At 41.8% G+C, this 108,268-nt stretch overlaps 3 protein-coding genes across 4 annotated transcripts; all 3 read left to right on the top strand.

Annotated features, from left to right (window-relative positions):
- Nucleotides 1-14,565: 14,565 nt before the first annotated feature.
- On the top strand, nucleotides 14,566-69,961 carry ARIH2 (ariadne RBR E3 ubiquitin protein ligase 2). Of its 2 annotated transcripts, none has more exons than XM_063291474.1 (15): nucleotides 14,566-14,641; nucleotides 25,687-26,033; nucleotides 41,371-41,438; nucleotides 42,588-42,651; nucleotides 45,135-45,282; nucleotides 45,766-45,887; nucleotides 48,084-48,193; nucleotides 49,384-49,501; nucleotides 55,389-55,439; nucleotides 55,551-55,572; nucleotides 55,791-55,942; nucleotides 58,370-58,513; nucleotides 59,041-59,109; nucleotides 59,830-59,913; nucleotides 66,099-69,961. In XM_063291474.1, the coding sequence occupies exons 2-15, from the start codon at nucleotides 25,788-25,790 to the stop codon at nucleotides 66,168-66,170; spliced, it is 1,470 nt and encodes a 489-aa protein (XP_063147544.1). In that variant the 5' UTR covers nucleotides 14,566-14,641; nucleotides 25,687-25,787; the 3' UTR covers nucleotides 66,171-69,961. The 2 variants fall into 2 exon arrangements, with proteins under 2 accessions (XP_063147544.1, XP_063147543.1); XM_063291473.1 differs by having other exon boundaries at nucleotides 14,566-14,770.
- A 2,094-nt stretch (nucleotides 69,962-72,055) lies between these two features.
- P4HTM (prolyl 4-hydroxylase, transmembrane) lies at nucleotides 72,056-90,272 on the top strand. Its single transcript, XM_063291471.1, is given in 10 exon segments — nucleotides 72,056-72,298; nucleotides 72,335-72,361; nucleotides 75,999-76,080; nucleotides 79,814-80,004; nucleotides 81,502-81,598; nucleotides 82,007-82,169; nucleotides 84,171-84,383; nucleotides 84,385-84,547; nucleotides 88,443-88,566; nucleotides 88,731-90,272. Coding segments are annotated over 10 exon segments (1,503 nt in total). The 5' UTR covers nucleotides 72,056-72,073; the 3' UTR covers nucleotides 88,949-90,272.
- Nucleotides 90,273-101,274: 11,002 nt separating this feature from the next.
- Nucleotides 101,275-107,717, top strand: WDR6 (WD repeat domain 6). The gene is made up of 6 exons (XM_063291477.1): nucleotides 101,275-101,410; nucleotides 101,987-104,432; nucleotides 105,721-105,816; nucleotides 106,600-106,716; nucleotides 106,845-106,963; nucleotides 107,228-107,717. The coding sequence occupies exons 1-6, from the start codon at nucleotides 101,275-101,277 to the stop codon at nucleotides 107,713-107,715; spliced, it is 3,402 nt and encodes a 1,133-aa protein (XP_063147547.1). The 3' UTR covers nucleotides 107,716-107,717.
- Nucleotides 107,718-108,268: the final 551 nt, after the last annotated feature.

The raw sequence follows: 108,268 nt of genomic DNA, 5'->3' as shown, positions 1-108,268 counted from the left end.
CTTGTATGCAGAACACATCATGCGACATGCTGGGCTTGAGCAATCCAAGGCTGGAGTTAAAATCGCTGGAAGAAACATTAACAATCTCAGATATGCAGATGATACCACTTTGATGGCTGAAAGCGAAGAGGAACTGAGGAGCCTTATGATGAAGGTGAAAGAAGAAAGTGCAAAAGCTGGCTTGCAGCTAAACCTGAAAAAAACCAAGTTTATGGCAACCAACTTGATTGATAACTGGCAAATAGAGGGAGAAATTTAGAAGCAGTGAAAGACTTCGTATTCCTAGGTGCAAAGATTACTGCAGATGCTGACTGCAGTCAGGAAATCAGAAGACACTTAATCCTTGGGAGAAGAGCAATGACCAATCTCAATAGAATAGTTAAGAGCAGAGACATCTCACTGACAACAAACGTCCGCATAGTTAAAGCAATGGTGTTCCCCGTAGTAACGTGTGGCTGCGAGAGCTGGACCATAAGGAAGGCTGAGAGAAGGAAGATCGATGCTTTTGAACTGTGGTGTTGGAGGAAAATTCTGAGAGTGCCTTGGACTGCAAGAAGATCAAACCAGTCCATTCTCCAGGAAATAAAGCCAGACTGCTCACTTGAGGGAATGATGTTAAAGGCAAAACTGAAATACTTTGGCCACATAATGAGAAGACAGGACACCCTGGAGAAGATGCTGATGCTAGGGAGAGTGGAGAGCAAAAGGAAGAGGGGCCGACCAAGGGCAAGGTGGATGGATGATATTCTAGAGGTGATGGACTCGTCCCTGGGGGAGCTGGGGGTGTTGACGACCGGCAGGAAGCTCTGGCGTGGGCTGGTCCATGAAGTCACGAAGAGTCGGAAGCGACTAAACGAATAAACAACAACAATGTTAGCAGGTCTCTTTGCTGCCAACTAGTAGTCTTCCTGATATTTTCTGCCTGAATATGGTAACTCTACTGGAATCTGTGTACTCTAATGATAGAAACCTGTGGTGTTAATAGCAAAGGAATAGCACTTTGTGTATGCTCAAAGTCAGTTTGTTCTATTTTCCTTTGTTGAGAAATGCTGGAAGATGAAAGCCACTTCCGGCCTTGCTTCCAAAATCAAATCTACCATACAAGTTATAATCACACAGTACAATTTATTTATCCCCATTGTAATGATGCCTGTGACAAAGAAATCTGAGTGTGGGCAAGACCCATCTGCTACCTCTACTTTGGGTAGATTCCAGCAACTGTTGCTTCAAGCAGCAGATATTGTTTCATTACACAATCTGGAGGGATGTCCCTACAGACGGAAAAGAGTTTCTTTCTGAGCACTGAACTGAGATACTTAAAACTGGTGATTCATTCTGTAAATTGTATAGGACTTCCTTTGTCTAAATTGATTTGGGGTCTTAGGTTAGCTGGATAGCCTCCACCAAGATGATGAAAGGAAGAGCTTTGGTCTTAGAGGGGGAAATACACAGTGGATCTTCCCTGCCCCTCATGAGCCTCTAAACCAGGGTTTCTCAACCTTGGCAAGTTTAAGATGTGTGAACTTCAACTCCCAGAATTCCCCAGCTAGCCATGGAATTCTGGGAGTTGAAGTCCACACATCTTAAACTTGCCAAGGTTGAGAGACACTACTCTAAATCCTGCATCTCTGTCCCATCCACATAGTTAAGTGACCCTCCTGTCCAGAGTGCTCTTGGGTGGTTAAGGCAACGGGCTAGGAACCAGGAGACTGTGAGTTCTAGTCCCGCCTTAGGCATGAAAGCCGGCTGGCTGACCTTTGGCCAGTCACTCTCTCTCAGCCCAAGAGCCAATCAGACGTGGTATGAGAGTTCTAGTCCCCCGCTTAGGCATGAAAGCTGGCTGGGTGACCTCGGGCCAGTCCCTCCCTCTCAGCCCAAGAGCCAATCAGGCATGGTATGAGAGTTCTAGTCCTGCCTTAGGCATGAAAGCCGGCTGAGTGACCTTGGGCCAGTCACTCCCTCTCAGCCCAAGAGCCAATCAGGAGTGGTATGAGAGTTCTAGTCCCGCCTCAGGCATAAAAGCTGGCTGGGTGACCTCGGGCCAGTCACTCCCTCTCAGCCCAACCCACCTCACAGGGTTGTTGTTGGGGGGGAAATAGGAGGAGGAAGGAGCATTAGGTATGTTCACTGCCTTGAGTGATTTATAAAGATAATAAAGGCGGGATAATAAATAAATAAACAAACAAACAAATAAATAATAAGAGTTGGGAAATATTCCTTCCATGGACTTGAATAAAGCTGCATTCACACATTGAGTTAATCATCATTTATTTAATAAATTGTTTAACCACAGTTTTGTTTAAATAAAAATTAATTAATTAATTAATTAAAATAAATACATAAAGAGTGAATGGGTTGAGAGAAAGGGGAAACCAAGAAGAAGTGAGAAGTTTTAAGAACCAAAGGCCATATATGAAGTGATGTATGGACAAGGTGAGGCAAAGGTGATTTGTAAGGATAGAAAAATGTAGAGATGTATAGTGAATTGTGCTGATGTAAACTAGTTTCAGTAATATTTCTTTTCTTATCTCATACTTTTAATTTGTTTGGCTTACTATTTCTTGTTTTTTTCCTCCACTCTACAAATTATTGCCTAGGGAATAAACTGATGGTTAACTATGCAGGCAAATGGTATCTGTGAAAAAGCTCCCCTGGAAATTTTTGGCTTTTCCATTTATCCATTATCCCCTTTAGTAAATTTCATACTCATGCCTCTTTTGTCACAAGGAAAGAAGGAAGAAAAAAAGCAGGGTTGTAAGGCACATAGACAGACATATACATATTCTTATATTGCTCAATTTAATAACATGTTTTTCAAGCTATACACACAATCAATTTGCGCAAAATAAGCAAATCTGTATGTTACTGATTTTATTATTTTCGGAGCAGAATTTGAATGGTTTCTGCAAGGAATTTGGTAATTTTTAACCAATACGAACGCTATACTCTCTTCAGTCAGTCAGTCAGTCATTTTATTTCAGTCATTGACCAGCAAAACAAAACAAAAGGATCACAATTGATTAAAGTACAACAAGCTATAAAATTATATAACAGTACAAGTAAAATTATAAGTTGAAGCTTAAGAATTTGGGGCATAAAAATTAATATAGTAAAGTATGATACAGTTTATCTAAGGCAACTAAATAATTGTTTAAAATAACAGAATAGTAAAATTACCAATTTGAAATATAGAGAACCATCGCATTACCAAAAGCTATGGAAAAGTTGTAATTAATATTATTATTGTATCTAGAAAAAATGTAGTGATGTAATGTGTAAGGAAGAATAATACATAAGGAGTGATTATGATTTCAAAACTAAAAGTTAGAGCCCAATTACAGTGACTATTTATCTATATTCTTTCAATTCAAATCAAATCTTTATTCCAGTCATAGACCAACATAACAAGAAAGCAGATGTTCAACATCACAACAACATAACAGTGTGCCAATTTAGTGGGAAGTAGTATTACAAGGAGAGTAATATTGCTCACCCTGCCATTGCAGTTCTTCCTTGGTAAAAAATGCATAAACCCCCAGAGGCTCACCCTTTATTTTTAAATTTTTGGGCAGGGATATACCAGCATTGAAAACCCAGGAGTTGTGCTGGTTCATCCTCTCCAGCTAACCAGGTTTCTAGTAAGGCTATTATCTCATATTCAGAGAGGAATCTCACCAAATCACTGTCAACAGATTCTCTCCAGCCAGCTACAATCCAAGTTACAATTTGTATAGGTCACTCTAACACAGGATGTTCTGAGTGGGATGGTTGGGTAGAAGATGAAGATTCAGACCGTCAATTTGTTTCTGGGGCTGGAACAATATTGTCAATACTTCCCATATATACACAGTTATTATAAAATTTAACTTTCCTTTCCCTAAGTTATGATTGTTGCTCTTCATTATCATAGCAGTCAATATTTGACAAACTCTGATCTGGTACTGATGACTCTGCACACTTACCTGGCAGGGGAGATACCATGATCACTGTATTCTCTTAGATGGCATTCTAAGTATTTCACTATCTGTGCCAGGAAGATAGAAATACAATATATGAAGTAGTTGTGCTGACATGAATTGGCTCTGCTTTTCAAATAAAGCAACAGCTGCTGATTGTGTCCAATCTGCTTTAAGGATTAAATCTAGAATAGCACATAGCATTTGTTCCCACTGGAAAGAAGGATAAAATGAGAACTCTTTTGCCACCTAATGGCAAGATTTATTAGGAGGTTAGCCTTTTAACAGGCAAACAGAAGACACAGGGATTTGCATTTTCTGTGGTAAAAATGTCAGATTTTGCAGCTGCAAATCATTTGCCCAATGCAGGACATATGTCATATTCAGTAACAGATGGACTGAAGAGCAGTCAGATCAAATTCTGAGCAGGTTAAGGCAGCATTTCTCAACTTTGGCAGCTTGAAGATGTGTGGACTTCAACTCCCAGAACTCCCAGCAAGGCTGGCTGGGGAATTCTGGGAGTTGAAGTCCACACATCTTCAAGCTGCCAAGGTTGAGAAACACTTGGCTAAGGATTACAGCTGAGAGCTAACATAGTAGAGATATATACAGACAGGGAGATGTCAGGACCCAAATCAAAGAATAATAATGAGGCTGAGATAGCCAAGAGCCAGTTCAATACCATAAATACATTTACTCATTTGATAACCCACTTGCCCATCAATTCCATGCTAGATAACAGCAAACTGAACATCCAAAGTTTGTGGTTAACAAGTATTTCAACTGGTATCTCAGTTGTTTTTGAATAGCTGACCAGTTGACACCTTCTCTTTGGGTTTTTTTTTTTACTGTTTCTTAAAATAAGAACTGCAAAGGCCCAACTGGAGTTGGAGACCCCATCAATAGGGTGGAGAAAAACAGCCTCCTTTCACTATCTTGCTTCCTCCTTCACTTCTGTGTGCTCTGGTTGGGGGTTGAGTTGAAAAAAGAAAAAAACAAAGATTGTGACTAGAGCAGCCAGTTGGCACCCCTCTAGTCTCATGTTGTTGTTGTTTATTCGTTTAGTCGCTTCTGACTCTTCGTGACTTCATGGACCAGCCCACGCCAGAGCTTCCTGTCGGTCGTCAACACCCCCAGCTCCCCCAGGGACGAGTCCGTCACCTCTAGAATATCATCCATCCACCTTGCCCTTGGTCGGCCCCTCTTCCTTTTGCCCTCCATTCTCCCTAGCATCAGCATCTTCTCCAGGGTGTCCGGTCTTCTCATTATGTGGCCAAAGTACTTCAGTTCTGCCTTTAATATCATTCCCTCAAGTGAGCAGTCTGGCTTTATTTCCTGGAGGATGGACTGGTTTGATCTTCTGGCAGTCCAAGGCACTCTCAGGATTTTCCTCCAACACCACAGTTCAAAAGCATCGATCTTCCTTCTCTCAGCCTTCCTTATGGTCCAGCTCTCGCAGCCATATGTTACTACGGGGAACACCATTGCTTTAACTATGCGGGCCTTGTTGTCAGGGTGATGTCTCTGCTCTTAACTATTTTATCGAGATTTGTCATTGCTCTTCTCCCAAGGATTAAACATCTTCTGATTTCCTGACTGCAGTCAGCATCTGCAGTAATCTTCGCACCTAGAAATACAAAGTCTTCCTCACTAGTCTCATGCCCCTGGCTATATTCACATAGCATGTTAAGGCATGGTTTGTTTAACTATGGATTATTGAATGAAGTCTTCAGCAAAGGATCGTTACCTTGTCGTGGTGCTGGAGCTTGAGCACCTCAATGATGCCATGAGCTAAACCGTGAAGGGCCACCCAAGACAGGAAGGTCATGACAGAGAGGTCAGACTAAATGCGATCCCTGGGGAAGGTAATGGCAACCCACCCCAGTATTCTTGCCTTGAAAACTAAATGGATCAGTACAACCAGAGATATGTCGGTATACCATCGGAAGATGAGACGCCCAGGTCGGAAGATGGTCAAAATGCTCCTGGGAGGAACAGAGGATGAGTTCAACTAGCCCCAGACGTGATGACGCAGCTAGCTCAAAGCCGAAAGGACGGCTAGCGGCCGACGGTGCTGGTGGTGAACGGCGAATCCGATGTTCTAAGGATCAACACACCATTGGAACCTGGAATGGAAGATCTATGAGCCAGGGCAAATTGGATGTGGTCATTGGTGAGATGTCAAGATTAAAGATAGACATTTTGGGCATCAGTGAACTGAAATGGACTGGAATGGGCCACTTCACATCAAATGACCACCAGATCTACTACTGTGGACAAGAGGACCACAGAAGAAATGGAGTAGCCTTCCTAATTAATAGTAAAGTGGCTAAAGCAGTGCTTGGATACAATCCAAAAAACGACAGAATGATCTCAATTCGAATTCAGGGCAAGCCATCTAACATCACAGTGATCCAAATATACGCCCCAACCACAGATGCTGAAGAAGCTGAAGTAGAGCAGTTCTATGAAGATCTGCAGCACCTACTGGACAAGACACCTAAAAGAGATGCTATTTTCATCACAGGAGACTGGAATGCTAAGGTGGGCAGTCAAATGACACCTGGAATTACAGGTAAGCATGGCCTGGGAGAACAAAACGAAGCAGGACATAGGCTGATAGAATTTTGCCAAGACAATTCACTCTGCATAACAAACACTCTCTTCCAACAACCTAAGAGACGGCTTTATACATGGACTTCACCAGATGGACAACACCGAAATCAGATTGACTACATCCTTTGCAGCCAAAGGTGGCGGACATCTGTACAGTCGGTAAAAAGACCTGGAGCTGACTGTAGTTCCAATCACGAACTTCTTCTTGCACAATTGAGGATCAGACTAAAGAGATTAGGGAAGACCCACAGATCAGCTAGATATGAGCTCACTAATATTCCTAAGGAATATGCAGTGGAGGTGAAGAATAGATTTAAGGGACTGGCCTTAGTAGATAGGGTCCCGGAAGAACTCTGGACAGAAGTTCGCAGCATTGTTCAGGAGGCGGCAGCAAAAAACATCCCAAAGAAAGAGAAAACCAAGAAGGCAAAATGGCTGTCTGCTGAGACACTAGAAGTAGCCCAAGAAAGAAGGAAAGCAAAAGGCAACAGTGATAGGGGGAGATATGCCCAATTAAATGCAAAATTCCAGAAGTTAGCCAGAAGAGATAAGGAATTATTTTTAAACAAGCAATGCGTGGAAGTGGAAGAAGACAATAGAATAGGAAGGACAAGAGACCTCTTCCAGAACATTAGAAACATTGGAGGTAAATTCCAGGCCAAAATGGGTATGATCAAAAACAAAGATGGCAAGGACCTAACAGAAGAAGAAGAGATCAAGAAAAGGTGGCAAGAATATACAGAAGACCTGTATAAGAAGGATAACAATATCGGGGATAGCTTTGATGGTGTGGTCAGTGAGCTAGAGCCAGACATCCTGAAGAGTGAGGTTGAATGGGCCTTAAGAAGCATTGCTAATAACAAGGCAGCAGGAGACGACGGCATCCCAGCTGAACTGTTCAAAATCTTGCAAGATGATGCTGTCAAGGTAATGCATGCTATATGCCAGCAAATTTGGAAAACACAGGAATGGCCATCAGATTGGAAAAAATCAACTTATATCGCCATACCAAAAAAAGGGAACAATAAAGAATGTTCAAACTATCGAACAGTGGCACTCATTTCACATGCCAGTAAGGTAATGCTCAAGATCCTGCAAGGTAGACTTCAGCAGTTCATGGAGCGAGAATTGCCAGAGGTACAAGCTGGGTTTAGAAAAGGCAGAGGAACTAGGGACCAAATTGCCAATATCCGCTGGATAATGGAAAAAGCCAGGGAGTTTCAGAAAAACATCTATTTCTGTTTTACTGACTATTCTAAAGCCTTTGACTGTGTGGACCATAACAAATTGTGGCAAGTTCTTAGTGGTATGGGGCTACCAAGTCATCTTGTCTGCCTCCTGAAGAATCTGTATAATGACCAAGTAGCAACGGTAAGAACAGACCATGGAACAACAGACTGGTTTAAGATTGGGAAAGGAGTACGGCAGGGCTGTATCCTCTCACCCTACCTATTCAACTTGTATGCAGAACACATCATGCAACGTGCCGGGGTTGAGGAATCCAAGGCTGGAGTTAAAATCGCTGGAAGAAACATTAACAATCTCAGATATGCAGATGATACCACTTTGATGGCTGAAAGCGAAGAGGAACTGAGGAGCCTTATGAGGAAGGTGAAAGAAGAAAGTGCAAAAGCTCGCTTGCAGCTAAACCTCAAAAAAACCAAGATTATGGCAACCAGCTTGATTGATAACTGGCAAATAGAGGGAGAAAATGTAGAAGCAGTGAAAGACTTTGTATTCCTAGGTGCAAAGATTACTGCAGATGCTGACTGCAGTCAGGAAATCAGAAGACGCTTAATCCTTGGGAGAAGAACAATGACAAATCTTGATAAAATAGTTAAGAGCAGAGACATCACACTGACAACAAAGTCCACATAGTTAAAGCAATGGTGTTCCCTGTAGTAACATATGGCTGCGAGAGCTGGACCATAAGGAAGGCTGAGCGAAGGAAGATCGATGCTTTTGAACTGTGGTGTTGGAGGAAAATTCTGAGGGTTCCTTGGACTGCAAGAAGATCAAACCAGTCTATCCTCCAGGAAATAAAGCCAGACTGCTCACTTGAGGGAATATTAAAGGCCAAACTGAAATACTTTGGCCACATAATGAGAAGACAGGACACCCTGGAGAAGATGCTGATGCTAGGGAGAGTGGAAGGCAAAAGGAAGAGGGGCCGACCAAGGGCAAGATGGATGGATGATATTCTAGAGGTGACGGACTTGTCCCTGGGGGAGCTGGGGGTGTTGACGACCGACAGGAAGCTCCGGCGTGGGCTGGTCCATGAAGTCACGAAGAGTTGGAAGTGACTAAACGAATAAACAACAACATTGAATGAAGTACAATTGGCTGGATTCACACAACCCAGTAATGCAGGACCAAACAAACCACAATATGCTTAGCATGATGCATGAACCCAGGCAATAGCTGCTGGGAAACAGGAAGGGAGAAACCGCTGTTTCATATCCATTCTGTTTGTGAACTTCTGGCTGGCTCCTGTGAGAAGAGAAAAGATGGACCAGGTAGAGTTTTAACTTGATCCAGCACATCTCTTTTTACGGAAGTCAAATTGAATTATCCATTCAGTTGTGTCCGACACTTGGTGATTCCATAAGCCAGCTCTCTCCATGATTTCCGATCTTGTACAGCTTCTTTCAGTTGCTTTATATTTTGGCTTGTGTCTGCTTTGATTACATCCAACCAGAGTGTTCTCTGGCGGCGGCGGCATCTTTTGCCACTGACCGTTCCAAGCGTAACGTCTTTCTCCAACGATGTTGATCTCATGACATGACCGAAAGTAACTAAGTCTAAGTTTTGTTATTTTTCCTTCTAGTGACATGACCAGTTTTATGCACTTCAACACTTCTTTGTTATCTTTGCAGTCCAAGGGATGTGCAAGAGCCTCCTCCAACACCGTAGTTCAAACGAATCAATTTTCCTTCTATCCAACTTTTTCATCCAAGTTTCACAGCCATATGTAGTTATGGGGAACACGATAGTGCGGACTAGTCTACACTTAGTTCTCAAGCTGACATCCTTGTTTTTCCAAATTTGATTCATACTCAACATTGCTGTTGTGACCCAGCATGATTCGGCATTTAATTTCTTGGCTTATGGAAGTTCCATTAAATTAAATGGGGCTTCCTTTTGAGCAACTACTGTATTAAGGCCGTGCAAAGCATTCAGGGGACACCTGCAAAGGCGCTGGTGTGATCTTTGAAACTGGGGCAGCCGCTTGTTCTCAAAGGCTTGACAATAGTGCTTCATGGGCCTTCCCTGGCCATTTCTGTATATGTGTGCGCACATGTGTACTGACAAGACTCCCTTCAGGGAAGTGAAGGAGAAATGGCTATGTAAATGTATGCATGCAGCTTTGTCCTAGAAGGCTCTCAAAATAGCCATGCCTGGCCTTATGAAGGAGAGAGATGCCCCGTTGAGGAGGGGTTGAGCAGGGGTCATCCTGCTCATGTACTTCACAAGGCTCTCATTCAAACGCCTTGCACAGCTCTATTATGTGTGCAATTGAGCAGGATAAGGATTTACACAGCCTTCTAAATAAAAATGAAGAAGTTACATTTATTCCTCCCCCTCTGCCCTGGAACCATTTCAAAGAATGTCCTTCATGTAAGTGATGCTCGGAGTTCTGCTGATCCTAGCTAGGGAGGCAGCTCTGTTCTCTCTGCTTGGAGTGCCAGCAACTGGAACTGAAGTTGTTGTTTATTCGTTTAGTCGCTTCCGACTCTTCGTGACTTCATGGACCAGCCCACGCCAGAGCTTCCTGTCGGTCGTCAACACCCCCAGCTCCCTCAGGGACGAGTCCGTCACCTCTAGAATATCATCCATCCACCTTGCCCTTGGTCGGCCCCTCTTCCTTTTGCCCTCCACTCTCCCGAGCATCAGCATCTTCTCCAAGGTGTCCTGTCTTCTCATTATGTGGCCAAAGTATTTCAGTTTGGCCTTTAATATCATTCCCTCAAGTGAGCAGTCTGGCTTTATTTCCTGGAGGATGGACTGGTTTGATCTTCGTGCAGTCCAAGGCACTCTCAGAATTTTCCTCCAACACCACAGTTCAAAAGCATCGATCTTCCTTCGCTCAGCCTTTCTTATGGTCCAGCTCTCGCAGCCATATGTTACTACGGGGAACACCATTGCTTTAACTATGCGGGCCTTTGTTGTCAGTGTGATGTCTCTGCTCTTAACTATTTTATCGAGATTTGTCATTGCTCTTCTTCCAAGGATTAAGCGTCTTCTGATTTCCTGACTGCAGTCAGCATCTGCAGTAATCTTCGCACCTAGGAATACAAAGTCTTTCACTGCTTCTACATTTTCTCCCTCTATTTGCCAGTTATCAATCAAGCTGGTTGCCATAATCTTGGTTTTTTTGAGGTTTAGCTGCAAACCAGCTTTTGCACTTTCTTCTTTCACCTTCATCATAAGGCTCCTCAGTTCCTCTTCGCTTTCAGCCATCAAAGTGGTATCATCTGCATATCTGAGATTGTTAATGTTTCTTCCAGAGATTTTAACTCCAGCCTTGGATTCCTCAAGGCCAGCTTGTCGCATGATGTGTTCTGCATACAAGTTGAATAGGTAGGGTGAGAGGATACAGCCCTGCCGTACTCCTTTCCCAATCGTAAACCAGTCTGTTGTTCCGTGATCTGTTCTTACTGTTGCTACTTGGTCGTTATACAGATTCTTCAGGAGGCAGACAAGATGACTTGGTATCCCCATGCCACTAAGAACTTGCCACAATTTGTTATGGTCCACACAGTCAAAGGCTTTAGAATAGTCAATAAAACAGAAATAGATGTTTTTCTGAAACTCCCTGGCTTTTTCCATTATCCAGCGGATATTGGCAATTTGGTCTCTAGTTCCTCTGCCTTTTCTAAACCCAGCTTGTACATCTGGCAATTCTCGCTCCATGAACTGCTGAAGTCTACCTTGCAGGATCTTGAGCATTACCTTACTGGCATGTGAAATGAGTGCCACTGTTCGATAGTTTGAACATTCTTTAGTGTTTCCCTTTTTTGGTATGGGGATATAAGTTGATTTTTTCCAGTCTGATGGCCATTCTTGTGTTTTCCAAATTTGCTGGCATATAGCATGCATTACCTTGACAGCATCATCTTGCAAGATTTTGAACAGTTCAGCTGGGATGCCGTCGTCTCCTGCTGCCTTGTTATTAGCAATGCTTCTTAAGGCCCACTCAACCTCACTCTTCAGGATGTCTGGCTCTAGCTCACTGACCACACCGTCAAAGCTATCCCCGATATTGTTATCCTTCCTATACAGGTCTTCTGTATATTCTTGCCACCTTTTCTTGATCTCTTCTTCTTCTGTTAGGTCCTTGCCATCTTTGTTTTTGATCATACCCATTTTTGCTTGGAATTTACCTCCAATGTTTCTAATTTTCTGGAAGAGGTCTCTTGTCCTTCCTATTCTATTGTCTTCTTCCACTTCCGCGCATTGCTTGTTTAAAAATAATTCCTTATCTCTTCTGGCTAACCTCTGGAATTTTGCATTTAATTGGGCATATCTCCCCCTATCACTGTTGCCTTTTGCTTTCCTTCTTTCTTGGGCTACTTCTAGTGTCTCAGCAGACAGCCATTTTGCCTTCTTGGTTTTCTCTTTCTTTGGGATGTATTTTGTTGCTGCCTCCTGAACAATGCTGCCAACTTCTGTCCAGAGTTCTTCCGGGACCCTATCTACTAAGTCCAGTCCCTTAAATCTATTCTTCACCTCCACTGCATATTCCTTAGGAATATTAGTGAGCTCATATCTAGCTGATCTGTGGGTCTTCCCTAATCTCTTTAGTCTGATCCTAAATTGTGCAAGAAGAAGTTCGTGATCTGAACTACAGTCAGCTCCAGGCCTTGTTTTTACCGACTGTACAGATGTCCGCCACCTTTGGCTGCAAAGGATGTAATCAATCTGATTTCGGTGTTGTCCATCTGGTGAAGTCCATGTATAAAGCCGTCTCTTAGGTTGTTGGAAGAGAGTGTTTGTTATGCAGAGTGAATTGTCTTGGCAAAATTCTATCAGCCTATGTCCTGCTTCATTTTGTTCTCCCAGGCCATACTTACCTGTAATTCGAGGTGTCATTTGACTGCCCACCTTAGCATTCCAGTCTCCTGTGATGAAAATAACATCTCTTTTAGGCGTGTTGTCCAGTAGGTGCTGCAGATCCTCATAGAACTGCTCTACTTCAGCTTCTTCAGCATTTGTGGTTGGGGCGTATATTTGGATCACTGTGATGTTAGATGGCTTGCCCTGAATTCGAATTGAGATCATTCTGTCGTTTTTTGGGTTGTATCCAAGCACTGCTTTAGCCACTTTACTATTAATTATGAAGGCTACTCCATTTCTTCTGTGGTCCTCTTGTCCACAGTAGTAGATCTGGTGGTCATTTGATGTGAAGTGGCCCATTCCAGTCCATTTCAGTTCACTGACGCCCAGAATGTCTATCTTTAATCTTGACATCTCACCAATAACCACATCCAATTTGCCCTGGCTCATAGATCTTACATTCCAGGTTCCAATGGTGTGTTGATCCTTAGAACATCGGATTCGCCGTTCACCACCAGCACCGTCGGCCGCTAGCCGTCCTTTCGGCTTTGAGCTAGCTGCGTCATCACGTCTGGGGCTAGTTGAGCTCATCCTCTGTTCCTCCCCAGTAGCATTTTGACCATCTTCCGACCTGGGGGTCTCACCTTCCGATGGTATACCGACATATCTCTGGTTGTACTGATCCATTTAGTTTTCACGGCAAGAATACTGGGGTGGGTTGCCATTACCTTCCCCAGGGATCGCATTTAGTCTGACCTCTCTGTCATGACCTTCCCGTCTTGGGTGGCCCTTCACGGTTTAGCTCATGGCATCATTGAGGTGCTCAAGCTCCAGCACCACGACAAGGTAACGATCCTTTGCTGAAGGGAACTGAAGACTTCAGATTTAAACATTGGAATGGCCCCAAAATTATCGAATAAACACCCCTGAGTTTATGTAATATTCAGACTAAACCACACCTGACAAATCACATTGGCTGAATTCACAGAACACAACTGGTGAGTTCATATGGTGTACTTAAAAGTTCATCTAACCATCATTTACTCAATCTCATTTTCTGATTTGCATGACCCGATTATCAGTCATAATAATGATCATCAATCATAAATTGATCATCAATCATAAATTACATTGGCTGAAATTGTATAATATGCTAGGCTAAAATGTGCTTAGCTGGTTTATGGCTCATTGTATCAAGTGAATACTGCAGAGCAGTGTAGTAAAAGCCACCTTTATTTAGTTGATTTAGTGCTGAAAACTGTTCCCAAGAATTGTCACTCTGAACGAAAACCTGTATGAGCTACCCTTTGGATATGATGGTCGGGACTTTGGGAAGTGTACCTGTAGTCCAACAACACATATGGAGGGTGTACTCTCAGGAAAAGCCAAGGTCTCTGTTCACACGACATGCTTACTAGCTAAGTTAGTGACCCTTGGTTAGGCTTCCTGTGGCTTACCATGTTTTGCAAACCTAGATCATTTGGTTCAGTGTGTTGTGCAAACAATTCAGTAGCTAGATTAAGCACGTACCAACACGTAAAAAAACCGCTGACAACCCTAAGTTTAAAGCAAAGCTAACCTCTATTGCATGCGAACACGTGACTTTACTGGCCGCTTGAGACTTTACCATTCCTGAGATGTTTGGGGGACTCGACACCACCAAACACTTTAGGAAACCCGCTTGAGGGCCGGACCCAGTCCCATTTCATTTTATTAATTCATGGAACTATCTATTTCTTATAAGGCCGATCACTTTGAAGCTGGTGAAAAAGTAGCGTTTATCACTTACACCGCCACGTCCAGTGGTTCAGCCCAACACCCCTCTCCATTCCGGCCAGTGTTGCATTCCAACCCCTCTAAACTACCCCAGACGGACAGGTCCTTCGATGCTTAGGGCTTCGCGCTCCTCCCCCTGCCATTTCTAGCGGCGGAAGCGACGCTCCGCGAGGGACTGGAGCTTCCGGTGCTCAAGCTATAGTGGGCCGGCTAGAGATGGAGAAGCCTGGGGGAAGGTGATTTTTCTCTCCCGTTCCCTCGCTTCGGGTCACACCCGCGTTGTCTGTGGTGCAGCGGCCGAGGCTCTTGCTCTGGGGCGCGACTGAGGGGGCGTCGACTCCCGCCCGGCTTTCTCCCCACTTTGGGTGAGCGCGGAGAAGAGGAGCCGGGCCTTGTTTACATTGAGGGAGGGGGATGGAGGAGGCTCTGCCTTTCCTGGGCTGCGGTGGCTGTCGCTAGTGGGCTATTTTGGGATTGGGGGGGCTCTCGTTCTTTCTGCCTCGACTCCCGGTCCTTGAGGCCGAAAGAGGAGTGGAGAGAACCGGGTAGGAATTCGGGGGCTGGGACGAATCCCTGCCTCTTAACGGGTCCGGATTTTACAGGAGATTTTGCAGGGGGGCTTTTGCACTTTTTAAAGAAGAAAACAAATATTGGGGGGAAAAAAGAATTGTGGGATATTGCTGGGTTTTTAAATCATGCAGTCATTCTTTGTGTAGGAAAGGTTCACGTTGCTTCTGCTGGGGTCTGAGTGATGTTTAATAATAACTAAATAGTAAAAATTATCGTATAATTCTTAACTGCTTTGTCTACTGCTACAGAGTTGTGAGTTACTGTGATATCAGTGTAACCTGCTATAAAATGAAATGCAAATGTAACTGCTGCTTAAAGTGTAGACTAGACAATAAATGTACTGGTGAAGGGTGAATTAATTTTAACAAGTACGGTAATGGTGTTCTTAACTTTTATCCATCATTTTTCTGCACTAGCAGAATTTGCAGTGTGGTGGGGGAAGGTGACAGCTTCTAACAAGAAATTTTCTTCTGCCAGATGAGCATTGACTCTGCAAAAGCTTAAGTTCAAAGTACTCCAAATTTCCTGGCAGGATTGCTTTTTTTGCAACCTGGTTAACTGCCATTCTTTGTTAAATAAAGGGATTTAATTATTCACAGCATTTCCTGTTGCTCTTCAGCCAAAAAGTCTCCTAGAGCATCTTACAGGATTTCACTTTGTAAATATTTGTGCACACAAAATTACACTTGTTCTTTTTGCTATAGTGAAACATTACAAATTGGGTTTCTTGCTCTGTAAGAAAGTGATTTTAAGGTAAAAGGGAATGCTGACTGAATGCACTGTGGTGTAGCAGAAAGTACTTCCTTCCTCACAAGAAAATTGCAAAGTTACTGTAACACCCAGCAAAAGCAAGAATCTTGTAATGTTTGAAATGAACAAATTTAGTATTTCATAAGCTTTCACCCAATGAAAGTACTGAGCTGGCTGCAGTACCTACTGGGTTCATCATGGCTTAGATGTGGGGCACTTTGCAACATGCTGCCTTCTTACTTTTTAGACTAAAAATATATTATGAATGTAAAGTTAGGTAAAAGAAAGCCTGGCAGGCACTAGTAGAAATTCAAAAACTGCCAGGATAGTAGTGGATTTAATTAAGAAATCTTTCAACTATATAGTTAAACAAGATATTTTGAATACCAGTGGGTATTACAGAATTTTAGTAGTTAATAATGGAGATTGTTGGATGCCTTGAACGGTCCAACTAAAGATGAACAGGATATTTCTGTTTTGCAGATCTTTTGAGTTACAAATGATCCAGAAAATTGTACCTGGAGATTTTAATTTAATTTTGGATCCTCTGTTGGATTGGAATAAAATTTTAAGGGGAAAAAAGCTAACTGCCAGCATTGAAATGTTCTTACAAACAACTGGGAATTTCATTCATTTATTTAAATTTATATCACTGCCCATCTTCCCCCAACAGGGGACTCTTGGACATTTGGTGAATATATAGATACAATTAAATCCCTATGAGTAGGAGTATACATTTTATCAGCCCTATATGGCATGTGTTTAAGATGGGACCATTTTTAAATATTCAATTAATGGTTAGATGGTATTTTAATATATCATTGCTAAATTACCTTCAGTTTGTCAGTCAACATATTTATAAATGTTTTTTCCCAAATACTAGATTGGCTAAGTGAGGATTGTTTGGGATTCATGCTTCTTGTTAAAAAATGAATTGTAAAAAAGTCACATTAAAAACTTTTAAAGTTTTCCCCTACTGTATGTGCTAGAAATCACACTCTGGGAGCTTTTCACATTTTAGATTGTTGAATTGGAGTTCCTGAATATTCATTAAAGTTGATCAAGCAGATGCAGTGGAAACAGGAAAATAAACATGGTAAACTATTGCCGCCTTGTTTGAAATTTGAAAAAAAGTAAGATTCTTTAAGAATAATTCATAGTGATTTCAATGAAATTCTCAGTTTATCGCATTTTGATATTCTGTAGATGTAAAGATAGCCATGGAGCAGATTATTTTTAAAATGCAATAAAACTTCCAGGATGCCCATTCAGTGGATTTAGATATAACCTTAGTATTACATTTTGGATATTATTGAAACAAATGACATCTGGAAAGGCCTCTAGGTTAGATGAGATAGCCATAGGTATAAAATTTTTTTAGAAGAACTTGACTTCTGTTTTGTTATGCATACATAAGGAATCTTTATTTAAAAAGCGCCTCTGCCAGCATCAAACTATGAGGCATACATAATAGTTATTTTGGAAAGTCTTCAAACAAGTGAAACAATCCCTATATACATGGATATCGCCAGATGGAGTCCACAGAATTTGTATTGACTATATTATTGGTAGAAAGAGGTGGAAGAGGAGAGTTGTAACAGCAAAGATGTAGTCAGAAGCTGACTGTGTATCATACCACACATTGTGCAAATTCCAAGTCAGAAAACACCATTTTCAAAGAGAACATCAGGAATCACTTTGAAGTCCTGAATCTCATTGATAGGGAATTATGGAATGAACTAAAAGTTGTTAAGGATGACAGGAAAAAAAGACTGCCGAAAACCAAGAAACAGAAGAAAGCAAACTGAATATCAGAACAAGTGGTGGAAATTGCTGAGGAGAGAAGTCGAAGCCAAGAAAGACCAAGATTTCAGAAAGGAATTTAAAGAATTTCAGAGAGCTTAATATCTGTATATTCAGAGAGAATATCTGCGAAGTCATTGATAATGGAAATAGACATGGAAAAACAAGGAAAGTCTTCCAACTGAACTTATAAGGTGAGTTACATATCCTCAAGTTGGTATGTTAAAGGATGCCAATGGACAGATAGTAACGGATTCCAAGAAAATCAACAAAGGTGGAAGGAGTATACTGAAATTTGGTATGGCAAACAACATATATAAGGAGAGAGTATACAGCCTTGTCTTAGTCCTTTGTTAACCAGGAGTTAGTGGATTTTTCCATGTTCTGTCTGGACTGACTTTTCTGTCCTCTTTGCATGAAGGCAGCGAAATGTTCTGGGATTCCCATTTTTCTAAGCACATCCCACAGCTTGACATGGTCATCACAAAAAGGCTTTTTTTAAATCATCAATGAAGCACATGTTGACTTGTTTTTTTTACTATTCTTTGGTTTTCTCAGTTATTTGCATCAGCAATAATGTCTCTTGTTTCTCATCTTTTTCTGAAACCTGCCTGAACTTTATTTTCAACCTCTATAATGGTTTAACTGATTACAGTGTTTCAAGCTTTTTACTTAAAAAAGCATTATGCGTGTGTGTGCATATGTGTGTGTATATATATACACACACACACACATATCATATATACACAGACACACATGCATTAGTTCTCACCCAGTTTGTTTGGAAATTAATTGCACAGGGACTGGTACTTAAAAAGGGTATTAGTCTGATAATATAGAGTAGAAATAAAAATTCGGTAGCGTACTCTGGTAGCTAGATGCTTTCACTTCGCCATCTTGGGTCCCTCCCCCCACATACATTAGTGCATATGCCCTGGTTGTGTCCACAAATAGGGTTGCTCCCCCTTGCTGTCATCCGATGTGTCGAGCCTGATCAAAGACCAGGAAGGACAGAAAAATGGCTGGGCTGAACACTTTTCCAACCTACTCAATTAGCCATCCACAGTTGATCCTGACGTCTTACAGCAGATTCCTCCGCAGCCAGTCTTGGATGACCTAGACCTGCCTCCCTCCACTGATGAGATCAAGAAAGCGGTCTCGCAGATGAACTTAAAGTAACAGGGCAGGATGGCGCTTCTGCTGAGATCTACAAAGCGCTAGACCCAAACACCTTATAGGTGTTTCAAGATACCTTGGAAGACATTGGGTCCACAGAGGAGATGCCTGACGACTTCTATGATGCTCCCATTGTGGCTCTCTGTAAAAAGGGAAGCAAATCAGACTACAGAAATTACAGGAGTATTTCACTGCTATCCATCGCAGGCAAGATTTTTGCCCACATTCTCCTTAACAGACTTGTCACTGTCTCGGAAAGGAACCTCCCGGAGATGCAGTATAGCTTTTGGCCAGAAGGGAGTACAATAGAGATGGTACTTGCCATGAGGTAAGTCCAGGAGAAGTGCATTGAGCTGAACAAGTCTCTCTACTCTGTCTTCGTTGACCTGACAAAGGCATTTGTCGCTATAAATAGGGAGGCTCTCTGGATCATCCTGAGATGTTATGAATGCCCAAGGAAATTCGTGAAGTTGATTCAGCTGCTCCAGGACAGAATGACAGGGCAGGTCCTTTACAACAGTGATACATCAGCTGCATTTGCCATTTTCAGCAGGGTTTTGTACTAGCCCCAGTCCTGTTCAATCTGTTCTTTACTTGTATGTTGTCACATGCTGTCCAGGGTCTGAAGGAGGGAGTGTACATCAGGTACCGACTGGACTGCTCTCTTTGACCTTCACTGCTTGAATGCACAGACGAAGTGCCTCCATACAGTCATTCAAAAAACCCTCATTGCTGATGACTGCGCTCATGGTAAAAAAAGCAGTGATCTACAATTGATGCTGAACAATTATCACTGTTGACAACACTCAGCTGACAAACATAAACAGCTTCAAACACTTGGGAAGCATCATCTCAAGCAACGGGTCTTTAGACAAAGATATTGACTCCAGGATTAGTAAGGCCAGCCAGGCTCTGAGGTGGCTGCATACCAGAGTTTTCAATCAACACAATGTCTGTATCTTTACAAAGCTGAAAGTCTACACAGCTGTGGTTATCCCTTCTTTCCTATATGGATGTGAGTCTTGGACTCTGTACCAACAGCACATTAAACAACTGGAGAAATTTCACGCGTGCACTCTCCACTCCATCTTGGCTTCATTGACAAGATCGTCTCTCCAATCTGGAGGTCTTTGATGGTGCTGAATCTACCAGCATTGAGTTCCTGATTATAGGAACCCAGATGTGATGGGTGAGACATATCATCAGAATGGATGAACTGGAGACTGGAAAGCGACTTTGAAGTCATCCACACAAGGGCTAAAAAGTTCCTGTGAAGGAAACCCTACACTACTGTGACATCTAGCCAAGGGAACTAGAAGCTGCAGCTGCTGATAGAACCCACTGGCGAGCCCAGTGCTCTGAAGCCTACACCAGCTTTAGAGAAGGCACCGCCAAACACTGATGGAAAATTGTGAGTGGCATCAGTGAATAACACCCACAGTTATTGTAACAATGGAATTGCAGTGCCCCCATTGTTCTAGACCCTGCACTTCCAGACTGGGACTGTAGAGCCATCTCCATGTTCACAGATGAACTGCAAAACAGCGTGTCGTCTTTGAACCCAAAGGACTACACACACATGCAAATGTGTGCCCTAGTTGTGCTCACAGATAGGGTGGTTTTTTAGGCTAGGTATTACTAGCCAAGTACTTAGGAGGAAGTTAAAGTTTAAAGATGTTAATGTATTAAGTTATATCCCCAGATTGGAAGAGCTTTGGATATTGTGCTTGGGCTGTAGTAAAAAAAGGTGATTATACAGGGTGTACCATCCTGTACATGGTATGTTCAAAGGTCATGCGTCAAATGAGTAAGGAAATATTTTGAAAAAATGGCAACCAATTCGAACAATTAATGTAATTTATATTAAATTGTCTGGGGCCTGATTTCTGGTACACACTGCGTATTCTTGGGTGGAACATACCAGATCTAAAAATTGGCTTAATGAAATTTGTCAACTCTCAGCCTTTGAACTGGCTTTTCCTCGGCAGAGATGCAAAATTGAAGCATGGGATTTTTTTTAATAAGAATTTTATTAAGTTTCAAGCAAACATAAAAGCTACAGAAAAACAAAAAACTACAAAGGAAAAAACTAAGAAAAGGTATAGAAACTCCAGAGAAAATTGTTCAAAATTACAAAAAGAGGTGACTTCCAACTTTTAACAGCTATACAACAAGGATATACAACAATTTCCCATAATCCCTTACTCTATATTAAACCAAAATCACATTATTTCTATAAACCATTCCATTAGCATATTATAAAAATCACTAAATACAGTTGCTCCTTTCCCTTATATTAAAAGAAACACACACACACTGTATATATAAACCACCTAATCAGCTTCCCATTTATTTAATCAACTCCCATTTATTTCCTTCCTACTACTATTCTATATATTCCTGTCTACTATAATAAAGATCAAACTAAAAAACATATAAATTGTCTGCCATTGTACTTGATAATACAATTTGATAAAACTTGTTTATTAAGTTTTAATAAACTTAATCATATAAATCCAAAACCAGGCATTTATTATTTTTTTATTATACCTTAATCATCTTAATCCAAATCGTTAAAGATCGATGAAATCAGCCAAGCCCTAAAAGTAATCCAGATAAATATTCTTAAACCCTTATCCCACTTCAAAATACATATCCCCACAATGCGCACAGAGCTTTTTCTTAAAATCGAACAGCCCAACTGCCCCCCTCAAAAACTCCAACTTCTCTTCAGGAGAACCCCCATACATAATGACCCCTTTTCCATGGTGTTCCATCAGATGTTCAGTTTCACTTATGGCTTGCAACTCGATCTCTCCCTTTAATTTCTTCAACTCAACTATCTGATCTTCATCCAGCATTTCAACAGAAGTCCCGATCTCAGTCTTAGAAGAGACATTTCTGTTGCTGTTAAATTCCTCAATTTCATCCAGGACATCCCCAACCAGATGACACATTTTAGACCACACGTTTTCCACAATATCCTGAATGCCTTGTATAAAAACTTAGTAGGAATCAGAAAGAATCTGTTTAAAATCTTGTTGGAAGTCAGAGAAAGTCTGTTTAAAATCCTCCATGTCTCAAGCAATAGATTATGGCGCCCCCTAGGAGCTTAACCAGCGAAAGTCAAAGATATGAAAGAATTCTGAAATGTGTTTACATAAGTGAAAGTGAAATAGGCAGACAGTTCCCCAGGGAAAGTAGAAGCAGAAAACTGAAAGTTCAAAACAGCCAATTCAACGTGTAGGAAAATGGTAATGTCTTCAAATTTAGTACAAAAATAAGAACGGAGACAATTATTTACTCTTAATCCTCCTTAATATCTGGATGGAAAACAAAGTCTGAAACTTAAAAAGATTTTTTTTTAAAAAATTGATTCCAAAAACAATGATAAGCACCAAGAGAACCCGCTTCTCCTTGCTGTAGAAAGCCTCTCTTAGGGTACGCGTACTTAAAGGAAATATAAATTGGGTGATTTAGAAATGGGGTGGCCAGTCTTAGTGTCCCTTCAAGGCTACAGTGCGGCTTGGAAATAGGGACATCCCTGCCTCCCAGCTAACCTCTTACCAGTTGAACGCGAACACTGTTTGCAATCTTTTGGCTGCAAGCAGCCATCTGGAGGGCAGATGGGGTGATTCCAGGTGATTTCCTTTTTCTGGAAAAACATTCCTGGGCTTCAGGAAAAACCTGCCTGAGCCTGAAAAAAACTCTTGCATTGTCAGTTCTGCCCGCTGAGCCCGTGGGCACAGCTGTTCAGTCCGCCATGTCCCCACCGGAAGTCCTCCAGCATGGGATTTCATATGTTAAGTGACGTTACTATTTTAACCATTATCAAAAACTAGAGAAATTTTATCCTATTATTTCAAGTCTATTTTTGTTTTGTAGGTTGTGTTTATACTCTTAGGTATGTAGCTTTTGTTGAATAGTATGGAATGAAATTAATAATTTTTTTTCAACTTGTATTTATGTATAACTCAGTAAAAATATAGTTTAGAAAAAGCACATGGAAGATACCTGTGAGCGCCTATATCCCCAGACATTGTGTTGAAGACTCTGGTCCCATTATACATAATCAGTGATAATTAGCAACATTAAAATTTAGTAATTAGCCACTTGCTTGTAGTTCCACTCACTGCCTTGGGAAAAAGTAATGTTCACAGTTAATGTAATGTTCTTCTCTATTATTCCCATGTAAGTGTCACTTTAATTGTCACCTAGGCTTAAATTAGTTTTTTTGCAACAGAGCTCTGTGCTGTGGAAGTTATAGGTGAATTTTGCCCTGTTCTCCCTTCTACTTGGGGTTATTGCTTAATCTTCACTGCCAGGCTCAGACAGAGATGTGAGAGAAACCCATTAGACTAGAGTATGTATAACTTACTGTGGCTTCAGTATAATGTGAAGAGAAGAGACCAGCCTGCATGAGTGAAAATGTAGAGTAAGACAGGCCTTAAGCTCTTGAATACTTTCAATGTGGTTGGTACAAAGTATTTTGTTGTGACAGACTTGAGTTACTTAGTAGAGAAATATATTGATTTGCTGAGATTTTCTTGCACTACATTTCTCATCACACCTGACTATATTATCATTATACATGGAAATGTAAAATTAGCATCTCTGAGGGATCAACTTATCTTTGGATACATAGAATATTAGAGTTTTCCCTCAGAATATCCATAGTATGGGTGAGCCTGTTTCTTGGTTCTGGTTATGTTAATACAGGATGTCATGAGTGTTTTTAGCTGCCATACTATTTTTGTTTGTTTGTTTATGTTGTTTTAATTTTGGTTGCTGTTGTTTTTTTTTTACTCTTATTTTGTTTTTTAACTGTTAGCCACCCAGAATCACGTATAGGTAGTCCTCGACTTATGACCACAATTGGGACTGGAATTTCCATTGTAAGTCATTGCGGTCATAAGTTGAGTCACCATGTGACCAGACCTGATTTTACGACCATTTTTACTGTGGTCATTAAGCGAATCCAACTTCCCTAATGGGCTTTTTTTCCATAAAATGGCAAAAAATGTTGCAAAACGCAGTCATGTGGCCATGGAGGGGATGAGATGTTTTGCGACACCCATTCTAAGGCGATTGTAACTGTGGACTGTTGTTAAACGAATGGTCCTAAGTCGAGGACTACCTGTATATTAAATGGGTGGCCATATAAGTGTATTAATTTTTTAAAATGTGCTATGTTCTAATCCTCTTGTAAGACTGACTTGGGTAAAAAGGCAAACTACACAGTGAATAGATAACATAGGTTTTAGTTAACTATTCACTGCATAGTTTTCCTTTTTTTCCCCCAAGAGTCTGAAATTGCAACTACATGCCACAATGGTGGGTGATCCCTTTTCCAGCTCAGGGTGTTCAGCACAGCCTTCCAAGAACATCAGCTACCTTTCGCCTATTTACTGGTATTGTATCAGTGAAAAAGCCAGAATATCTGAATCTCTTTGTCTTCCACATTCAGTGGTAACTAGGATACTTGCGCTGATGAGGTTACCTAGTTGGGTAATGAAATGTCTACACGCAAACAACCAAGCTCAGAGAGTACCAAGAACTCCACAGTTCAACCCTGAACCCTGTTCTTTTCTCTTGGATACTGAGATAAATAATTGAAAAACTGTGAAATAAGTGTTTACCAGGAAACCCTACTTACTTCAGGATTAACTTATAAGTAAGATTTTATGAAGGTTATCTTGAGAAATATTGATACTGCTAATCAGGATAATGGTATATTCAGAATTAATTAACTGTACATATTGCTGGTCTTGGTTGGTAGACCATGCTGCTTAGAATTAATAAGCAATCTGTCTAGGATAAAGTTAGCTCTTGATAAAACACAATTTCATTTGGACATGCTGTTCCTCTACATTTAGGGAGAGAAGCTTGCAGCCTGGGAGTGCTTCTAAATTATTACTTAGTAATCTTGTGGCAGAAGTATCTTAAGAGCCCCTTTTTCAAAGGTGCTAATATACCAACTTCTGTCTCTTATAGGAAGATACAGGTTTGTCACCTCTATTTTACATTGCTGTCGGGACTCTTTGTGGGCTTCCCTTTAAGGATTTTTGGAAAGTTCAGTTGTCTGGAATATAGCAATCAAGCTCTTTCAAGAGATTTAGCAAAGATGCATATTACACAGATCCTTGCATAAAGAAACTTTTGAAACACTTTTTGAAGTGACAACCTTAATCTTTTAGGCTTTACACAGTCAGAAGGAATGCTTTCTTTCATTTTTTTTAACTTTCTTTAAAAGTAAATTGTCCAAGAAAACTCTAAGGGCACTGCTGCTATCAGATACTGTCATGTTGTTATATAACAGCCAAGACTCATGACTTCCCAGGAGAGGCATTCTGCCTTCTGGCCAGCCCATAACACTTAAAAAAAAAAGTTACGGAAACTCTCATCCTTAGAAAGCTTTTTCTTGTTACACACATAACTGGAACCAATTTGTATAGGTGAGCACATTATAAACATATACTGGGTGTTGATAGTTTCAGTTGATCAATTTTTATGGTATGCTGGATGGCTTTTTGGCATGATTTTTATGGTTTTGCTAAGAAGCAAGATACACACTAAACTAATAATTAGAAGGCAGCCTGAATTATTCAGAGAATGGGGAACTGAGGCACTGCATCACACTATGCATTTTTGTAGCAGTGGTGTAAGTACTGTTCCCCTAACATTTTCAGTAATAGCCTATGACAGACTTGATGAGGAAGGACAAAAAATTAGAGACTTTATCACCATTTAAAAGGGTAATTGATAAGTAAATGAACTGGAGTTTGAGGATCCTTGTTCAACTTGAATACAGAAATAATATCGCTGTAACTAGCTTTTTTATAAAAGAATGGTGTATGTTAGGAGTACTGATTCTTTTAAATGGAATTCCCCATAAGAATTGAATTGCTGTTAGATTCTTTGTTTAATAATCAAACTTGTATATATTTTTTCCCACCCCCTTCTCCCCATATGTCCAATTTAGGTGGCAGAAAAGTCAGATGAAGTCAAAAGAACGATAGTACTGTATTGTAGAACCAGAAACTGTCATTGCTCACTTGCCTGGTGGTTTGGCAGAGCATTAAGATGTCTGTGGACATGAACAGCCAGGGTTCTGACAGCAATGAAGAGGACTATGATCCAAACTGTGATGAGGAAGAAGATGAAGATCCTGGGGACATTGAGGGTTACTATGAAGGGGTTGCAAATGATGTGGAGCAGCAAGGAGCAGACTCCTTTGATCCAGAGGAATATCAGTTTACCTGCCTGACTTACAAGGAGTCAGAGAGTACCCTGAATGAGCACATGGTCCGCTTGGCCTCTGCATTAAAGGTAAGATGCTCTGCAGTATCACTTAGTTGGCCATCAGAATTGTGACAATTAACCAAAATTGCTGTAGATCTACCTTGACTCCTTTTACCAGCAGGGGTGTGCAAACAATTCATCTCAAACCATTTCTTGTGTGAAATTTCATGATATGTCCTGTCTCGAGTACAGAACTGATATTCTGAGCTTGGGGCACTTCCAGAAAGGGCTGAAGCAGCAGTTTCTTACTTGAGCAGTAGGATGTTTTGCTTCACTTTCTGCTTAAAGTGGTTCAAAATGAAACTTTTGCACACTACTAATTTCAAGTATTGCTGCTCAGTATGTGCTCTGTCTTTCCATAGTGGTGGACTTTCCTATAAGAATTAAAATCTTGAGATTTATTGTTGTTCATCTTTTTACTTAACTTCCTGCATAGAGTTTGATTATTAAAAATAGGATTGATGTTCTCTGTTGTTCCGGATAAAAGTGCATGGGCTATATCCAGTTGCTCTTTTGTTGATGGTAATGCTTCGTTATAGAGAAAAGAGTTTGTGATTCAACGAACTGCTGTACAGTTTGAGGGACCATTTTAGACAGATTTTAAGGCTGCGGGAAAGAAAATTTAACTTTGCAAGTAGAAAGGCTGCTTTTGAAGTAGCAACATCAGATCTTGCCCCGGTCATTTTACAGTGCTGTTCACTGACAACCTATGTTCAAATGAGAGTCTAATTTTCTCTTCCTTGTCTTACTCTGATCCATTTTGTTCTCCTAAAAAAATCCCCTCAACAAATAATACCCCCTCTTTTTCTGTTGCTTCCTACCATGGATTTGCTTATTAAAATATTACAACTCCCCTTTGTAGCTAGTGAAAGGCTGGTAAACCTTAATTGGATCTGTAAAAATGTAATAAAAGAGGAAGCTACTTCAAGGAATAAAAGGAAGTATTCCTTTTTCTGTGTTGCTTCTTATGAAATTCTTTTGAGTCAGGCTGTCATGTTTATCATGCTCTGTGGAAAAGTGACTGTGGCTGGAGCCAAAGAAGATTGTAGTTCATTAACAGGGACATTAGGGAAATTGGTGGTGGGCAGGTAGTTTTTAGGTTTGAAGCTACTGTTTATGTAGATGGTACTCATGCTGAGTCCAGAAATTAATAAGAAAGAAATATTTGGTTGTACCAACTTATATAAATAGGAATTAACCTTTTTGATCTGTGCTTTGCATTACAGAAGAGGTCTCTGTGTAACTAGGAACTATGTGTAAGTCTTAGTTACTATACTTAATAGCAGTTTTCTGTACCTTAATCTCTAGAAATTATTATAGAAAAGGAAACCGAAAATGTAAATGCATACAATAGATTCAGAGTCATGGGGGAATAAAACACATAAATGTTAGAAGCTCCAATCTGGCAATAATATATTTTGTCATCTATTTTGAGAAGTAATAATCACATATTTCAAACAAAGCAAACTGAGTTATACAACTGTATGATTACTATGACAGATGGATTGTTTAGAGGTAGCACTGTTGTTTCCTCCTGATGACTAATTGTTCTCTAGGAAAACAGACAATTTCTTGGCAAACTAAACTGAAAATAGGAATAGTTTGAAGGTATTTGTGAATATTGATATGTCTCATTGCAGTAATCACTCAAAAGAATTACATTTATAAATCGCTGCCACTATTTGGCACTTACACTGACCAATCTGGCATAATCTTAGCACATTGTAATGGCTTGCCATGAACTTTTAAAGAAACCAGCAGCTGAATTTCTTATTACTAAGTTTTGTATTGTATGGAATAGTTTAGTTTCATCTCTAATTATTTTATCAGAACTTAAAACGTCATTAAATTTAACATAACATGATGGGCCAGATGTGATTCTGCTTCACCAAATGCTGGGAAATTGATCAAGAAATAATTAAGACGTGTGGTTCCATGTGTGTACCTTGTGCCATTTGTTTTCTGGAAAGTGTATGTTCCTGAATGTTCTCTGAAGTTGGCTTAAGTGCTGTGGTAATTTTCCTCTCAAGATTCATGTTGTTACTCTGTTAGTTTATTTGCCTATCAGCAGTTGTGTCTGTGTTTACGAGTTCTCCCTGCTGTTTTGGGACAGTTGATATTCTCTGCAAGACAGTTTCAAATTTGCTCTTGTCCATCATTGAGTTATTAATATGTTCATCTCAGCAGGAAAGAGAATGATAAATGTCTTGTGAAAACTAAATTAAATTCAGTAAGAGGAAGTTTAAGCAATTAGAGATTTATTTCAGTATACTTTATCTTTTTTTTGTTATCCAGAAAGGATGTTTGCAAAGTTGTGACTAAAAAGGAAAGGTTAATCTAATAACATCTTCTGTTAAATTGTACTTGAGATAGTGTCATATACAGGTAGTCCTCACTTAACAACCATTCATTTAGTGACAGTTTGGACTTATGATGGTGCTGAAAAAACTGACTTATGACTGGTTCTCACATGACCATCGCAGCATCCCCACAGTCATCTGATCATGATTTGGGTGCTTGGCAACCGGTTCGCATTTATGACCGTCGCAGTGTCATGTGGTCGTGTGATCGCCATTTTCAACCTTCCCAGCCGTCTTCTGGCAAGCAAAATCAATGGGGAACCACATGATTCGCGTAACAACCACATGGTTCACTTAATGCCCATGGCAATTCACTTAATGCCCACTGCAAAAAAGGCCGTAGAATCAGGTCAGATTCACTTAATGACTGCTTTGCTTAGCAACCAAAATTCCAGGCCCAATTGTGGTCATTAAGTGAGGACTACCTCTAAGCAGCCTACAGTGTACCCTGGAATTCACAGATTCGGAGCTGGATTCCCTGCAGACTAGATAGACTTGTTTCAGGGCAAGATCTAGCTGTCTTGCCTAAACTAGATGGTTATTCTGCTGGATTTCAAAAGCAATTTTTTAAAGTCTTCAGCTTATTAAATGATATGCTATGTCACCTTGCATGCAATAAAGTTGGATGGTAAAGCACTGGAATGTCTAGGCTGGTTTGTTGACAGGTCTGGGTATAATACTGCCGGAAGGATCTGAGCTGTTTCATTGGTGTGCTACATACTTTGCAGCCTTATATGATTAGATTTGAAGAAAAATTCATTTGAAATGTGATGCAATTTCTTCGCTGGAATGAGGAAGTCAACCATACACAGAAGATTATTTTAATTCTACTTTGTTGTTGCTCTGATTCATGGATCCCTTCAAGGTTCCTGCTTTCAGGCTTTGCTGGAAACCCATTTTGCAGCTATTGATGTTAGTAGTGCATAGAGAGGAGAATTGTCTGAAAAACTTGTCAGTATTCCTACACGGAGATTGTGGTAGTCTGTCAGCTATTCTTAATAGTATCTTGGAAAATGGTTAAAGTCTGCAGCATTTAAGATGAGCAAACTGTCAAATTAAAAGAGTAAAGAGCCATTATGTGGACTTTAGTGTATTAAAACAATACCTTTATTCTACTTCTGCTAGTTTTTCATTTTCAGTCTCAGAGGCTTAATGCCAAAAATCACATCAGAATGATATATTCTGGTGTTGCATTACAGTACATGTGTTTATTGTGGTTTCCTTGTATTTATATACTTCAAATTTGCATATCTTCAGGGCAGTGGTTTAGAAGTTGGTGGGCATATGTTCATAGGAGTAAACTTTGTGAATATAAATGTAGCCTCCAAATGGAAATCAGGATAACTGAAAAAGAAAATGACAAAAAGGTTTAAATAAAAACTAGGAAGGAAAGAACTGTTCTGGATCAAATCAAGCCCTAGTTATTTTATATTCAATGATCAGCCAAATGTTCATCGCCTGTAAGTAGAATATGAATGCAGTAATACTCCCTTGTTCACATTCCCAGCAACTGTAGGAATCAAGATCTGTAGCCTTATTCTCCATGAAATTACAGTGTATTCTTAAAAATCCCTCCAAACTGATTGTCACTCTAACATACTGTGATAGTAATTCAGACATTGCTGGTGCTGTGTTTTTAGCCTTTGTGAATTTTCTCCAATCAGCTTAATTTTTTCTTTGCAACATATATCACAAAAGTCCTCTATAATTCCCCCCCCCCCCCCCGATAGTTCTTCTAAGCTAAAAAGCCTGTGGCAGATCCAGCAGTTAAGTCATTTGGTTTTTTCCTGCAACTTTTCTAGTTTTGCAGAATGCTGTTTCAGGTCTGATTATCAGAATTGTAGGTGCTATTTCAAGTTACTGAGGCATTAAAACATTAAATAATTTAATTTAATTTTACAGTTTAGAGGCCACCCAGCTCATCAAAACTCTGGGAGGCTTATAACTTTAAAAGCAAGGAACAGCAATAAAAATAAAAACATAGATGTCCATTAGCAGTTCAGTTTTTTTCCTCATGATCCCAACTATGGACTTTGCTTCTTTCGTACTGGCCATATATTGGGATTGATACTTTCATTGAACTTTGGAGCACAACCCCAGATCTGTTTCCTGGCCTGTGATTGCTAACAATCCCCATGAACATAGGTAAAGTTTTCCCTTGACATTAAGTCCAGTCGTGTCCAACTCTAGGGGGCGGTGCTCATCTCTGTTTCAAAGCCGAAGAGCCGGCATTCGTCCGTAGACACTTCCGTGGTCATGTGGCCGGCATGACTACACGGAACGCCGTTACCTGCCTGCTGAAGCGGTACCTATTAATCTACTCACATTGGCATGTTTTCGAACTGCTAGGTTGGCAGGAGCTGGGACTAGCAATGGGAGCTCACCCCATCACGTGGATTCGAACCGCCGACCTTTCGATCGGCAAGCTCAGCGGTTTAACCGGCAGCACTACCGCATCCCTATATCCCATGAACATATATTAGGATAAATTATAAGTACAGCATTTATATAAATTAATATTGAAATGCATTTGTCACTTTAATACACTTTCCTCAAGTTTAGAGAGTTTATTTTAAAGTTGTTTACTGTTACTTTGAAAGTAATATGATTTTGTCTGCAAGCATACTGTATATATATACCTCCTAAATATAGAGATGTGAGCAGCAGGGTCTCTATATTAAGTTTCTCGCTTGTACAAAATATCATGAACAAGATTGGGGTAAAGCTGCTTGTGCTTGTGGCAAACTGGGCACAGCGTGCTCAAATTGACTGGCACTGTCCTTACTGTTAACAGGGAATGCTGCTGTGATACAGGCATGACTAAGATGGGTAACCTAGTCTACACTTGTGTGACCTTACTAAAAAGTTTATCCAAAAGCCCTGATTAAAAGCCGTGATGGATGGCAGAGATCCATATCTATGGGCTCATCTAGTGAGGACCACAGCATATGGAAGACTGTGACTTGGAATGTAAGAAGAGGAGAGGATAAAGAATTAACAAATGACATTTTAAAAATACATAATGTATATGTGAAACTAAGAAAAAGGATGTGCTATATATGAATTAAAGTGATGTGATTTTGTGGAACGTGTACATCAGAAGTAAAAAAATAGGTTTAATTACGAAAGAAATGGTTTAAATATAGGTTCAAGTATGAACTGTCATCCAAGTTGTTATAGGTATGTATAAAAAAGAATCTGTAGTTGATGATAGTGGCATGTTTTGTTGTTGTTTATTCATTCAGTTGCTTCCGACTCTTCGTGACTTCATGGACCAGCCCACGCCAGAGCTTCCTGTCGGTCGTCAATACCCCCAGCTCCCCCAGGGACAAGTCCGTCACCTCTAGAATATCATCCATCCACCTTGCCCTTGGTCAGCCCCTCTTCCTTTTGCCCTCCATTCTTCCTAGCATCAGCATCTTCTCCATGGTGTCCTGTCTTCTCATTGTGTGGCCAAAGTATTTCAGTTTGGCCTTTAATATCATTCCCTCAAGTGAGCAGTCTGGCTTAATTTCCTGGAGGATGGACTGGTTTGATCTTCTGGCAGTCCAAGGCACTCTCAGAATTTTCCTCCAACACCACAGTTCAAAAGCATTGATCTTCCTTCTCTCAGCCTTCCTTATGGTCCAGCTCTTGCAGCCATATGTTACTACGGGGAACACCATTGCTTTAACTATGCGGGCCTTTGTTGTCAGTGTGATGTCTCTGCTCTTAACTATTTTATCGAGATTGGTCATTGCTCTTCTCCCAAGGATTAAGCGTCTTCTGATTTCCTGACTGCAGTCAGCATCTGCAGTGATCTATGCACCTAGGAATACAAAGTCTTTCACTGCTTCTACATTTTCTCCCTCTATTTGCCAGTTATCGATCAAGCTGGTTGCCATAATCTTGGTTTTTTTGAGGTTTAGTTGCAAGCCAGCTTTTGCACTTTCTTCTTTCACCTTCATCATAAGGCTCCTCAGTTCCTCTTCGCTTTCAGCCATCAAAGTAGTATCATCTGCATATCTGAGATTGTTAAAGTTTCTTCCAGCGATTTTAACTCCAGCCTTGGATTCCTCAAGCCCAGCATGTCGCATGATGTGTTCTGCGTACAAGTTGAATAGGTAGGGTGAGAGGATACAGCCCTGCCGTGCTCCTTTCCCAATCTTAAACCAGTCCGTTGTTCCGTGGTCTGTTCTTACTGTTGCTACTTGGTCGTTATACAGATTCTTCAGGAGGCAGACAAGATGACTTGGTATCCCCATACCACTAAGAACTTGCCACAATTTGTTATGGTCCACACAGTCAAAGGCTTTAGAATAGTCAATAAACAGAAATAGATGCTTTTCTGAAACTCCCTGGCCTTTTCCATTATCCATCGGATATTGGCAACTTGGTCCCTAGTTCCTCTGCCTTTTCTAAACCCAGCTTGTACATCTGGCAATTCTCGCTCCATGAATTGCTGAAGTCTACCTTGCAGGATCTTGAGCATTACCTTACTGGCATGTGAAATGAGTGCCACTGTTCGATAGTTTGAACATTCTTTAGTGTTCCCCTTTTTTGGTAGGGGATGTAAGTTGATTTTTTCCAATCTGATGGCCATTCTTGTGTTTTCCAAATTTGCTGGCATATAGCATGCATTACCTTGACAGCATCATCTTGCAAGATTTTGAACAGTTCAGCTGGGATGCCGTCGTCTCCTGCTGCCTTGTTATTAGCAATGCTTCTTAAGGCCCATTCAACCTCACTCTTCAGGATGTCTGGCTCTAGCTCACTGACCACACCGTCAAAGCTATCCCTGATATTGTTATCCTTCCTATACAGGTCTTCTGTATATTCTTGCCACCTTTTCTTTATCTCTTCTTCTTCTGTTAGGTCCTTGCCATCTTTGTTTTTGATCATACCCATTTTGGCCTGGAATTTACCTCCAATGTTTCTAATGTTCTGGAAGAGGTCTCTTGTCCTTCCTATTCTATTGTCTTCTTCCACTTCCACGCATTGCTTGTTTAAAAATAATTCCTTATCTCTTCTGGCTAACCTCTGGAATTTTGCATTTAATTGGGCATATCTCCCCCTATCACTGTTGCCTTTTGCTTTCCTTCTTTCTTGGGCTACTTCTAGTGTCTCAGCAGACAGCCACTTTGCCTTCTTGGTTTTCTTTCTTTGGGATGTATTTTGTTGCTGCCTCCTGAACAATGTTGCGAACTTCTGTCCAGAGTTCTTCCGGGACCCTATCTACTAAGTCCAGTCCCTTAAATCAATTCTTTACCTCCACTGCATATTCCTGAGGGATATTAGTGAGCTCATATCTAGCTGATCTCTGGGTCTTCCCTAATCTCTTTAGTCTGATCCTCAATTGTGCAAGAAGAAGTTCGTGATCAGAACTACAGTCAGCTCCAGGTCTTCTTTTTACCGACTGTATAGATGGCTGCAAAGGATGTAGTCAATCTGATTTCGGTGTTGTCCATCTGGTGAAGTCCATGTATAAAGCCGTCTCTTAGCTTGTTGGAAGAGAGTGTTTGTTATGCAGAGTGAGTTGTCTTGGCAAAATTCTATCAGCCTATGTCCTGCTTCATTTTGTTCTCCCAGGCCATACTTACCTGTAATTCCAGGTGTCATTTGACTGCCCACCTTAGCATTCCAGTCTCCCATGATGAAAATAACATCTCTTTTAGGCGTGTTGTCCAGTAGGTGCTGCAGATCCTCATAGAACTGCTCTACTTCAGCTTCTTCAGCATCTGTGGTTGGGGCGTATATTTGGATCACTGTGATGTTAGATGGCTTGCCCTGAGTTCGAATTGAGATCATTCTATCGTTTTTTGGATTGTATCCAAGCACTGCTTTAGCCACTTTACTATTAATTAGGAAGGCTACTCCATTTCTTCTGTGGTCCTCTTGTCCACAGTAGTAGATCTGGTGGTCATTTGATGTGAAGTGGCCCATTCCAGTCCATTTCAGTTCACTGATGCCCAAAATGTCTATCTTTAATCTTGACATCTCACCAATAACCACATCCAATTTGCCCTGGCTCATAGATCTTACATTCCAGGTTCCAATGGCGTGTTGATCCTTAGAACATCGGATTCGCCGTTCACCACCAGCACCGTCGGCCGCTAGCCATCCTTTCGGCTTTGAGCTAGCTGCGTCATCACGTCTGGGGCTAGCTGAACTCATCCTCTGTTCCTCCCCAGTAGCATTTTGACCATCTTCCGACCTGGGGGTCTCATCTTCCGATGGTATACCGACATATCTCTGGTTGTACTGATCCATTTAGTTTTCATGGCAAGAATACTGGGGTGGGTTGCCATTACCTTCCCCAGGGATCGCATTTAGTCTGACCTCTCTGTCATGACCTTCCCGTCTTGGGTGGCCCTTCACAGTTTAGCTCATGGCATCATTGAGGTGCTCAAGCTCCAGCACCACGACAAGGTAACGATCCTTTGCTGAAGAGTGGCATGTTACACTCCAGTAAATGGTGATAATGTAAGAACTAAAGATACATTGTGGAAAAAAGTACGCAAAATTTATATATATGTATTTGTGTGTGTGTGTGTGTGTGTATGATTTTTAAAAAGGAAGATAAAAACTTAAACTAATATAAAGTGAGAAAAAGAAAAGTTGTATAAATACCATAATGTTATGTGAAATTCTAAAAGTAAATCCTACTCTGATACAGAAAGCTCATTGGAAGCTATTGAGAACCGAGGACCCACGCTGTGGTATATGCTTCCATTTGTTTTCAAAAAGGTTCTCCCCTTGAAGTGGCAATGTGGGTTTTGTTATATTGTGCTAAGAAATGTGTATATCCCTTTCAGTAATTATGTTGATTCTGGTCATCTGCTATAATTGCAGGTATATAATTGTGCTAGATTCCAGAGTTTTACTCTACCCAGTTTTGGCTCTTTGGCAGTGGGTTTTCATAGTGTATCCTCTGTAGTTTCTCCGATGGGCTTTTTATTCAGAACAGATGGCCTATTGTGTTACCGCTACTGTGTGGGGTGCTGCAGGGGTCGGTGCTGTCTCCACTCCTATTTAACATTTACATGAGGCCACTGGGTGAGCAAGTCTGTTGCCACAGAGTAAGGTATCATCAGTATCCTGATGATAACCAATTATACCTGTCTGCCCTGGTGAACTAAGCGATGCTGTGGGTGTCTTATCCCAGTGCCTGGAGGTTGTGACGGTCTGGATGGAGAACAGCAGGCTTCAACTTGAATCCTGGCAGGACTGAGTAGCTTTAGGTTTTGGGGCTTGCCAGGTCTAGGACTATACCATCTTTGGTGCTAGATGGGTTTGCACTGTTCCAAACAGACCCTGTGAGCAGTCTGGGGGTTCTCCTAGATTCACGACTCCTGCTCAAGGAGCAGGTGGCAGTCATGGCTAGGAGGGCCTTTGTTCAACTTCGTATTGTGCATCAGTTGTGCCTGTTCCTAGATTGGGGGGCTCTATTCACAGTCACTCATGCCCTAGTCACCTCTCGGTTGGACTACAGTAATACACTCTACATGGGGTTGCCCTTGAAAAGTATCCGAAAGTTTCAGCTGGTGCAGAATGCTGCAGCGCAGGCAGTTATGTGTGTTTCTAGCAGAACACATGTTATACCTCTGTTCCATGAGCTGCATTGGTTACCAGTCTGTTTCCAGGTCCAATTCAAGATGCTGGTTTTCAACCTGTAAAGCCTTATACAGTCTGGCATGGGACTGGGTTATTTGAGGGACTGCCTCCACCAATTACCCATCCCACAAGATCCAGCAGAGAGGGCATGCTGTGGGCCCCATCAGTTAGGGAGTCTCATTTGGTGGGTCCTAGGCAGCAGCTGTGGCCCCCACTTTATGGAACATCCTTCCTCCCGAAGTGAGGCTGGTTTCATCCCTTTTAATTTTCTGGAGGTCCCTCAAGACCTGGTTGTATTGGCAGGCCTGGGGACCCTAGGGGACTGATGAAATATTGAGATGGCTCCTGTGTAATTAACATCTGCTCTTCGCCCATTCTTTTTTTAATTCTGTTTTAGTTTTGTGCTTTTTATAATTTTAGAGGTTTTAATATTAATAATAACTTGCATTTATTGTTTTTAACTTTGTTGTATGCCGCTCACAGTCACTTGATTGTGAGATGGGTGGCTATATTAATATGATAAATAAATCAAAGAGAAAGCTAAAGTGCAAGAAAGGGAAAAATGTGAAAGAAAAATAGAAAAGAAAGATAGATACAAAGAAGTAGCTTCCAATCTTTTTTGCAGCAGTTATAAATATAATTATAAATTTACCTCATCAATACCATAAATCATAACTTCAGTTTTTTTTGTTTTATGCAAAAAGTCCATAAGGGATGTCGATGGGGGACTCTGGGCGGTTTACAATAAAAGCAATAATAAAAAACATCTAAGCTTAATCACACTTTAAAAACATAAATAATAAATATAAATATAAAATCCAAGAGGAGATGGAATCCCAATCAGTAAGGGGTGCTATTGCACCAACCACCCCAGGTGGAACTGTTACTCCCCACCCCCACCCCATCCCACACAAGGCAGCAGAAACAGGTCTTCACTTTCTTCTGGAAGGCCAGGAGTGAGGAAAGCCATCTCAACTCCGGGGGCATGATATTCCAAAGGGTGGGTGCCGCTGCAGAGAAGGCCCGCCTCCTGGACCCCGCCAGATGTAATTCCTTTGTTGATGCGGTCTGTAGCATGCCCTCCCTGCCTGACTCGGTGGGGTGGGTCGATGTCATGGGGATGAGACGGTCCCTCAGGTAGCCTGGTCCCATGCCATGCAGGGCTTAAAGGTGGTAACCAACACCTTGAATTGGACCTGGAAGCAAACTGGTACCCAATGCAGCTTGTATAACAGTGGTGTCACATGTGCCAATTTCACAACACCAATAACTGTGCCACCGCATTCTGGACCAGCTGAAGCTTCTGGATATTCTTCAAGGGTAGCCCCATGTAGAGCGCATTGTAATAGTCTAGTTTTTCTCTTGATTTTATTTTACATTCCACTTGACAAAATTCTTGTATCTCACAATAAGTTAGCCATTTGTGTTTGCCTATTATTTCTCATTCATAAAATGCTTCTTAGTATGAATGAGATGTTTTCAGGCACAACCTGGGTTTGTATCTATTCCATATTCTCACTATGGCAGATCTAACATAATGTTGTTTTTTTAAAATCCACATTAACCTTTAAAACTAAAGAACTAAAAGAAGCACAAGCCCTTACAGAAAACGTGATCTGTTCTCTACACAAGTCCTAAAGCTAGATAAAGAGAACCAAGTTAAATGAGTCAAAAACAGTATACTTGTTTGTTGATTTATGGAGGAAAATGATCCAAATCTACATATTTATGTGTGGCAAAAGTATGCAAACCTCTAGGATCATCAGTTTATCTGAAGGGGAAATAAGATTTAGGTGTTTCAATCAATGGGATGATAATCAAGTGTGACTGTGGGAAATCCTGCCTTATTTAAAGAACAGAATTTTGGGTATTCACAATCAAAAGTCTGATCTTCATGATACGGGTATGTGGCAGTGTGTCATAGCTCAAACAAAGGAGATTTCTGAGGTCCTCCAAAAAACAGTTGTTGATGTTCACCAGGCTGAAAAAAGTTCCAAAGAGTTTGGACTCCACCAGTCCACTGTCAGGCAGGTCATGTATAAATGGAGGCAATTCAACACCATTGTAACCCTTCCCAGGAATGGTCGGCCAGCTGAGATCACATCAAGAGCAAGGCTGGAACTATGAATTCTGAATTGTAACAGCAAATTCTAGAGGAAAATGTCAGGGTATCTGTTTGTGAACTGAAGCTCAAGAGAGAGTGGGTTATGCAGCAAGACACTGACCCAAAACACACAAGTTGTACAACCAAAGAATGGTTGAAGCAGTAGAAAGTTAATGTTTTGAAATGGCCAAGTCAACATCCTGATCATAATCCTATAGAAATGTTGGGGAAGGACCTGAAGTGGGCAGTTCATGCAAGGAAGCCCGCCAACATTCCTGACTTGAAGCTGTTCTGTAAGGAGGAATGGGCTAAAATATCTCCAAACTGATGTGCAGACTGATAACGGTTATCGGAAATGTTTAGTTGCAGTTATGCTGTCCAAGGGGGGCACATCAGTTAATGAAAGCAAAGGTTCACCTACTTTTGCAGCAGACAAATATGTAGGTTTGGATCATTCACCTCAATAAATCAATGAACAAGTCTAATGTTTTTGACTCATTTGTTTAACTAGGTTCTCTTTATCTAGTTTTAGGGCTTGTGTGGAGAATATATCACATTTTAGGTCATATTTATATAGAAATATTGAAAATTCAAAAGGGTTCACAAACTTTTTAATACCACTATATTTGTTTTCAATTGGTCTGTAAAATCTAGAACTTGATTTCTTCTCAGCAATATTTCCCTACCTCCAGAAGATCCTTTTCCTGAGAAAATTAGCTGGGCACGAGCATCTTCTTTACATCTGTTGTAGGAAAAACAGACACAAACAATTCATTTTTTTCTGCAGTGTTTTTATTCTGTTTTTGGGCTCCTTTAACTTCTTTGTCATCTAATGAACTAACTGTATCCTTAGTTAGTTTTTTGTTTTTGATGTTTTTAAAATAACATTAATGATTGTTTAATTACATATTCATCAAATTCTTTTTAGCATTTTGCAATTTTTATCCCCAAATACTTAAAATAACATTAATGATTGTTTAATTACATATTCATCAAATTCTTTTTAGCATTTTGCAATTTTTATCCCCAAATACTTCTTTAAGAGCAAGCCATTTATCTAATGGCTTCCTTTTTACTTATGACTTCCTAGGCTCAGTGGCACCTTTCCTGATCTATGGTATTCATTACAACAGAGTTTCTATTATTGTGATCTTTTAGTTATTTGGGAATGATTTCACCCTTTTAACTTTCTCTTTCAAAACCACTTGTATATCTTTCCCCTCATTGTTTAGTTTTTTTCCCCTCAGATATTAGGTGTTAAAAACTTTAGACTTGTTTCATCAGCAGATTTTCAGGTATGTTTAAATTGTGTCTTTCATGATGCATTTGTTGCTGTAATATTTAAAAACAACTTTGGAATTAAGCACGAAAAAGCTAAATAAATAAAGGTTAAGTGGCTAGTAAAAGAGCAGCGTAGGTCCTCTATTTTGTGATTTAACTGAGTGGACACTTAACTACATTTCTTATGGTCATCAGGCCTGTGGAAAAAATGGATATATCAGGTGTTGGGATGAAGGTAATTAAGGCATCTGGCAGTGAACCAAGGTGATGCCAGTTCTTAGTGTTTTTTTTATTAATCAGTTTTGCAGGCATCTGCCTAGTGATAGGTGATCTGGACAACTCATGCCATCTGTAGTTACTCTGTGGTACAAATCCCTTTGAATGGATCCATTGATATCTTCAGATGCTAAATCACTTATTGTGTAACAAATGCATACTTGCCTGTCTGGTCATTTGTATTAGTAAGCAGTGCTATCTATTAGTGTACCTGCTTAACACAGAGAACCTTAATTTCTGGTCATAGTATGAAATACGTAAATTGCTTCAGTTGGTATTCTTTTGTGGGTATAATTCTTCTGAAACTTTTCTGGAAGCTTTTTTAAAATTCAGAATAGTGGGGAGGATAAAGGACAAAATTTAGTAGTAGTCATTGAAGAGGCACAGGACTGCTTGGCACTCATTAGAATTTCCACTGCAGTTCAGAGGACAAGACACTTATTTGAAAACAGGCTGAGATTCTTGGGGTGACAAATGCTGTGCTTTCATGGTGTATGTATTCCAGTTCTTGAATATACTATTTTCAATTTTTCCATATAAGCAGGATTTGATAGTGTAACCAGGGAGTATTTTATTAATTTGGTATTAATCTGTATTTACTTCATAAAACATAATTTCTGATATTTTTTCCGTTTATCCAGCTACTCCAAGTACAATCTTCATAGCTTCTGAGAAACACAAATTGTTAACAGTTTCCTAAGAGGTGACCAAGTTACTGTACAGCTTATAGTTTCTTCTTGTGATCACGTGGAGTAATTCTGGGCTCAGTTCATTACCTGGTTCTTCTAATTCCAGTTTATTGTATTCTAAGTCCCGGCAATGAGTCATGTCTTTTGTGCAAATGTTGCATCTTGTATTTAGCACAGATTGTTGCATTAACTCTATTCCATAGTAATAAGTACTCAGAAAAAGAGTAAAGTCATAGGGATGACATAGTTACAAATAATGAAAAAAATTACACCGTTGGCCATTTGTGAAGGAGCTATGATGGTTTATGTGGATATCCCAGTGAGAGTTTTGCTAGATATGTTTGCTCTGATTGGGAACAGATTGGATTTGTTTAACCATGCAAAACCCATGACTTCCAGTTTCACATATGCTGAGCCATAAACCATGATTTACAAAGCACAGTGACGGGATTCCATACTGTGTTAAGCCAAACGAAACCCTATTGCTTAGTGTGAATGCTGTCAATGAATACCTGGTCTGTGCTGCAGTTTGGTTGATGTAGCAAAGCCTGGTGAATCTTCTCTCCCAGTTATTAATAGATATGGGGTTCAAAGCATATGACACTTCACATATTATTTAGTGAACCTTCCATCCTCTTTTATTATTCCAGCTGGGCAGGTCTGAAAAGAACTGAAGTCAAAATATGTGTGGGGAGCCACCTGCTGCTTATCTCTACGGTAAATCCTAATTAAGAAGAAAAGAGCAATGTTCATACGCTCTATAACTTTTCAGAATACAGACTTTGGGCTTCCATTTAGTGTTGAAATTGGGCAACTGGAATGAACTATATATATACTCTTGGACATCAATTGTTTTATTATTAAACTTGATACCAAATTGAAAAGCATGGTGCATAATGGGAAAATAATAAACAGGAAGAAATCTTCAGCATTCCTCAAAAACATTGCTCCGATTGTGAAAGCATAACTTTAGTTCAGTGGAGATGGATTAATTGCAGTGCTTGGATGCTTTGGAATTGTTTTATTCATCAGTCCATTTTTTCTTCCCCCCCCCCCCTTAGGTATCTCATGCAGTAGCTAAACTTGTATTAGTTAGCTTCCATTGGCAAATCTCAGAAATTTTGGAAAGGTAAGCATATGATCAAGTTGTAGATATGTGCAAATAGCCTTTCATTCTTTACTATAAAAGCAGACACAAAATATTGTTTCTCATATTAAAATCTTGTAAAAATTTGTAAAAAAACCCTGTATGTTTGGATTAGAGCATGGAGAAATACATCTCTCTGTTTGTCCTAATTTTACAGACTTGCTTGTAAGGTTGCCATAGGGAAACCTATAATGTGGGTTATTCCCAGAAATGAAATGAATGAGAAAAGTGATACAGACTTTGTTTATTGCCTATGTGCAGGATTTTGGAAAATTAATTCAATTTATATACAGGTGGTCCTCACCGACCACAATTGGGACTGGCAACTCCACCGCTAAGTGACGTCCTAAAATGAAATGTCACATGACCACATTGACTTACTGCATCAGTTCCAACTGAAGCAAATCACCGTGGGTCATTCAGGGCGACATTACATGACTGCAACTCTCAACGTGCAACTTCCTGCTGGCTTCCTCGGCTTCCTCATTGACTTTGCTTGTTGGAAGCCAGCTGTGAAGGATGCAAATGGTGATCACATGACCACAGGACGCTGCAACCATTGTAAATGCATGCTGGTTGCTGAGTGCCTAAATCGTGATCATGTGACCGCAGGTACACTGATGGTAGCAGCTTCGAGGACTGGTTGTAAATCACCTTTTTCAGCGCTGTTGTAACTTCGAATGGTCACTGAACGAACGATCAGTAAGCAAGAACTATCTGTACTGCCTTTATAGCTAAAAGGCATTAAAGTCTTGATAGCAGCTCCAGCACTTTGGAGTTCCTGCCCCCATAGTTCAAGCTGCTTCTTTGACTAAATTTAAAAATAACCTAGAAATGTATTTGTTTAGCTGAAACTTTCCTCCATATTAGTTTTATACTGTTTATCAAGTGGATTTTATGCCAATGTCTGTATTTTTATGTGGGTTTTTTATTTACTAGGATAATTGCTTTATGATATTGGTTATTTTGCATTAGATTTTATTATTAGTAATATTTTTGTTAACCTCCATGGGCTGGCTTTGTCAGAAGTTGATTATTGATTGATTTAAGATTGTGACCTGTTGAATTCATTAATTTCACAGGCATGGCCTTATGTCTGTCCTAAAGTTTAAATCTTTTTCTGGCTTTCAGGCACACATCTAATTCAGTTCAATTGCTAGTGGAAGCAAGGGTTCAGCCTGCCTCATTCAAACATGTGAGTAACTAGGTGTTCTGAAGTGCTTGGTATTAAAACCTTAGTATTTTGAATACATGTTATTTTTTTCCCTGCTACTTTGATCTCTGCCGCTAATACAGGGGAATAAATATAGCAAGGAACTCTGCATTAGTGATTATGCTTTGGGGGATCCAGAAATAAAATTTGGACATGAAGCCAAGAACCAGAGTTTGTAGTCTAGTCTCAATCTTCTATTCTGATCTTCAGAATTGGAATGAATATTTGTTCAGTTGACTTGCTTTGGTAGAAAGGTTTAGACCTTGCTCTTCGGTCAGAGAGATTCCCAGAGCAGCTTGAAAGCCAACCCCCCTCACCAGGCTTGCAGTCACACATAGAAGGAGAGAGGGGGAGGCAAAATAAAGGCAAGGTGACTCAGGCACTAGCTAGGAATTGATTTACCACTACCATAAGGGGTAGATATGATAGAAGTGGGCTGTTTAATGGCAGACTGGTAGTTCATCTATCCAAGTACAATTGATACTGATGGTCCCTACAAGGAGGGTCTCAAGGCAACTTCAGATTTAAATCATGGCTTAATTCTATGGTATTAGTGACACATCTCTACCTGTTTTCAAAATTATTTTCCTTTTTCATATTGAAGGATTACTTCTGGTGTCCTATTGTTATGAGAATGATTTTTAAATAAAGTTACCATGGGCTGTGAATTGTTATAAGGTACCTAAGTGAACTATCACCCCTGGAAAGAGGCAACCTTTTTACTTTCAAACAGGCAGGGCAAGGGCATCTCTCTGGACTGTACAGTTGAATTGGCATGATTTTGGCTAAACAGTTACTCTTCATTCCAAGTAAGATTGATTACAGAACTAAGATACTTCCTGCTCAAAGTATTCTTCTATCCCCAGTGCGCTCTAAATAGAGTTGTGCAATTTAAAAGATCGTTATCAAAGTTTTTGAAATAGGAAAACGTATTTGCCATAGTAATAATAGACCAATGTTACAAAGTAATAGTGACTCATCTCATTAAATGGAGATCTCTGCTTGTTATGGCTGGAGCTATTGCTTTAGATAGAGACATGAATTTGTGCAGGTGTCACTGTTGATTGTGAATCAACTCCTTACTGCATACAGGTAGTCCTTGTTTAATGACCACTTGTTCAGCAACCATTCAAACTTACAACAGTGTTGAACAAGTGGTAGTTATGACCAGTCCTTGGAGTTCTGGCTGTTGCAACGTTCCTGGCTTGCAGTTACAACATCGCAGCAAGCTGCAGTCACGTAAACAAAGTCAATGGGGAAGCTGGAAGTTGCAGTCACTGAGGTCCTCACTTAACAACCTGCACGGTCCTTGCTTGACCACAGCAACTGGGACTGCCAGAACTGTTGTCGCTAAGTGGCATGGTCACGTGATATTGTGTGTTACAACCGCGTCACTTGGTGACGGCAATTCCAGTTGCCATTGTTAACCAAGGACTACCTGTATTATGAACAAAGTAACATGTAACATAGATAGCAGCACCTCTGATCATATATTATAATTGGCTAGAGTTTGGTTAACATAGTTCCTAGAACAAGGATAGGCAACCTTCAGGTTGGGTGTGCTCTCCCAGTCAGCACCCTGAGTTGCACTGTCAGAATTGGTGGCAAAATGGCCAACTTTTGATAGTGGTGTTATTTTTGTTTGGTACTCAAAATTAAGGTTGGGATGCAAAGGAGAATGTGAAGCCTCTGAAAGAGAAACTGCCCTTATTTCTATTCTTAACCCCCCCCCCCCGAAATAAATAAATAAATAAATAAATGCAATTTTGGGGTGTTTTTCAGGATTTGAGGATGTTTTAAGGGTATAAATTGGAGCCGTTTATAGGCCATCTGCTCCCATCCCCATAATTTCAACTCTGAAAAAGAAGTGAAGGAGAAAAAAATTGCCTTCCCCTGCATGTGATATTACCAAACTGGAGGGCCTCCTGCTGTTCTTTGGAAGGTTGGAAGCCCCCAACCCCTCAAACATTGTTTCCCCTGTCTTGTAGAAATAGTTTAGCATGGGACAGCTTATGCAGCACATAGCATGCCTTGTATACGAGCTATATGTTTGCAGGTAATATTTGTAAAGTTAATGGAAGTGTCATGATCATTAATAGCTCTGGCAAACGTGTGGAGCTGCTTTGCTGGTCTTGGAAGTATTACATGTTGCAGGATTCTTCCTCAGTGGGAGTTGCTCAGTTTGAAAGTAAACTGATGGGGGGGTAGTCACTTCAATGTCCTTTGTGTGGTTATTGTGCTATGCAGGTAGCATAAGGAAGGGACTGTTTATTCTTGGCCGAGAACGGAACTGAATTTGAAATATCACAGTAGGTCATGACTTTTCTCACCAAACTCTTGACATTTAAGGGCATTTGTTTTATTTAAATAGGCCACTGGAATTCTATTTTCTTGTCAGTAATTTCTCTCCCTCCCTCCCTCCCTCCCTCCCTCTCTCTCTCTCTCTCTCTCTCTTTCTCTCTCAGGCCATGGTACATTCCTCCCAGCACTGTGCAGTATGCATGCAGTTGGTTCGAAAGGAAAACCTGTTATCTCTAGCTTGTCAGCATCAGTTTTGCCGCAGCTGTTGGGAACAGCATTGTACCGTACTTGTCAAGGATGGAGTGGGGGTCGGTAAGTTCAAAGCAATGGGTCATTTGGCTCTTTCGGGGAACACTGGTATCTCTGCCTTCCCACTTTCTCTTGCTGGTAAATCTTCTCATAACCTTAGATATGGAGCAGTTTAAGGGGAATGTCTTGCATTCTTTTTATGTCTTCTTCTGATAGTAGCAGATCTTATCTTGGGTTGTGGGACTTCAGTCAATCCCAACAGCTGTCTCTTGGGCCTTTTGATTGTCTCCCAGAAATGTACATCCTGTCTTCTTTTGAATGGACTGCTCCAACTGAATTCTTTTCTCAAACGCTTGTGATTGTGATGCATGTTTTCCATTGCTGAGCACTTTTGATAATAGTCTTTTCAGAACCAGCTTTCCAGAAATTCTGTGAAGTTGAATAGTGGGTATTTGAACTTTTTTTAAAAAATGAACAATGTCCTCTGATGTCATTGGGGTCTCTGTTTTTAGCAATAGCTGTTTTGGCGTTTCGTTTTTTTACTAGGTGTCTCCTGCATGGCTCAAGATTGTTTGCTTCGGACTCCAGAAGATTTTGTGTTTCCATTGCTACCTAGTGAGGAGCTGAAAGATAAATACAGACGCTACCTCTTCAGGGACTACATTGAGGTATCATTTGTCATTTTATTTTCAACATTTTATGTTTTCTGTGCCAGGAAACAACCCCGAATCAATTTCTATGAATTTGTCTGTAAGCTGTGTAGCTGTAAGCTTTAAGACTGCATCATGTACTTAAAAAGTTTCATTTAGTTTTAGAAAGCTCAGTTCTGTTTGGAGGTCTTTAATTCTGGGATTGGGAATTGGAAACCTGCTTTGCCATGGCTTTGCTTTTCCCTCAAGTGTGGTTTGAGTCAGGGGGAGGGATAGAGGTCATTTTGGTGGGCCCTGTCATGTGAGGCACTGCAGGGGTTGGTCCTTTCTCCCACTCTTTCAGTATCTACATGAAGTTTCTGGGAGAGGTTATCTGATAGTTTGCAGAACAGTGTCAGCAGCATGTTGATGATACCAAGCTTAACATTGCTACCCAAATTGTGCGAGAGATGTCCTTGATACCTTAACTCAGTGCCCAAAAGCTGTAAGGGTCTGGATGGGACATAAAAGTCTGAAGCTGAACCCAAACAGAACAGAACAGTGTTAACTCTGGACAGATCAGCACTACCCTTGAAGAAGTAGATTTGTGAAGTAGGGTCCTTTTGGACTCCGGGCTCCTGCTAAAACAGGTGGAAGCTGTGGCTAGAGGACCTTTTCCAACTTTGGCTGGTGCACAGGACCTGGCTACCATAACACATGCCCTCATTACCATCTGGTCAGGTTACCATGTAGCATATGGCTTTTAGTGGTCTGGAATGGCTGCTGTTGTGTTGGTGTGACCCAGCAAACGGAGAGAGAAAAGGGAAGAAGAGGCTCAGTTTTAGGCTTGAAGTGCAATTGCGCTGTCAGGCAGGCTAACAAACTGCCTTGGCTGCTAGCCAGAGCTGTTGTGAGGAGATTAATCCAGCCTGGTATGTAGGTGTTGGTGACTAGAGCCCTGGGGGGACACCCATCTCCTGAGTTGCTGGGGGACACACTGCCAGTCTGACCCAAAATGGGAGGAGAGGAGAGGAGGAGACTAAAACAGAGTGGCTGGAGAGAAAGTTTGGAGAGTGAAGTTACATGAGTGCGCGGAGCAGTTGCTGGTTCCCGGTCAGAGAGGGAGAAGAAAAGTCCATGGATGGCTTCCCTGGAGGAAGGAAAGTTCCAGAGAGACAAACTCTTCCTGCAAGACCCAAGGTGGGAAGGAGGGACACGACTGTCTTTGGCAAAGCCCTGGACTCTGACAGCCCTGAGACAGGTTCTTCCCCCAGTGAAGAGGATGCAGATGGTTCGGTGAGCAGATCCAAGAAAGAAGACAAGCCACGCTGAGCACACTAGCCGCATACCCAGCCCATTCCTTGCTTTTCACCCTCTCTTGATAAGACCAGAAATGGGGGAGGGAGACAGAGTGAAGGGGGAAGAAGTGAAACAGGTAGGAGAGCTAAGGGGGAGTATGCTCTGGGAGACAGACTTAGGAGGAAGCTTGACCCTGGGATTGTGCTATATATACTGTTGCATATATCAGTTGTAAATAGTTTCACTGTAAATAGTAAAAAAGCATAAAAGCCTCCGCTGTCTTGTTTCTCTGTGTCAGTTGCCATCCTTGCAAACCAAAATACACCTCCAGTTCTAAACAAAAAAACAAAAACAGTCACACTGTGACACACTGTAATGCGTTCTACGTGGGGTGGCCTTTAAAGACTGCTCAAAGTTACAGTTAGTCCAGAGTGCATCAGCCTATATGCTGACTGCCACCTGATCCTGGGAGCATGTTACACCTATTCCTCAGGCCTTGTCCTGGCTAATAATTGGCTTCTGGGGGCAAGTGCCAGTTTCAGCTGTAAAGCCCTTTTATGGCTTGGTACTTGGGTAGCTGCAAGACTGCTTGCTCTAACCAGAATTGGCTTGACCTATTAGGTCATCCCAGAGAAAACTATTCTTGGTTCCCAACTTTGGGGAAGATGAGGCCAGGAGGCACTTCTTTGCGTTAGCAGCACCAGTTCTCTGGAACAGTCTCCCAATGGAGATCAGACTAGTCTAATCCTATGTTTTTCATACATTTATTTACAGAAGATTCTTTTCTTGGGAAGACTTTCCTAAGAACTTTCCCAGCAGAAAATACAATTTGTCCTCTCAAAATAAAATTAAAAACCATATCCAGTTTTGTTGTGATGGAGTAACTGAAGTTGTATAAAATATATATTTTAATGGATTTACAATGTTGCCCCACAGAGCCATTTCCAGCTGCAGCTCTGTCCTGGCGCTGACTGTCCTATGGTCATACAGGTACAGGAGCCCAAAGCCCGCCGAGTGCAGTGCAATCGCTGTAATGAGGTTTTCTGGTAAGAAAGTGAAATTGTATATTTGATGTACATTAGTTAGGGAGATAGGATGATATGAAAATACCTTCTTGAAATGTGGAACAGCCTAAACAAATGCAACTTAGTGACAGAATGACTGTTGAACTCTCCATCCAGCTTCCTGGATATAGGCTTGAAAGTCTCGCGTAGCTGAAGAAGCAGGCAAATGATTAACTGTTTCTAAGGTTAAACTGAAAAGGTGAATTGCTGTATTACAAAGTTGTGAGAACAAGTGGGCAACAAGAACTAATAAATCTCTGAGTAGTTTCCATGGAATGGGCAGCGGTTATACAAATCAACTCCGTTCTGCGAATACCGTCTTCTGGAATCAGAGAGATTGAATGAGGTGGGAAAAGGGCAGTAAAAGTGGCATCTGGGAGCTGCAAATAAGGTTTGGGAAGACCTACGCAGCCCATGGATTGTATACCCCCTTTAGAGGATCCTGCCGCTTCACTGCAATTTCTGAAGGCTAGGGGTATATATGCTGTGCACAAAAAAGTGGGAACTGCTCCATGCTGAGTTGAACACCAGCACCTATAGAAGTTTTGTACCATTTTGTTTTTTCCAAGCCAAATACAAAAGGGGAGTTAGCAGTGTGGTGTAGCATTTAAGATGCTAGACTAGAAGTGATTCTAGTTCTCCTCTAGGTACAGAAGCTGGTTAGGTGACTTTCAGCCAGTCATTCTTACTCACTCTCCACCCTAGACTGGGAAGTCAAAAACTTATCTACCAACCCACTCTAGACCAGCGTGGTAAATCACAGTCCATCAGCTTCAGTGAAGAGGCTGTCATCTTGTGCTGGATTTATGTGTGTTGCCAATCGAAGCAAATATTTGTAGCTCAGGGTTGAACTGTGGAGTCCTGGGTGCTCTCTGAGCTTTGTTGTTTTCTTGCAGACATTTCACTGCCAGACTAGGCAACATCTTCAATGCTTATGTGTGTTGATGATAATATTCAAATACCTATATTCCTCAGGATATTGCATTGTTTTCTACTGCCAAATTCTGTTATTGAGTGGTATACATATGACTCCATGAGAGTTTGCTCAGCCCTTCTGCAGAAGTACTAAGAATGTGAACTCTGCTTATGAGTGCTGTTGTCATTTACAAATAATATTTGATTACAAGTAATAGGGTTTCTTTAAAGTAGACATAAATTTATTTTTGCTTAAGTTTCAAATGTCGGCAGATGTACCACGCTCCTACAGATTGTGCTACCATCCGAAAATGGCTCACTAAGTGTGCAGATGACTCTGAAACAGCTAACTATATCAGCGCTCACACTAAAGATGTAAGTGTGTTGGGGAGGGGACACTTAAAAATATTTGTAGTTTCAAACAAGTCTGTGTTTGGTTATTAATGGAGGGCTTAGTTATTAAATCTGGGTTTGGTTATTAATGGAGGGCTTAGTGATTGTCCTGTATCTGAAGCCCTTCCTCCTTGCATCCCCTCCTTCCCTGCTCATCTTGCCAATTGCCACTTATCTACCAAACAAACTAAGGCCAAAATGGAAAGAGGGTGGGGAAGAGAGAAAAATGGTACTGTGAGTTCAAGGACTCAGTTACAGCAGCGATGGGTATATGCTGGAAGACCTGAAAGACCAGGTTGGGAACAGGTCCTCTTGTGGAAAATCTATCTTTGTTGTTGCTAATAGTCAACACTGACTTGATGGCACATAATCATCATACTCGTTGCATGTTCACACATTTATTGAACATATTGCATCTCCCAGAAGAAAGGGCTAGATGATGCGTTTATTTCTCTCCCTTTCCAAGAAAATAAGAGAACTGTTATCTTGAGCAGAAATTTAAGATTAGAGGAATAATCTAAGATGCAAACTAAAATAATGAGAAACTTCTTAATAGTTTAAATACATTTTCTTTGAGGAAACATGTAAGAAGCCTGCCAGTAGAGGACATATTTTTATGGAAGACTGAACATTACATTAAAAAAAACTAAAAGGATTTGGACTGTAGCATTAATAATGTATGAGTCAACTGAAAGAATAACATTGCAAAAGTATTGTAATGGTCGCCTATTCTAAAACACCATCAGACTCATGAGCAGGAATTCAAAGATACCTGATTTATTAAAGAATAGTATGAAGGATCACAGAAACACGCGTCAGCGCCATGGCATGTGAAACATTACAATGTATAAACTACATTGAATCAGTGAACATGACATACTGCCCCCCCCAAAAATAAAGAATACATTAAGCAGCAGGCTTCAAAGGATAAGTAAGGTGGAAACGATTAACTAAATCAGGAGCGTTAACATGGTGGGCAGATACACATTCAGGATGAAGAAAGTGTTTCCATCGGACCAGATACTGCAGGGTGCCTCGAAGCTTGCGAGAATCAACGATGTCCTTGACTTCAAAGTGTTGTTGGCCGTCAATCATAATTGGAGCAGGAGGAGGAGGTTGAGGGTGCCAACACGGTGAGTGGTGCACAGGCTTAAGCAAGCTGCAATGGAAAACAGGGTGCAAGCGTTTCAAATTGTGAGGCAGTTCCAATTTAACAGTAACTGGATTGACAAGATGAATAGGAAAAGGACCAATGAATTTGGGAGCAAGTTTTTTAGAGGGTTGAGGTGATTTGATAAATTTAGTAGATAGATACACTTGATCCCCAACTTTGAAGTCGTGTTGTAAAGACCGATGCTTATCAGCTTGAGACTTGTAAGCAGCCTGGGCGTCAGCCAAAGCTTCTTGAATTACTGGCCAGGAATCAGACAGTTTAACAGCCCAGTCAGATGCAGAACATGTTTGGGAAGGGGGCTGTGGCAGTTCAGGGATGGGAACAAAGTCGTGACCAGAAACCACGCAAAAAGGGGTTTGTCTAGTACTTTGATGCACAGCGTTGTAAGCAACTTCAGCAAAAGGTAATAACTCCACCCAATCATCCTGATGGTAGTTAATGTATGCTCTAAGAAACTGTTCGAGGGTGGACTTTAAAATCTCAGTAGAACCGTCAGTCTGTGGATGGGACAATGTGGACAGTGCTTATTTAGTGCCAATCAATTTTTAAAATGATTTCCAAAATTGGGAAGTAAACTCTGTGCTGCGGTCAGAGATTAAATGGGAGGGGCTACCATGGAGGCGGTAGATGTGGAGAAATAGGTGTGCTAATTGTGGGGCTGACGGGATGGATGCACATGGAATGAAATGAGCTTGTTTAGAGAAAAAATCCTTTACAACCCAAATGACAGTTTTCTTCTGACTGGGAGGTAGGTCCACAATGAAATCCATAGAAATCTTGTCCCAGGGGCGGGATAGGCTGGCCACTGGCTGTAGAAGCCCCTGTGGTTTACCCCCTTTTCATTTTGACATGGCACAAACAGGACAGGAAGCAACATAGTCTTTTACATCATGCCTTAAGGTTGGCCACCAAAATTGACAGCGAACCAAATGCAAGGTTTTGACAAAACCAAAGTGTCCAGCAAGTTTATCATCATGGGAACGCTGCAAAACATCAGCTCTTAAAGTTTCATAAACTTTAAGTTTCAAAACATCAGCTCTTAAAGGCACATAAAGGCGGTGTTCCACCCACGCCAGACCGTTTTCAAAAGAAACATTGTCTCTATTACCTAGCAACCAAGTGTCAGATTTCAGTCCCTGGAGAAAGTCCTTCTGTAACTGACAAGGAACTTGCACTTTCCGCTTCCCAGACTGGGCTGGGGGCGGGGTTGCCTGCGCACGTGTCTGGTTCCGAGTGACAGCAACCAAGCCCAGTTATGGTTCAGTGAGAACAGCCCCAACCACATTTGCCACCTGGTCAAGGTCCTGAGGTAAACGTGACAAGGCATCGGCCAGAAAGTTTTTCTTTCCCGGAATAAATTTTAACTGGAAGTTAAAGCGACTGAAAAACTGAGCCCAGCAAATCTGTTTAGGGCTGAGACGTCGTAGGGTGCGGAGGGCTTCCAAATTCCTGTGATCGGTCCAAACCTCGAATGGGCATTTAGCGCTTTCAAGGAGATGGCGCCAGGTTTCTAAAGCTGCTTTTACAGCAAACGCCTCCTTTTCCCAAACATGCCAACGGCGTTCTGTTTCAGAAAATTTCCTGGATAGATAAGCACAGAATTTTAAGCTATTTTCTGAATCCCTTTGTAACAAAATAGCCCCAATAAAGGAGTCAGAAGCATCAACTTGGACCACAAAGGGGCGTTCAGGATCGGGGTGCTGTAGAATAGGCTCAGCAGTAAAGAGGATTTTTAATTTCTCAAATGCTGCCTGGCATTCAGGCATCCAGTTCAGCACTGCCCCAGGGTTTTTTACTTTGCGTGTCTCCCCCAAGCCCTTGGTATGGAGTAAATCGGGCAGAGTAATTTCAGCGAACCCCTGGATAAATTGCCGATAGAAATTACTGAACCCGAGGAAACTTTGTAATTGCCTTCGGGTGCGGGGATGTTCCCAACTTAGAATCGCCTGAATTTTTGCAGGGTCCATTTCTATCCCCTGGGCAGACACTCGATAGCCCAGATAGTCAAGTTGGATTTTGTGAAACTCATATTTGGAAAGTTTGGCATAGAGTCTGGCATCTCTAAGTTTGTGTAACACCTGTCTGAGGAGGCGTTCGTGGTGTTCCTCGGTTTCAGTGTAAATGAGAACATCATCTAAATAAACCAGGACCCCTCTAAACAAATAATCATGTAATACTTTATTAATCAATTGCATGAAGACTCCAGGTGCCCTTGCCAACCCAAAAGGAAGGACTTTGTATTGAAACGATCCTAGTGGGCAATTAAAAGCAGTTTTCCACTCATCCCCAGCTTTTATGCGAATGCGGAAGTAGGCTTCGCGAAGATCGAGCTTGGAGAAAATCTTGTCCTTTGACAAATGAGCTAACGTCCTTCATGAGGGGCAGAGGGTACTTGTTGACAATAGAGACAGAATTTAACCCTCGATAGTCCGTACAGAGTTGAAGCGTGCCATCTTTCTTTTCCCGGAATAACACGGGTTCCAACTGGGGAATTAGCAGGTTCAATAAACCCCCTTGACAGATTTTTGTCAATGAAGTCCCGTAATGCCTCGAGTTCCTTCTGAGTCATTGGATAAATTTTTGGCTTGGGCAATTGAGCATTGGGGACCAACTCTATTGCACAGTCAGTTTTCCAGTGGGGGGGTAACTGATCTGCCTCCATCTCCCCAAATACATCTGCAAATTCTTGGTATTGAGCAGGCAAGCCTTCTAAATGTGGCAATTCAGGGCGTGGCATGGCGATCGCTGCCCTTCCAACCCCCGCACATGCAACTATCTCCGCTGTAGGAGCTTGGTAAAATCCATCTGTAAAAGTCACAGTTCTATGCTCCCAGTTTATATAGGGGCTTCGATAGGGCAACCATGGGATCCCCAGGATTACCAAGGGATTGCCAACAGTTGCTACAACAAATTTCAAAGTCTCATGGCGGCTGCCCATTTGCATTGCCACAGTTCCAGTGAAATGGGCTGCCCCCACCCCCACCCCCCGCCATTGAACCATCCAACTGTGTGAAGATCAAAGGCTGCTGGAGGGGGAAAGTAGGCAGGTCCAAAGCAGCAACCAGATCAGGGTGAATTAAACACCTGGAACACCCAGAGTCAACTAAAGCCCATACCTCTGTAGTTTTTGTGCAGGAACCCAATTTCACTTTTACTGCTAAAGTGGGACAGTCAGCACTCACCATAGCATCTTCGCGCCCATCCTCTTCCACCTGCCTGCTGGCGCTCTTCATGGCAGGTGGCTGGCGTTTCCCGCCAGCTCCTTAGAGTCGTCTTCAGCCTCTCCGGAGAAGTAGATTACTTCTTCAGCGTTGGCTGTCCCTTTGGCTGCTGTCATTCGTCGTGAGGCAGGTGGCGATTTGGCCGGTGGCTTCCCCGCTCGATCTCCAGCCTTGACTTTTGGGCAATCAGCTGCTCGATGGCCCTCCTTTCCGCATCGGAGACACTCACCCCTCGCGTAGCGCCGATCGTCCCCGACGTCCCTGGTTGGGGTTCCCCCACTTCATCCAAGGTGATCAACTCTGCGAGCAATTCACTGGGTGCCGGTTGCTTTGGCTCTTCCCCATTGTCAGATTCCTCTGCATCAGAATTGGAACTCGATTCATCCCTTGACAGGTCTCGGGTTTCTGAAGGTTCTGGGGTGAGATCCAGTTCTCTGCTCTTGACCGTCGACGCGGGTATCAAGCTAGCCGTCTCCTCAAGTCCCCCGGTCATGGATTTTGACTCAGCCATTGTTAACTATTTTCCCTCACAAGAGACTGATCTTGGTAGGAGCTAACGGTACAACTTTGGCATTCTCAGCTTTATGTAATGGTCGCCTATTCTAAAACACCATCAGACTCATGAGCAGGAATTCAAAGATATCTGATTTATTAAAGAATAGTATGCAGGATCACAGAGAAAGCTGAGAATGATGAAAGCACGCCAAATTCAAACTAAAAACCCTCGGTGCAAATGAAATCCCTCCCCCCGTAGAGTCTTCTCAAGTTCACAATCCCAGGTGCTCCTAACGGTTTCTGATGGTCTGCGAGAAACATCCTTGAACAGAGAACATAACCCAAACACATTCCATTGAAATGAACACAGATACAGAGCTTGGTACAAGGTCTCACAGCAGCTCCCTCCCAAACCGAAACACGCGTCAGCGCCATGGCATGTGAAACATTACGATGTATAAACTACATTGAATCAGTGAACATGACAAGTATTGGGTAGGGTGTGATAGGGATGAATTATAAAACATGAAGAGAAACACAAGACTGTCTTAGTTTTTTTTCCTCATCCGTTAAAATTAAGAATGCCAGAATTCTGCTCTACAGTATATATGGCTCTGAAATTATGTATATTTAATAAAGGAGACTAGTCCAAGATAATAATAAAAAGAATTGAAAAGAAGGCCCTTAGCTGAATGATAGAGCAAATTCTTTGCACGGAAGAGGGCCCAGATTCAATGTTGGCACCTCCAGGTGGTTCTAGGCAATGCTCTTGTTTGAAAGCCATGACCATTTCATATAGCTGGATGGATTAATGGTCTGTTTTACAAGGCAAATTCCTGTGTTCCTAAGAAGAGAATGGAGATTGTACAATTACAGAAAGCAAATGGAGGCCAAATGGAGTGGAAACCTGGAAGGCGTAGAGTATGGGAAAAAGCTAATATTTTGTTATGTTTAAAGTTATTCTTTGTTTCCTTCTCAGTGTCCCAAGTGCAATATCTGTATTGAAAAGAATGGTGGCTGCAATCACATGGTGAGCAGTTTCTATACCAGCTTAAGAATCACGTCAAAATCTTTATCTGGTTTTAGGTTAAATCTTTGTTTGTAGTTTGTTAACTCCTTTCTCTTTCTCTGTTTCCTCCAGCAATGTTCCAAATGCAAGCACGGTAAGTGGGCACAACAGCCTTTTTGTACTGGAAAAATATTTACCTGTTCTTTTGCTTTGAGTATTATCCTGCTGAACCATTAAGGCACTTGTAGTACTTTTAGCTACTATTCTAAGGACTCATTCGGTACGATGTTCAGCGCTTAGTTGGGTTGTTCTGGGTTTCCATAAAATGGATGTTTTTCTCTTTACCAGTTTTTGCCTTTTTATCTCTTGCAGACTTTTGTTGGATGTGTCTAGGGGACTGGAAGACTCATGGCAGCGAATACTATGAATGCAGTCGGTACAAAGAGAATCCTGATATTGTAAACCAGAGTCAGCAAGCACAGGCCAGGGAGGCCCTCAAGAAGTACTTGTTCTATTTTGAGAGGGTAGGAAATGTCTTCGTAGCCAGAGCTAACTATAAACTTTTCAATCATTCCTGCCTTGTGCAAAGACTCATGTTGACAAGACTACGTGATAAGCCATTAATCAAGCAAAACATTCTGCGGTCACAGTTTCAGAATCCAAAATTCTGAATCCTTAAGGTTACTCTTCCAGAGGCAAATTTCTTCCTAGAAAATTCTTGCCTCTATTGCAATAGGAGTTTTCTTTATGGGATCCAGCATAAATAGCCAGTTCTAAACTTTTGACACTGGATTGCTTCTTTTCAAATGTTGCCTTCCATAAAAATACATTTGCTGTCTTGCAGATTTGTATTCCCTGCACCAGATATGTTGTAAACAGCTTAAACTGTTTTCTGTATCCACGTATGTGTAAAATGTTTTGAAACTGTGAATATCTAGATTCTGCCCTTATAAGCAAGATATATGGATGAAATTCAGTGCTGTGTGAGCTGATTGTTCCTACTTTTTTTTTCTTTCTCGTGGATGCCCTCTCAATTACTCCAAAATAAGGGGGGATGCTGCAAGAGCCAATTGAATAGTCTCTCACCTAGCTCTGTTAATAGGAACAGCCTCGTCAGCAACCCAACCCCCCATTGGATTTCATGCCCCCCTCCTCCCCTCTTCCCCCTCCCCCCCCTCTCTCTCCAGTTTATGGAGTCTTGCACTTGCTAAGCAAACCTGCATGGGTTTTTGCAGCATTAGTTTTGGCTAGGGTGATTCTCACACCTAACTAACTGAAGTATGATCAGTTGAGGCTAGCAGTGTGGAGGTTCCCCCCCCCCCCCGCCTGTAATTTTCATACCTCAAGTCTTCTGAAACTCCAGCTGTTAATTCCAGATTTGTCTTTAATGCACGCCTACACAACTTGTAGAGGGGAAAAAATTGTGATAAAAATAAATGTGGTCCATAAAGGAATACCTGGCTCACTGATCAGCTGTTTGGCGGGCAGCGGTGAGGCCTGGAGGTGTTGGAGGCGTTTGGCGCATCTTTCAGGGCAGCAGCAGCTAATTCATTGGCGTTTTAAAAAATGCTGGTGGGCCCCACAAGTCTGCTTGGAGGGCTGCATGTTGTGCAGGCCTGCTTTAACGGAAGGCACAGTGCCTCATCACAGAGCTGTAGGTCTTCCCTTGAAAGGAAAATAACCATCTTTGTTAGATATGCTGTTTTTCAGCAACTCTTGCCCTGGTAGCCCATGTAGCATCTTTAAAATATAGAACATTTAAAATAAAGAAAGGGGGTATGCTGTTTTATTATAGTGAGGGGCTGCTGCTGATATTAACAATGGCCATTCATGGGGACAAGATACACTTAGCTCTCCAGACTGCATGCAGAATTGCTTAATAACAGGAAGGAACATGCGGAGGAATACAAATGGATGCTGTGGAATGGAACGATTAGTAGCCATCTAGTAGCCTGAGCAAATATCACCTTCCTAACACAATTTAGTTGTTAATTCTAAGAATTTATAATGTAACTGAGTGTGTCTAACGGTGGAAAAGCACAGATGGAACAGCGGAAGAGCACAAATGCAAGAACTAGAATAAGAAAGTAGCTTTTTCTCAATCAAATAATAGTATTGTGGAGCCCTTGATACTCTCTGAGCTTGGTTGCTTGCTCGCAGACATTTTGTTACCTGACTAGGCAACATATTCACTGCTAGAAGGGAGTGGGGTTTGCTGCCTGTTTGTATACAGTGGCTTGCCCTGCCAGTGTTGGTGGGGGCGTGGTTTTCCCCTTGGTAGCTCCTTGATTAGGCTGTTGTTTTCTGCTTGATTGTTTGCCTAGTGTTAATCCCTGCTTATCTGGGAGTTGGCTGCTGGAGAGGATGTGTTCTGGCCTTTTTGTTTCCTTCTTAGCTTTTTTATTGTCTCTTTTGGATGGTGTGTAAATGTGGTTTAGGTGTCTATTGATGATTGATTTGTCTGAATGCCAAGCTTCCAGGAATTCCCCAGCGACCAGAACACATCCTCTCCAACAAACAACACCCAGATTATTACACCTGAAGAACTATAAATGTGGGTGGGAAGATCAGTATCATATAGGAGCATCTGGAGCAGTGAGGGAAGGAACCGGAATATAGGAATGAGGCTGCTGCTTATAACTGTATGCTTCCTATTTGGGTTGACCTTTGCTTTCCAGCTTTGTGACTGAACTAGCCAATCATACCGACATACCAAGTGGGAACGCTAGTATGAATGAATGCCTTGTCTTTTCTGGAGCCCACTGACAAAAAACAGTTTGTTTTTAGAAGGTGACTGGTATGCTTTTTTTCTAGCATAACATATCCCATCTGTACTAGAAGTGCTTGGTATGGAAAGATGTTCTATTCTGTTGGATCCCAGCTTGGTTTTTTGCTTGCTTTTCCAATAAACTTTTTCATTTAGTTGTGTACTCCCTTTCTCCATTTTGAAGTGGGAAAACCACAACAAGAGTTTACAGTTGGAGGCGCAGACGTACCAGAGAATTCAAGAAAAGATCCAAGAGAGAGTGATGAACAACTTGGGAACGTGGATAGACTGGCAGTATCTACAGAATGCAGCTAAACTACTAGCCAAGGTGCGTGGCTACTATCTGTAACTCAGCTTTGTCAAAATACCAGAGGAGGGTCGATTGGGCTATATTGCTGTGTTCATCGGTTATATAGCTATGGAATACTAACCCTGACCTTAAATGGCAACTAGGTGCATTGAATATTAACAAAGGAGTTACATTGTGTTTCTCAGTACTCTGAACTGGACATACAGCTGAGAAGTGGATTAAATTGGGATTGGTTGAGATTTGGGATGTAGGAGCACATTCTGTACTTCCTTTTGAAGTTCTTGGGGCTACTACTGCAAACCCTGGAAAGAAAGAATGAGCTGTGTAACTCTGCTACTTTCATGAATATAACTTACTACAAGTTCCCACTTTGTCCTGTGTATCACAGTACGGTAGATGGATGCAGCTGCTCACAGGGACTGCTTTTTCATATAATAATACATGTGGACTGATGTCCCTGAAATATGGAGAAGAGCAGCAGGTATCTCTGTTGGCCTAACTCATAGAAACAACCTGTGATCTTTTTTCCTTTTTTAAAATTGCAGTGTCGTTATACACTACAGTATACGTATCCATACGCCTACTACATGGAATCTGGTCCCAGGAAGAAATTGGTAAGACTGTAGTTCTCTGTACTGAATGATAACTGAAATTCTTAGAATGAAAAAAAGTTGGGACTATAGAAACCCTGGATGGCTTGTCCATATCTAAGAATAGCCCAAAATCACATGGTAGATTCCAGTTGGTGAAGCTGAACATTTCGATTCTACAGAGGTGGGATGGGGACCCTTGGAAGCAACAGGCAAAACATTCCAAGCTTGGCAGGGGAAGAAAAAATACAATTGTAATAAATTTAATAAATTACATAGTAAGGGCTTTTGTTTTTTGTCTTGGGTTGTCTGTGTGTGTTAAATAGCATGTTAATGGACAAATGATCTGTCATAGGTATGATGGATATCATAGAAAATGTTAAGTATTTATTACTAACACGTCGTAATTCTGCTGCTGTTTTCAACCAAGCTTTCAATAATTGAAAGTTCTTATAAGCTTTAATGATAGATAGGGTATAAATAATGAAGAACAAATATACCCAGGTCTAGTCAGTTACAATCTGGGATTTGTCCATCCTTAAATTCATACTCCTTTGTGTTGCTCAAGCTGTTATGACTGTTTACACTCATTGAAGTGGCTGCAGTTTTTCCTTAATTTGAAATACTTGCTGCTGTAGATGCAGACAATGTATTTTTAATCAGTGCAGCAAATTTGCTGAGACACAAAGATAGAGCCTTTCCTGGGTCAGCCCTGTTTTTTCATGCTATTTTGTTTATTTTCAGTTTGAATACCAACAGGCTCAACTTGAAGCAGAGATTGAAAATCTCTCATGGAAGGTGGAAAGAGCAGACAGTTATGACAGAGGAGTGAGTAACAAACTTTGTTCAATCCCTTTTTCTCATTCATGAGCTCATTTTTTACCCAGAAGTCTCAAGAGAAATTGGTGTCAAAACTGGAGGAGAAACCACTACTGCTCCTTTTGGAGTCTTTTTCATGACAAAATCTGACAAGCTAACAGAAATCTTCCAGCACCATTTGGAGTTAATCTTGGCAACCATGAAGGCTAGAAAAGTTGTGTTCGGGATTTTTTTTAATTAATTGAAAATTAACTTCAAGCTTCTGTGAAAATTGCCATTTAGGTCCAGTATTATATGTCTGTCAGTATGATTGTTGAAGCATGATTGAGTCCAGATAATTGGTACTTAAAAGGTGAGTTCCCATTTTTAAAGTGAAGAGACGTCTTGAGCGTCAGTGGTGAAAAACAAGGAGTTATTGAATGTGAATGTGATTGACTGTGATCCTCCACCCAATATTTGGGTGATAAAGAAGGCTGACTTCTCCACCCTTGCTGCGTCTATAGTTTCTTACTTAGCAGCTCTGTTCATAACCTGCTCCTTGTAGAGAGAAATGATGGAGTTACTGTATCAACTGGCTACCGTGACACATTTGCCAGATTCTTAGAGGATAAAGTTGCTCGTTTTTACTTAGACATTTGATATGGCCTAATGGCTAATCAATAATAAACTCTACTTAGACATCACTTGCGTCTGAGTTTGTGGAATCAAGAAAGTGGATAGCGTTCTCTGCATGACGAATGCCACTATCTTTGATTTGGATCCATGTCCACCCTGATTGTTTTGGGCCAATGCTTCTTTGAGTAATGGCATGATGCTGCCAGCCTTTAAAGAGGCATCCTCTGTCTGAGAAGCTATTTCTCAGTCCAGCTTTGTTTGAGAACTATTGCCAAGTTTCTAACCTCCCCTTTGGGGGAAAGCTGTAGAGAAGGTGAGGGCAACTCAGCTGCAGAGGGCCCCAGTGGAATAAACTAATCTAGATCCTTTTCATTCAGTGTTCAGACCTGCCTGGGGATGGAAAGAGCATTGGTTGCTGTGATGGATGACCTGTGTCAGGACCTCAAGGGTAGGAGTCCGCTCCTCTCTGCCCTGTTAGACCTCACAGCAGCCTTTGAAACGATCAGCCACAGAATCTTACTGAGCTACCCATGGGGTCTGGGAATCGGCTCTAATGACGGTTCCACTCCTGCCTCGGTGGATGTTTCCAGTCAGTAGTCATGAGAAGCAGTCAAATCTGGAGGTGCTCCAGCACAGGGTACAACAGGGATTAGCTCTTTCTCCACTGTTCTAACATTTGTATGAATAGAGAGGTCATACACTGGTTTTGAGTAAAGTAAACCAATCTTCAGATTGGTTATGATATTCTAGATCACCACCCTAGGGCGAACTAGAGATGCTTTGGGAGTCTTAACCTGTTGTCTGGAGCTTGTGAAGATTTGGATAGAAAAAAAGTCACACTCAGTCCCAGCAAAACAAAGTTGCTGTTTCTGATTTTATGATAGTTCAGGCTGTAGCGCTGCACAGCATCATCCTGCTCCCCTCAAAACAGCTGGTTCACAACGTGGGATAGGGGATTCCTGGGTTCACAGTTCCTCCTGGAACAGCAAGTAAAAGCTGTCGCTAGGGGCAGCTTTGTCCGTCTGAGCTGGGATAACAGTTTTGGCCTTTTTTTGGACTAAGATGTACTAGTAACATTGCCTCGTGCCTCCATCATCACATAAATAGATGCATGTAATGTCCTTTATGTGGGACTGCCTTTTAAAATGATTCAGATGGTAAGAAAGCATGGTAACCAAGATTTTGGTGGGTGATGTCACTAAGCTAGTATTTTATCTGTTGTTCAGGCATTGCATTGATTGCTGAGGGCATTCGGGTCCAATTCAGAGTGTTATTTTTGACCGTTAAAGTCCTGCATGACTTGGTTCTAGGGTACTTTAGGGACTGTCTCTTCCAGATAGAATTTGCCTGATCTGTGCCTGTGTGCATAGAGAAGATGCTGAGGATATCATCCCTGTAAGAATTCAGAGAGGCATGGGCCCAAAGGCACTCCATCTCATTGGTGGCTTTCTTCCTTGAAACGCCTTGCCTTCTGAGAGTTGCCTGGCACCTTCCCTTCTAGCCTTCCATAAGTTGAGTGAGCATTTACTACTATTATTAATCAAATTTATCACCGCCCATCTCCCCCCAAGGAGGTACTCTTGGCAGTTTACAATAAGATACAATTAAAACAATGCAATATAAAACTATAGAATAAATACAATACATAATAAAATATAAATATGATGGAAACCAGATGCTAAAAGTTCTCTATAAACCCACAAGCAAAACGGGGGCATTCTAGGGAACTAGCCATCCCCAGGAGTGACTATTCTCCCTTCCGCCCCAGGCATGGTGACAAAACCAGGTCTTTAATTGTTTGCAGAAGTCCAGGAGTGAAGGGGTCTCTCACCTCTGGGGGGAGAGTGTTCCAAAGGGCAGGGGCTACCGCGGAGAAGGCATGCTTCCATGACTCCATCAGATGGAACTCTTTAACAGAAGGAGTCCATAGCATGCCCTCTCTGGATGCCCGGGTGGGACGGGTCAATGTGATAGGGATGAGACGGTCCCTCAGGTGTCCTGGTCCCATGCCATGTAGGGCTTTAAAGGTCATAACTAACACCTTGAATTGGACCTGGAAGCAGACTGGAACTCAGTGCAGCTTGCGCAGGAAAGGTGTTACATGTGGCGCCCTTGGGGCACTTAAGATTGCTTGCGCAGCTGCATTCTGGACCAGCTATAGCTTCTGGATATTCTTCAAGGGTAGCCCCATGTAGAGCGCATTACAGTAGTCTATATGGGAGATAACCAGGGCATGAGTGACTGTTCAAAGGGCTCTCGGTCCAGGAAAGGGCGTAACTGGCGCACAACATGAAGTTGCGCAAAGGCCCTCCTGGCCACAACTGCCACCTGCTCTTCAAGCAGGAGTCGTGAGTCCAAGAGGACCCCCAAGTTCCGCATCGGATCTCTCTGGGGCAGTGAGACCCCATCCAGAACTAAAGATGACAGTTTCCCAGATACTGAGGAGCCATTAATCCACAGCCACTCTGTCTTACCAGGGTTCAGCTGCAGCCTGTTGTCCCCCATCCAGACCCCAACAGCCCCCAGACACTCAGAGAGGGTAGTCACGGCATCACTTACTTTACCCGGGATGGAGATGTATAATTGAGTATCATCAGCATACTGATGACACCTCACCCCGGAGTGACAGATGATCTCACCCAGTGGTTTCATGTGGATGTTAAAAAGGAGCGGAGAGAGTACCAAGCCCTGTGGCACCCCACAGAGAAGGGGCCGCGGGCTGGACCTCTCACTCCCTATCAACACCGATTGGGACCGGCCCTGGAGAAAGGAGGTGAACCAGCGCAGAACCATGCCACCCACCCCCAACTCCCTGAGCGGACCCAAAAGGATACCATGATTGATGGTATTGAAAGCTGCTGAGAGGTCAAGAAGAGCAAGGATGGATGCACTGCCTCCATCCCACTCCCGCCAGAGATCATCCATAGGTGCGACCAGTGCTGTTTCCATCCCATAACCGGGCCTGAAACCTGACTGAAAGGGGTCTAGATAATCCATTCCATCCAGAATCCTCTGGAGCTGCAACGCCACCACTTTCTCAACCACCTTCCCCAAATAGGGGAGGTGGGAGACTGGGCGAAAATTGTCCAGTATAGTAGGGTCCAGCGATGGTTTCTTGAGGAGGGGGCGCACCAGCGGTTCCTTAAAGGCTGCTGGGAACAACCCCTCTCTCAAGCATGTGTTTACCAATGCCTGGACCCAGCCACATGTCACCTCCCGAGCTGCTTTCACCAGCCAGGAGGGACATGGATCTAATTGGCAGGTGGTGGCATTTACAGTCTGGAGGATCCTGTCCACTTCCTCAGGTCCAACAGGATCAAACTGTTCCCAGATAACTGGGTAAGTACGTTCCCCAGGCATCTCCACAGACCCTGTCTCATGCTTGGAGTCCAACTTAGAGCTAATCCGAGCGATTTTATCTTGCAAATGCAGGATAAATTCCTCCGCACGGCCCTGTAGATGGATTTCTGACTCCCCTTTCCGCAAAAGGGATTGGGTAATCTTAAACAGGGCCTCCGGGTGGCATTCTGCAGACGCAATAAGAGCGGAGAAGTACTGATGCTTTGCCGCTCTTATCGCCACAAGGTAGGCCTTAAAAGCAGCTCTAGCTTGTGTTCGGTCAGATTTGGTCTTTGTCTTCCTCCAGAGGCGCTCTAGGCGTCTCTTAACCCTCTTCAAGACCCTCAGCTCCTCCGTAAACTACGGGGAGTGTCGGGTTTGGGCTGGCAAGAGAAGCCACAGAGGCACGATCCTGTCCAAGGCCCTGGCCATCACCATATTACAGGCAGTAGCCAGAACCTCCGCTGGACCGAGCAGCAGATCCTCAGGTATAACCCCCAGCTCCCTCTGAAACCCTACCGTGTCCATCAGTCACCGGGGGCAGACCAATCGAATGGGTCCCGCCTCCCTGCGGAGGGGGGCAGCATAGGCGAATCTCAAGGTCACCAGGGTGTGATCTGATCATGACAAAGAGGACAGATTTAGCTCTCCCCTCAGATCACATTGCCACTGCTCCGACAAGAAAACCAAGTCTGGAGCGAGGCCGCTGTCTCAAGTCGGGTCCCGAATAATCTGGGACAGGCCCATGATTGCCATGGTGGCCATGAACTCCCGAGCTATCTCCGAGGCCCGCCCCAGGGATGGCAGGTTGAAGTCCCCCAAAATCATGAATCTGGGGAACTCCACTGCCAGACCCGATGGCCTTGAGCAGCTCAGGCAGGGAGGTTGCTATGCAGCAGGGAGGCTGGCACAATAGCAACACTCCCAACTGTTCTCGGGAGCCCAACTTGAAAAATAGGGTCACACCCGGCCACTTGTGGAACAGGGCCCCTGACGGCCACTCGGGATTTAGGGTCTAGAAGGACGGTCGTGCAAGCCAGTGTTTTACTTGGGCTGTTTTATATTGTTACATTTTATGTAAACTGCCAAGAGGCATGTTTGAGCCAGGTACAAGTATTGTAAATAAATAAAATAAAAATAAAACCTGCCATTTCAAAACTGAAGACCTGGTTTTGCCATTGCGCCTGGGGTGGGGAGGGGAATAGTCATTCTTGGGGATGGCTGGTGCCCTAGAATGGCCCCTTACATATTCACGGACTGAAGTAGGACCTTACTGCCATCTGGATTTTATTGCATTTTATATTTTTATCTTTATTTTTATCTATATTTAATGTATTATTTATAGTTTGTATTGAATTTTAAAATTATTTTTATTGTAAACTGCCCAGAGTCCCTCCTTAGGGGGGAGATGGGTGGTGAAAAACATTTGACAAATAAAAATAAAAATATTTATGTATGTTGCCAGGAATCTGGTGCCAACTCATAAAGTATAGGCTGCTAGCAACATCTTTTAATGACCCTCCATGAGAGGGAAGTGAAGGGGACCATGGCCCATAGGCAATGTTTTTGGTTGCAACCCCCTGTATTATAAAATAGCTTCCTTATGGAGATTTTATTTATCTATCAAATTTGTCACTGCCTATCTCCTCCCACCGGAGGGACTCAGGGCGGTTTACAACAAAATAATAAAAAGACAGTAAATATATAATAAAATTCCAATATAAAATGCACTATAAAACAGTTTCACAAAGCTAGTAAATATAAATAAAATCCAGATGGCTGTGGTCTCATCCAGTCATTGCGTAGGAGGGGCACTTCAAGGCACTAGTCAGCCCCAAGTATGACTATTCTCCTCCTGGCCCCAAGCCCGGTGGCAGAGCCAGGTCTTCAAATTCCTCCGGAAGGCTAGGAGCGATTAGACTGACACCCTCATTTTTGGCCTTCTGGAAATTAATGAATTTAATTAAGCTCCAGACAGAGCTGTTTCAGAGGCTCTTTCGATTGTGAATGCTCACCTACTGTTTGATGGTAGTTTTTAATGTTTTTCTCATGTCTTTATATGTTACGGTGAAAACTGCTGGGAGTTGCCTCCTGTGTCCAGCAGCATGTAAACACCATCTGTCAATAAAAGAAGAGTAGTGCTCCTCTTTCCCCTTTCCAGAACTTCTCTCAGCGTTAATCAGTTTTCCCCCAACTGGTAGAAACAATAACCCCATTTTATTTCTTTTATTCCTGCCCAGGATCTGGAGAATCAGATGCACATTGCTGAGCAGAGGAGGAGGACTCTGCTGAAAGATTTCCATGACACCTAAGACCACAGGAGCTATCAGGGCACAGAGCTGAGAGCAAAGTAGCAAGATGGCAGTGCAAGCAACGAGCAACGAGAGGAGTGATAAGAGGAACTGGCCACTGCTTTTCCATAAAACAGGGCTGAGGGCATCCCTGCACCCTCCCCTCGCACACCAGACACGAGCTAGCACCACCGCTTAGTCTTCTCTTTTTCTTCTGTTTTCCACTTTTTCATTTTTGGCAGGTAGAGGCTGAAATTCAGTTGGCATCTTTTCCTGGGACGTTTTCTTCCCCTGCTCTTGGATGGTTTTGGAATGGAGTTTGTTTTATTTTTTCCCCCTCCTGAATGGCTGTTAATAGTATTAGATCATTACAAACTTCTGTTAATTTTCAACAGTTGTACAATTATACAAAATGAACCCCTGAACAACACAACCCCCTTTTTAAAAATAAATCAGAACTGGAGTGTTTCCTTTTTAATAAGCTGTTTGTAAACTTAATGGCTGCTTCTCTTTCCCCATCCCCAAACTCACTTTGCACTGAAGGTTGTGAAATAGTCCAGCTGTTGGTTTATTTTCACCTCTTATGTGCACTTTCTTTATTGCTTGTCCTGTGAGTGCATGAGATGAACAGTGCCTGGGCCAAGCAGAATCAGCAGTAGCCGAAGGTCAGCATAATAGTGGAAAGGTTCTCCTCTTCTTCTCTGGCTGGGCTAGAGCAATAGGGCAGAGCTCGAGGCAGCATGGGAAATGTTCTAGTCCATCAAGATGAAGTTGTCTCCTGCATGGATTTATTGCTTTGTTTTGTTTCTCTGGGCTGCTACCTACTGCCAGATTTAAAATACTTGGAGGAGTTCAGGGAGCATAACCTTGCTTCTTGGCAGCATAACAGTGTACAGTTGTTTTGTTTAGGGCAGTAGACCAAGCCATGTTTGGGCCATAACTTGCATATCTGTGCAACTCAGTCATGCACAGTCTGATTCTTTGTGTGGCTATAAGATGATACATCAAAGCTGATGTCTACTACCATAACAAAATCAGACTTTCCTACTGTGTCAGGGGAAAGCTAATTCATGATAAAGTCACACCAGCAAAAGTCAGATCCTTATAAATATATCCCATTGCTAAACATCCACCCCTGTTCTAGAAACTGTTCTACTGCTAGCTGAAAAGTAACCAAAAATATTGGGAATAGTCCATAACTACTGTTAAGATTCATAGGTGGCTGCTTATTGGCAGAGGTTTATTAACTCTTGAAATATGTATTAATGTCAACACTTCATATTAGAGGTCAGCTTTTAAAAATGTGTAAAAATAGCTGTATAAAATATATAAAGAACATACTTGGTTATGTTGATAATCTACTTAGAAAAGGAAGATGGAGCCGCTGTTTCCTGAAGTTGCTCCGACTGATGGCTTGAAATGAGAATTTCCTTGCAACCATGTTTACAAGAGCATGTGGCACTGAGATTTTCTAGGTGCATTGCTTGTGACCTTTGGGGTTTGGATTAGAAAGCTTTACCAGAATCATCATTTTCTGCTTATGACACCTGCTTTTCTGGCCTTTCAATGAAAACTATTTTATTAGCGTTTTAGATTTTGTCCTAGCTATTGAAGGTCATCAGCTATGTCGTCATCTTCCCTTTCAGCTGCTGCTGCCGCTACTACCTCAGGCACTCCAAGGAAACTGAAAAACCCGCCTCCTGCTTGTTTTCTAGACCCCAAGTCCTAATATGACTTCTCTGCTCCCAGTTAACCTCAGATTAAGCAAGTGGGTGGGAGAAGTAAAAGCTAGCTTGAGAAGCAGAGAGAAACTGAGCTGTACCCAGATACACATCTGTTCTTTGTAGTTTCTTGTTCCATCTGACCTTTCCCCTTGCCCATTCCACTGGACTCTTGTAGCATATATGGCATGATGACCTCAGCAGGCCTCTCTTTTAATCCATATCTCTGTCAAAAACAGAGATCATGCTTGTTTTTCTGACTTAGATGTTTTAATTTCTCTGCATGAAGTCCACTTCTGGGCTTTGAAACTTAGAAACAGACAAAACCTTTTAGCAAATGGAAAATGTTCAGTGTGTGTGTGTGAGACACTGCTTACTACAGAATCTGTTTGCGTTCATTCTGTTCAGCGCTAGCACAAAATTATTGCCACCTTCACAGGGAAAGTTGCTGACTTCCTAGCTTTCTCTGTAATGCTGACCTGACCTTGCTTGCTTACAGAAAGTTCAGACTTTGAGGGAGGTGAGCATCTTTTTATCTTGAAACTTTAAAGTTTAGACTGAGCTGTTTTGGTCATGAAATTAACTAAGTTAAAGCATACACACCTTTCTTGTTCAGAATTATCCAGTGCAAAAGAGTGATGTCACTTGCTACAACTGGCAAATACTTGCAGCTGGTTGAATTTATGGTAGCACAATCACAACTTGCCATGGCATAGTGTTCCTATCTTAGATCCAATCTCACATTGTGTATTAAGATGTGGTATATAATTGTCACATCACCTAATGCAACATATTGAGGACAGGCTTCTGCTTGCTTAGGAGAATATTCTCGCCTTCTGGTCCCTGTGTAGGCCCTATGCATCCTCCAGGCTTTGTGGGGAGATGGCTGCAGAGAGAGGAGGAATCTGCTCAGCTGAGAGGTAAGAGACACAATTAGGTTTACCACACAGCTGCTCCTAAATTTGGAATCAACAGATTCATCCCAGAGTTGAGAGATCAGTGGATTCCCTACCTCTTTTTCTTATCTTCCGTGTTCTAGAACAGCACAATGATTGGGTGCTATCTAAAAGTTTTTATCATTGGCAAAAAACAGCCTTTCCTCTAGAAATATATTCTCTTCACTCAATAAAAAGATAACATTTTGCAAAGTGAGCCTACAATAAAAACGTTATTTCCTCCTCTTAGAAAATTTCATTTTGTGATGGAATGGACTATAATTAAAGGCATCTAAGCCAAGTATTTAGGTAGGCACTGCTTTTCCCTCACTGCGGGTTACCATCCTATTACTAGGAGCTTTTGTCTTCCTCTTGTTCCACCAGGCTTAGCCTAAGCCAACCTGGCAGCTATTTTCATCCTTCACTCTGCATGTTAGACCGTTGGTTTGGCTTACCTTTGATTGCAATGTTTATTTCATTTAGTTGGGCTTACTTTTAAAATTCCCTTTTGTGAATTGCCTTCCTTCTTTGTAAGAGAGAGGTACAGAAAGCTAAGGCAAATAACCAACTCCTGATAGTAAACACCGAAGGTAGGTAGGTAATATCCAGTTCTCCTGTCCAGTAGAATTCTGTATACGTCAAAAGCTTTCATACAGACAGCAGTAGAGACTGTGCAGATAAGGGAGAAATTCTGTAACCAGTTTTATGCTTGTACTCTTCTAGCATTCATTCTGTAGCAGTAATCACAACTGTTCTTTTAACACCTAATGCCATGCTAGTGTTACAGGAAGAACTGAAGACTTTCCATTACTGTACTGTCTTGATTCATTTAAACCTGTGTTTCTGTTTTCCAAAATTCAACTTCACTTTAGTAACTTTTTGTAGAAAAACTCTTATGTGCTCGCTCAAGTCTGGACTGTTCCAAATTTTTCAGGTAGTAGCTTCTGCTATGGAAGCTTTTTTTTATTACGCAGAGTGCTACATTATCATGGCTGCCTTTGCTCTGTCCCTCACTGAGATATGGGGGAAAGCAATCTCAAGAAACTGCCAACACTTTTCCGGCATTAGGAGGGGAAGAGGGCAAAGGAAAGAGCCCTTTAAATTTTCCCCTCCTGAAATTGTTTATTTGAAATAAATTGTGAATTTCTAATTTTAATTATGTGTTCTGTGGTGTTTACTCTGGCTGTTTTTATGTGGTCTCCATGTTTGAAAAAAAGGACATTAATAGAGCAGGGAAAAATGAGGAATGGGCAATAAAAATGATCAAGTAGCTTGAATACTTTCCCTATGAGAAAAGGCTAGAAGGTTTGAGATTCTTTAGGTGGGAAAAAAAGAACAGGGAGTTATTCTCCCCCTCAAAACACTAGAATCAAGGAAGATCCGGTGAAACTGACTGAAAGGAGATTTAGGACAGACAAAACTAGACACACCACAATGAAACTCTGGAATTTATTGCCATGAGATGCGATAGTGACTAATTCAGATAGCTTTAAAGGGGGTTGGAAAAATTTACAGAGGACAGGTCTGTCAAGGGCTATTGGTCTTAACATTCACTGTTACTTCTAGGTTGCAGGCAGCATGCCTCCAAACACCAGCTGCCAGAGAATAACTTTGGGAGAAAAGTATGTCTCTAGCCCCGGTTTGCAAGTACTCCAAGAGTGTCTGGCAACCAAAACGTTGCACAAAGGGCTTTTCTGCACTGCAGCCTTAAGCTGCTTGACTTCCATGTATAAACTGGAGGTGATGCCAGCTTAAATCACTTTGGGAGTTCAACCTCCTCCTCTGTTTTGGCCATGCTGATGGCCTGATGGTCTGGCCAGACCACATTTATCAGTCTCTGATCAGTGGACTCCCCTTCATCCCTCCTATCCAGGCTGGGAAAGCAAGCACCAATTGCTTTCCTTTTATGACCACAACTTTTGAAGACATAGGTTTCCACTGACAGACCTTTTGTGTGAGCTCCTTGGTTGATTTGCATCAGTGAGCTCGTAAAAGAAAGAAAAGGAAAGGAAGATGCTGTTTTCATGTTTTTCCTCTCGCTTGGGCTAAGGGGAAAGTGGCAGAATTGACAACTTTATTGGTTTAAGAAAGTTCTATCATTTCACTGTTCCATCACTGACTTTGTTTAAAAAGGAGGCCAGCCTTTCACCACTCCTCCGGTGAACTTATTTAAAAACTGCAGGGGAGGGGGCATTCGTGCCATAATGCACCGTAGCCAATTGAAGTGGAGGTGAGGGAGCTGCCCACAACCAAATGAAGCACAAGTGAACTGGATAGCACCACTTGTGCTGGCGTAAGTCAGAAAGCACACCCAGCAGGAGAAGACGGACAGAGGTTGCCTTCCCAGTTAGCTGGGGGCTGGTTAACCATGAAATTGTGCATTCCTACTCTGAGAAATAGTGGCTTGTACTCTCACTGGGGAAACTGGTCTCTTACATTCCCTACTTTGCATTTCCAACCATTTTTCCTGTTTTTTGTAAGCTAGCTCAGATATAAGCAGGGTTTAAAAGTGAAATTGTGCAGTCAGTGACAAGGTGATTAGCAAAGGGGCTAAAAGAAGAAATCAGAGGTAAATAGTAGCTTTTAAAGATCCTGCCAGTCCAGATACTTGTAAGCACAAAAACTGAGTCCTAAACCTACTATTCTATTTTGACATTTTTTTTACCAACAAATCCTTCAAAAAGCACGATAGATGAGTTTTTGCACAAGCCCTTTTTGCTAGAAGTTTGCCGCAGCAAGGCAGAGGTGCCAGGCTCTTGTAACGCCATTAACCTCGGGAGAGCAGGATCCTACGCTGGGGGTGCAGATAATTCCGAAGTGCTGCAACTCAACCATGCCAAAACAGGTGAATGCATTGGCCGGAGGCATTTTGCTCTTAGTAAAAATGGTTTCAGATGCAGAGCATGAAACCGATGGCGCCCTTTTCCAAAGTGGCTTCCCATGTTACTGTTAATGAGGAAATGAGGGCGGCTGCCGAGTTACCGGCGCTAAAATGGCCCTTTCTAGGCGGGTAAAATCTAAGCCTCAAAGTACTGACGCCTCCCTGGTAGAGTTCCTCTTGCCTTGCGGCTTGCACCAAGCCTCATTCCATCTTGGCTCGTCGCATCAGAGGGCCGCAGCCGCGCTCGCTTCGTGCGTGGTGACGCAATGCTGTAGCGTGACATTCGGAGGAGAGTTTCCCAGCCGTGCTCGCGCGTGTTCGCGGGCGGTTGCCGTGGTAACGCTTCGCTGAGCCTGGCCTAGGATGGCTGCGGCGGCAGGGGCAGCGATGGCCGCGGCGACGGCCGAGCAGGATGACGGACCGCCCCTGCCAGGGCCCCCCATGGGGCGACGGGCCGTCTGCTCCCGACCCTACTTCGTAGTGCTGATGGTGTTCGCGCATCTCTACGTGTTCAACGTGCTGGGCTTGCTGCTCTTCGTGCACATCAGCTCCGACGATGGGGGGGACCCGGAGCCAAGGAAAGAGTCTCCTAGCCCCGTCCAGGATGTGCCTGTGCTGCCCGTTCCTTCCGGCAACTCGGACCCTCAGACTCTGCCTCGCCTGCAGGGCATTAAGGCAAGCACTTTCCCCTGGGAGAGTCCGGGCCGGGGTTCGCGGGCGGCGGGGAAGGGGGTCTTGATTGCTTTTGCAGAAACTCCTTTTGTAGGTTTTTGTTCGAAAGAAAAGTTTTAAAAGCGGGAAGAAGCCGGTCGCCCCACCCCAGCGCAGCCCTGGCTCCTCTGGCCTCTGGTAAGACATTTCATCTGCACCTAAACAGCAGCCTTGGGGGCAGGGCTAAGTCCAAGCTCCATCAGGTGCTGCCGCCACTTGTACTTGAACTATGTATCCCACCATCCCCAGCCATCACGGTCACAAGTCACACTGGTGGGAGAGGATGGCAGTCTTAACCTATCTCATTTGGAAGGTGTCCAGCTGGAGAAAGCTTCCTCGGATATTTTCTGTAATCCCATTTGCTGTCTCACATTTGATCATAATATAAGTATATTTGACATGCATAATAAAACCTTTGTTTTAAAAACATATTTGACATCCTTTTCTTTTTTCCAAATCAGTTTTTTTCAGATTATTTTTTACATCTTCTCCCTTTCTCAATGCCAGGGATGAATTTCAAATTCAGTTGAAAAATGGAGTGAGGGAGTTACATTATCCTCTGTATGTGTGTGTTGTTGTTTATTCGTTTAGTCGCTTCCGACTCTTCGTGACTTCATGGACCAGCCCACGCCAGAGCTCCCCCCAGCTCCCCCAGGGACGAGTCCGTCACCTCTAGAATATCATCCATCCACCTTGCCCTTGGTCGGCCCCTCTTCCTTTTGCCTTCCACTCTCCCTAGCATCAGCATCTTCTCCAGGGTGTCCTGTCTTCTCATTATGTGGCCAAAGTATTTCAGTTTTGCCTTTAATACCATTCTCTCAAGTGAGCAGTCTGGCTTTATTTCCTGGAGTATGGACTGGTTTGATCTTCTTGCAGTCCAAGGCACTCTCAGAATTTTCCTCCAACACCACAGTTCAAAAGCATCTATCTTCCTTCTCTCAGCCTTCCTTATGGTCCAGCTCTCGCAGCCATATGTTACTACGGGGAACACCATTGCTTTAACTATGCGGACCTTTGTTGTCAGTGTGATGTCTCTGCTCTTAACTATTTTATCGAGATCGGTCATTGCTCTTCTCCCAAGGATTAAGCGTCTTCTGGTTTCCTGACTGCAGTCAGCATCTGCAGTAATCTTTGCACCTAGGAATACAAAGTCTTTCACTGCTTCTACATTTTCTCCCTCTATTTGCCAGTTATCAATCAAGCTGGTTGCCATAATCTTGGTTTTTTTGAGGTTTAGCTGCAAGCCAGCTTTTGCACTTTCTTCTTTCACCTTCATCATAAGGCTCCTCAGTTCCTCTTCGCTTTCAGCCATCAAAGTGGTATCATCTGCATATCTGAGATAGTTAATGTTTCTTCCAGCGATTTTAACTCCAGCCTTGGATTCCTCAAGCCCAGCATGTCGCATGATGTGTTCTGCGTACAAGTTGAATAGGTAGGGTGAGAGTATACAGCCCTGCCGTACTCCTTTCCCAATCTTAAACCAGTCCGTTGTTCCGTGGTCTGTTCTTACTGTTGCTACTTGGTCGTTATACAGATTCTTCAGGAGGCAGACAAGATGACTTGGTATCCCCATACCGCTAAGAACTTGCCACAATTTGTTATGGTCCACACAGTCAAAGGCTTTAGAATAGTCAGTAAAACAGAAATAGATGTTTTTCTGAAACTCCCTGGCTTTTTCCATTATCCAGCGGATATTGGCAATTTGGGCCCTAGTTCCTCTGCCTTTTCTAAACCCAGCTTGTACATCTGGCAATTCTCGCTCCATGAATTGCTGAAGTCTACCTTGCAGGATCTTGAGCATTACCTTACTGGCATGTGAAATGAGTGCCACTGTTTGATAGTTTGAACATTCTTTAGTGTTTCCCTTTTTTGGTATGGGGATATAAGTTGATTTTTTCCAGTCTGATGGCCATTCTTGTGTTTTCCAAATTGATCCATTTAGTTTTCACAGCAAGAATACTGGGGTGGGTTGCCATTACCTTCCCCAGGGATCGCATTTAGTCTGACCTCTCTGTCATGACCTTCCCGTCTTGGGTGGCCCTTCACGGTTTAGCTCATGGCATCACTGAGGTGCTCAAGCTCCAGCACCATGACAAGGTAACGATCCTTTGCTGAATGTGTGTGTACATTCTCTCAACTCACCATCCCAATCTGGATAGCTGCCTTATTTTTTGTAGCTATTTTCTATTAAGAAAACAGTAAGATTAACATACAAGGTAGCCTGGACCTTCAGAAATAGGTGCTGAATGAAATTATATAAATTCTTTAGATGCTTATTTTGTTCTTTGTACAGCTTCAAATTTCATTAGGAAAAAAAGTTGACCCTTTCCCTTGCTATCTTTTCAAAGACTCCTGGTTAAATGTTTGCTATTCGTTAAATTAAAATAAATTCCATTCACCTCAGTGAATCTTACTTCCAGGTAAACCTTTAGAGGACTTCAGAATTGGAAATGTAATAATTCTGGGCTTCTTGTGCCATTCCTACCCCCTCTGGCATGGATAGGTGGGAAAACAAGGGAGGAAAAGATCAGCCTTTGAATTTCCTACAACTCATGAATATATACATTGTTTCTGTTTAAATCTATATTTTTCCACATTTTTTGTTCTACTTTAACTTTATCCAATATGAACATAACTGCTGGAAGAATAAATCTTTACAGTTCAATTCTGTGCAAGTAGGATTTGTCTTTATCTGTCATTATTAGGGTGGGTGAATGCTGGCATTATTGGGTTTTGCGTACTATAATATAAGCAAAGATCAGTTCTGTGCGGATCTTGATCAGAATAAGTAATGGAGTGTCAGTTGACTGTAAATATTCTGAACAGAAGCATTTCTTTCATTTCAACTGCCCAGAGTCGCTGGGAGTTGGGTGGCATATACTGTAAATTTAATAAATTATTACTATTATCTTTGTAGAACTCATCTCTCTAATACTTGAGGTTTTCTATCTGTAATGAATTTTCCCAGATGGATTTTTAAATATTGCCATTACTTAATTCTAATTTAAAACTAATTTCAAAATTTTATTCTGGTACTCTGATACAGAATAACAATAGGTATTCATAAATCTAAACTTGTCTTCCTACTGGCTAGAAGAAGCATTATATTTATATTATAAGCTGCCATGAACAACTCCACTAACTGTTCGAGCGTCCAAAGATTCCCTTCAAATGTCTCAACATGCTGTCTTAATCAGTATGGAAAGTATGTTGTCTTCAAGAACAACCTATATCAATAAAAATATACATTGTTTATTTTATTTCCATCTTCATTCCATACAATACTTAACAAACTTATATGAATAACAGCTAATATTTTATCAAATTAATACATTGTTATATCTAGTGAAAATAGTTTAAATTTTATGCTTAGTTTTAGGCATGCCAGTATAGTGTTTGTGTATCTTTTTATGGTTTAATTAAATATGTTACTGTTCAACATCATCACTGTGTCCTGTCTGGAGAGCTTAGTTAAAGTTTTCAAATGCATCAGGTGAAATTTTCTGACCAAATCACAGCCATAATTCCTTTAACATATGTGTGACATAATTCTACATATTGGGGTAAGTCAGTTAATTTGTTACTTTACTTTCTTTTCAAGGTGGGCCGTAAACAGAAGTTGGAACTGGTTCCTAACAAAATCCATGTTATGAAAACTCTCAGCCTGAAACCCCTTCTTTTTGGTAAGAAATAGAGGCTACTTAGAAGTATATCTGTATATCCTATTCCAGGTTCTAGGTGTATCATGATAGGAACTTAGCTATCTGTCTGTCTGTCTCATATTTATAACCTGCCTGCTCCTGGTAAAACCAGCACATGGTTGATTTGATCGGTTGACATTCGGCTTAGTATTTAACACTTTTCATAAGATCATCTTTCGTTTTTCTTGATCATAGAGGGTCTGTTGTGCTCTTCAAAGTGACTATAGCTGTCAAGTCACTTTATATGTAAAAAACATGTATGTATGTTTATATTTCCCAGCTTTTCTCTACTGCAGCAACTTCCAGCCTATGTTTCCTGCCAGGTTTTTCCATCAAATCTCTGAAGACGCACACTGAGGCTCTGCTTTCTGTAACCTTTCAGTTTCCTTTGTGTTTAAGAGAAAGTAGGAGCAATTGCTGACCTACTCTTGCACACTGGAATATTGTTCTTTTTCATTACTTACTCTCTTTCATTATATGGCAAAGAAATAAAAAAAGAAAAGATCCACTTTTATTGAGGTCTGATTCAGTTCCAATTGTAGATCAGTGTTTGTTTTATTGTATCTAATATGGTACATCAGGAATGGTTTTATTAGAAGAATTCAAAGCAACATACTCTAGATGGGGCTGGTGGCAAATCCAATGTCTAACAGCCAGTAGGAATATACTAACAGCACCTGTGAATGCCTTGAAAGATCTGCAGTTTTCTTTTGGAAGGCATCACCCACATCTTCTTCTTGAACAGGTAACTGATGGCATTACCTTTATTTGTTTCTCCGCTTATTTTAACACACGTGCTCTCTACATATTGCTAAATTCATTCAGTTGGATTTATTGAAATGGAAAATATAATGAGAAATTAAGCATTCTTGTTTGTTTATTTTAATCCAATAAGCTAATCAAAAGCAGAAGCTTGAGAAGTAGATGATGCAAAGTTAAAAGAGAGGTCATTAAGTGGTTCCTACTAAGCAGTTTAGGCCCAACATTTGTAATGTTTCCATCAACACACAGCAGTTTGTAGATTTCAGTTCTTTCTGTGCCATACATAAGGTTTGTTTACCATTGCAAGACTGTCATTTTGCATCTTGCCAGTGACACCATAGACCCCCATGGTTATTTCTTTCATAAAGTTGTGTACTCAGGTACCTTCTAGGTTAGCCACTGCTGGAATTTGGAGTGAATATCAGCTTGTAATTAATCGCTTCCTCAATAATTTTTTATAGATTTTAATTGTTATTATTATAGTTTTAATTTTATTGTAAACCACCCAGAGTCCCCCTTTTGAGGGAGATGGGTGGTAGCAAAATTTGAATAAATAATAATAATAATAATAATAATAATAATAATAATAATAGTTTTATTGATGTCAAGAGAATGCCTTCCACACTTACCATCTAAAGCAGCTTTCTACTCTTAAAATTTATGGTAGTTTCTTCGGCCTGTTGCCCTCTTGATGTGCTAGTACTGTATTTACATTTTTATAAGAGACTGATTTAAGCCTATTTGATTATGACTACATATATGTATTGTATATGTAGTAGACATGAATGTATGAAATTGAGAAGCAATAAGAATGCCACAACTTGGAAATGGGAGAAAAAATGTTGTTGTTGTTTATTGGTTTAGTCGCTTCCGACTCTTCTTGACTTCATGGACCAGCCCACGCCAGAGCTTCCTGTCGGTCGTCAACACCCCCAGCTCCCCCAGGGACGAGTCCGTCACCTCTAGAATATCATCCATCCACCTTGCCCTTGGTCGGCCCCTCTTCCTTTTGCCCTCCACTCTCCCTAGCATCAGCGTCTTCTCCAGGGTGTCCTGTCTTCTCATTATGTGGCCAAAGTAGTTCAGTTTTGCCTTTAATACCATTCCCTCAAGTGAGCAGTCTGGCCTTATTTCCTGGAGTATGGACTGGTTTGATCTTCTTGCAGTCCAAGGCACTCTCAGAATTTTCCTCCAACACCACAGTTTAAAAGCATCGATCTTCCTTTGCTCAGCCTTCCTTATGGTCCAGCTCTCGCAGCCATATGTTACTACGGGGAACACCATTGCTTTAACTATGCAGACCTTTGTTGTCAGTGTGATGTCTCTGCTCTTAACTATTTTATCGAGATTTGTCGTTGCTCTTCTCCCAAGGATTAAGCGTCTTCTGATTTCCTGACTGCAGTCAGCATCTGCAGTAATCTTCGCACCAGTAATCTTCGGAGACAAAATATCCTTGCAGAAATCTCAAGAGTGCCAATGGGAGAGGGAGGGAGGCATGTAGCTATAGAGTAGAGAAAAGCAAAATAATATTTTATGTGACAGTAAGTTAAGGTCAGCAGAGGAAGGTCCTAACAACAGAGAGCATTCTCTGGCTAACAAGAACAACCAGCTGGTAGACTGTTGGATTGCATTAGCCATGATTTCATGATTGAGCAGTTCGGGAGTACACAATATCATATATCAAGTACACAATATCATATATCAAGCCACGTTTCTTGGAATTTATGTGCATCTGGAAGAGATTCAACCGCTTGCAAAAACTCCCAGAATGTCCCAGGTCTGCAGATAACTCATGAGTAAAACTTGCTGGTGTATGCTCAGCATAATGGACGTTGGAAATCCATGCAATTTTCATTGATTTCTTGAATGTACTCCTCAGTGAATTAAATTCTGCCTTCCCTTAGACAATCTAGCAGATTTCCTGATGGGGAGATTATAACAGAGAGGCAATCTCATTATAAATGCATTCTCATGAAGCTCCAGTTTAGTGGTTTATTGACGGTACTTCAGTTGTTTAGACAGATGTTTTGGCTTAGACTTAACAAGTGTGGAAATGAGGGCAGTCAAATTATGTTAAATGGTGCCCTCCCCAGTATCTTAAGAGTTCTGATTGAGTCTTTGTGCCTTTTGCCTGCCTAGAGATTAGTCATTTTTTGAAACCATTATTTTCCTCTCTCTTTGTTTAGGGGAAATAACAACATTAATTTAGAGACATTTGTTTAGATGGAGCCATTGTTAAAGAAGCCTTGGAGTTTTGATTGCCAGACTTCTCTGAACTAGTTAGCAGAATTTGGGTGTAACCTTGAAAGTTTTATTTGCATATAGGATGTAATTTGCAAACTTTGTATTCTAAGTATGCCACAGAAAATTAATTGTGAATAGTGGTTACATATTATTTTGGTATGAAATTAACTTCTGTGAGCTCTATCCTTGGGTATTTGTTGAAAACATTAATTGTCATCTGACTGCAGTTCAACAAAGGAAGGCCTTTTAAAAGTTAACATTGCTTGTTGTTTTCCTCATTATAAATTTGTTTAATCAATAGATGGTAGGAGAGTTAAGGAAAAGGTCCTCTAAGAGAATTGTGTTTTCTTCAATTGTCCTCTTTGCTTTTTTATTTCCTGTGAAGCAGGTAACAGTTTCTGAGCTCTCCTGGCTTTCTGTCAAATAAAAGCCTGGCCTAAACTTTCATCATAAATTATAGTTTATGGTTTACTATGAAATGCTTTCCTGATTTGTTCACAGATATTTAGGCACAGTCCCTTTCTTAGGATGGCACAGTCTTGACACTAGTTCCTTGCCTCATAACTGTGGATCATTTGGCCCCAACTCTACTTCCTGGCTTCATAAATCATCTTAAACATCAATACTGGGCATTTGAGCAGGTTTGGTTTTTTGAATGTTCACATTTTGATAGGAAAATTCATTTTCTTCTGTCTGTCTTCTGTGTTAGAAATCCCAGATTTTCTGAGTGAAGATGAATGTAAATTAATTATTCATTTGGCTCAGCTGAAAGGCCTACAGAAAAGCCAGATTTTGCCCACAGAAGACTACGAAGAAGCTATGGAAATGATAGATATCAGCCAGATGGATATCTTTAATCTGCTGGATCACAACCAGGATGGACAACTGCAACTTAAGGAGGTATTCAGAATGGAATGATTGGCTTTTAACTTGGAAATAACAACCTCATTCAGATATAACCCTGAATCAAACTATAAGAATAGGTCCGAGTGCCTGGGGCTGGCACATACCCTCTTCTCCTATTGCACTGTTGTGACGACAAAATTAAATGTATTTGTAACAGTTTGTAATTACATTTGAATTTGGATAATCTGCACTTCGTTTTAACTACTGTTTGTCCTAACAAACCGCTGTCAGTATATGATATACTCTCCCTTTTATCTGGATAAACTGTATTTAAAACCAATCATTTCCTAGTTTGAATGTAATGAGAAACTGTGGTTAGTTGAAAACTTCCAGTTTTGCTTTTGTGGCTATGCCAGCAGAGGACAGAAGAGGGGATGGGGAATTATGAGATCCTGGAGCTTGCATTTGTAATGGAAAATTGTAGTTTAGTATTGTATCTGAATGAGGCCATACAGTGTGAATATTGAGCATTTTGAAATATGAGATTTAAATATCTTTAATTGCATTTTAACATCCTGGTACAATTCTGCATGTAGTGTCATTGACCAAGATAGAAGGACAAATCTCCAAACAGAACAAATACCTGGAGGAAATTTTTTCTGTCTTAAAAAAAAGGAATGGCCTTTTTTTAAAATAATAACTTTATTAGATTTTTAAACAAGAAAGATAAAAATAAACATAAACTAATATTTAAGATAAAGGAAAGAAAGAAAGCAAAGAAAGAAAGAAAGTAAAGAAAGAAAGAACAAAGCCAAAAGTGCTGGGGAAAAAAAGGAAATATAAAGAAATGTTGATTTTCTTTTACAGCAGTTATAGGTACAACTTTAAATTAAACTCTTTAAATTAAACTTTCATTTTTTCTATCATCTACTATTTTTTCTAGTCATCAGACCCCTATATCATAATTTCATATATTTTTTTTGCACAAAAAGTCCAAAAGGGGTTTCCAATTGGCATTAAACTTAATGTCTTTTCTCTAATCAAAGCTGTCAATTTAGACATCTCAGCAAGCTCCATCATCTTCACCATCCACTCTTCCATTGTGGGTATTATCAAATCTTTCCACCATCATGCATATAGAAGTCTTGCTGCAGTTTCATATATAAAAACAAAGTTCTGTGAGTTTTTTCCAAAAAAACTGTGGCCTTTTGTAATATGCTGGGATCCAGTGCAACCAGAAATAGTCTTTCACTATGGGTGCTTCATAGATAATCTATTAATAACATTTACCAGTTAATTTTCAAATTAGTGGATTTTACTAATGCTTCTTGTTATTGGCTTTATTGAGCTTGTTGGATTTATTTCTTGCATGCAGTAGCATTAGGTTTGTGATTCTTAATAGAACATGAACAACTCATGTGTGATTCCAAATCCACAAATGGCTGATTCACACATTCATGAACATCATTGGTCAGTTGTTTATATGCAGCTAAACATAACTCACCTTTAACATTAATGTTGCTATCTGTGCTCCCTGTATCCTGACTGTAGGTGCTGACACATACCCGCTTAGGAAATGGTAGGTGGATGACACCTGAGAGCATCCGGGAGATGTACGCTGCAGTGAAAGCAGACCCAGATGGCAACGGTAAGAAAACGAATTCTGTCTTTTAATAGACTGTGTATCATTGCTCCCCTCCCTATTATTCTGTCACATTAGATTGGAACAAATATAAAAACAATCATATCACAGTTTAGCACTTAACAGCCAACACAGTAATGATTAACAAGAATTTCAACAAAAATGAAGCAGATCATCCTCAACTTTATGGATGTTATTTTTATTTATTTTATTTAGAAAGGCATTCCTACCTGTTAATAGCCTCTCCCCTCCATCTATGCTATAGCTGCCCAGTTAACATAAATCCCATAGTGATCACCAGAGGATTGTTGGTTCATGTGGTTCTGATGTGGCATATCTCCTTCCAGCATGTTTACCCTGGTCAGTCTGTGGCCTAACATAGGCATGTATGTTCTTTTCTTTCATTTTACTCAGGTGTTCTGAGTTTGGAAGAGTTTAAACAATTGAACATTCGAGACTTCCACAAGTATATGGGTAGCCGAAAGGTGAAAATGAGCGATCTGGTGCGGAACAGCCAACATACATGGCTGTACCAAGGTGAGGGGGCACATCAAGTCATGCGCTCCATACGGCAAAGGTAAATTTATCTTACTCAGCCATTTTTGCCAATTAGCCTTGCTGTTGGTTTGCTGATCAGTTTTGCCAAGATTTATAAACCACAGCAATATAAGGAATTAATTCAGCTACTTTTATTAGATGCCAGATGTATTATTGCAAAGCACTAGAAATCTAAATGCCATTTCATTTGGTCAGTGGAATACAAAAATGTGGGAAATTGTACTTGCTGAAAAATTGAGGCAACAGCAAAGCGTCTTGAATTTCAAAAGGATAGTTTTAATCAAATCTGATCACTATGTTTATAAATAGAGTTTTCCTAACAGATTTTGCTAGTTAAATGCCTTTCTGGGTAAAAATGTTGAATATGGCTCCAAAGGATATGTGTATTTCTCTTGATTGCATAGATATTCAGTGAAACATCCTCCCATGTTTGGATGACTCTCTTTTTTCTTTTGCATTTTTCTTTATCTTTGTTTTGTGTATTTCAGTTAAAAAACATTCAAAGCTTTGGAAAGAGTGGCCCATGATTACTCAGCTGAAGCAGAGAAAGAGATTAATTAGCCTTTGCAGCTCTTTTGCTCAGTTTTATTAATTTTCAATTGAATTAAATGACTTTTAGATGATTTTGATATTGTCATTTAAGCCTAATATATTTACACCAGGGGTCTCAAACTCAAACGAATATCAGACCACATAACATAAAATGTGGAGATTGGTGGGCTGCATTTATATACATGCAAAAATGCAAAAAATATTAAATACTTATATTTATCAACTATTAATAAAATATGTGATTGAATCAATACAATAATTTATTTTATAATAAATTATTGTATTGATTAATTAATTTTAAAATAAGTGACATTACTGAAAGTTAATAAAAGCAAAAATATGATGCCTACTCTAAATCAATAAAACATCATTTTACTGTTGATTGATTGATCACATTTGTATAGCTGTGCATCTCACATACCTTCTACTGTTGTGGCTACAATCTCCAACCTACCTGTTGTCCCACACCTCACACTCCAGCACCAACTGGCATGGACAAATGGCAACGTCACCAGCGGTGTTCCTTCTGCACGCATGCGTGGCCATCACACACCAGTGCAACGCCTGTGCACTAGGCAAGGCAGGACAGGCGCCAGCAGCGCCTTACCTTTCTGAGCCAACACAGGCCACATAAAAGAATTCAACAGGTACGTGGCAGCCTACGCGCCACTTATCTGAAAGCCCTGGTTTACTGTTTGCTCTTTTGAAGATACTGTCAGAGCATGTTTACTAACAAATTTATGTTGACTTGCAGTAGCACTCACCAACATCCCCCACCCTTGGGGTACCTGACTCCCACACCAGCCCCACGTGCAAAAGATGCAGCCAAAACTTAAAACAGAATTCAGCGCCAAGCTAGAAAGTCCTGCATATGTTCAGTATGCTCTTACCTTAGCAATGGCAATTGTGAGGTGGATCAGAATCTTTCAGAGAATTTTCTTGCTATAGCTCTACTGCAGATCCTCTTTGTCTCAGACTAGTATTTGTCCTGATATTATTACAGAATGGCTGGATAGTGCTAAGCATGCTTACTGAAAAGACTTTAGCCAGTGAGTTTAGAATTGCAACATGAATGCGTTGAATCATCCCCCTCTGCTATTTTTTTCCATGTTCCTCTCTGAATAGTTTAGATGCTTCATTATTTCTTCATGAGCTTCTGTGTTCCAGTTGTGTATTAGGCAAGATTTTTTGTACAGTATTTTGCATTTTAGTACACTCTCTTTTTTGTATGGGAATGGATGCAGATGATCAAGGCCAGCACTATGAACATAATTTTTTAAAAATAACTGCCTTCACTAGTATGACCCTTTTCAAATGAATATTAAAAAACCCTTAACAAAAGTTCTTAAGTAATCTTGATGGTACGGTACTGGCTAGGGAATCTCAGTGCTTGATAGGAATGTTTGTGGGCATCTGGAGAGTTCCTCTTTCTTTCTATTGGCTTTCCTCTCTGCTTGTCTTTCTTCAGGGTGATTCACTTAACCCAACTGCCGCCAGAGATTGTGGAGCACAGCGAACCTATGCAGGTAGTCCGCTATGACCAGGGAGGGCATTACCATGCTCATATGGATAGTGGACCTGTGTTCCCTGAAACTGCCTGTAGTCACACCAAACTGATTGCCAACAAAACTGCTCCATTTGAGACGTCTTGCCGGTAAGCCTAGAAAGTGAAGACAAAATGGATCTCCTGGCTGTCTTGCAACAGTGATTGCCTATTGTTTCTAGGATAGCAAGCATTGTTCTGTTTCTTACAGCTATGTGACAATACTATTCTACCTAAATAACGTGACAGGAGGAGGTGAAACTACTTTTCCTATTGCAGATAACAGGACTTACGAAGAGTTGGTAGGTTTGTCTTTCCTATACAGTATGTCCTTGTTGTTTCTATAAAACATTAATTATTCATTTGATTTATATCTCATCGTTCTACTCAATTAAGTTCTCAAAGAAAAAACAAAAGTAAAATGCAGAATAAAAAGCTCAAATTAAAACAACTGCTAATATTAATTAACATCCGAGCCATTCTCTTATGTGCCAGATAGGGGACATTTTCAAAAATGCCTCTCCTGTAAACCATAGAGGTCAGGCAGATTGGTAATGGGAAAGGCACTCCTTAGATAATTAAGCCTTAAGCATTTTAATGCTTTAAAAGTGAATGCCGTAGCTGTAAATGACACTTGGTAATTGCAGATCTTTCAGTACAAGAACAGCAGACTAGCTGTAGTATTTTACAGCAAATGCAACCAGCAGATGCTTTTTAAGGATAACCCTTTGTAGAGAATATTGCAAAAGAGTTTGGTCTAGCGGTTAAGATACCAGGCTAGAAACCAGGAGACCATGAGTTCCAGACCCGCCTGAGGCATGAAAGCCGGCTGGGTGACCTTGGGCCAGTCACTCCCTCTCAGCCCAACTCACCTTACAGGGTGATCGTTATGGGGAAAAGAGGAAGGAGTATTAGCTATGTTGTCCGCCTTGAGTTATTTTTTAAAAAAAATAAAGTTGGGATAATAAATAAATAAATATAAATAAATAAATAAAAAATGTTGCCAAATCAGTTGGCTCAAGAACAATAGCAGCTGGTCCACTGCCATAATTGTGTAGATGCACTTCTCATCATAGCCATCAGTTGAGGATGGAGAAGCACTCCTGGGACAGACTTGTGCTTTCAAAGACAGTGTAACTGAGCAGCTTCATATAAATAGTAAGCAGCATGGGAACAAGATGGAACCCTGCCAGACAGCATACAGTAGATCAGTTGTCTAGGTGTTGAATGAGAGACCCGTAACACCACTTTTGGAACATGGCCTAATAGGAAGGAATATATGTAGTATATTATGTAATATATTGCCCAATTAAATGCAAAGTTCCAGAGGTTAGCCAGAAGAGATAAGGAATTATTTTTAAACAAGCAATGCGTGGAAGTGGAAGAAGACAATAGAATAGGAAGGACAAGAGACCTCTTCCAGAACATTAGAAACATCGGAGGTAAATTCCAGGCAAAACTGGGCATGATCAAAAACAAAGATGGCAAGGACCTAACAGAAGAAGAAGAGATCAAGAAAAGGTGGCAAAAATATACAGAAGACCTGTATAGGAAGGATAACAATATCAGGGATAGCTTTCATGGTGTGGTCAGTGAGCTGGAGCCAGACATCCTGAAGGTTGAATGGGCCATAAGAAGCATTGCTAATAACAAGGCAGCAGGAGACAACGGCATCCCAGCTGAACTGTTCAAAATCTTGCAAGATGATGCTATCAAGGTAATGCATGCTATACGCCAGCAAATTTGGAAAACACAAGAATGGCCATCAGACTGGAAAAAATCAACTTATATCCCCATACCAAAAAAGGGAAACACTAAAGAATGTTCAAACTATCGAACAGTGGCACTCATTTCACATGCCAGTAAGGTAATGCTCAAGATCCTGCAAGGTAGACTTCAGCAATTCATGGAGCGAGAATTGCCAGAGGTACAAGCTGGGTTTAGAAAAGGCAGAGGAACTAGGGACCAAATTGCCAATATCCACTGGATAATGGAAAAAGCCAGGGAGTTTCAGAAAAACATCTATTTCTGTTTTATTGACTATTCTAAAGCCTTTGACTGTGTGGATCATAACAAATTGTGGCAAGTTCTTAGTGGTATGGGGCTACCAAGTCATCTTGTCTGCCTCCTGAAGAATCTGTAGAATGACCAAGTAGCAACAGTAACAACGGAACAACCAACTGGTTTAAGATTGGGAAAGAAGTACGGCAGGGCTGTATACTCTCACCCTACCTATTCAACTTGTACGCAGAACACATCATGCGACATGCTGGGCTTGAGGAATCCAAGGCTGGAGTTAAAATCGCTGGAAGAAACGTTAACAATCTCAGATATGCAGATGATACCACTTTGATGGCTGAAAGCGAAGAGGAACTGAGGAGCCTTATGATGAAGGTGAAAGAAGAAAGTGCAAAAGCTGGCTTGCAGCTAAACCTCAAAAAACCAAGATTATGGCAACCAGCTTGATTGATAACTGGCAAATAGAGGGAGAAAGTGTAGAAGCGGTGAAAGACTTTGTATTTCTAGGTGCAAAGATTACTGCAGATGCTGACTGCAGTCAGGAAATCAGAAGACGCTTAATCCTTGGGAGAAGAGCAATGACAAATCTCGATAAAATAGTTAAGAGCAGAGACATCACACTGACAACAAAGGTCCGCATAGTTAAAGCAATGGTGTTCCCTGTAGTAACGTATCGCTGCGGGAGCTGGACCATAAGGAAAACTGAGAGAAGGAAGATCGATGCTTTTGAACTGTGGTGTTGGAGGAAAATTCTGAGAGTGCCTTGGACTGCAAGAAGATCAAACCAGTCCATCCTCCAGGAAATAAAGCCAGACGGCTCACTTGAGGGAATGATATTAAAGGCAAAACTGAAATACTTTGGCCACATAATGAGAAGACAGGACACCCTGGAGAAGATGCTGATGCTAGGGAGAGTGGAGGGCAAAAGGAAGAGGGGCTGACCCAGGGCAAGGTGGATGGATGATATTCTAGAGGTGACGGACCCGTCCCTGGGGGAGCTGGGGGTGTTGACGACCGACAGGAAGCTCTGGCCTGGGCTGGTCCATGAACTCATGAAAGCGACTAAACAAATAAACAACAAATATGTAGTACAAGTTGGGCGGGGAGAAATATGACAATAAATAAAATAAATAAAAATAAATAGAACCACTGTAAAACGGTGTCCTCAAGACGTAATCCCCCAGAAAGGTAGTATGGTTGATATTGAAAGCCACTGCAATACTCAAGAGAACCAACAGGTCTATATCCTCCCATCAAGTTTCCAGAATAGATTGTCCACTAAAGCAATCAAGGCAGTCTTAGTACCATATTTATCCCAGCCAGAAGCGTGATTGAAATGCAATAGATAATCCGTATAATTCAGATGCATCTGAGTTCAATGTCTTTTTCAATCACTTTTCCTAGAAATTATTTTTTTTATCCTGCCTTTATTATTTTTATAAATAACTCGAGGTGGGGAACATACCCAATACTCCTTCCTCCTCCTATTTTCCTCACAACAGCAACCCTGTGAGGTGAGTTGGGCTGAGAGAGGGGGACTGGCCCAAGGTCACCCAGCTGGCTTTCATGCCGCAGGAGGGACTAGAACTCTCAGTCTCCTGGTTTCTATCCTGGTGCCTTAACCAGTAGGCCAAACTCAAATGTTTAAGATTCACCTTATCTCCCAGGTCAAGAAAGGTTTTTGAGTCTCGTATTACTTTTTTAGGCAGGGGGATCATATTTACCCATAAGGGCAGTTTACAACAGACTATCATATAGTTGTAAACTAACCGTAAATTGCAATTCCCGTAGTTACTAGGAATTCTCCACAGGGCATTGGAGATCTTGCTCTAGTAAACACACAAAAATAGGGCGCTAGAAGTCAGTTGTTTAATTTTATTTGGGAGTGTTCTGAAGCAAGAGGCTTAGCTTACATTTCTTATAATAGGGGGAAAAAAGCTGCTGACCAATAAATTAGGAGCATCTTTTTATTTAGTTAAAAGGTTGTAATTGCCGAACTAATTAAACACTGTAGACCTAGTTAAAATATCAGGAGACATTCATTGCTGGTTTCATAAATATGGAGCTGTTTTAATGGAAGATCTCTATGTAAGGTGGTATTAATAAAGGTAATTGAAGAGGTCCTTTTATATTTATATATTCCTCAAGAAAGTAGCCCAATAAACATCTTTTCTTCAGTCTCTAATCCAGAATGATGTTGACCTACGTGATACTCGAAAGCATTGCGATAAGGGAAATCTACGTGTAAAACCTCTGCAAGGCACTGCTGTTTTCTGGTATAATTACCTGTCGGATGGGGAAGGTAAGTTTCTTCCCAGGACAAGAAGATAACAATCTGAGCAGCATCGCTCTTGGTATTAAGTTTGTATTTATCCTTGGATGGCTATTTTGGAAAGCTTAGAACTGCAGAAAAGGATCGGACTGCAGTAATGTGAGGGTGACCCCTGGAATCTTGTTTCTTTGCAGGCTGGGTTGGCGATGTTGATGAATATTCCTTACATGGAGGCTGTTTGGTCACCAAAGGAACCAAGTGGATTGCCAACAACTGGATCAATGTTGATCCCAATAAGAGGCGACAGATCCAATTCCAGGAGGAAATGGCTCGATACATCAACAGTGAAAATGAGGACCAAAGTGAGTGGACAGTGGACAGATCCTACAGCAGTGTACATGTAGAGCTGTAACATTCGGACATGCCTCTTGGTTGACTTGGAAGCAACTTTTTTGCACTAGCCATTTTCAGCTCTTATATTCTCCCACATTTCCCAATCTTCATGTTTCTTCAGAGAATGTAGGGTTGCATATCTAGGTAGATTGGTGAACACAGAAGCAGGGCACTTCATGTAGTCCGAGGGAAAATGGATCATTTGGAGAGAAGGGGCAGTGGCTGAGTGCATATTTTGATTGAATGGCTGGCTTTGCTTAAGGAGATTGTGAGTCTCCGAGAATCTTCCCTGTGATATATGCAATCAACCTTAATCAAGGTTCCCTATCATCCTGACTTGTTCTACTGAATGCATTTTTCTTTTGGCTGGCTTTGTTACTATAATCTTGTAACCTGCCCTTCTCTTCTCCTGTCCCAGTATCTCAGTCTTTCCAGGCAACTGATATTGCTTATGTGAGGGCAGTAAAGCCCTCATCAACAAAATGATTTCTGCGTATTCTAGGTTGCTCTGTATAGAGTGAAATTGTCACTCTTAGTCTGTGTGGGAACAGATCACTGTGTAGTATAGAGGCTAAGATGTTGGATGAAGACTATGGAGACTCAACTTCAGGTTCCCTCTCAGCCTTGGAAAATCATTGGGTAACTTTGGGTCAGTTTGTCTCAGCCCAACCTACCTCTACGAGTGGCTGTTTTGGGGATAAAATGAAAAGTGATCTGGCTTGGGCTTCTGAGAAAATGTGGGGTATAATTCTAAGAAGTGCAATTTGACAGTGCAGTGCTGTGTATATTCAGAATAGATTTACTTCTGAAAGCTGACTCCCAAGTAAAGGTGTATAAGATTTCAGGCTTAAATCCATAGTTATGCAAAAGGGTCTTGTGCATGTTTATATTTAGGAACATGCAGGGACTAAAGGTACTAGAGGCCTTCTGTGTATGCTGATCATGGAAATTTTTCTCAGGGTTGGACATAGTTCTGAATTATTGATTCAGAAATATGTATACTGCTAATTATCAGGGAAGTAATGGAACAGTTAATATGTGCAATTGGAATGTGTGTTGTATATGTTGCGATTGTTATTTCTGTCATTTCATTCATGTGTTTTAATGTGAGAAATTCTTACCTACGAGAAACCTTTTGTTCTGTTTAGTTTTTTATTTGGGCCAGTGGCATACTTAGTAATGTTCCTCCTGGAAGATAAATATATATTGTCAGGCCCAGCCCAAGGACAACGACGAGTCAGTGCATTCAAAACTCCAGTTCTTTATTTGCTCTCACTGTACAGACAGAATCTTGCCAGACTAAAGCTACTCTCACTGACCTAAGGGGAAATAACCTGGGAGACTCTAGGGTGGGGCTGTCCTGAACCTCTTTCTTCTCCCACCATTGCTGTCCGGACTGTGAATCCTCTTATCTCCTTGCAACGTGCTTTCTCCTTCCTGAGAACCAGTGGCAGCGCCGAAATCCACAACATCACCCCGCTTCAGGGACACATTCCATAACATCTATTTAGATATTTATTTATTTATTTATTTATTTATTTATTTATTCAAATTTTTGCCACCCATCTCCCCCTACTCTGGGTGGTTTACAATAAAAGCGATCAATTAAAACAGTAATCATAAAATATAAATACAAATGCATAAAACATAAATATAGTTATCAAATATAAATACAAAATAAGAATAAAATCCAAGTGGCAGATGATCTAACTCAGTCTCCATGTGTGTGAGGAGCACTCTAAGGCTCCAGCCATCCCCAGGAGTAACTACTCCCCACCCCAAGTGAGGTGGCAGAGCCAGGTCTTCAGGTTCTTCCAGAAGGTCAGGAGCAAAGGGGCCTGCCTCACCTGCAGGGGCAGAGTGTTCCAGAGGGTGGGAGCTACTGCAGAGAAGGCCCACCTCCTGGACACCACCAAATGAAACTCTCTGACCGACGGGGTCCACAACACGCCCCCTCTACATGATCGGGTGGGACGGGTTGATGTAATGGGGATGAGGCAGTCCCTCAGGAAACCTGGACCCAGATATGCAGTGTGGAACCAGCAGAGTTCTCAGTTACGAATAGAAAGGGTTCTGATGGATTAAGGTAAAGGTAAAGGTTTCTCTTGACGTAAAGTCCAGTTGTGTCCGACTCTAGGGGGCGGTGCTCATCTCCGTTTCTAAGCCTTAGAGCCGGCGTTGTCCGTAGACATTTTCCGGGTCATGTGGCCAGCATGACGACACTGCTAGGTGAGCAGGAGCTGGGACTAGCAACGGGAGCTCACCCCACCGCGCGGTTTCGAACTGCCGACCTTCCGATCGGCAGCTCAGCGGTTTAACCCGCCGCGCCACCGCGTCCCTTCTGATGGATTAGGCCTAAGATATATGCAGATCAGCCTGTTGTTACCCATGAAATGAATAGCACTTGTCCACTGTTCCTCTGCATTAAGTGAGATACTATCTCTGAATGGGGGGGATCAATATAGCAACTAAGTGTACAAAGTGTATTCTTTATTTTTATTTCTGTTTATAGTATTTTTATTGTATTTTATTATTCTGATGGTTTTAATCATTTGTTGTAAACCACCCAGAGGCCTCCAGCGGGAGGAGATGGGCGGGGATAAATTAGATAAATAAATAAAGTGTCTGATAGACCAATCCTGAATGGATTTATCTAACTCCATTTTAAATCTGTTCAAATAAGTAGCCTTGCTAGGCAACATCTTGGACTGTGAACTGCATTGTATGGAATATTTGTTCAGTTTACTCGTTCTTCCTAATTTTTTTCTAACTGAAGAGTCCTCATAATATACAGGTAGTCCTCGTTTAACAACTGCCTCATTTAGCAACTGATTGCACTTACAACGGTGATAAAAAGGTAACTTTATGACTAATCCTCACATTTATGGCCTTTGCAGGTCTGTAAAGCCAAGGAAAGCTGAAGTAAGCTCATAAACACAATTGCGGTTTCACTTAGCAACTGCTTTGCTTAACGACCAAGTTGCCAGTCCCAATTGTGATTGCTAAACAAGTACTACCTGTAATCCTTTGCCATAGCAAAGGTTCTTTGATCATCTTATCACTTGCTTGTCCTTTTATGCACTTTTCCTAACTGTAAAATATTTGGTGGGTGAGACTACGCAAAGGGAGTTTCCTTTATCTCAACTGAAAGCGTGAGCTGCCATTGTCCCCTTCCTCATTTATTGGCTTGAGTACTGATACTTTTACCAATAGGTGTCTAACAGTAAAGGGGAAGTGTCATTAAAGTAGGAGACCGTGGAATTTCTGTTCACTGCATTATACCACAGGAGAGTGCTGGCTCTTGGCAAACATCGTCATTTCTTGTATGAAGACTGGGATTAATTACCTTTTTTTTTTTATGGTCGCTACCAGCAGAAATAAAATTAGTAGCAATCCTGGCTGAAAGATAAGTGGAATTGCAAGCGGATTGTGGAGGGGATAACTGTATAATTATATTATATAATCACTCTGTGCCAGTTTTGCAACTAATCTTTGAAATCTTTAGGTGGCTGAAGTAGTGACTGAAATTATGGAAGCTAAAACTGTCATAGACACTGCTATGGCCACCAGTGCCACCACTTTGGGTCAATCTGAGGCTGGCCAAATTTTTAGGCAAACTTAAAACAGCCATAAGGTCTATATCAATTTAACCCATGGTCAAAAGGCACTTTTGAAATCTATGACAGACTTTCCATTGTTATTTATGGGAAATCATGTACTTACTGATGACTACCCTGTATTGGTAGCAGCTAGGGATTTGTGTAGAGATGTCTGTGAATTTGCTTTTCAAATTGCAGACTGTAAAGAGAGGTCACTGATTGTAGGTTCATCTGCTAGGGAAACTAGGAAGTATAATTCTAACCCACACATTCACTGCTGTTTATGGAGGGGAGTATAAGGACTATGACAGGATTATAAAACCTGCCTTGAATGACATTCGTTCAGCCCTTAGGGGAGAAGCACCTAAGAAGGACAGGACTATATTTTTGAAATCGGAGGCACAAATAGATCTTAAGGAAATGTATCCATGTATTAAGAGGTAGTACTCAACGAAGGAAGTTTTAGATGACTATCTGAAAGTGCATAAGGTGCCAGCTAATATACATTTGGATTATGTTGAGTGTAATACATTGTTATTTGAAGATTGTATTTATAATTTTGGCCCTTATGATTTGATAGAAGCTTTCACTAGGACCCGTGCACAGAGTGCTTATGGTTATGCAGTTTTGCCTATGGAATTGATTTACCTGGATATTCCTGAGAATAATGTGTATTCATTTCCTAAATTGGGTAAAGAAGGTGTGTTAACTTTTAAGTTTGGTTATTGCAATGGTTGTAGGCATCACTTGGATAAGTGGTCCACACTGTTGTCACACCCAGTAATCAATGGACTGCTTTAGATTCTTGTGCCACTTGGACTTCTTTATTTTTTACTCTTATTTATATTATTTATTATTGTTATTTTATATTGTGGATTTTATGATTGTTGCTTTAATTGATTACTGTAAACTGCCCAGAGTCCCCCGAAGGGAGGAGATGGGCGGGGACAAATTGGATAAATAAATAAAATAAATTTTCACTAGTTGTTGAAATAACTACTAGAATAGGTCCATTTTCTGTTTTCAAAATTATGAAAACTAAGATTGTTGAAAATGTTGTTAGGCAATTATCTTTAAGGCCCTCTGAAAGATATGTTAGGATGTTAGATATTATGAGAAGTATAAATAAAAACCGCCCAGAGTCATTTGTTGAGATGGGCAGTGAAGAAATGTGATAAATAAATAAAAGGACTGCGAAGACCAACAAGATTTTAGTTTATTTTTCAGTTCAAGAAAATGAGTTTTGGGAAACATTCAATTACATGTCAACATTGATTTCTAAGTCACAAAAGCTGGTAAATTGCATTGCCTGTGTTAGAAGACAAATGGGTGGTATGTCCTTTGTTACTAAGGAGTTGTTGGCACCTTGGGATTTGCCAACTAGTAGGGTAAGGGATTTTTGTTTGGCAGTTACGTTACTGGTTAAGGTTTGCAGAGAAATTGATGAACACATGTTTTCCAATATAAGTGCTAGGTCAATAACATTTTTTTTTTTTGCAAATGGCTAAATGTGTTGGTAGCTTTTTGTTTTATCCAATTGCACTGCTAATTGATTGGCTTTTAACAGAACATTTGACTGACAAAATTGTTTTGCATCCTGAATTGGATATACTGCAAACTGCTAAGGTTAAAATTAAAGGTTATATTTCAGATGAGGCTAGAAAATTCACTGATGTTGACTATTGTGATAAAGTTAATGAAGACGAGGTAGCAGATTGCCCTGTTTTGAATTTATGGGAAAACTGGGAGATCAGGTAGTAGATTGTCACCATAAAGTAAGTGCAGTAACTTTTTCTCTTTTTGATGAACAGATTAAGGATTTTGATCAACAGTGATATGGATCCTGTTGGCTAAAACTTGCTAAGGAAAAAGCTGCAAAGGGTTAGGGTATATGCCCAAAACTGGATTTTCTTGTACTGTTTATTATATAGAAGCTGGTCCAGGATGTGGTAAGAGCTGTGCAATTCTTAAGTTGGCCACTCAGCATGATTTGGGTGTAGCTCCTGTCACCAAATTGAAATCAAATTATGAGGGTATCCATGGTGACAGTGCTGATCAGTACAGTCTGCTTGTCAAGACTACTCATAGGGCACTTGAGGAAACTGGTTATAGAAGGATTTTTTGTGGATGAGTTTACTAGCTTGCCTTAGTAAAGGATGTGTACCAGTTGTTAGAAACTTTTATCCCAGAACCTTTGGTTGCTTCTGAATGTACTAGTTTAAATTTTGAAGCCAGCCAAGTTTTGGTTGATCAATTTAACAGTGGTAAGGTATACCCAGATGATTTTGTTTTGCCTGTAAATAAGAGACAACACCCAATAAATTTGTCTACGACATGCTTTTAGTCATGGGGTGGGCTAACATTATAAGTCTAGAAACCCAATGCAAATTTTGGCTGTTTTGAATCAGAAGTATTTATGCAAAGTTCCCTTCTTCAAATTTGGTATTAGCCAAAGCTCTTTAGTTAAGAAAATAGTAGATTTGTGGTTTAATAAGTGTGTAAGGTGGGAAGGTGTTCCAAATTTGTTTAATGATGCTCTCATATAAGATGTTGTAAATGAGTTCTTAAAGCATGTCACTACCAAGTATTACATAGAATCTTTTTGGGGGTCTGGTGGTTATGACAATTCTGATGCAAGAACTGTTAGATTTAAGCTTAAAGGTATCTTTAAGCCAAAATTTGACTTTGATGTTACTAAAGTAAGTCAAGGAATTTCAGCTTGGAGTGTTGATGCATGTGCTGTTTTGCAGTGTATACAGTAATTGCCTTTCTTTCCCCTTCTTTTTCCTCTTATTTATTTGGGGAGACTGAAAAAGAATTTCCAGTTACAGAATTCTTAAAGGAATTTGGACATCTTGAGTTGAAGCAAACTGCAGGTTTTGGTGGTAGACATTAGTAGCTCACTGCAGAGAACAAGATTTTGTTTCCTTTGGCCTGGTATATATTTAAGTCACAGCGATTAAATTTATCTCTCGTATAGCTCAACAGAACAATTGTTGGTTTTGACCTGATAAAAGTAATACTGTAATGGCCACTCTATCCTGATGAGAAAATGAAAGGTGTTTCCCATCTCCTGTTACATTTTGCCAAGATTTCTATCTGGTGACCAGAGGAACATGTTACAAGGCCTCAATCTGGTGGCTATTCTTTTGCCTGGGTGCCTCCATTGCTATATAAATGGCACTAAGTGGTAGGACATTTGCATGCAGAAAGACTTGCCCTTCCTACCTATAGCCTCATTGAAGTAAAAAGCTGTTGTTACTGTGATTGGTGATGGTTGTGTATGGAATCACTTTGTGTTTGCTTCCAGTGAATTTCATTCCAAGCGATTAGAAGTAACCGCCTCTGTTTTTATTGGAGCTCTTCAGTGTTGCCTTAGAGAGTTGCGTAGCATGCTGTCTCCCAAGCCACACATTGCCCACACACCATGTTATGTAACTTGGCACATGCTTGACAGCAATCTTGCTACTCCATCTTTGAAGTCCCGGGTAGACCAAACCCAAACCCCGGGTGCTTATGTGTCACTTGGTGGAAAGCTCGTTATGTAGCGGTTCTCTTTGTGTGTTTAGCGAAGGGGTGAAGTGAACAGGTTGCAAAACTTTCCCAGATGATATCTTAAGAACCAATTTAAAAAGCAATGAAAAAGTCACTGCAATCCTCAGCAGTGTGCTTTTAAATTTAACAGATTTCAGCACAAATTGTTTTCATGAAAAAATATTTAGGATTACAGTTTTATCATCATTCTGTTGCAATTTTTCATCTGGAAAAAATGTAGTAGCTACTCAGTAACATGTACCTTGAAACTTCTTGCATTTCCAGATGTGGCCTTGATTCAAGAAATGTCACTTAATGGATAGTTCAGTAGGTCATTTAAACATTTTATTAATTCCTTTTTATGACCTGTTTACTAGCATCAGCCTAGGATTCATTTACGGGTCCTATTTCGTTTCATACTTCTGAAATGCGAAGAGGTTGAATGCAATATAGACACCACCGACCTCCCTGTTTTGCTATTTATTCTGTATTGGGTCTTTGGGATCTTGTGTCATATGCGAGAGTTTTCAGAGGGACTGCACCTCTGCCTTGGGTTTTTTTCAGTTAGCAGAGACTAACCCAGAAAAATATAGACATGTTGTATGGTGTTAAGGAGCCATCAATAGGTTGGGTAACTGATGGTGTTTTGCGGCTGCGGTCTACAAAAAACTTGCCAGAAATGTGTGGGTGCTTTTAACAGCTGCATGGCTTGAGAACAGCCTGGTATCCAGCTTTCCGGAATGTACGGGGTTTGTTGGGGCTGAACCACATGCAGTGAAGTGAGTGGCATTCCTACAGTGGTTTGTTTTATTGAATCATGCTCTTTATTATCTGAAGGGTTGTCTTGTATCCATATGAAGGCTTGAACTTCTTAGTAACTGTAGCTAGTTTGAGTGATGTGATCTTGCCTGTACCATATCTGTAGGTAACTGGTCAATACTGAGTTGTTGTTGTTTTTTATTTCTGTGTGTTCTCTACAATTCTGCATTTTTTGGATACTTTTTTCCTTATTTAATATTTATTTAATTTATTGTGTCCCCATGCACTGATGTCAGGCTGTCAGTCCTGCAAATAAACATTTAAAATCCATGTTCTTTGGATGTTCTGTTCTTAATCTAATGTGAGCCCTATGTTGTAACAACTATCAGATTCCACATCTATAAAACACTATATTCTCTAAAGGGGAGCAAGAAAAATACTCCTATTTATGCTGACATTCTTCATCATATAAGCAGAGTTCCTTCTATCTGGTGCAATGATTCTATATGTTTTCTAAATTTCCCTGTAATGCTAACATTTATCAGCATAGTTTATTTTTAAATTAGCTGTCACTCCTGCCCTTTTATTTGATGTCTAATGGCATTACTATTAAACTTTTAAATTAAAAATATGCTACCAATATAGACATTCCTTAAAAGAGGAAAGTATCTAGTATTACTATCTATGCCCATGATCCATTTCTTTTTAGGAAATACTTTCAGGCTGTGAATAGTCACCAGTAACTTGGTGCTGAAAACATAAATAAATACAAATAGTATATTGAGTTTTTAATGCTTTTGAGAATCTGATGCTGCCTCATTACACAGAAATGATCTTCGGCAAATTTACATGAAATATGGGTTGCCTGCTTCTCTTTTTTAATTTTAATTTTTCTAGTAGACTCAAGGTGGGTGCCAAACAACTACTCCAAAAGTAAAAAGGCCTTTTGTTGAAATTAAATCATTTCAGTCATGAACTACACTACTTTATTTATAAATTCATTAGAAGTATACACACACACATACACACAATGATAAAGGTAGAAAATCAGTGTAATACCCAGGATGTACTACCCTGACTGCTGCAGAGATCATCATATGCTGAGGAAAATAAAAGAAAAATCACAGAACAGAACAGAACAGGGCATAGAGATTATTAATCCATTAACAAAAAGAACTTAGTGGCAAATAATAATAGCTGAATATGATTATTAGTAAAGTTAATCTTCTTTAAACCAAGTAAATTATTATCATGTTCTAAAATGAATGGATTTAATATTCTATGAAAATTACAACTTTAATTTCCTGTTCTAAAAGCATTCTGTAGCTATTCTCACTACATCACAATTAAGGTCAAGAGAATGGTGGTACTTTTAAAACTTTTAAAATCTTAAGACATCGTTTCTATAACAGTAAAAATCCTTCATTAAAAAGTTGTTTTAAATCTTTAGATAAAATGAATATTGGTACAATGAAAAATTAAACATTAAATCACAGAGGGTACAAATAAGAACTATAGACTGAATTTGGAAACTGATCCATATTGAGGGATAAAAATCCATCCTGGAGAGAAAAAAAACTATTGTACTTGTTAACCAATAAATAGCTTGGTCTTTGTCAGAGAAGCCAGAAAGTTTTTAATGACTTGTTAAATCCTATTGGCTGCCCATAATCAATTGAATCAACCTTTTGACCCGTAAGTGAATCTGAACATTGGGAACAACGGAGGGAGGAACCAGACGTGGCTGTCACTGTCTCCTCTGGCTCCTTCGCCCTTTCCTGGCAGGCGACCCGCAAGGAGGGTCCGATCGGAAGGTGCTAGTTGTAGACAATGGCAAGTGCAGCTTCCGGCTGCATACCATTCCCCTCTGGGATCTTCTACCTACAGCAACCCTCTTGTCCTACGCAACATGGCTGTTCTGACTGGGGAACATGGGAGCTGCAGTACACTGCAACATATCTGGAGGGCGCCAGGTTGGAGAACGCTATTTGCTTGCAGCCTGGCTTGGTGGGCAATGGGTTGCTCAGAATGATGGTTGCTGCAGTGGGGCCGACCGAGCCCGGCTCCGTGGCTCTGCTGCTCAAAGGACATCGGCGGCTGAACAAGACGGGAGGAAAGACCGGCGGCCTCCTTGTGCCGGCGAAGCCAGAAAGTAAGCCGAGCTCTGCGGCGGTGGGAACGGCAGAGCCTATTCTCTCGGCAGGACCCCTCAGAAACAGCAAGCGAGCGAGCCAGCGGGCGCCCTTCGCTCCGGGGAGCAGAGCCCGTGCGTGGCCTGTCCGCCTCCCCGCAGGCCATTTCCCCACCAGTCAAATCGGGCTATCAACATCCAGGCGACCACGGATGGCAGCAAAAAGTAAGTTTTTAAAAAAAAAATCTAATTGCTGCCTTCTACTGGTCGTCCGGATTTTGGCTGCCCAGGTATGTTAACCCTAGTTATATCTGGCATGGTGGGACCGAGGTAAGAATTCTGCCCCGAGGCAGCGCAGAGCAATACTGCCACACAGTGCTGCTCAAACTCGGGCGCTTTAAGATGTGTGGACTTCAACTCCCAGAATTCCCCAGCCAGCCTCTTAAAGCGGCCGAGTTTGAGACACACGGCAAATGACTCCGAATTCCTGCTCTCTTTCCAGCTTTGCACCGAAGCCAACGGAAAGGTCGCTCCTCTCTTTGCATCACGGTGAATCGGGTGGAAGCTGTCCCTGACGCCAGACACAGACAACTGCTGTGACTTGCTCTTCCCATGCGTCCTTTTTCGGCCACTCCCCGTCCTCCCCCTCGAATTCCAGCTGTTTCGTTACGTTCCGGAACACTTTGCCGGGGCCGCCGATCCCGCCTCTCAATGCGCAGATGTCCGCTTCGCTGTGCCTTTAAGAAAACGTTCCTTCCCCTCCCTTACAGCCACCCTCCCTTCCCTACAACCGAATCTTACCCAGGCAAGAACCGCCTCAGCAACCACTGGCCAATGGCGTCTCTCAGCGAAAAGGAAACGGGAACAAGCGTCCTGATGCACACCCAATCGGTAGCGGCGCGTTATGTGAGGTCAGAGGACGGGCTTCTTGCTCGCGAGATTGCCGCGGGAAGGCTTCGCTGCGTTACTTTTTTTCCTTCTCCGCTGATTTGTTTCTGCCTCTGCTTACCATGCGCTTCCCCTCCCAGTCGAGGGAGAAGCATTTTCGCACGTTCCGATTTTGCATTTAACAGGCCTCTCCTCGGCATGGCCTGCCTACGTCCTGGCTGTGAAGGCGCCTCTTTAGGCTTCCTGCTCTGTAAATATCGAAACGTGCTCGAACATACGTCCTCGACTCTGTAAAATAAATGCTTCGGAACAATATACAGTGGACGTGTGACCAAATCGTATTTGCCACATTTTAGGAGTTTATTCTGACTCCATCAGCCTTAGTCAGCAGAGCCAGGAGTTGGAGACAACCAGATTTAGGAAGTTGCTGGCTTCCCATTTCTGCTTCAGAATGTATGGCTGTCTTGCATTCTTGATTAAGTCCCATCGAGTCGTTCTCAATTCTCAGCGACCTCGAAGATCAGTTCTTTCCCAGATGATCCGTCTTCAACTTTCAGGTCTCCCAGTGGCGGATTCATTGCTGTTGTAATTGAGTCCGTCCACCTTGCTGCTGATGGTCATCCTCCAACTTTCCTTGCGCTATGGACTTCTCAAGAGAGCCGGGCCTGCACGTGGTGTGTCTAAAATCGGATAGTTTGAGCATGGTCATTTGTGCCAATCAATTCTGGATTGATTCTTGGAAATAGGCTTTTCTAACTCCCCACAGGCATAGGTAGGTCCTCTTTCTTTTCAGCAAACACTCTAGACTACAACACCTAAGTCAAAATAGCCACTACTTTGTAAATAACGTATTTTACATTGATTTCCTTAATGTAATTAACAAAGCCTGTAGTTTTTGCATGTGAGGCCTATCTGACTTCGTTTTTACTTCCCTACATGTTGACTGTCTAAAGTTCCTTCATCGACTTCATTTTTTGAGACCCTATTCAAAAATATTTTCCATTTTTTTAAAAGATTTATCTAGTAGTCTTGAATGACTATCCAGAACTTACTTGGGAACCTTCTGTCAAATACGCTGTCTTTTGGTTATAACTGAGGTACCCCAGGTAAATACCACCACTTAATTAACTTACATAAGTCTTTTGATGCGATAGGCTCATATTAATGTGGAATGTACTGGAAAGTTTGTTAGCTTTAGAATAGGGAGGTTGAATTCAACTCTCAGCCTGGATCCAGATCTGCAGCCGATCACCATATTTGGTGATACGGATAAATTTAATCATTTAACCTGATTCTGCTTGGAGGGTCTTCCTTCATGATTCCTTCCTTCATGATTCTTGTGTTATACATCAAAAGGCAGCTTATTCCTGTAGTTACCTGTTTGAGCTGATGCAGATCTACAGGATGGCTTAATGGCTTTTCCTCCTTCCTCAGATGTCTGCATATCCTTATATGAAAGGGAGAGAATCAGGACGGATTTTCACCTCCTACCCTTGTGGAGTCATGGAAACAGAACTACTATTGGCTCCTATTACAGCTCTGGAGGTTGTGGGAGATCATCTTATAGCAGGTGAATATTTTATTTTTTCTAAAGTGGGAGACTAGAATCCCCCTTTTTCCCATTTAGTGGGGGTAGGGGGCATTGCCAGATGGGCCAAATATGAGGCCATAGTCCTGCTAATTGAAGGTTAATAACCGTTTTGCTGTAGGTTGGTTAGAGAACCAGATTTCTGCTAAGTTAAACCAAGAATGAACTCAAGGGGAAGGTGACAGAATATAATGGCCTGCTGTGAGAGCCAAAAACAAAATCGGAACAATTAGGAATCTTACTCAGGATCAATAAGACTACTGTCTATGAAATATGTTCATGGAGATCATAGGAATTTGGAAATAAATAGGATTAACTTAATTTCAGGGCAACATAAGGATGATTACAGCGTAGAAGAACTCAGGACTGCATTGGAAGCTGTAACCTATTTGCCCTTGATAAATTAGGAGCAAGCACTGCAGAAGAGCATATCTGGAGTGAAGTGGAGGTTGGGCATTATCAAACTTATGGGGATGGGTAATTCTGGGAAAAGAGTCCGGCATTTTGATTGCATATGAAATACGCTGACTTGGTATTCTGGTATTCATCTTCCTTTAGGAGAAGGACCCAACATAGCCATCTATAGCCTGGAGCCTGGTGTCAGCCCATCAGCAAGATGCTCCAAGCAGGTCCTTCGGAACTATAATGTCCATGGTATTAAGGAGCAGCAAAATTTGAGTCCTGGAGCTAACAAATCTTCAACCCTGGCTATCTTTGGAGGCAAAAGCTTTGTGGTTGTAAAGCTCAGCTTCCAGAACAGCACAGTGAAACTCAGTGAAGTCTTTCCTTTCTGTGAGCTGCATGACTGGATCTGGGACCTGCAGTGGCTGGAGGGCAGGGCTGAGATGCCCAGCAGTGTGGCTGTGGCCTTGGGACACAATTCAGTGGCACTGTATGACTGTGTTGGCCAGAGGATCCTCCAAGAAGTGCACTGCCAAGAGAAATGTATCCTCTATTCTGCCCACTTGGTAGGGAGCCACTGGAAGACGTTGGTTCTGGTGGCTGGCACAGTCTTTCATCAGTTGGTGGTCTGGTGTGCAGCTGACCAGACAGATGACACAGGACGGATAAAGCCCCGCAGCAGGATCAGTGGACACAGCGGTGTCATCTTCAGCATTTGCTTCTTGGAGAGCAAGGGCATCCTGGCCTCTGCCTCTGATGACAGGAGTGTGCGGCTTTGGAGCATCTGTGACCTCAGAACACCGCCTGCTCTGGTCCCATGCTTGCTCGTGTGCTATGGGCACCAGTCCAGAGTCTGGTCAGTAAGACTGCTAAGGGACTACATCATCAGCATTGGAGAGGATTCTGCTTGTCTAGTGTGGAACTACCAGGGCAAGATTGACCACAGCTTCAAAGGACACAAGGGCCAAGGGCTGCGGGCAGTGGCTGTGCATGAGGGGCGAGGCTGGTTGTTCACAGGGGGAGCTGATTCGGGCATTAGACACTGGTGCCTCAAGGAAAGCAGCACCAGTGGGAACAGGCTCTGGCAGCTGAACTTTCCTTCCCCTGGGAGAAAAGGATCCCCCAGGGTGGTAAAACTGGTGGATGTAAATCATCTCTTGGTAATGACTGATGCTGGGGTTGTCTATTCCTGTGACTTGACTTCTGAAGCTTGGACATTGCTCCTGGAGGATGCTGCTTATCAGTCCTACGGTCTCTTAGAAGTGTCCAAGCTTGCCAACGGGGGCATTTTGTGTGCCATGGGCAATTTGTTGGGGCAAGTGAAAGTCTTCCCATTCAGCAGTCCCACACAAAGCAAAGAGTTCAACTTGTATGAGGGGAAAGTGCACAATTTGACTTGGGCCACAGATCCCAAACAGGATCCCAATACTTGCAGCCTCTTTGCTTCTGGCCCAGCTGGGGCTTTGCTGTGGCTGGAGGTCTCTTGGCATCCACTTGGGGGAACAACTGTGGTGGTAAAGCAGTGTTTTCTCCTGCCAGTCTGCAAGCAGCGATGGCACACCTGTGCTGCATTCCTGCCCCAGGGAGACTTTCTGCTTTGCGGCGACCGCAGGGGCTCTCTCGTGATGTTTGCATGCAAGCCAGCCCTCGGACTGGAGAAAGTGCAAGGGGGAGGTGAACTTGGCAGTTCTGCTGCAGAGACCACCTGTAACTTGCCTGGACTTTCCTTCCCTATTGGAAACGAAGAGCCCCATGCCGAGAGGCCCGTCTCTCTGCTCTTTGGGCTTCACGGGAAGCTTGGTGTGACCTCCGTAACCTGCCACGGTGGTTTTATTTACAGCACAGGGAGAGACAGCTGCTACCGCCAGCTGCAAGTGCAGGATCAGCAGCTCCAAGTGCTGAGGAAGGAAAAGCCATGCAAAGAGCTGGACTGGCTGGAAGACCTACGCTTTGGCCCTGAAGGGAGCCTGTGGGTGCTGGGCTTCCACGCTACCCACTTCATCGTCTGGAGTGCCAGCAGCAGTGAGATGCTCCTCTCCCTTCCCTGTGGAGGTGGCCACCGCTCCTGGAGCTATGCCCGTTGCCTTTCCGTGGAGACCTTTGCTTATATCAAATCTGGGGACATTTGGTTGTACCAAAGTAAAGAAGCCTCCAGTGGGCAGCGAATCCTGAAAGCGGCTCTGCATGGCAGGGGGCTGACGTGCGTGTGTCACATTGGAACCCTGAAAACTTTTGGGCACGAGAGGGTGAGTGTTTTTGCTACAGGAAGTGAGGACAATACAGTGAACATTCTTGCTTTTCATGTGCAAACTCGCACGGTGACCCAGCTCGCTGCTATTGGCGACCATATCTCCAGCATAAGAGCTCTGACTGTCATCCGGAACAGCGTTACTCAGCCTGAGACAGAAAGGATCTCGGCTACACTTTTTTCAGCCGGGGGACGAGCCCAGATTGAGTGTTACCGATTAATGTTCAGCCCTAAGCATGGTTCCAGCAACGGCATAGTCTGTCAGCTGGTTCATGTGGCATCGCATCGCCTAGATGAGCACTGGGATCGCAAGAAGAATAAGCATAAACTCGTCAAGATGGATCCGGAAACCCGGTAGAAATAATGGTTTTTCCCCATAACTGTTTAATTAGGACAACCTGCCCTGGTGATATGACTGATCCCTAGATACAAAACCCTGTGTAGCTTTGAGTCTACGCTGTTGTTAGCCCCTTCAACACAGTACACATGAGTTTGTGGCTATTCAGTTTCTTGGGGGTTTTTTTTCACAAACTAGTCAGTTAATGCCTGTAATAATAGCCAGCTTATCTATACAAACTTCTCCACCATCAAGCAGCAAAAAATATTGAGGCTTCAGGAGCTGCACCAAAACATCAAAAAGGCTGTGAGGTTTTCAACCTGCTTTGGTTAATAATACATGTGGCTTGTCTAAAATCTTGCACTCCCCAAAATTTGGTTACTTGAATTGTCGGCAAAATTCTGCAAAGTTGGGGTGTGTGTATCTGCAGAATATACATACATATACACAGACACACACACAGGAGGATTAGGAGAGCCATCAGTCTTTCACGGGTAATCTTAAAACTGGATTGAAAGGGTATGAAAAGGGTCATCATATGATTTTTTACCAAAATGTCTGAACATAAAGCTCTCTCCTCCAAATCTAAATCTTTGAAGGTTAGAATATTCCTGTATTCTGTGGAAGCAGTGATATTTAACACAGAACCATGTGCATGCCTTGAATTTGCAGTTGCACCCTGCAAAGTTATGGCTGTAAAATGGGCACTGAATTCAGAATCACAGTAATCTCAGCTTTCCTATTTCTGGTACTTAAGGCTGCAGTCCTCTGCCCATTTCTTTGGAAAGAAGCATCATTGAATTCCTTGAAGAGAGCAGTAAACTCAGATGGGATTGCCCTGCCAAGATAAGTAGTTAAAAGCAGAGCAAACTTAATGCGATGACCAGGTGACAGAGACTTCCACACTCCAAACCACTTTTTGTCTCTGTTCAAGGACTTCCAAAGCAGTATCAAGGCTCCACTTTACTTAATCTAGACCAGTGTTTCTCAACCTCAGCAACTTTAAGATATGTGTGTTACTCCCATGCTGGCTGGGGAATTCTGGGAGTCAAAGTCCACACATCTTAAAGTTGCTGAGGCTGAGGAGGTCTAGACTACTAGAGCAGACTTTTCTTCCCATTCTGGTATTCTGTGATTAGAGTAAGATGTGTATAGTGAATAGAACTGCTGAATCTATGATAGATACCACTGCATGATAGCAAGCACCACCACTTTCTAGCTCGTGTGTGCCTGCTTCTACTGCTCTGGATTACAGAGCAACCAGCAGATGGAAACCCCCGGAAGTGACTGACTTGTATATTGCAGGTACATGTCTACAGTGGTGCTCCCTAGGACAGGAGATGCGGAACTGCCAGGTCCCTTATGCTTCCTAGCTGCTGCGTGTAGTGATGGATCTGTCCGGTAAGGAAAAGAATTCTGCTCCTCTTGTTGGGGATTGGGATGGTGGGAATGGGCTTTGCTTGCCAAGCATATACCTAGAGGCGATGAATGATGGGGAAGGCAGGGCAAAAAAAACAAAAGGTGGGGCAGCTGCTGCTAACTCCTATGAAGCATTTGCCCCACATTCGAGCAAGGAACAGGAACAGTCTTGGGTATTTATGTATATATGTATGGAAACAACGTGTAGAGCAGCCCATCTCACAGCAGTGACTCTGGGCGGTGTGCAAAGATTAAAACCATCGTAACATTATAAACGCATGACACCTCAGGTAAACAACCACCCCGAAAACAAAACCGCATCACCAACGGAGTTCATCTGATTACCCGTCCCAAAAGCCTGGAGGGACAACCCAGGTCTCCAGAGCCTTACAAAAAGCCAACAGGAGCAGGGCCATCTGGACCTCTGAGGGGATGCTGTTCCACAGGGCAGGCGCAGCCACTGAGAAGGCACGACTCCAGAGCCCAACGAGATGGCGTTGTCTGAGGGAAGGGACCTGGAGCATGCCCTTCCTGATAGATCTGGTGGGGCAAGTGGAAACAATGGGAAACAGGTGGCCGCACAAACAGCCTGGTCCCACGCCATGTAGGGCTTTGCTGGTGGTAACCAGCACTTTGAATTGGATTCAGAAGCCTACCGGGAACCAGTGCAGCTCACGGAGCAGCAGCTTTATATGAGCATATCAAGGGATGCCATGCAGAGTGCCTCCTTTCCTTCTTTTGACGTCTCCTTCCGTCTCTCTCTAGACTCTTCCTGCTGCTTGAGAATGCCCAGAAGTTGTGTCTCGTGGCAGAATCCTTCCACCATCAGCGCTGTGTCCTGAAGGTCGAGGCGTTTGCCTACGAGGCTGCTAGTGGGAAAAGGTAAGAAGAGCAGAGCAGTTGCACATCTCACGGGTGCTCGTGAGTGCCATCTGGCGTGAAGCCTGAAACAGAGAATCAGGCTGGAGGACTCAGAGGGCTAATTTCAGGAATACCTCTTTCTCTTATAGGAAACACTTTGTGGGCAGTGCGGCCACTGATGGAAGCATTGCATTTTGGGACGTTACTGCTGCCCTTGGTCATACTGCAGCAACAGTAAAGGCAGGAGACCCACAGATGAAACCTTTAGGTAGGTATTGGCCGCCCTGTTGATGCATCCTAAAAAAGCCAGTGCATCCGCTTTCTTGTCAAGTCTCTCAGCTGAGGTTTCTGTCCACCTGAGGGCACAAGTGAGCATTTGGGTTTCATTCAAGTGTTCCTCTCCAATCTTGGACCCTTTCAGTGCACCCAGTTTTTTGTAGTTCTACCCCACCTTTCCATTTAAAAAACTGCTCAAGGCAGCCAGCAGTAAATTCTCTGCAGAAAAATAAACAGCACCTCTGTTGTTTTCCAGCCCTGGAATCCCCAGTCCTGACCATTCAGGCTCACAGCTGTGGTGTGAACAGTCTCCATATCCAGGAAACAGCTGACGGACACTTTGTAGTGGTCAGTGGCAGTGATGACGGGTCCATCTCTGTGCATTTTATCCATGTGAAGGCTGAAAGCCCTGAGGGCCAGGAGACCCCAGCCAGAGTTGGCATCCAGGTGGTCAGAAAAGTATCACGGCTTTGTGCTCACGTGGCTCACGTGACAGGAGTGAGGCTCCTCCGCCTGAACTTCCTCCTTTCTGTGTCAGTGGACCAACGCTTGACGCTCTGGAGCCTCTGTGAGGACAGTTTGTCTTTTGCTTGGAGCAAATTCTGCCACGTGGCTGATGTGGCCGCTCTGGAGTGTTGGGAAACTGAAGGACACGGCTATCGTGGTGTGATATGTGGTCAGGGATTAGAGGTCCTTTCCTGGGGGCTGGATGTGCAAGGTAGAGAAATAAAAGATGGGATCTGAAACGCTTTTATTCCACTGCAATTCAGAAGACAAAGGAGGACAACAGCAGGTGTCAAAAGGACTTCGGCTCATAACATCGCTTGTAGCAGTCAAGGGGAAAGGCACTGTTACCCTGATTATCCCATTTTAGAGGGTTTGTGTCTCAGGTCCTAATGACAATTCCTCTGCCTCAAGCAGATTATTTTTTTGTTATCTACTGGATTTATATATCCTACCTTTCCCTCCAAGGGGATGTTTATATAGCACTTCCTCCAGTTTGTTTCACAACCACCACCTTGTGACATAGGTTGGACTCAGAATCATCCAGTGAACTTCCCTGGCCAAGGCTGGACTTAAACCTGGATGTCTCCCAATCTTAGTTCAACAGCTGCTGTGCTAGCTTAAATGATTGTAATTTAAGAATATGCCCCCCCCTTTTTTTTTTTTTTTGCAAATATGCTTTGGGCTCTGGCTGCCTTTTCTAAGAGCTCATGAGGAGTGTAGGAGAGACCAGACTATCTGTTTACCCCACCACTGTCTCCCCTGGCTATCAACAGGTATCCCATAGTTGATC

This window comes from Candoia aspera, chromosome 2 (assembly GCF_035149785.1).
Source record: "Candoia aspera isolate rCanAsp1 chromosome 2, rCanAsp1.hap2, whole genome shotgun sequence".
NCBI classification, from domain to species: Eukaryota; Metazoa; Chordata; class Lepidosauria; order Squamata; family Boidae; genus Candoia; species Candoia aspera.
Note: the sequence above shows the minus strand (reverse complement) of the source record. Positions and strands in the feature narration are given on the sequence as shown.

Excerpts from the sequence above, each read along its gene's own strand:
- ARIH2 (XM_063291474.1), top strand. The coding sequence starts at position 25,788 with ATGTCTGTGGACATGAACAGCCAGGGTTCTGACAGCAATGAAGAGGAC. Across the intron at positions 41,439-42,587 it reads ATCTCAGAAATTTTGGAAAG|GCACACATCTAATTCAGTTC; the intron begins GTAAGCATATGA and ends TCTGGCTTTCAG. Across the intron at positions 45,888-48,083 it reads TCTTCAGGGACTACATTGAG|AGCCATTTCCAGCTGCAGCT; the intron begins GTATCATTTGTC and ends GTTGCCCCACAG.
- WDR6 (XM_063291477.1), top strand. The coding sequence starts at position 101,275 with ATGTCTGCATATCCTTATATGAAAGGGAGAGAATCAGGACGGATTTTC. Across the intron at positions 105,817-106,599 it reads TGTAGTGATGGATCTGTCCG|ACTCTTCCTGCTGCTTGAGA; the intron begins GTAAGGAAAAGA and ends GTCTCTCTCTAG. Across the intron at positions 106,717-106,844 it reads GAGGCTGCTAGTGGGAAAAG|GAAACACTTTGTGGGCAGTG; the intron begins GTAAGAAGAGCA and ends TTTCTCTTATAG.